Consider the following 144,179-nt stretch of genomic DNA (forward strand, 5'->3'; position numbering starts at 1 on the left):
CACACACCCCACTTGACTGGCATCGGTTGAGCCCCCTTTTGAAAAAGAAAAAGATGCTTTGCATGAAGCACTCTCAAAAATACGCGTGCCTTTCCCGTCCCCTGGCTGACCCAGGGGAAGAAAAGTCCTCTGAGAGCCATGACTTGTTCATCTTGGTTCTTTTAGAAACACAGCGAGGGGACTCCAACCACAGTCTCCCTCGTTGCCACTAACTGGGCCACACACACCCCACTTGACTGGCATCGGTTGAGCCCCCTTTTGAAAAAGAAAAAGATGCTTTGCATGAAGCACTCTCAAAAATACGCGTGCCTTTCCCGTCCCCTGGCTGACCCAGGGGAAGAAAAGTCCTCTGAGAGCCATGACTTGTTCATCTTGGTTCTTTTAGAAACACAGCGAGGGGACTCCAACCACAGTCTCCCTCGTTGCCACTAACTGGGCCACACACACCCCACTTGACTGGCATCGGTTGAGCCCCCTTTTGAAAAAGAAAAAGATGCTTTGCATGAAGCACTCTCAAAAATACGCGTGCCTTTCCCGTCCCCTGGCTGACCCAGGGGAAGAAAAGTCCTCTGAGAGCCATGACTTGTTCATCTTGGTTCTTTTAGAAACACAGCGAGGGGACTCCAACCACAGTCTCCCTCGTTGCCACTAACTGGGCCACACACACCCCACTTGACTGGCATCGGTTGAGCCCCCTTTTGAAAAAGAAAAAGATGCTTTGCATGAAGCACTCTCAAAAATACGCGTGCCTTTCCCGTCCCCTGGCTGACCCAGGGGAAGAAAAGTCCTCTGAGAGCCATGTCCACATTGTCAGTGGACAGACACGTGTGCTTATCTGCCAGCAGACCCACAGCAGCACTGAAGACAGGTTCCGAGAGAACGCTGGCTGCAGGACACGACAAGATCCCCAAGACGTACGTGGCGAGCTCAGGCAATTTATCAACATTGGAAGCCTAAAATGAGCAGGGCTCAAGTTGCACAATAATGGAATCGATGTTTCCTTGCATATACTCATATATCTGTGTGTCCTACTCTTTTTCCTTGTCCAGCTCTTTTGTTTTCGCATGAGTATATGTCCTTGTCACTTTCCCATGTGTTGTGAGTTGTTTGTGACCTTTTGGACACCTTTGAGGGTGTTTTCTAGGTGTTTTTCTGTGTTTGTGATTGCCTGCCATTGTTTCCTATGCAGTTCGAGTTCGGTTCGTCGAACGTTCGACGAACCGAACTCGAACGGGAGGTCCGTTCGGCGAACCAACCTCGAGCCGAACCGCGACCGGTTCGCTCATCTCTAGTTGGGAGCATCATCCGGAAGTGGAAGGCTTATGGAACTACTGTTAGCCTTCCACGGCCTGGACAGCCTTTGAAAGTTTCCACCCGTGCCGAGGCCAGGCTTGTCCAAAGAGTCAAGGCTAACCCAAGGACAACAAGGAAGGAGCTCCGGGAAGATCTCATGGCAGTGGGGACATTGGTTTCAGTCAATACCATAAGTAACGTACTCCACCGCAATGGTCTCCGTTCCAGATGAGCCCGTAAGGTACCTTTACTTTCAAAGCGTCATGTCAAGGCTCGTCTACAGTTTGCTCATGATCACTTGGAGGACTCTGAGACAGACTGGTTCAAGGTTCTCTGGTCTGATGAGACCAAGATCGAGATCTTTGGTGCCAACCACACACGTGACGTTTGGAGACTGGATGGCACTGCATACGACCCCAAGAATACCATCCCTACAGTCAAGCATGGTGGTGGCAGCATCATGCTGTGGGGGTGTTTCTCAGCCAAGGGGCCTGGCCATCTGGTCCGCATCCATGGGAAGATGGATAGCACGGCCTACCTGGAGATTTTGGCCAAGAACCTCCGCTCCTCCATCAAGGATCTTAAGATGGGTCGTCATTTCATCTTCCAACAAGACAACGACCCAAAGCACACAGCCAAGAAAACCAAGGCCTGGTTCAAGAGGGAAAAAATCAAGGTGTTGCAGTGGCCTAGTCAGTCTCCTGACCTTAACCCAATTGAAAACTTGTGGAAGGAGCTCAAGATTAAAGTCCACATGAGACACCCAAAGAACCTAGATAACTTGGAGAAGATCTGCATGGAGGAGTGGGCCAAGATAACTCCAGAGACCTGTGCCGGCCTGATCAGGTCTTATAAAAGACGATTATTAGCTGTAATTGCAAACAAGGGTTATTCCACAAAATATTAAACCTAGGGGTTGAATAATAATTGACCCACACTTTTATGTTGAAAATTTATTAAAATTTAACTGAGCAACATAACTTGTTGGTTTGTAAGATTTTTGCATCTGTCAATAAATTCTGCTTTTGTTTGAAGTTTGCAGGCTCTAACTTATTTGCATCTTATCAAACCTGCTAAATCTGCAGGGGGTTGAATACTACTTGTAGGCACTGTAAGTCTGAGGGCACCAGAATCCGGCACTTAAAAATGGTGGTAGAAGGGAATTCGAGCAAGCTCCCTATATTTACCAAGTCTCCAGCATGGCTGTAACTGCTTCTAGGCCCCTCATTCTACTACTGGGGCCATTCATTATCACTCATGCATATTCACTGCTTCCCCCACCCATCGGCAGTCCTGGCGTCTGTGATTGGTTGCAGTCAGACAGCGCCCCCAGCTTATGTGACAGAATGTCTTACTGCTTGCAATCACAGACCCTGTGTTTGGGTCACTGTAGATTGGTGTAAAAATAAATAATAAGAAGACTGAGCAGCCTAGACGCAGTTACTGCAGTGCCAGAGACTCGGTAAGTGTCGTGCTCTTGCTTTATTTTTATTTTTTCTTTGCCGGATCTGGATCATTAGCCGGAGTTCCCTGAGAACTCCAGGCACTGGCCCAGCACCTGGATACTTTTGAAACCGCGCTGATTCTGACTTTTACAGTCTGGGTCCGCCCATCACTAGTAAGGATTTCTTTAACTTGTCATCCAAAGCAAAAACTACTTCCTTATATTACATCAATTTTGGATTTTTCCATGTCTTCCTTTCTACATGGTGGAAATGCCAATAATGCCCCCACATCCTGCTCTGCCAATCCACAACTTATTTTATATTAATGTCCATCAACTGTATAGAACTCATACTGATCAGTATATGCTTCTATTACTCAGCTACAGTGTTCTCTATCTCTGCACACCGAAAAGAGAGGATAACCACTGATACATTTAGAAATGACTTCTTTGTCAGTTGAAGAAGGTCAATCTCAGCTAATATGTAAAAAGTAGAAAGGGAAATTGTAAAAAATAATGAAAACAGATCTTTAGCTATCACTTTCACCAAAATTTACTTTGCCTATTATTTTGTGTCCAAATAAACTTGGTCATTAGATATCCAACAAACTATTTAATTGCTTAAAATATGGGATATCAAATTATAAAACATTTTATTTCCGATAACTTTTTAACTTGTCTTCAATTTGATAAATATAGCCGTTACTATTTCCTCAGTGTATATCACAGTAACTTGTCAACTTTAGTAAATTGTCTTTAATTGCCTAGCAGGGACTGGAGCAGCAATGTTCTCTGTTATTATGGTATTGATTTTCAATAGGTTTTTCTATTGTGTTGCTGTAATAACCTTCTCTTAAGGCTCAGAAGGTCTGTTGTTCATCCTGAAGGATGCTCCATGTTAAAGTGTTCAGACTTTAGTATGTTCACATAGTCCTATTGGTGACCTCTTAACCATAATTAGAGTTTTCATACCTTGGAAGACGAAGTCAGATACAGACACATCAAACATATGTCCCTTTATCAAATTATCTACTGTAGTAGAGCATCTGCAGTGGAGTCTACCTTAGTAGTTATTTAATGTCTTTCATCCTTCTTACAAATTAACAAATATCTTCTGAATCTTCTAAGAAATGCCTTACACTTTTTTGTTATTATTATAGGCTAGTCAATAATATATTAAGTATATTAAATTTTGACTTTGAGTCTTAGTTGAAAATGTGCTTATTTCTGATAGATACAATCTACAGTCTTCACATAATATTAGATCCCTGAAAAAGCTGCAATACTCAACAGCTATGTCTATGAATTCTACAGCTGCACTGCTATTTGGGCATCTGAATCTTTTGTGGTGGCTTTCTGTCACTTGTCTAGTAATTTTCCTCTTTTTTCTGTTATATTTGGATGTTACATTTTTTATTATTTATGGACTGAATACATTCTGAATATTATTATTCTGCTACTTTATTTCTTTTATTGTGACATAGAAAATTATATGAACTGTGGCGGGTAATTGTCACACTGGGACTGGTGAGTGTCCGACACATGGGTGGGATGAATTACAGAGTGAAAAATGTGAACAGAGATTGACAGCAGAATTTGTGTTTAACTGCAGTGAGTGGAGCTTGGCTCTGCTCACTGCAGTTCCAGGCTGTTGACACAGATATCACCTTCCGATAAAGGTGCCTGCTCAGCGCCTGAATTTGAATCAAAGAATGGGACCCAACAGATGACGTAATTGTTTATCATTAGGGATGATCGAATACTTTGATTATTCAGCTTCGTGAATATTTTCCGAATACCTTGCTGCTATTCGACTATTCGATGCGCAATATAAGTCTATGGGAAGCCCGAATAGTTCCGAATAGTTGTTATTCGGGTTTCCCATAGACTTACATTGCGCATCGAATATTCACGAATAGTAGAATAGCGGCGAGGTATTTGGAAAATATTCGCAAAGCCAAATAATCGAAGTATTCGATCATCACTATTTATCATATGTCAGTAGGAGTTTTCGATGGTTCAAAAGCTCAATCATGGATTTTTGAATTAAGTCATTTAAAATCATGTACTGTGAGTATGTGATAGAAAACAATAGATATCAGTGTGTATGCAAAATATGTCTGTCCTCTATATTATGCAGAGTACAGGAAAGGTGCAGGCATGAAATTACTGCATTTTAAATGTTTTATTACTGTTGGTGCAAGGTCCAGAAAACAATTTTTTAAGTAGAATAATTTTCTGCCACTTTTAGGAAACAAGTAAATGAAATTGAATAACTTTTATAAGACCACCATTGTCTTAAAAATAAATACACATTCTGTATTACACAGATGTAAGTTTTAAGTAAAAATGCTACCTTTAGAGCTTTCTCAATGACATCATGAATTTACTCCATCTGTCTCCTCTTCACATGTGACCTTGCAAAAAGCTATTGACTCCAATTTGATTAACATTGGTAGACCCCCTGCAGGGCATAATAATCAGACAATAAAGCAGGGACCCCCTTAAAGATTGATTGAAATCATATGACATTTTTACTGCTAATGTAAATATTATGTATAATGGTAAAAAAGTTCTCTTTTATACAGTAGCAAGATATAAGAATTTGTAAGCATCGATAGAAAAAATATACAATACATATAACAAATATTCAACCATTAATGTCATGTTTAATTCATGATTTACCATGAAACAGAATTGTATTATGCTATTAGAAATGTTAAAAATAAACATGAAATAATGTTTAGCATAAGAATACAGAGCTGACAAGCTGTGCAATGGTGAAACCATGGCCATACATGATGGGTGGAATTTTTTTGTAGCTTATTAGTTGCCAAGAGTTGGCTGATAATTAAGAGATGAACGAACCCGAACTGTAAAGTTGGGGTGGTACCAAACACCGGGTGTCCGTGTCGCTGACTCGAACACAAAGGAAAAATTTCACACCTCTTCTGTTTTTAGTTTGGGTGCTAAGGTAGGGTCCAAGTCCATGTATTGAAAAATTAGCACCAGGCACTCCAATTTGTGTGAAAAAAGAATACATTTTATTACAGCTTCAAGAAAGTTCAACGTTTCGGTCGCTACTTGGACTTTCTTCATGAACATGTCTTATGATTATTGGGAGTCAAACAAGAAATGTTCAGCACTCTCCTCTAACGGTGCACTCCATGTGTTTCTCCATTCCTCCTTTTGGTGATGGCCGCCAAGCCACTATACCATTCAACAAGCGGTGGAAACCGCATATTTTCTCTCTTGCACTCCTGGTAACAGCAGCCAGATCACCATACTATCATAACAAGCGGTGGATACCGCATGTTTCTCTTTTTTTCTGTAATAAATAGCCAGCCACCTTTACTCACATTTATATCTGATAGGCTGCTTTCACACATCAGTGTTTTGGCATCAGGCACAATCCGGTGAAATAACTGATGCGACGGATCCGGCAAAAAAACTGATCAGTTGCATCAGTTCTTTCCATCAGTTCCTTCAGTTTTTTGACAGATCCGGTGTGATACTGAGCATGCTCAGTTAAAAAAAAATGGATCCGGTGGCCGGATCAGTTTTTTGCCGCATTTTGCCGGATCTGACGTCCATAGGCTTCCATTATAAAACATGCCATATGGCGCAATCCATTTTTTTTGTGCCGGACACAAAAATGTTCACTTCTTCACTTCAACGTTTCATCCGGCTGCCGGACAAGTAAATTTTGCCGTATCCGGCAAAAAATGGATGAATCGTAAGGCCATCCAGCACAATCCGGCGCTAATGAAAGTCTATGGGAAAAACGGATCCGGCGGCAACAGACGCCGGATCCGTTTTTCATGTTTTTGCCGGATTGTGCCTGATGGCAAAAAACTGATGTGTGAAAGCAGTCATAGCGGTGGATTCCACATACATTGTGTTGAAATAGCTATTGAGCAATTTTACCTTTGCTGTCCAAAAATCTGCATAAAGGTTGCCTTATGTGAACTTTCACTCAAACTAATTCCATAACAGGGTGTTCCCTCTCTCATAGAACATACCTCAACATTACTGGCCAAAAATCTACATAGAGATTACTCTATGTGAATTTCTACCCAAACTATTCCCACAACAGGTCAACATCTTTTTTCACACAAATTGGAGTGCCTGGTGCTAATTTTTCTGACTCGAACACAGACTTTAAAAAAGTCTGCGTCCCAGTTCAGGGGCTGATTGTATGCTAACCACTCAATTGAGCATAGGTGTGCTTGGGTATGCTTGGTATTCGTAACAATGAAAGCCCCCTGCAGTCTCTGAATGGCTCTCACTGGGGGTTAAAAACAATGTTTTTGGAAGCTGTGTGTAAAAAAGCAAACAAAAACAAAACTAAAAAAAACCCACCTTTCCTCCCTCGAAAATGCTGTTTATGGCTTGTTGTATGTTGCTGTATGTGGGTGGAGCAGAACTGCTCAATAAGTGACTTCCATTATACTCTTTAGTTCTTGAGCTATATGAGGTTAACCCCTTCACGACCATGGACGGATCTTTCCGTCATGGATCGTGTCCCGGTAAGCCCCGCCCCCTGCCGCGGGCAGGCGGCGTGGATCGGCACACATATCAGCTGTTTTCAACAGCTGACATGTGTGCCTACATGTTCCGAGTGGAATCGCATTCCACCCGGAACATTAACCCCTTAGATCTCGCTGCCAAAGTCTGGCAGCGAGATCTATATGCCCGTGGCCATGTTTTTTACTTACCGCCGCCCCCTCCGGACGTCACGTGAGTGATCACGTGACGTTCGGTGGTTGCCATCGTAGCACAGGGTCATGTGATGACGCCTGCTGGTACGAAGTTTCACTTTCATTCTTCCTCGGCCGGGAGCAGAGGAAAAAAGAAAGTGACTATTTTTGCTGTTTACAGCGGTATAGCTGTGATCAGCAGATAGCGATCAGCAATCGGATTGCTGATCGCTATAGCCCCCTAGGGGGACTAGTAAAATAAAATAAAAAAAGTAAAAAAAAAGTTTTAAAAAATTAAAAAAAAAACAAAAAACCTAAAAGTTAAAATCACCCCCCTTTCCCCCCATTGAAAATTAAAGGGTTAAAAAATAAATAAATATACACATATTTGATATCGCCGAGTTCAGAAATGCCCGATCTATCAAAATATAAAATCAATTAATCTGATTGGTAAACGGCGTAGCTGCAAAAAAATTCCAAACGCCAAAATTACGTTTTTTGGTCGCCGCAAGTTTTACGCAAAATGCAATAACAGGTAATTAAAACGTAGCATCTGCGCAAAAATGGTACCATTAGAAACATCAGCTCGAGACGCAAAAAATAAGCCATCACTGAGCCATAGATCCCAAAAAATAAGAACGCTACGTGTTTCGGAAAATCTCGCAAAACGTGCGCCACTTTTATTGGACAAACTTGTGAATTTTTTTAACCCCTTAGATACAAGTAAACCTATACATGTTTGGTGTCTACAAACTCGCACCGACCTCAGGCATCATACCCACACATCAGTTTTACCATATAGTGAACACCGTGAATAAAAGATCCCAAAAACTATTGTGCCATCACACTTTTTTTTGCAATTTTTCCACACTTGGAATTTTTTTGCTGCTTTCCAGTACACCATATGGTAAAATGTATGGTTTCATTTAAAAGTACAACTTGTTCCGCAAAAAACAAGCCCTCATATGGCAAGATTGACGGAAAAATAAAAAAGTGACGGCTCTCGGAAGAAGGGGAGCAAAAAACAAAAACGCAAAAACGGAAAGTGCCCCGGGGCTGAAGGGGTTAAGGTTCCAGGATCAAGTTCAGGTTAATTCCAGATCCCGAACTGAACTTTTAACTACAGACCATTTGAACCCAGCAAACCGGAACTTCCACAGGTTCACTCATGTGAATATGAATGATCAATCGTCTGAGAGAAGGTATAGGTGAATTTAGCCTTGTTTGTCTTTTTTTTTTTTAACCTGTGTACGCCTATGTCTTAGACTAGTTTGATCACAAGAAAACAATATAACGTTTTAATTTTTTTTTTTTAACTTGGGACCTGTGGGGGATGAATGGCTGACATATGGATGAATTATTTTTTCCATGTATATACAACCTCTCTCTCAATACGTCTCAGGATATGTAAATACGGTTTAGAAAAAATGGAAAGGATTATTAGCATCTTAAACTTTCATTTTATTTCTGCCCACTTGAGTGGGAGATACAAAATCAGCCATGGAAATCCTGCTCTACACTGGAAGCTGTAACTCCCATTTTTATAGAGCACGGTACCTTTATAGCTCAGCAATTCTCAGCTGTATCTGTAGAACCATCTTTAGTGGTTTGAAGTGATGGAGTTATGGAATTATTCCCAGGTCAGGCATGACTGACTCGGAGGAAAATACCTGTTTAAGAAAACATATAAATTATGTAACAAGGCTAATAAACGTGGCACTGACCAGTGTTTTTTAATCCTTTTCCTCCAATGCTAGCATTAGGATACAGATAAAAACAAGCTGAAACCATTTTACACCATTCAACACTTTGGCTGGGCCTTAGCGTCCTAGATAATCCCAAACTTTTTAAGCACTTGTATCAATAAACTTTACTCACAAATTTACCTTTAATTACATTGTAAGACTGAAGAAAAAATAGATAATAGTGCTAAAGGGAGGACAGTATTAAAAACTCCAACATATCTTATTAAAATTCATCCTTTCAGAAATTAGCTTTCAAAATTTCTCATTAAGACCCAATGATGTCAATGCTTCTATGTGAAAGCTAAAGCTGCTTCTTTTTTACTAGCTCAATGTGTTTATTACCACCTTCTATAAGAAGAGTCAGCTTGGGCACTCAGAAGACAAGAAAAGTAAAGAATGTTGATGCTTTTGATTCCAATTTTATTCATGCAAAGGTTTATAATATGACGTTTCGGCCATACAATTTAGGCCTTTATCAAATAAATGTTCTGAAAGAACAAAAGAAGATTTATATCCTAGTGAATACATATTCTATTATATTATTCTCACATACATGTACATTCAATTTTACATGGTGCATGAAACAAAAAAATTGGCAAGTGTTTTTCCAAAGAATAAATCATACAAAAAGAAAAATGAACCTCAATACACGTTATGGTGTGAACAATCAATAGTCCAGAGGTTGAGAGACCCTAATGCTTAATAGACCCAAGTACAGATTTGTTACAATGCAAAAGAATACATACCACAGGAAACGTATATAAGGCTAGATTGGTGAAATTGAGTTCACATGTGTTGGCCAATGGACCTTAGTAATCAACCTGAAGTAAAGAACAGAGTCGTCTAAGAAAATTACATATATTTTTCATATACATGCGTAGATAGAGGACCGGTAGATAGAATGTAGAACAGGGGGTATGGGCTAAAGATTTCCAATAGAATTACCTTTGCTATTGTCTATATGGTATACCTCTTGAAGACACAACGTTCATTAGAGTGCTGTGGCGTATGGCCCACTGAATGGCATAGAATACAAGGAAAGCAGCAAAAGTTAGATTAGAATATCCATCAAGTGGAGGGAAAGAGGAGAATCTAGTTATTATGACTCCATGATAGAGTGACATATAGAGAGAGAAATAATATAAGTGTATGCATGAAGTTACCTTTACTATTAGCTATGGGATGAGTCTCCCATGGGCCTCATGTGCAATAAATTGCTGTGGTGTAGAACCCACCAAGTTGCTTTAAATACAAAGAAAACAGAATATATCAGCATAAAGAGGGGAACAGTGGAAGGGATGAGATACATGGCCTTTATCACTCACCACAATATGTGTCAAGATCAAAATTATGTAGTATAGGTGCAAGACTCCAAATCCTTGGAACCATAATATACAAAGAATGCGCATCAATATATCCTTAAGCTATGTTCTGACAGTGAACACGTAGACATAATGGGGAATACTACCAACCTTATTCCACTGTCAAGGTCTCCTAAGGGTACGAAAGCCCTGTATCTACAGCCCCCATGTAGAGATCTATAAGAATATCATAGTCAACTGCTGTATTGTATTTGCCATTCAAAAAGGTGAAAGATCCCTGTTAAATACCTGAATTTGCAAGATGCAGTGGTGATTCCGTGGGGATGAAAGGCTGTGTGTAAGGTGGGAGCCCGTGGAGTCCAGAGGTGCCGGTGCATGCATGGCAGCCGCCATTTAAAGCTAGAGCACGTGAGTGGGAAGTCCTAATGGTGTAACGCAGCGTCGTCCGTGGAACGCAGCCGTGCGCATGCGCAGTGGGATCCCAGCCGGGAGTGTCCCCTGCGCATGCGCGCCGGCGAACCACAGGCGGCGCGAGTGAGTGTACCGCATCGCCGGCCGTGGAGCACAAGCGCGCGCACAAGCGGGGGAACCCGCACGCGCGTGCCCGTGCCCCACACACGGCGCAGGGACGTGGAAGTAGTGGCTCCATGTATGGCAGACGTGGGCGCGGGCACGGGTCTATACAATTTCCGCGGCCGCGCACGCATGTGCACACACACTGGATATGTGAGATAGACAATTCCGAGGAAAAAGCGTGATGATGTGACTCCGTGATGACGTTTATTGTGCCTAAAAGGATGAAAAAAGAAAGAAATTAGTAGACTTATAATAGCAGACTAATATTAGCATCATAGCAACATTGATATATAGTTATAGTTAATCTATAAATACCCCATATAGTTTTAATGGTTTTTAAAGAAAATTTATCGGTCCCCTGGAATACAATAACATATATTACATATATTACATTAGTAGGACACCTCATATTCCCGATTCAGGCCATTAGGCTCGAGAGTCTGAAGGGTGTAAATCCAGAAGGATTCCCTTTCTTTTAATTTTTAAACCCTATTGCCCCCCCTCCTACTTAGTGGGATATGTTCAATTACTTGGTAACGCAATTGTGAGACCGAGTGGCCTGCCTTCATAAAATGAGCTGGGATGGGTAGAAGATCATATTTACACCGGATAGTAGATTTGTGTTTACTTATCCGGTCTCGGATATGTTGGGTGGTCTCCCCAACATACCCGAGACCACAAGGACACTTTATGAGATAGACCACATATGATGAATCACAAGTGAAAAAATCCTGGAGATGAAAAATCTTACCCGTACGTGGATGGGAGAAAGAGCTGCCCTTTGTCATATTCGAACACTGCATACAATGCAAACCCGGGAAATTGCCCTTACGTGCAGTGTGAAGGAATGTTTGACGGGGCTCCTTTCTCTGGGAACCCACATCAGCTCTAATTAGTGAATCCCGTAAATTTTTAGGTCGTTTATCACAAAATAGGGGTGGATTGATAGTCCTCCTGGTCCCTGATAAATTTAGATCTTTTTCGGTCTTGTAGTATTTTTCTGAATTCAGTGATAGTCTTTGGAGTCCGTGTTTTGATGTTATTCCAATCTGCTGTGGGAAGCGTTTTGGTTAATTGCTCCTCGATGCTGCGTATTTGGTTGGTAGTGTCCGTGATCTCTTGCTGCAGGAAATCAATGGTGAGTATAATAATGTCCATTGAACATTTGTTCAGAATTCCTTCAAATTTATTGCAAAAGTTGGATTGTCAGAAAATAACGTAGGGCGGAGTGGGACCCTCAAGCCACAGGGTATCCTCTTTGTCTTAAAATATTTGGCTAACGTGATGGAATGAAGTTCATATGCCGTTAATTTTCTATAGACTTTCTCGTAATCCCTGGATCTTGTTTCCTCTGCTGGAATGGATAAAAAAGTACCAGAGGAGGTAACTTTAGATATGATAGATGAGGTCTCTTCCTCGTTAAAGAATAATGTAGCAAAAGACATGAGTGAATACGGTTATCAAAAAGTTGGAGCTCAGAAAAAATAAGTCCAATACATAGAGTAGAATCTGGCTCACAAATAGGTTAGGTGCCTCCGAGAAAAAAGTCAAATATATAAGAAGAGTCAGCTTGGGCACTCAGAAGACAAGAAAAGTAAAGAATGTTGATGCTTTTGATTCCAATTTTATTCATGCAAAGGTTTATAATATGACGTTTCGGCCATACAATTTAGGCCTTTATCAAATAAATGTTCTGAAAGAACAAAAGAAGATATATATCCTAGTGAATACATAATGTTATTCTCACATACATGTACATTCAATTTTACATGGTGCATGAAACAAAAAAATTTGGCAAGTGTTTTTCCAAAGAATAAATCATACAAAAAGAAAAATGAACCTCAATACACGTTATGGTGTGAACAATCAATAGTCCAGAGGTTGAGAGACCCTAATGCTTAATAGACCCAAGTACAGATTTGTTGCAAAGCAAAATAATACATACCACAGGAAACGTATATAAGGCTAGATTGGTGAAATTGAGTTCACATGTGTTGGCCAATGGACCTTAGTAATCAACCTGAAGTAAAGAACAGAGTCGTCTAAGAAAATTACATATATTTTTCATATACATGCGTAGATAGGGGACCGGTAGATAGAATGTAGAACAGGGGGTATGGGCTACATACATACACATACCACCCCTTCCAATCTCAGATAAAGAAGGCCATCCTTAGTCACTGGTCCTTACTGGGCAAATCCTATCCCGAAGTAATAGCCTTCCAGAATCCACCCCTATTTTGTGATAAACGACCTAAAAATTTACGGGATTCACTAATTAGAGCTGATGTGGGTTCCCAGAGAAAGGAGCCCCGTCAAACATTCCTTCATAATGCACGTAAGGGCAATTTCCCGTGTTTGCATTGTATGCAGTGTTCGAATATGACAAAGGGCAGCTCTTTCTCCCATCCACGTACGGGTAAGATTTTTCATCTCCAGGATTTTTTCACTTGTGATTCATCATATGTGGTCTATCTCATAAAGTGTCCTTGTGGTCTCGGGTATGTTGGGGAGACCACCCAACATATCCGAGACCGGATAAGTAAACACAAATCTACTATCCGGTGTAAATATGATCTTCTACCCATCCCAGCTCATTTTATGAAGGCAGGCCACTCGGTCTCGCAATTGCGTTACCAAGTAATTGAACATATCCCACTAAGTAGGAGGGGGGCAATAGGGTTCAAAAATTAAAAGAAAGGGAATCCTTCTGGATTTACACCCATCAGACTCTTGAGCCTAACGGCCTGAATCGGGAATATGAGGTGTCCTACTAATGTAATATATGTAATATATGTTATTGTTTTCCAGGGGACCGATAGATTTTCTATAAAAACCATTAAAACTATATGGGGTATTTATTAGTGATGAGCGAGTACTAAAAAGCTCGGGTGCTCGAGGCTCGGGCCGAGCATCCCAAGATACTCGTGTACTTGGCCTGAGCACCGAGCCCAATGTTATCCTATGGCAGACCCGAGTATTTTTATGAAATGACCCCCGGCAGCATGTAGAAACCCTAAAAATGTCACAAAAGTCTCAGAAGAGTGCTCAAATGACATGGCAACAGCATGGGGAAGACCCCTTGAAGCATTTATCACTCAAAAGTAACAGCTGTGAACAATTTTGTCCGAGTTTTACGCCATTTTTACGGACTCACCAGAAAACCTTCCAAAATGACACCAAAATGAATTTTCATGGCGGAAATGTTAAGGGCACATACCCAATAGTGAGATAGAGCTGGTGTATGTTACTTTTTGAGATTAATACATGAAAGATTTTACGTAAAACATTGTGTGGCACTCCGATGTCCAAAACGCACGTTTTGTGCTTTTTACTAGCGATGTCGGTCATTTTTTTTTTCATTCTATCTCCCGTTGGTCGGTCTCGCTCTGTCGGTCTCTCTGTCTTGTCTGTCCCCCTCTCACAGTCTGTCGGTCATTATCCCCCCTCTCTCTTACTTACCGTTCCCCGATCACTGCCGTGGCGCTGCACAGCTGTTCACTAAACTCCGGCGGCTTTTCCTCTTTTGAAAAAGCCGGCCGCTCATTAAACAATCTCATATTCCCTGCTTTCCTGCTTTTCGGCGCCTATGATTGGTTGCAGTGAGACACGCCCCCACGCTGAGTGACAGGTGTCTCACTACACCCAATCACAGCAGCCGGTGGGTGTGTGTATACTGTGCAGTGAAATAAATAATTAAATAATTAAAAAAATTGGCGTGCGGTCCCCCCCAATTTTAATTCCAGCCAGATAAAGCCATACGGCTGAAGGCTGGTATTCTTAGGATGGGGAGCTCCACGTTATGGGGAGCCCCCCAGCCTAACAATATCAGTCAGCAGCCGCCCAGAATTGCCGCATACATTATATGCGACAGTTCTGGGACTGTACCCGGCTCTTCCCGATTTACCCTAGTGCGTTGGCAAATCGGGGTAATAAGGAGTTAATGGCAGCCCATAGCTGCCACTAAATCCTAGATTAATCATGTCAGGAGTCTCCCCGAGATTCCTTCCATGATTAATCTGTAAATTACAGTTAAAAAACACACACACCCGAAAAATCCTTTATTAGAAATAAAAAACACTAACAAAGTCCCTCATCACCAATTTATTAACCCCGACAAACCCTCCATGTCCGGCGTAATCCACGGACCTCCAGCGTCGCGTCCAGCTGTGCTGCATGAAGGTGACCGGATCTGCAGAATACACCACCGCTCCTGTCAGCTTCACACAGCAACTGAGGTGAGTAGCGCGATCAGCTGAGCTGTCACTGAGGTTACCTGGATCCAGCGGTGGATGCAGCGGTGGCCGCGGGTAACCTCAGTGACAGCTCAGCTGATCGCGCTACTCACCGCCGCTCCGGTCAGCTCCATGCAGCAACTGAGGTGAGTATAGCGATCAGCGGTGGCCGTGAGTTACCTGACTGACAGCAGCTGATCGCGCTACTCACCTCAGTTGCTGTGTGAAGCTGACAGAAGCGGTGTATTCTGCAGCTCCTGTCACCTGCATGCAGCAGAGCTGGACGCGACGCTGGAGGTCCGTGGATTACGCCGGACATGGAGGGTTTGTCGGGGTTAATAAATTGGTGATGAGGAACTTTGTTATTGTTTTTTATTTCTAATAAAGGATTTTTTTGGGTGTGTGTGTTTTTTAACTGTAATTTACAGATTAATCATGGAAGGAATCTCGGGGAGACGCCTGACATGATTAATCTAGGATTTAGTGGCAGCTATGGGCTGCCATTAACTCCTTATTACCCCGATTTGCCAACGCACTAGGGTAAATCGGGAAGAGCCGGGTACAGTCCCAGAACTGTCGCATCTAATGTATGCGGCAATTCTGTGTGGCTGCTGACTGATATTGTTAGGGTGGGGGGCTCCCCATAACGTGGAGCTCCCCATCCTGAGAATACCAGCCTGCAGCCGTATGGCTTTATCTGGCTGGTATTAAAATTGGGGGGACCGCACGCCATTTTTTTAAATTATTTATTTATTTATTTTACTGCACAGTATAGACACGCCCACCGGCTGCTGTGATTGGGTGCAGTGAGACACCTGTCACTCAGTGTGGGGGCGTGTCTCACTGCAACCAATCATAGGCGCCTGTGGGCGTGGAAAGCAGGGAATATGAGATGGCTGTGTGCAGAGCACAGCGCGCCCGCCGGTATAAAGGCTCGGTCACGCTGTGCAGGCCGGCCAATCACTGCAATTCCACAACTAACAGGGCTGTGGCATTGCAGTGGTCTGCCAGCCAATCCCTGCATGAGGGCTGGCTCTCAAAAGAGCGCCAACATGCAAAGATGAAGACCACGAGTACAGCACGAGTATCGCGAAATTACTCGGTACCCGCCGAGTAGCCCGAGTACAGTGATACTTGTGCGAGTACCGAGTAGTAACAAGCATACTCGCTCATCACTAGTATTTATAGATTAACTATAACTATATACCAATATTGCTATGATGCTAATGTTAGTCTGCTATTATAAGTCTACTAATTTCTTTCTTTTTTCATCCTTTTAGGCACAATAAACGTCATCACGGAGTCACATCATCACGCTTTTTCCTCGGAATTGTCTATCTCACATATCCAGTGTGTGTGCGCATGCGTGCGCGGCCGCGGGGATTATATAGACCCGCGCCCGCGTCTGCCATACATGGAGCCACTCCTTCCACGTCCCTGCGCCGTGTGTGGGGCACGGCGCGCGCGCGCGTGCGGGTTCCCCCGCTTGTGCGCGCGCTTGTGCTCCACGGCCGGCGATGCGGTACACTCACTCGCGCCTCCTGTGGTTCGCCGGCCCGCATGTGCGGGGGGCACTCCCGGTTGGGATCCCCCTGCGCATGCGCGCGGCTGCGTTCCACGGACGGTGCTGCGTTCCAAAATTAGGACTTCCCACTCACGTGCTCTAGCTTTAAATGGCGGCCGCCATGCATGCACCGGCACCTCTGGACTCCACGGGCTCCCACCTTACACACAGCCTTTCATCCCCACGGAATCACCACTGCATCTTGCAAATTCAGGTATTTAACAGGGATCTTTCATCTTTTTGAATGGCAAATACAATACAGCAGTTGACTATGATATTCTTATAGATCTCTACAGGGGGGCTGCAGATACAGGGCTTTCATACCCTTAGGAGACCTTGACAGTGGAATAAGGTTGGTAGTATTCCCCATTATGTCTACATGTTCACTTTCAGAACATAGCTTAAGGATATATTGATGCGCATTCTTTGTATATTATAGTTCCAAGGATTTGGAGTCTTGCACCTATACTACATAATTTTGATCTTGACACATATTGTGGTGAGTGATAAAGGCCATGTATCTCATCCCTTCCACTCTTCCCCTCTTTATGCTGATATATTCTGTTTTCTTTGTATTTAAAGCAACTTGGTGGGTTCTACACCACAGCAATTTATTGCACATGAGGCCCATGGGAGACTCATCCCATAGCTAATAGTAAAGGTAACTTCATGCATACACTTATATTATTTCTCTCTCTATATGTCACTCTATCATGGAGTCATAATAACTAGATTCTCCTCTTTCCCTCCACTTGATGGATATTCTAATCTAACTTTTGCTGCTTTCCTTGTATTCTATGCCATTCAGTGGGCCATACGCCACAGCACTCTAATGAACGTTGTGTCTTCAAGAGGTATACCATATAGACAATAGCAAAGGTAATTCTATTGGAAATCTTTAGCCCATACCCCCTGTTCTACATTCTATCTACCGGTCCCCTATCTACGCATGTATATGAAAAATATATGTAATTTTCTTAGACGACTCTGTTCTTTACTTCAGGTTGATTACTAAGGTCCATTGGCCAACACATGTGAACTCAATTTCACCAATCTAGCCTTATATACGTTTCCTGTTGTATATATTCTTTTGCATTGTAACAAATCTGTACTTGGGTCTATTAAGCATTAGGGTCTCTCAACCTCTGGACTATTGATTGTTCACACCATAACGTGTATTGAGGTTCTTTTTTCTTTTTGTATGATTTATTCTTTGGAAAAACACTTGCCAAATGTTTTTGTCTCATGCACCATGTAAAATTGAATGTACATGTATGGGAGAATAACATTATGTATTCACTAGGATATAAATCTTCTTTTGTTCTTTCAGAACATTTATTTGATAAAGGCCTAAATTGTATGGCCGAAACGTCATATTATAAACCTTTGCATGAATAAAATTGGAATCAAAAGCATCAACATTCTTTACGTTTCTTGTCTTCTGAGTGCCCGAGCTGACTCTTCTTATATTATTTGACTTTTTTCTCGGAGGCACCTAACCTATTTGTGAGCTAGATTCTACTCTATGTATTGGACTTATTTTTTCTGAGCTCCAACTTTTTGATAACCGTATTCACTCATGTCTTTTGCTACATTATCCTTTAACGAGGAAGATACCTCATCTATCATATCTAAAGTTACCTCCTCTGGTACTTTTTTGTCCATTCCAGCAGAGGAAACAAGATCCAGGGATTACGAGAAAGTCTATAGAAAATTAACGGCATATGAACTTCATTCCATCACGTTAGCCGAATATTTTAAGACAAAGAGGATACCCCGTGGCTTGAGGGTCCCACTCCGCCCTACATTATTTTTATTATTTTAAAAGGTGGCTACTTTGAAAAACCTAGAATAAAAGACATATTTTCAGTTGTTTCACACTTTTTTAAGTATTTCATTCCACATGTTTTAATTCACATTTTTGATGCCTTCAATGTGAATCTACAATTTTCAGAGTCCTGAAAATAAAGAAAACTCTTTAAATGAGAAGGTGTGTCCAAACTTTTGGTCTGTACTGCACCTTGGCTGTTTTTTAAAAAATGGGTGGACGTCATGTAATTTTTTGTTTTAAATATTTTTTATGTTTTTTTAAATAACTGTACATGCTATCTAGCTATCTCTCTGTGTCTATCTATTCATCTAATTAGCTAGAAAACTGTAACAGCACATTAGAAAATGAAAGATGGGTGCAAGGCATCTCAGAATACCATATATCTAAAGGTAGATAATATATTGGAAAAAGTAACAGGCAGCACTCCAGAAAAAAATTTGAAAAAGTGGACTTTGGATGCGACAATTCTGGGTGGCTGCTGGCTGCTATTTATAGGCTGGAGGGACCCAATAACAATGGGCCTTCCCAGGCTGAGAATACAAGTTCCCAGCTGTCGGCTTTCTCTTGGCTGAGTATCAAAATTCACATCGTTTTTTTAAATTATTTATTTAAATAATTAAAAAAAGCCATATAAGGTCCCTCATCTTTTGATACACAGCCAAGATAACAGACACAGATGGGGGCTGCAGCCATCTGCTTTATCTGCACTAGGTATCAATATTCGGTGGACCTAAATATTTTTTTTTATTTATGTTTACATTACGTTAGGGGACCCAGACAGCATCTTTGAGGGCAACCAATCAGAGATGCTAGCACACTGGCAGTCTGACTGCAGCAAATCATAGATGCTGTCACAGATGGTGGGTGGGGGAAGCAGTGTATATGTATGAGATGTAATGAGCAAACCTAAAAGCAGTGTGAGATTGGTAAGTGTGTCTTACTTTAACAATTTTGCCTCTTATTTTCTTTTTCATCGTCCAGGTGACCGAACCTGAACAGGAATCGGACATATAGGTAAAAGTCTGAGTTTGCGTCTGGGACACCGACACCTGATGTTTGGTATGGACACTGAACTTTACAGTTTGGGTCCACTCATCCCTAATCACAGCTAATGATGTACATTTCGGAAGTCAACTTTTTACAATTATATACATTTTCACAAGTAAGCTCATCTATGTAGTAGATACGCTAATCTGTGATTGGAGTTGTTTCTAAATTGGGAATACTATTTGCCCTATAGTTAATCGATTTGATGAGTAATTGATTACAGGTGAGGAAACACAGAGATTAATTAAACATACAGTATGTGATAAACCCACAGTGTAAATGCAAAAGAGCTGCAGTTTACTAGCTTATTGCAGGTTAATGTGCAACTAGGAGGTGACAATAATGTCTGATTTAAAAAGTAAGGCATTTTGATCTTGAAGTTAGAAGGTTTTGGATTATTGGGTAATCAGAATTTTTCTACTGCCTCTGAGACCAGATTGCGGGGAAAGAGACCCTGATTCTAGCAATGTGTAACTTACTAGGCTTTTTTATTTAGTTTCAATAAAATAAGTGTTTTAGTAGCAGGAGATTATCACTAGAGGTCTAGTTGTCTCATGCCATTTAGTTCTCCTGCTGTGTATATCCCCACCCACACACTTATAAGTGTACACAAAAAGCTGCCAATCAATAGAGTGGGTACGGTTATAAAGAACTTAGCATTCAAGGAACTACTGTCTCCAGCACTGAAAATATTGATTTTATCAAAACAACAAAAAGCAGTGAAAATTACTGGAATCAGAATCTCCGTTCCTACATCATCATTCTCTCAGATTAAATAGCAAAAATCTGCACTCAGATTCCTATTAATAATATAAATAATAAATGATTGGATGTTTTGAAATTCAGGTTTGCCGGTTTTGCCAAATTTTCCATCAAACTATTATGGTTACTACATTTGTGTCAAATCACATAACTAAAAAGCCTTTAAATTCCTGGAAAACATGTGTACAAAACTCAGAGTTCCCCTAGGAGTTTATCGAATCCCTTTTGAGCTGTGTATTTCAAACACAGTTTTTTTTCTAAAGCAAATGTTTTTTATTATATTTTTCAAAGATTTCAGTACAAGGTTTTCCTTCCCATCCCCTAACACAGCATACCAAAATATGAAAATACAGAGTGATCTGTCACGGTACAATTACAAGTAGAATGTTGCCAATACACGGTCAATGGTTTTTCAACTGTAGCTATGCAGAATCGAATATTTATATTTTTTGATTTGTACGAGCAGGCTTTTCCATCTACCAAAAGAGACCTAGATGATATCTCCCTAATTTTCTTGACAACGGGCCCAATCCATCAATCAAGGCGTCCCAGAGCTCTGAGACTTAGCAAGAAGATTCCTTTTCCCATAAATGCATCTTTCTAAACTTACTACTCAGTTGATTTTATTAAAAAACTCCATACGAGTAGACACTTGGTCTGATATCCAATACTATGCTATTAACTTCCTGGCTATATACTGCATACATGTCACTGCAATTTTGCTAGGATTATCACAGCACAGCAGGGATTGTCACAGCATCATAGCACAATAGGGTTTATCACAGCATCACAGCACAGTAGTTTCCCCTGATTGTTCACTTACTTTTAGGGGTTGTACAGTGGGTATAGAAAGTATTCAGATCCCTTTACATCTTTTACTCTTTGTTTCATTGCAGCCATTTGGTAAATTCAAAAAAGTTCATTTTTTTTTCTCATTGATGTACACACTGTGCCCCATCTTGATAGAAAAAAACAGAAATGTAGACATTTTTGCAAATTTATTAAAAACTGAAATATCACATGGTCATAGGTATTCAGATCCTTTGCTCAGCATTTAGTAGAAGCACCCTTTTGAGCTAGAACAGCCATGAATCTTCATGGGATCCTGGATTTGGGGATCCTCTGCCATTCCCCCTTGCAGATCCTCTCCAGTTCCATCAGGTTGGATGGTAAACATTGGTGGACAGCCATTTTCAGGTCTCTCCAGATGATCAAATAGGTTTAGGTCAGGGCTTTGAATGGGCTGGTCAAGAATGGTCACAGAGTTGTTCTGAAGCTACTCCTTTGTTAATTTAGCTGTGTGCTTAGGGTCATTGTCTTGTTGGAAGGTAAACCTTTGGCCAAGTCTGAGGTCCAGAGCACTCTGAAAGAGGTTTTCTTCCAGGATATCTCTGTACTTAGCTGCATTTATCTTTCCTTCAATTTCAACCAGTTGTCCTGTCCCTGCAGCTGAAAAACACCCCATAGCATGATGTTGCCATCACCATGTTTCACTGTTGGGATTGTATTGGGCAGGTGATGAGCAGTGCCTGGTTTTCTCCACACATACCACTTAGAATAATCACTAAACAGTTTTATATTCATCTCATCAGACCAAAGAATCTAATTTCTCATGATCTGGGAGTCCTTCATGTGCTTTTTTGCAAACTCTATGCAGTATTTCATATGTCTTGCACTGAGGAGAGGATTCCATCAAGCACCTCTGCCATAAAGGCCCGACTGGTGGAGGGCTGCAGTGATAGTTGACTTTGTGGAACTTTCTCCCATCTCCCTACTGCAACTCTGGAACTCAGCCAGTGATCTTGGGGTTCTTCTTTACCTCTCTCACCAAGGCTCTTTTCCCATGATTGCTTAGTTTGGCTGGACGGCCAGGTCTAGGAAGATTTCTGGTGGTCCAAACATCTTTCATTTAAGGACTATGGAGGCCATTGTGCTCTTAGGAACTTTGAGTACTGCAGAAAATATTTTGTAGCTTTGCCAGATCTGTGCCTTGCCACAATTCTGTCTCTGAGCTCCTTGGGCAGTTATTTTGACCTCATGATTCTCATTTGGTTTGACATGCACTGTGAGCTGTGAAGTGAGGTACTACAGGGCTTTGTCCTGGGACCCGTGTTGCTCAACATCTTTATCAATAATTTAGATGAAGCAATTGAGGGTAAACTGATTAAATTTGCTGATGACACAAAGCTAGGAGGGTTAACTAATACTAGAGAAGAGAGAGAGGATTAAAAAAAATATAAACTGGAAGAGTGGGCAGTAACTAACTGAATGTTTTTAACAGGGAGAAATGCAAAGTCCTACATCTGGGTAATAAAAATGAAAATGCATATACAGAATGGGAGGATAAGGGCTAAGCAACAACACATGTGAAAAAGACTTAGGTATACTAATGGATTACAGACTAAACATGAGTCAACAGTGTGATGCAGCAACAAAAAAGGCAAACACAATTCTGGGATGTATTAACAGAAGCATACAGTTTAGATCATGTGCTTATTTAGAGAGATATACCAACCCAATCTCTCAAAGAGAAACCATACTACACATAAAATTCAATTCAATTCATTAGAAAAATAAGATTAACACGCATACAATGGTTCCTCAAAATGATAAGGACCAGAAAATACAAGAGTAAAATTAGTGCTGCTATAATTGCAAATAGCCTTATATCAATTCATATATGTAGGTATTGTTTTGTAAAATCCAAACAGTTTTAGCATAAGTATAAAGCAAGCACTTATGATAAGATCAGGAATGAAATTATGATACAGGTGGTAATATAAGATTGCACAGTGTGTCGAAAAGATAGTTAGCACTATGTGGTCCTATAGCACTCAATTGCAAACAATGGCCTTATACAGTATAAACAAAATAAAAAACCTAAATAAGTTAAATCACTCACCACAAAATGATCTTTTGGTATCATGGCCAACCACCTCAATGCACATTTTGCTAATGTGCTTCTTCCGGTGACACAAATATCTCAAGGGCTGTCACACTTTAGAGGGATCAGCCCTATTCTCATTTACACAGGGAAATACTAGAAGCAATGAAGTGAAACTTATTGGGAGGAGACATAGATTAGACATTAGAAAAAACTTTGATCAATGTTTGGAACAGAATCTTACAAGAGGTAGTGAGTTCCTCTTCAATGGAAGTCTTCAAGAGATTGGACAGACATCTGTGGGGAATTATGTAGTGAATCCTGGTGTGAGCAGGGGGTTGGACCAGATGACTATGGAGGTCACTTCCAACTCTAACATTCTATGATTCTATGAACTAGCCATTTTTTCCACCGCATTGATGGCAGCGTTTTTTTCCACTCTAATACCTGTCGGCAGAGTATCAGTGCCATCTTGGGACTCCACCTCAAAGCATACCACAGCCTCCCCCTGCCTCCTGGTTGCTCCCCCAACTATGCCGTTACCTTTGTTGTTTTCAGGGGTTTAGAGGCAATGAATATTCCGTCAGGCAGATTGCATTGCTAGTTTATTCATTGGCATCAGCGATACGTGAATTAAATTCACCATTGAACCATTCCTTTTATATTTTGACATCTGTTAGGTTTTCCACACTTGTGGTGGACACCCTGTACCACTTGAGTGTGACAATGTCACTGGCCATATTTAACACTCTCACTGACATTACCCTGGTGGCTGAACATTACAGTACGCCCATAGATAACTGGGCCAGTTCTTGCCATTGGTATAATCTGTTAACTCATAAATCCCAGTGTTTAGAGAGAAAGGACAGAGTTAAGATAAGATTTAAGCTGGCTGTTTAGGAGTTGCAACTCTTTGCTGATGTGCATAAGTTTGTTATTCTGGCAAATAAACCATCTAGTCCATCATGTCATATACACTGTAATTGGTGATGCCGCTGTCTTTTATATATTTAAAATTGTTAATTCATTTAAGAAAATTGCACTCGTGGCAGTAAAGTAATATTGGATTGATAAATTTAAACAATGTATCCCTTTCTGACAAGTTTTCCTTCTGTGACCTGTCATGTGCAGTAACCACACATGTGCGGAAGTGTTGACGGCAGGGAGTGCATATTGGTCACCAGGTCATACTAGTGGTTTGCAGTTGTGCAAAAACTTCACCAATTAGGAGCCATTTTCATTTTACATAATTTTAAACAATTTTGCTGTTTCTCATAATCCTGATCAGGGAGCTACTGGAAAAATTCAACCCAGATGCAGTCACAATATTATTTCATTTCACCCATATTTAGAAAAAAGGTAATTATAGTCTACATTGCAATTGAGATGGGCAAATTTGATTAAATGGACTTTTTTTTTATTTCTTTCAGTGCCAATTCAGCAAAATGGCAATCATCTGCGGGCGCAATATTGGTGAAAAATAAAGGTACAGAAAAAGGTCTGGCTTTTCAACCACCCCTGCTGCTCCTTGCGCACAATCTGGTTCTCTGCCCATCCATCACTTTGCTTATCCAGACTTCTGTTTGTACTAGGGTGCTGTTACTTGCCCCAAGCAGGCCCCAGACTTTACTGCACAAGCTTACACACAGCCGAAAGTCTCGAACTACAGTGAATACCGGGACAGAGATGAAATTCGAAAGTAATGGAAAGTGGGTAGAAAGCAGCATAGATGACCGAAAATGTGACCAGTGAGGTGAGTATGATTTCTTTAAGATTTTTTAAACTTTTGAGACCTTAACTCTTTGGCCACACCTGCTGCACTCTGATTATTGACTGGGCCTCCATCATGCAGCATCTCTAGTCCAGCATTCCATCTATTTGTGCCTTCCGGCTGCGAGCAAGCTCAGAAGATCACTAAGCTTGATCCGGTAGATCTGGTATCTACTTGCTGAAAGTCTTGGTCTTTGGTGAACACCAGGCTATGACTTCTGACTGTAGGCTCCTTAGGTCACTGCACATGTGTAATTAACTCCGGAATTTGCTTACAGTTGGGAACACAAGCCAGTGAACACTGGGCCGGAAATACAATGTGACAGAGAAGCAGAGGACTGGACAGCAGGCAAGAAGCAGCGTGAGTGAATGGACAGGTGAATTTGAATTTTGCCCCACCGTTCATCTTGATATTATTATTATTTACTTTTCAGTGCACCATTGATTTCATGGTGCTATACATGAGAAGGGGATACATACAAAATGTAAATTACAGTAAATAAATTAACAATGACAGGCTGGTACAGAGTGGAGAGAGTAATGCCCTTGTTGACTTACATTCTATAGGATAACGGGGAGGAGGTCAGGGAGTTTGTGAAAGCTCCAGTGGTGATTAGGTGGCAGTGCGATAATTGCAGGCTGTAAGCTTTCTTGAAGAGATGGAGTTTCAAGTTTCAAGTAAACGGATGTGTTGGGACACAAAATTCCAGAGAATGGTGGATACTTTGCAGAAGTTGTGGAGTTAGTTGGATGATTAACAGATAAGTGTGGAGGAGAGAAGGAGGTCTTGAGAGGTCCAGAGATTACGTGTTGGAGAATTATATGGAGATTAGTTTGAGTCTATATATGACATCAACCAGAAATGCTCGGCACTGGCAACGTGTTATTAGACAGTATGATTTTCTAACAATGGTGATTGATGAGTGAATACTTATCGCATCGCTATTGTGCATACAAGCTCTTATTGGTCAAGCAAATGTTTGGTGTTGGGTGTCTCCGTTCTCCAGGTGCGGCAACTCCTCTTTCGGCCATATTTGACCTCCTTCTTCTGAAGCCTGGGTGTATGATGCGTCCTACGTCATGCACACAGGCGGGCATTGAGGTCCTGCTCATGCGCACTACAATACTTTGATCTGCCCTGCATAGGGCAGATAAAAGTGCGCCTGCGCAGGACCTCAATGCCCGCCTGTGTGCATGACCCTTCTGACCCATCTGCACCGCACCGACCATTTAGGTAAGTATTATAAAGTCATTTTTACATTCTACACAGCAGCCTGGGCTCTTATCTACAGCATGTTAGTTCCCTTTAATGTGACTAGTCTAGCAGTATTGATTTTTAATTATTACTATTAGTATTATTATTATTTTATTTTTTAAATCTGGCATGTGAAAAAACACTATATGGCACATATGGGGTTAATGTGCAGGGTAATTACACTCAGAACCTGCCTGGGGCCTGCACATCAAACTTCACTGCAGGGAGGAAATTAACTTTAATCCTCCCGAGTCCTGGGAGCATTTGGGTTTCAGTTATCAGAGTGGCGCCACCGTGGGTTCAGTCACAGCTCTGTGTATAGAGAGTGGCGGCTGTAACCCTGCCCCTCGCACTGACTGATAGCTGCTCAGCATTGGCACCAGCTGTCATTCAGTGTAGGGGAGCGATTTCAGCTGCCACTCCTGATACACAGAGCGGTGACTAAACCCGCGCCAGCGCCAACACCGTGACTGAAACCCAAATATGTATTGAAGCTCATTTCCTCCTGAAAGTGGGGTTTAATATGAAGATGCCAGGCAGGTTTCAAATGCTATTAACCTGCATATTAACCCCATTTCTGCAAGTTAATAGCATTTTTTTCCACTTGACAAGTTTACTTTGATGCATATTTTTTTTATGCTTTTTTGTATTTATTTATTACTAGCTGTACTACCCGACTTCGCCCGGGTTAATAACTGTTGTTAACAAAATAGAATGTATTAACAAAAATTTATTCTGCACACAAAAAACACAAAACAAATAGATATAAATGTAATTATTAAAAGGCAAAAACTAAGCTAATAGAAGCATTTCACAACATATATTTCAACACCACAGATATTCCACACAAATTTAACTAAATTGGCCAAGTAATGTGCTCCGTCTGTCTCTTTCCAGGTCTGTCTCTTTCCCCGTCTGTCTCTTTTCCCGTCTGTCTCTTTCCACGTCTGCCTGTCTCTGTCTCTCTCTTTTTTTGTCTGTCTCTATCTCTCTGTTTCTTTTCCCATCTGTCTCTTTCTAGGTCTGTCTCTTTCCCAGGTCTGTCTCTTTCCCCGTCTGTTGCCCCATCTCTTTGTGTCTTTTCCTTTCTGTCTCTTTCCTTGTCTGCCTGTCTCAGTCTGTCTCCTTCCTTGTCTGTCTCTATTTCTCTGTCTCATTCCCCGTCTGTCTCTATCAAGGTCTGTGTCTTTCCCCATCTATCTTTGTCTGAGTCTGTGGCTGTCTCCTCCTTCCCTGTCTGTCTGTCTCTGTCCCTGTCTTCATGTCTGTCTGTCTCTTTCCCCATTTGTTTCTTTCCCCATAGGTCTCTTTCCCCATCTGTCTCTTTCTCCATCTGTCTCTTTCCAGGTCTGTCTCTTTACAGGTCAGTCTCTTTCCAGCTCTGTCTCTGTCTGTCTCTTTCCAGGTCTGTCTCTTTCCACGTCTGTCTCTGTCTGTCTTTTTCATCGTCTGTCTCTGTATGTCTCTTTCACCGTTTGTCTCTGTCTCTTTCCCTGTCTCTATCTCTCTGTCTCTTTCCCTGTCTGTCTCTCTGTCTGTCTCTCTGTCTGTCTCTCTCTATCCGTCTCCCCACCGACATCTTATTACCTCACATATAAGCTTCTTATACTATGAATGTCTTTTGTTCCTATAGCAACCAATCACAGCTCCTACTAATAACCTGTAGTTACAGGCTCCATTTACTTTAATGGAGGTATGTTTTATGGAGAGTAACTGTAAAGCGTGGGGTTAAATTTTCCTGTCAAAACATAGTCTACAATGTTCTCTGGGTCACATGAGGTGCCTTGGCAAAATTTCGTGATTGTAAATGTGATGGTGTGGATACACTTTTCGTTTAAGTTTTTCCCCATTATGTAGATAGGGGCAAAATTGATTGGTAAATTGGAACGAGCGAGGTTAAAATTTTGCCTCACAACATAGCCTATGACGCTCTCAGGGTCCAGACGTGTGAGTGTGCACAAGTTTGTGGCTATAGCTGCGACGGTGCAGATGCCAATCCCGGACATACACACATACATACAGTGCCTACAAGTAGTATTCAACCCCCTGCAGATTTAGCAGGTTTACACATTCGGAATTAACTTGGCATTGTGACATTTGGACTGTAGATCAGCCTGGAAGTGTGAAATGCACTGCAGCAAAAAAGAATGTTATTTCTTTTTTTTTTTTTTAAATTGTGAAAAGTTTATTCAGAGGGTCATTTATTATTCAACCCCTCAAACCACAAGAATTCTGTTTGGTTACCCTAAAGTATTAAGAAGTATTTCAGGCAAAAAGAACAATGAGCTTCACATGTTTGGATTACTTATCTCTTTTTCCAGCCTTTTCTGACTAATTAAGACCCTCCCCAAACTTGTGAACAGCACTCATACTTGGTCAACATGGGAAAGACAAAGGAGCATTCCAAGGCCATCAGAGACAAGATCGTGGAGGGTCACAAGGCTGGCAAGGGGTACAAAACCCTTTCCAAGGAGTTGGGCCTACCTGTCTCCACTGTTGGGAGCATCATCCGGAAGTGGAAGGCTTTTGGAACTACTGTTAGCCTTCCACGGCCTGGACAGCCTTTGAAAGTTTCCACCCGTGCCGAGGCCAGGCTTGTCCAAAGAGTCAAGGCTAACCCAAGGACAACAAGGAAGGAGCTCCGGGAAGATCTCATGGCAGTGGGGACATTGGTTTCAGTCAATACCATAAGTAACGTACTCCACCGCAATGGTCTCCATTCCAGACGAGCCCGTAGGGTACCTTTACTTTCAAAGTGTCATGTCAAGGCTCGTCTACAGTTTGCTCATGATCACTTGGAGGACTCTGAGACAGACTGGTTCAAGGTTCTCTGGTCTGATGAGACCAAGATCAAGATCTTTGGTGCCAACCACACACGTGACGTTTGGAGACTGGATGGCACTGCATACGACCCCAAGAACACCATCCCTACAGTCAAGCATGGTGGTGGCAGCATCATGCTGTGGGGCTGTTTCTCAGCCAAGGGGCCTGGCCATCTGGTCCGCATCCATGGGAAGATAGATAGCACGGCCTACCTGGAGATTTTGGCCAAGAACCTCCGCTCCTCCATCAAGGATCTTAAGATGGGTCGTCATTTCATCTTCCAACAAGACAACGACCCAAAGCACACAGCCAAGAAAACCAAGGCCTGGTTCAAGAGGGATAAAATTAAGGTGTTGCAGTGGCCTAGTCAGTCTCCTGACCTTAACCCAATTGAAAACTTGTGGAAGGAGCTCAAGATTAAAGTCCACATGAGACACCCAAAGAACCTAGATAACTTGGAGAAGATCTGCATGGAGGAGTGGGCCAAGATAACTCCAGAGACCTGTGCCGGCCTGATCAGGTCTTATAAAAGATGATTATTAGCTGTAATTGCAAACAAGGGTTATTCCACAAAATATTAAACCTAGGGGTTGAATAATAATTGACCCACACTTTTATGTTGAAAATGTATTAAAATTTAACTGAGCAACATAACTTGTTGGTTTGTAAGATTTATGCATCTGTTAATAAATCCTTCTCTTGTTTGAAGTTTGCAGGCTCTAACTTATTTGCATCTTATCAAACCTGCTAAATCTGCAGGGGGTTGAATACTACTTGTACACACTGTACATACATACATACATTAACACTTTCAGCTTTATATATTAGATTTTAAATATTTCCCTTCTTCACCAAACTGAGATGTAAATTAAGGAAAGGAAAGTTGCTACATGTAGGTTCATGACAAGAAACTACCATGCTGGAAAGTTGGGCAGTCTGGTCACATGGTGTATGGTATCCAAAGTAATATAGTTATTCTGAAAATAAAACAAGATATTTCACATTAATGGTAAAAAAATAAAAAAAAAAAAACAACATCCCATTTCTTTAAAAAAAAATAGGATGAAGCCATTTTGTAGAATCATTTCTCAAAAACCAAACAATTGCAACTGTTCACTGAATTCAGGTAGCATGTGAACATGTCTAATATTTGGCCATTAGAGCAATGAAACAGGCTAACAATATATTTTAAAAATGTACATTGTATGGTAAGTAAACAGTTGTGTTAAGTTTCAAGATTGTGGAGATTTTAGTTTATAACAAAAAACACTTTCAGGGACACACAAGCTGTGAAATCAGAGCTAGTTTTTACCATTGAGTGCTTACACTGTGTGAAAAAAGCAGATATTAAGTCAGTATATCCCAGGTTAATCAATTCACAGTCATACTTAGTGATTATATAGTTACAGAAGTTCACTATAGATCACTTGAATATTATTAGTATTCACAGACTTAGGGGTACTTTGCACGCTGCAACATCGCTAGTCGATGCTTGCGATGCCGAGCATGATAGTACCCGCCCCCGTCCACATGCGATATCTTCTGTTAGCTGCCGTAGCGAACATTATCGCTACGGCAGCTTCACACGTACTTACCTGCCCTGCGACGTCGCTCTGGCCGGTGACCCGCCTCCTTCCTAAGGGGTTGGGTCGTGTGGCGTCACAGCGATGTCACACGGCAGGCGGCCAATAGAAGCGAAGGGGCGGAGATGCGCGGGACGTAAACATCCCGCCCACCTCCTTCCTTCCGCATAGCCGGTGGAGGCAGCTAAGGAGATCTTCCTCGCTCCTGCCGCAGGAACGAGGAAGAACATCGTATCTCCTATTGGTGCGACATTATGAAAATGACTGACACTACACAGATCACGCTTTTGCGATCGTTTACCGACGCATCTAGGCTTTACACGTTGCGACGTTGTTACTGGCGCCGGATGTGCGTCACTTTCGATTTGACCTTGACGATATCGCAGTAGCGATGTCGCAGCGTGCAAAGTACCCCTTAGAATATTACTTCCATTTTCAATCTGGGATATCAGCACTGAAGTTGTACACAACAATCGTATTAGGTCTTTTTCTATCTCTTTGTTGTGGGCTCTTAGTTCCAATCTCTATATATACAAAAAAAAATGTCAGTTCTTGACTGACCCTTATCTATTATTCTGGCTGTGAGTTAATCCCCTGATTGGCTAGGCTAGACCATATGAGCTGATTGCTGCACGGCATTATGAGGAAGATCATGAGGTCTTCAGCAGAGTGTCAAATGCTGCTTGGCATACAGAGTCTGGTACTCGAACTTGAAAATTAACTTCTTAAGTTGACAAAAGGAAAGTAAGTTACTCCCCCACATATTAAAAGGTGTTTTTAGCCTTGTTTAACTAGTAAATAAGATTTTTTTTTTAAAAATGACTTGTGGTACCGCCATTTTTGATAACCATCCAAGGTGAAGAAGACAGCTACAGGCTCATATAATCTCGCTGGAAAGGCCCATGCTTATTTGGCCCTCTTCAGGCAAAAATAGCAGCTTCATCAAAGCACCATGCCTATTTCTGTCAAATCTGGTAGGTGCATGCATATATTGGAACTACTGTGTTCAGATATACTCTGGTTGATATAATAGTGCATAATCCTGAACCCTTTATGTAAGAGAACTTTTATCTTCCGAATTGTGTGTTCTTTGATACATCCTCTGTACACACACGGGTGAGATATGCTGCATATACTGTTTGGATTGAGAATAATTATTGAGTAGATATCTGTATATTATATCTATGGGTGCATATACATATTGGTACTATTGTGTTCAGATGTGCCATGACAGATATTAATTTGCATATTTTCGGGAACAATTTCTTAATCGACTGACCAGTTGTATCTCTGGTGGATCTTGATACTTTTTGTGGTATACACATCTGTGCCACATAAATATATATCTCCAGTACAGGTCAAAAAAGTGGAATTAAACAAGCTCCCCCTTGCATTGAGGTTGTTCCAGGTCTAATATGTTTCTAGAACTATCGGGTGGCTTGAACAACCCCGGTTTTAATAGGTGAAGGATCACTTTATGTCTATTTTTAGACTATTTATATTAAAGGTTATGTTTTAATAACAGATGGTGCTTTGATGAATTGGATTTACATGTGAGATCTTAAGTTTGGATACCTACTGGTGATCATCAATTGCTTTTTCTACAAAAATAGCAGCTTGCAGCCACCCCAGAAGTGGTACATCCATTATTTGCTCCAAATAAGGCGCTTTTCCTCAGCTCTTCCTGATTGTCATTGTGCGGTGGCATTTGGGGTAATATATTTGCGGTTAATATCAGTTGTCTATTGACAGCTGGCATCAAGCCCTATTCCTAACCTGGTAAGTGTAAAATAAAAAACAGTTTTCTAACAGGAAAAAGTAGTTTATTTGAACAAAGACTCCCCTACACTCCCTTGTTCACCAATTTATTAATATAAAAAAAAATCCAAGTTCTGACATAATCCACTGGTGTATTATCCCACTACATCAACAAATCCTATAGAGCGTCATTTTCAGAATTAGGCTGCATACGTCACTTGTGGTCAGCAGCAGGCACAACATTTTCCACTCACTTATGAGAAATTCTGATATTACCATCCCCCAAATTTCTGCTTTACCTTGGCTCATTATAAAAAATATATTTATTTATAAATACATAATTTTAAAAAAGTGCCTGGGGTCCCTCTGTTTTTGATAACTAGACAAGGTAAAGCAAACAGCTGAGGGCTTCAGGAGGACCCAATGCTTTTTTTAAAGTGATTAATTTATTGCCTATCCACATTTGTTTGCAGGGCACTTGTGCAGATCTTATGCGGGCATCACACGAGACGATATATCGGACGATATGTTGGCGGGGTCACGTCGTCAGTGACGCACATCCGGCATCATTTGATATATCGTAGCGTGTGACAGCTATGAGTGACGGTGAAAGAGCAAAAATACTCACCTTATCGTTGCTCGTTGACACGTCGCTCATTTTAAAAAAGTAATTTCTTCTTCTGTGCGCCGGTGGTTCATCGTACCCGGGGCAGCACACATCGCTCCGTCTGACACCCCGGGAACAATGAAAACAGCTTACCTGCGTCCCGCTGGCTATGTGGAAGGAAGGAGGTGGGCGGGATGTTTACGTCCCGCTCATCTCCGCCCCTCCGCTTCTATTGGCCGGCTGCTGTGTGACGTTGCTATGACGCCGAACGTCCCACCCCCTTCAGGAAGTGGATGTTCATCGCTCACAGCGATGTTGCTCAGCAGGTAAGTGCGTGTGACGGGGGTTTAATGACTTTGTGCGCCACGGGCAACTAATTTCCTGTGACGCACAAACGACGGGGGCAGGTGTGATTGCTCGCGCGATCGCACGATAGATCATACCACATTACCCCCATTTTGCTTCCTTTTTCAGCCCCCTAGCCCTTACAACGACCATTTTACAGCATCAACATTCAGGTCTCCATTGACTGCTATAGAGATCTATGTTGTGAATGTCAGTTATGATTTTGCTGCTGTGAGGTTCCCTCTTGTGCCCAGGAATGGTTTGGTCAGATACCAGGTGTGTTGAGCAATGGGCGTTTCCATTGCTAACTCTCTGCTTATTTAAACCCTGGCCTGATAGCAAGCTATGCCGGATGTCAGTTGTTCTTTGTACACCAGCCTGCTTCATCCTGCTCCAGACCACATCTACCCCAGATATGTGCTTGGCTCTTTATTTGTTGTTTGGTTCTTTTTGCTCTTATCTGAGTTTGTCATTTGCTGTGGTTGTTTTCAGTTTATTTGCATGCAGGGATCTTCCCTTTCAGTTGCTTAGCTGGGAAGCTCCCTGCAGCTATGTTTGGAGTATTGCTCCTATTAGTCAATGTGTTTGTTGCTTCTTGAATTTTTAATGATTCCTGCTTTCTGTTCATTGGTATGACAAGATCGCCTGGTATAGGACAGAGTTCAGATCTAGCGATCTGAGGGCTTTTTGTACTATCAGGTTTTTGGATTTTTGCAGGGTTTTTCTCTGGCCACCATCAGTCCCTTTTCTATCCTGTCCTATATTGTCAGTAGGCTCACCTTTTGCTAATCCTATCATCTAGCTGTGTATTGTGTTTTCCTATATCACCGCAGTTTTTGAATGTGGGGGGCTTGCTATTCTTTATCTATTTTCTGAGGCAGAGAGTTATTCATCTTTCCTTCCTTTAGGATAGCTAGTTCTCCGGCTGGGTTCGCGGTGCACAGGATGTTAGTTCACCCCTCGGCTACTTCTAGTGTTGATGGTTAGTAAGGGGATGGCGGCCAGATTGGTTGCAAATGCTCTTGTCACCTTTTACCAATGATTTATGGTGGTCTTCCATGGTTCCGGATCATAACAGATCTAGGTCTGGGGTCAAGTTTAGGTCAAGTCTAGGCACTAAGCCAAACTTTTAACTAAATTTCGGCTGAACCCAGCGAACAAAACATCCACAGGTCTGCTCATCCCAACTGGTATATATGTACAGTGCTGGCCAAAAGTATTGGCACCTCTGCAATTCTGTCAGAGAATACTCAGATTTTTCCTGAAAATGGTTGCAATCACAAATCCTTTGGTATTATCTTCATTTATTTTGCTTGCAATGAAAAAACACAAAAGAGAATGAAACAAAAATCAAATTAATTGATCATTTCATTCAAAATTCCAAAAATGGGCCAGACAAAATTATTGGCACCCTTAGGGGCACTTTGCACACTATGACATCGCAGGTGCGATGTCGGTGGGGTCAAATTGAAAGTGACGGACTTCCGGCGTCGCAGGCGATATCGTAGTGTGTAAAGCCTTTTTGATATTATTAACGAGAGCAAACTCGTCGTAATCGTATCATCGGTGTAGCGTCGGTCATTTCCATAATTTGGAAATGACCGTTGTTACGATGCTGTTCCTCGTTCCTGCGGCAGCACACAACACTGTGTGTGAAGCCGCAGGAGTGAGGAACATCTCCTACCTGCGTCCTGCGGCTCACACCGGCTATGCGGAAGGAAGGAGACCGGGCGGGATGTTTACGTCCCGCTCATCTCCGCCCTTCCGCTTCTATTGGCCGCCTGCCGTGTGACATCGCTATGACGCCGCATGACCCGCCCCCTTAATAAGGAGGCGGTTCGCCGGCCAGAGCGACGTCGCAGGGCAAGTAAGTGCGTGTGAAGCTGCTGTAGCGATAATGTTCGCTACGGCAGCTATCACTAGATACCGCACCTGCAATGGGGTGGGGCCTATCGCGCTCGGCATCGCAAGCATCGGCTTGCGATGTCATAGTGTACAAAGTTCCCCTTAGCCTAATACTTGGCTGCATAACCTTTAGCCAAAATAACTGCAAACAACCGCTTCCGGTAACCATCAATGAGTTTCTTACAATGTTCTGCTGGAATTTTAGACCATTCTTCTTTGGCAAACTGCTCCAGGTTCCTGAGGTTTGAAGGGTGCCTTCTCCAAACTGCCATTTTGAGATCTCTCCACAAGTGTTCTGTGGGATTCAGGTCTGGACTCATTGCTGGCCACTTTAGTAGTCTCCAGTGCTTTCTCACAAACCATTTTCTACTGCTTTTTGAAGTGTGTTTTGGTCATTGTCCTGCTGAAAGACCCATAACCTCTGAGGCAGACCCAGCTTTCTCACACTGGGCCCTACATTATGCTGCAAAATTTGTTGGTAGTCTTCAGACTTTATAATGCCACGCACACGGTCAAGCAGTCCAGTGCCAGAGGCAGCAAAGCAACCCCAAAACATCAGGGAACCTCTACCATGTCTGACTGTAGGGACCGTGTTCTTTTCTTTGAATGCCTCTTTTTTTTCCCTGTAAACTCTATGTTGATGGCTTTTCAGAAAAAGCTCTACTTTTGTCTCATCTGACCAGAGAACATTCTTCCAAAATGTTTTAGGCTTTCTCAGGTATGTTTTGGCAAACTCCAGCCTGGCTTTTTTATGTCTCGGGGTAAGAAGTGGGGTCTTCCTGGGTATTCTACCATACAGACCCTTTTCATTCAGACGCCGAAGGATAGTACGGGTTGACACTGTTGTACCCTCGGACTGCAGGGCAGCTTGAACTTGTTTGGATGTTAGTTGTGGTTCTTTATCCACCATCCGCACAATCTTGCATTGAAATCTCTCATCAATTTTTCTTTTCCTTCCACATCTAGGGAGGTTAGCCACAGTGCCATGGGCTTTAAACTTTTTGATGCCACTGCGCCGTAGACACAGGAACTTTCAGGTCTTTGGAGATGGACTTGTACCCTTGAGATTGCTCATGCTTCCTCACAATTTGGATTCTCAAGTCCTCAGACAGTTCTTTGGTCTTCTTTTTTTTCTCCATGCTCAATGTGGTACACACAAGGACACAGGACAGAGGTTCAGTCAACTTTAATCCATGTCACCTGGCTGCAAGTGTGATTTAGTTATTGCCAACACCTGTTAGGTGCCACAGGTAAGTTACAGGTGCTGTTAATTACACAAATTAGAGAAGCATCACATGATTTGTCAAACAGTGCCAGTACTTTTGTCCACCCCCTTTTTATGTTTGGTGTGGAATTATATCCAATTTGGCTTCATGACAATTTTTTTTTTTCATTGAAGACAAATTAAATGAAGATAATAATACCAAAAAAATTGTGATTGCAATAATTTTCAGGAAGAAACTGAGTATTCTCTGACAGAATTGCAGGGGTGCCAATACTTTTGGCCAGCACTGTATATATATATTTTGTTTCTGATCCTCGCAAATGGAAGTGCAGAGTGTTTGAATTTGCATGGAACTACAGATTTCAATACACTTTACTCAAACTTGATCCTCCGCGAACCAATCAAGGGATTCTGATTAAATACATATACAGTGGTGTCAACAGAGAGCATGTAGACAAGTTTTGTCTAATTAGAACAACCTCTTCAACTATATATATATTTTTACAATAATATTCAAGAGCAATAATAATCTATTTAAAGAGTGGTGTATGCTAAAAAGACTTGACTCTCTTTAGCCTGTTAGGGGAAAATATATAGATATATTTTTGTCATTCAGATATTGTAATAGATAAGGGAAGTCACAACATGAAAACTATCATCTGTGTTGGTAGGTCACATTGCAACAGGCAAAAATGCTAATTATCCAACCTGTCACTTAGCAAAAAAATTCCTTACTAGCAACATCCTTATTCTAGATCCAGAACATTGCCTTTATATATTTTTTCTTTTATTGACAAAATATGCTTACCCAATGTTTTTAATGCTGCTATGACCCAGACGTAAAGGGGTTTTCCCACGAACAAGGTTAATTTCAAAGTTAATGTCAATTAATAGGCCTTAAAATAATAATAATTTATACAGTTGGATGTGTTTAAAAAAGATGTTCCTGTGCTGAAATAATTTTATATATGTGCCCCTGCTGTGTACTGTGTAATAGCCATGTCTGACCATACAGGGACATAGTCTGATCATACCGCATCTCCTGGCCGGGGAGGAAGCAAAACATGGTATACAGATAGCACAGTATGGGATCGTATTTGATTGTTATTTTGAGGTAAAGCATTTCCCTGCCTGTTTTTAAAAATGATTTTTCCTCATATAAAGAATAATTTCTGATCCCATGCTGTAATGTCTGTATACTTTATTACTTCCTCCCCGACCCAGGAGCTGAGCTATGATCAGACCATGCCCCTGTATGGTCAGACACGGCCATTACACAGTACACATACAGTGCCTACAAGTAGTATTCAACCCCCTGCAGATTTAGCAGGTTTGATAAGATGCAAGTAAGTTAGAGCCTGCAAACTTCAAACAAGAGCAGGATTTATTAACAGATGCATAAATCTTACAAACCAACAAGTTATGTTGCTCAGTTACATTTTAATAAATTTTCAACAAAAAGTGTGGGTCAATTATTATTCAACCCCTAGGTTTAATATTTTGTGGAATAACCCTTGTTTGCAATTACAGCTAATAATCGTCTTTTATAAGACCTGATCAGGCCGGCACAGGTCTCTGGAGTTATCTTGGCCCACTCCTCCATGCAGATTTTCTCCAAGTTATCTAGGTTCTTTGGGTGTCTCATGTGGACTTTAATCTTGAGCTCCTTCCACAAGTTTTCAATTGGGTTAAGGTCAGGAGACTAACTAGGCCACTGCAACACCTTGATTTTTTCCCTCTTGAACCAGGCCTTGGTTTTCTTGGCTGTGTGCTTTGGGTCGCTGTCTTGTTGGAAGATGAAATGACGACCCATCTTAAGATCCTTGATGGAGGAGCGGAGGTTCTTGGCCAAAATCTCCAGGTAGGCCGTGCTATCCATCTTCCCATGGATGCGGACCAGATGGCCAGGCCCCTTGGTTGAGAAACAGCCCCACAGCATGATGCTGCCACCACCATGCTTGACTGTAGGGATGGTATTCTTGGGGTCGTATGCAGTGCCATCCAGTCTCCAAACGTCACGTGTGTGGTTGGCACCAAAGATCTCGATCTTGGTCTCATCAGACCAGAGAACCTTGAACCAGTCTGTCTCAGAGTCCTTCAAGTGATCATGAGCAAACTGTAGACGAGCCTTGACATGACGCTTTGAAAGTAAAGGTACCTTACGGGCTCGTCTGGAACGGAGACCATTGCGGTGGAGTACGTTACTTATGGTATTGACTGAAACCAATGTCCCCACTGCCATGAGATCTTCCCGGAGCTCCTTCCTTGTTTTCCTTGGGTTAGCCTTGACTCTTCGGACAAGCCTGGCCTCGGCACCGGTGGAAACTTTCAAAGGCTGTCCAGGCCGTGGAAGGCTAACAGTAGTTCCATAAGCCTTCCACTTCCGGATGATGCTCCCAACAGTGGAGACAGGTAGGCCCAACTCCTTGGAAAGGGTTTTGTACCCCTTGCCAGCCTTGTGACCCTCCACGATCTTGTCTCTGATGGCCTTGGAATGCTCCTTTGTCTTTCCCATGTTGACCAAGTATGAGTGCTGTTCACAAGTTTGGGGAGGGTCTTAATTAGTCAGAAAAGGCTGGAAAAAGAGATAAGTAATCCAAACATGTGAAGCTCATTGTTCTTTTTGCCTGAAATACTTCTTAATACTTTAGGGGAACCCAACAGAATTCTTGTGGTTTGAGGGGTTGAATAATAAATGACCCTCTGAATAAACTTTTCACAATTAAAAAAAAAATTAAAAAAAGAAATAACATTTTTTTTTGCTGCAGTGCATTTCACACTTCCAGGCTGATCTACAGTCCAAATGTCACAATGCCAAGTTAATTCCGAATGTGTAAACCTGCTAAATCTGCAGGGGGTTGAATACTACTTGTAGGCACTGTATATAAGATAATCTCAGTACAGGAACATTTTTTTTAAATACATCCAATTGTATAAAATATTAGTATTCCAACATCTATTTATTAAAATCAACTTTAAAATTAACGTTGCTCGTGGGAAAACCCCTTTAATGGTGCATTTCAGCAACAAACTCAATTTTACGGTTTTTCAAGAAACCTGTGTTTAAGGACAACTCAATTTCTCCATTAACAATAATCAGTTATCAGTTTTCAAGATTATTAATTTTAAGAGATTTAAGATGATACACCCTTTTGGTATATTAAGTAAAACAAATAAAGCAATAATGTAAAAAATGAAATTTTATTACAAATATATTTTAAGTTATTACTTTTTAATGCAAATTTCATTAATCCTAAAATAATTACCGACATTGTGTGTTGGTGAAAAACTATATTACTCACTTTAAGGAAAATTCCATTAGTAAGAAGTGAGTAGAGTTTTAGTTATACATATGAGCCTTCTTGGTCACTTCAAAGTCATATCTGTGGATTTCTGGGAGCGATTTATGTGTAAATGTTTCCGTGTAGCTCTCAAATGCCATATGTTCATAGAAATTTGCACTATAAAACAAGAAGTTGTAGTCAATTGAGTGAAGGCTTTTTTTTCTTATGATAATCTGGCCAATATGAGAAAAATATGTAGAAGTATTCTAATGTTATAAGTCTTGCATAAAGCATCTACAAATAGTATATTATGCTAAATTTTACAATGCACTGAAAAAAATGTAAGACATTTACATCATAAATTACACTTAACATGAAAGTAGCTCAATTTTCTTCTTACAACCCGTGAATTGTCTTGTTTGCTGTTTATTTCTCCTTGGTATTTATAAACACATTCTCTCAAACCTTTTGGCAAAGGGTGCGTTCATGCACAGTCATAACTTATTGGACACTGTCAAAATTTGAAGTGACACTCTTGGAAAAGGTTGAAAATATTTGGAATGACCAATCCACCACTAAATTCTCCTCAGTGTAGTCCTTGTAGGATTTGAAGTAATATGTTCTGCTTGGCTGCTCCTACAGCCTACCTAGATGGTCAAGTAATGGACTGAGCTGCCTTCAAATCTGTACAGAGAATGACTCACTATACATACATATGCAAAGACTAGCTGTTTCCAGCCAGCTAACGCTCGGCACACCCATTATGATCAGGTCGTCAGTGTATACAGGACTTTGCTGTGGGTATACAGCTGTCCCCCTCAAGGGAAAAAAGCTCTCCTCCCCCCAAGGGTATACAGCTCACCTCCCTGGTATATAGCTCCCCCAAAGGTATACAACTGTCCTCCCCCACAAGGGTATACAGCTCTTCTCCCCAAGGGTACACAGCTCTTTTCTCCAAGAATATAAAGCTCTTCTTCCCAAAGGTATACAGTTCTCCTCCCCAAGGGTATACAGCTCTCCTCTCCAAGGGTATACAGCTCTCCTCCCCAAGGGTATACAGCTCTCCTCTCCAAGGGTATACAACCTCCCTCCCTCCAGGGTATACAGCCTTCCCCAAGGGTTTATAGCTCACTCCCCTCTCTCCCATGGGTATACAGCTCTCCTCCCCAAGGGTATACAGCTCTCCTCCCTCCTAAGGGTATACAGCTCCCCTCTCTGGTATACAGATCTCTCCCAAGGGTATACAGTTCCCCTCCCCAATGGTATACAGCTGTCCTTCCCCCAAAGGGTATACAGCTCTCCCCAAGGGTATACAGCCCCCCAGTCTGTGTACAGCTAGCTGCATACAACTGGTGGTGTAAGAGTTAATCACCATGGCACTATACTGCAGAGTTGAATATTGGCGGCTTTCCAGACAGGCTGGCGGTGTAAGGGTTAATCACTGTGGCACTCCACTGCAGCCTTGAATATTGGCGGCTTTCCCGGCGGGCTGGCGATGTAAGGGTTAATCATTGTGACAGGGTATTCACCGTGACACTATACTGCACATGGAGGGGTGGAGTCAGGGGGTCACATAATCAGTTCCTCAGCGTATGCAGGACTCTGCTCTGCTGGTTGTCATAGTGCTAGATGAGCTAACGTTTATGTGTGGGGTCAGGAGGGATTTAGAGTGTGGATGTAGCAGAGCTATGTGTGTAATATGCAGGGGGCGTAGCCGCATGTGGTAATGGATGGGAGGCGGAGCCACATGTGGTAATGGTTGTGCGGGGCATAGTCACGGATGATAGTGAGTGTGGGGGCGGAGCCGCATTTGGTAATAGGCACGGGTGGCGGAGCCGCATATGGTATTGTGCGGGGGGCGAGATTAGCGAGTAATCACAATGGCTCTTATATATAGATAATGAGATATATGAGTAATAGTATAAACCATGGGTGCTAAGTAGACAAAGAAAAGTGTTTGTCCAGCACCATTTAAAACATAAAACACAGGACACTGAGGTGTTTCGGACTTCAGTCCTTAGTCGTTGGTACAGGACTGACGTCCGAAACGCATCAGTGTCCTGTGTTTTATGATGTTTAAAAAAAAAAAAAAATTCAATAAATTTGAGAGTTTTATTTATTTTGGTGCTGGACAAACACTTTTCTTTTTCTACTTCTTGTTGAAGCCAGCCATGCATTTCCATGCACCTGTAATTTGTCATAGCGGTTGTTTGGTCATTCAACACAGTTTTTGCAGCATTATTAGTTGTAAATAGAACACACTGAAATATATTAAATTAAAAGCACATTCAATATTTTCAATTAGTTTCCCTTAAAAAGACTCTGTTAGCAGAGTATGACTGTTCAAACAATGGGTAGGTGCTTGTGCATCATGATGTGTGACTAATCATTAAAATTCACTTTCCCACCTGTTTATTTTCCCCTATGTCCATCCTCCCCTGTTTCTTTAATTGACAGTTCTGGCTTCATTGAGCTAGAAAAGGGAGGAGATAGATGGAAAAAAAGCAGGTGGATGGTCTATGTAAATGATTGTCCTCGCCATAATGCACTGAGTGCCTGTACTTGGTTTGAATTGCCTCCTGAGTTTCTGTGTGAAACTGACAGAGATAGTCTAGTGCTTAGCTATTTACTGTAGTCCCTTAGAGATTAAATAAGCTTTAGCATACATGTATCATCATTGCTCTATTTAAATGGGACAGAAGTTCCCTTTCTGTTTATCGGTGAAAATTTCAGTGGTTAAAACCTTCACTAATTTAGTAGTTACCACCTACTCTGTGGCTAGGGGATAACTTGTAGGGGCATCACTAGTGTCAAAGATCTGAGGCTCCAGCCCCGAACTTCTTACCCAGAGTTCTATAGCTCCTGTGACCACGCATTAAACTGTGTTGTCGTCATATTGTCGCCAATACAGTTTAGTCGTGTGATAGAGCACTGAGCAAAAGCTTAGTCCTCTATCACTTTCCATCTCCTAAGCCACAGACCGCTTTAGTCCTGTGACTTATGAAACAGCATGCCCAAGATGGCAGCGTGATGATTTTATTGCATTGCACATACCTTTGTAGGCCCACAATAAAAGAGGAGATGAAGACTCTAGTGATGAGAATCATGATTAGGTAAGTATAAACTTTATCGGGTATTTTTTCTTGCTTTTATATTATACGTTTCTGGGGGCCATAATAAATCAAATAAGAGGTTGTTGGGGGCCATCGTACTATATATCGAGAGAATTGGGGCCTTAATGAACTATATAGGAGATGGTAGGGGTCATCATACTATATACAGTGAACTGTTTGGAGACATTAACCCCTTCCCAACCTTTTACATACTGGTATGCCAAAGGTTGCGTACCTGCCTTTGATGTGGGCTCCTACACCAAGCCTGCATATTTCCCCGCCCATGAAGGTTGATTTAACCAGCCATCATGTGCCTCTAAGTGGACTGGAGATTTCCATGTGGCTGTTAACCAGTTAAATCCCACTATCAATCTATGACAGTGTCAACGAACATATGCTATCAGGGAGAACATCATTCCCTGCTTCCATCGTAGCGCCCATGACATGATAACGGGGCGCTGATAGGTTGCCATGACAGCCGGCGGACTGCTGGAGACCCCTGTGTCCCTCATGATGCTCCTCTGAACACCAGCTCATAGCATTCATAGGAGATTATGATTTGTTATATACATAGCAGTGCAGATGCACTTCTCTGTATAGCACAGGTGAATAGATGATTTCAGCTTCAAGTCCCCTACGGGGACTATTAACCCCTTTATGACGGGGCTAATTTGCCTTTTTGTTTTTTGTCCACTTCTTCCCAGAGCCATAACTTTTTTATTTTTCTGTCCACATATACATAAGAGGGCTTGTTTTCGCAGGATGAGATGTACTTTTGAATAACTTCATTCATTGTACCACATAGTGTACTGGAGCATAAGAAAAAAACATTTCCAGAAGGGGATAAATTATGAAAACCATCCACAATTCTCACATTTTTTAGAGGAATTATACCGCCCCCGTGTCAGCGGCTGAGCCGCTCGGATCTGGAACTGCGGTGGCTCGAGGGGTCTCCGGACCCGGGGGAGGTCGTGCGGACACTCGAATTTAGAAGGGGGGATATGTACAGGGGGGTTAGAAGTTCGTGATGCCACCCATGGTGCGTGGTAAGATGGAGTACCACTGCTGCTGATGGGAGTGCCCGGTGGCGGTGGTATGGCAACAAGGTGTTTAACTCCTCCGTGGGTAGGGCGTTTTGCCCCGGGGCCCGGTAGTGGTGGTAGAGGGGTGCCGTTGGGGAGGAAAAGGGTTTCTGCGTACTCACTCAGTCCAAGATACTGACACCGACAACTTGTAAACCAGAATTCTAAGCACTGCTGCAGCAGGGAGGGAGCATGTGTGGATCCGTGCCCCTTGGTGTTGCTTGTTAGCCTGTGACCTTTTCCGTGACACTTTCTTCACTATTTGGACCCTGGAGTGTAGAACTAGTCGGGTCCCGCTCACCCGTATGCCTAACGGAGTGAGCTTGCTCTCAGGGTTCACACTTTGGATTTTCTGGACTATACAGTTAGGTCCAGAAATATTTGGACAGTGACACAAGTTTTGTTATTTTAGCTGTTTACAAAAACATGTTCAGAAATACAATTATATATATAATATGGGCTGAAGGTGCACACTCCCAGCTGCAATATGAGAGTTTTCACATCCAAATCGGAGAAAGGGTTTAGGAATCATAGCTCTGTAATGCATAGCCTCCTCTTTTTCAAGGGACCAAAAGTAATTGGACAAGGGACTCTAAGGGCTGCAATTAACTCTGAAGGCGTCTCCCTCGTTAACCTGTGATCAATGAAGTAGTTAAAAGGTCTGGGGTTGATTACAGGTGTGTGGTTTTGCATTTGGAAGCTGTTGCTGTGACCAGACAACATGTGGTCCAAGGAACTCTCAATTGAGGTGAAGCAGAACATCCTAAGGCTGAAAAAAAAGAAAAAATCCATCAGAGAGATAGCAGACATGCTTGGAGTAGCAAAATCAACAGTCGGGTACATTCTGAAAAAAAAGGAATTGACTGGTGAGCTTGGGAACTCAAAAAGGCCTGGGCGTCCACGGATGACAACAGTGGTGGATGATCGCCGCATAGTTTCTTTGGTGAAGAAGAACCCGTTCACAACATCAACTGAAGTCCAGAACACTCTCAGTGAAGTAGGTGTATCTGTCTCTAAGTCAACAGTAAAGAGAAGACTCCATGAAAGTAAATACAAAGGGTTCACATCTAGATGCAAACCATTCATCAATTCCAAAAATAGACAGGCCAGAGTTAAATTTGCTGAAAAACACCTCATGAAGCCAGCTCAGTTCTGGAAAAGTATTCTATGGACAGATGAGACAAAGATCAACCTGTACCAGAATGATGGGAAGAAAAAAGTTTGGAGAAGAAAGGGAACGGCACATGATCCAAAGCACACCACATCCTCTGTAAAACATGGTGGAGGCAACGTGATGGCATGGGCATGCATGGCTTTCAATGGCACTGGGTCACTTGTGTTTATTGATGACATAACAGCAGACAAGAGTAGCTGGATGAATTCTGAAGTGTACCGGGATACACTTTCAGCCCAGATTCAGCCAAATGCCGCAAAGTTGATCGGAAGGCGCTTCATAGTACAGATGGACAATGACCCCAAGCATACAGCCAAAGCTACCCAGGAGTTCATGAGTGCAAAAAAGTGGAACATTCTGCAATGGCCAAGTCAATCACCAGATCTTAACCCAACTGAGCATGCATTTCACTTGCTCAAATCCAGACTTAAGACGGAAAGACCCACAAACAAGCAAGACCTGAAGGCTGCGGCTGTAAAGGTCTGGCAAAGCATTAAGAAGGAGGAAACCCAGCGTTTGGTGATGTCCATGGGTTCCGGACTTAAGGCACTGATTGCCTCCAAAGGATTCGCAACAAAATATTGAAAATAAGAAAAAAAATTTTTGGGTTTGGTTTATTTGTCCAATTACTTTTGACCTCCTAAAATGTGGAGTGTTTGTAAATAAATGTGTACAATTCCTACAATTTCTATCAGATATTTTTGTTCAAACCTTCAAATTAAACGTTACAATCTGCACTTGAATTCTGTTGTAGAGGTTTCATTTCAAATCCAATGTGGTGGCATGCAGAGCCCAACTCGCGAAAATTGTGTCACTGTCCAAATATTTCTGGACCTAACTGTATATTGGGAAAGTCCTATCCCCCTCGTTGCGCTAGTACCCCGATTTTGGAGCGGGTAGAGGATGAATCTTGAAGACTTCACCCTCGTCGGGTAAATTACCAGGATGCGTCAAGCTACTTCCCGGCCTAGGGTCCACGTACCCCGTCGTGCCCTGGCCCCTACCCAGAGATGGCTCAAGGCCGCCGGCTGCCCTCCTCAGCAGATCCATGCACCTTGACATGATCTCCTGCGGCCGGGGTTCCAGCTCCTACCAGGCCCAGACCAACGTTTGCCACCTAGTATTCTACAGGGAGCCCTGCTTCCTGACCTCCTCTCTCCTCTACTGCTCCGAACACCTCTGACTCTCCCCTACTGAACCCCCCAAGTGGGTGACCCTATTCCCTTGAGGCCGCCCATTGGTGTGTCTGCTGGGTGTGGTGCAGAGTGTTCCTAAGGTTTTGACTGGCTCTGCTCTTAGCAACACCAAAGGCCAGGGATCCGTAACCAAGGAGGATGCGGATACTGTGCAGAAGGGCAGATTGCACAATACCCTGTGATGACCTGATAGTCCAGGGCATCACAGAATTGTTATTTTACTAATCGTTTTAGTTTTTGGTCAAAAATCTTTGTGATGGCTCATTTTTTTGTGAGTTGAAACGACATTTTGGGATAGATATGATATTTTGATCACTTGTTACAGTATATTTGTGGTATTGCAGTGCTCAAAAAAAATGTAAGTTTGGTTTTCTTGAATTTTTGTTTGCTTATAATGTTTACCGATTGGGTTAATTATTTTTATATTTTGATAGATTGGACTATTGTGAATGCGATGAATACATGCATGTATTTTTTTTACATTTTTATCATCTTTATTTTTAATGGGGCAAGAGTCAGGTAATTTGAATTTTTATGTTCTTTTTCATATTTTTTTAAAACATTTTTTCTTTTTACTATTTTAATAGTCCACTTAAGGAGCTCTGGGGACTAACATACAGTATATAAGAAGTTGTGGGACAATCATACAATGTATTGGGTGCTGTGGGGACCACGATACAGTATATAGGGAGCTGTAGGAACCATCATACAGTGTACAGATAGTTGTGGGACCATCATACAGTGCATAGGGAGCTGTAGGAACCATCATACAGTGTACAGATAGTTGTGGGACCATCATACAGTGCATAAGGAGCTGTGGGACTATCATACTGTGTATAGATTGCTGTAGGGACCATCATACAGTGTACAGAAAGTTGTGGGACCATCATACAGTGCATAAGGAGGTGTGGAACTATCATACAGTGTATAAATTGCTGTAGGGACCATCATACAGTGTATGTGGGCCTGTGTGAGCATTCAACTCATTATTAGTTTTAAATGGATACATTGTTAGTTTTGATTGGGGCTTTCAGGGGGAATTATTACTTTTTAGAGAGGGTTCATTGCTACTTAAAGTGGATACTCAACGGTATTTGTTGTTTGAAGGTGGCACTTTGGATATTATAATGTTCAAAGGAGCATCTCAGGCATTATAATTGGTTAGGTAGCACAGTGGGGGCTTTACTACCTTCTATGGGACCTGATTATTTATATAGGCCCCTCTCTCTGGTGCACTAACTTTGTACATTAATTGGTGGAAGGCTAATCATAGCAATGACATCATTTTTGAAATATTGGCGTTACTATTCTATGCCAGAAGAGCAGGCAGGAGTATGTGCAGGTTGGGAATAAGTTAGTACAATGCTGGAAATGTGAGAAGTCAGATGTCTTTGTTGTGATTTCTGCAGATGAGTCCTGCCTGGATGAGGTTGTCATGTCAAACCAAATGAAAAAGACAAGAAAAGTGAACGATTCAATTAGAAAGAATGTCAGCTGTAAGTCACTATACTGTGTAAATCTGTACTGTAGTCTCAATAATATGGTTGTTAGGACTGGTATCTACCACTATATGATAACCAAATGGGGATAATATTAGTCTTTTGTCATAGCATGTTTTCTTTTTTTTTTTAATTTAGCAACAGATAAATGAATTTCAGCCATTATATGGTGACAGGTATATGGTGGTATTATTGGTCTTTGTATAATGTGTGCTGATTTGTAGAGGTAAGGTTATATAATATTATACACTCATTATATAGTGCTAATGGTAGTGGATATTGTGTAGCGGAATTATTTTGGCCTTGGATAGTAGTAATTTTGATAATATTGATCTTTGTATAGTATGTTTTAGTGTTGGCAACAGTGGTATACTTCAATTGTATATGTATAGATCTTCTTTTAGGTGGCGGGGAGGTCGTATGGGGAGATATTTACTTTTGTACTTGGGTTCCTGATCTTTTAGCGACGACCCTTGCAAATGGAATACCATTTTAAATTGCTTAAATAAGCATCTTGATGTCATCATAATTCCTTGGCTTAAAAATACAAAATACACATTAGTAAGGACAAATTTAACTAAGCAATTTTTCCAACACTACAGTAACTATTAAGTTTGAAAGATAACATATGCAGAAATTATCCAAAACAAATGCATAGACAGCAAGTATCAAGCTTTACAAAAGGAAATTATTTTGACACAAGTCTATTAAGTACAGATTTCCTGCAAATATGTGCTGTCATTTTTTTCTGGAAAAGTTACTTGCCCTGCTTTGTTCTGTCAAACTGAATTATAAAATATATTAATCCACTACAAAAAAATGTGTTGCAATGATGCACCCAAATATTTGTAGCAATAAAACACATGATGACCTTCTATGAAGAACTTACATTAAAAGAATTGCTTAGATCCAATATCCACAGATTCCAAGTACAGAAAACAGTTTTATTCCATTTCACACTGCAACAATTTAAGGACTTAAAGTAGACCATGTTAACACAAATCCAACAAAACACAGGCTTATAAACTGACTTTTTAAAGATCACCAAGGCTAAATTGTCATCTAAAATTTTTTTTTACCTTTTTTAATTAAATCAAGGACGTCTACTAGCATACCCCAGAACAGGATTAATTTTCCACTATTCTACAGCTTCTTACCTTAAGGGTTTAAAAAAAAATTGGCCTTTGCAATATTGCTTGGGCCCCTTGGGTCCCTCACAGGTCTCTAACTTCCAATTGGGGTTGGCCAGACATGTGATCAGTGTTGGATCAATGACCAACATATCACTGCTGCAGCCAGTGATTGATTGCAGTGATTGATTGCAGTGGTCTCATTCTAGTGCAGCCAGAATAACAAACACAGAGACTGTTAGGGGACCCATGTAGATTTGGAGACATCAAGACATCAGACATCAAGCTGAGAAAAATAGGGTAGGTGTAGCACTTATTTTTGAAGGAACAAACTATGGACAAGAAAGCGCAATAGAGTCTTAACTGATAAACAGTATGAAAATAAGGTAATGGAAAGACTCACCTATAGGGGTTGTGCCAGTCACAACTCCTATATTGGCGTGATCACAGGATGAATCAGCTGCAGCCCCGAAATATATAGGTATATGTGGTTGTAGAGGAGACCGGGTTTAATGCCGCGCTTTTCACCAATTCCAGGAGGCAGATAGGTTTAATCCATGTCTTTTTATTTAAACAAGAACAAGCCTACGCATTTCAAGGGACTCAGCCCTCTTCTTCAGCACATGTGATTTATTTGGACTTTGCAAAGGCATTTGATACTGTACCACATAATAGCTTTATACTAAAGCTCCAGAAGCAAGGACTAGGGGACACAATATGCAACTGGGTAAGGAATTGGCTAAAAGATAGGAAACAAAGAGTAGTCATAAATGGTACATTCTCTAAATGGGCTATAGTCAGCAGTGGGGTGCCGCAGGGATCTGTGCTTGGACCGATTCTTTTTAATCTCTTTATTAATGACCTTGTGGATGGGATTGATAGTACAGTGTCAGTCTTTGCCGATGACACCAAACTATGTAGGATATTAAAAACTGACCTGGATAGTACAGTATTACAAAAAGACCTGGATAAGATGTCAGAATGGGCAGATACTTGGCAAATGAGATTTAATGTTGATAAATGTAAAGTAATGCACCTAGGACGGAGTAATCCCATAGCTGCGTATACATTAAATGGAAGTAAACTCGGGACTACAGAACAGGAGAAGGACTTGGGTATTCTCATTACAAATAAGCTGAGCAGCAGCACTCAATGTCAAGCAGCAGCTGCTAAAGCAAACAAGATTTTAGGGTGTATAAAAGGAGAGATTAGATCCCGTGATCCCAACGTATTGTTACTCCTCTATAAATCACTTGTAAGGCCACATCTGGAATACGGGATCCAGTTTTGGGCTCCACATTTTAAAAAGGACATTCAGAAGTTAGAGTCAGTTCAAAGGTGGGCAACTAGACTATTACAAGGAATGGAAGGCCTCCCATATGATGACCGGTTGAAAAAGTTAGATATGTTTAGCTTAGAAAAAAGACGTCTCAGAGGAGATCTCATTTATATGTATAAATACATGTGTGGTCAATATAAAGGACTGGCACATGACTTATTTCTTCCAAAGACAGTACTAAGGACCAGGGGGCACTCACTGCGAGTGCAAGAAAAGCGATTCTGGCAGCTAAATAGGAAAGGGTTCTTTACAGTTAGAGCAGTCAGACTGTGGAATACACTACCACAAGAGGTAGTAACGGCAGATACTATAACAACTTTTAAAAAAGGGCTGGATGATTTCCTCACTACACACAACATTGTTGGTTATAAATGACTTTGTGACCAAATGTAGAACTGGTGGAGGAAGGTTGAACTAGATGGACCTAGGTCTTTTTTCAACCTAAGTAACTATGTAACTATCTGTTAATGATTATCATGTCATTAACACCTGTCCTCAGGAAGAGGGCTGAGTCCTTGAAACGCGTAGACTTGTTCTTGTTTAAATAAAAAGACATGGATTAACCCTATCTGCCTCCTGGAATTGGTGAAAAGCGCAGCATTAAACCCAGTCTCCTCTACAACCACATATAGCATTTATTTTTAGCATTCTGTGTCATTCAGGGTTGAACAACCCCACTCGTTATGCATATATTTATGCTTATTATTTACCTTTTTTTTTTTTTTTTATCCAGACAAATCTGTAACTGACACTTTTATTCCAAATGAAACTACCATATTTTTCTATCAGACACACTTTTTTTTATCAAAATAACGTCTTAGTAAAATTTATGTGCATCTTCTAGTCTGCAGTCAGTAAGATCAGCAGTGCCAGAACTTCCTCACTGCTTCTTTAAATCAATAGACAGAGTATTTATAAGCGCTGTGCTCCTATTGCTGAGATAAGGCTGCATGGTTTTCTCTATAATTAATGCTGAGCAGGAGAGGCTGAGCTGATGTTGCTGGCCGGTAAGGTAAGCTTGTGTCCACATGAGGGTTACTAGAATGGATCTTTGGTGTACAGGATGAAAAAAATTAAACCATCACATATTAATAGCAAGTTGATTTACACTTAGTAGAAGAGTCTCAGTCTCCCAGACAAAAGCCGATCTGTATTTCCATTCTCTGTCTGCACCATATAGGATACATATGTGATGCCGTCCTTGTTTGTCTATATTTATTTGTGATCATGAAGGGCACAGAAAAGCAATTTTGCACAGGACGGCTTGATATAATATCAGCAATAGGCATGGTTTATAGTGTGGAAATTAGAATAACTTGTTCTAAAGTGTATAGTCGGACAAATTGTGTATAAAGAGTTTAAGTGGCATAAATGAAAGACATTACACGTGTCAGACACCGGGCGTGTAGCAGACTACACAATACATGGGCTTGTGCTCCTTATGAAGTTTGGTACAAAACAAAATAAAGTGTATTGGGACCTTGTTATGACACTGTTGGGGACAGTATATAATGCACTTTAGTTTTTTTATACAACCTTCCTAATATACTTCTACCACCTTAAAATAAATCATTACCCCCTCTTCTACCCTACAGCTCCAAGAAACGAGCACAATAGTAGAACACCACAATTACCCCCTCCACATCTTTATATTACCAGAGTAGATTTAATAACTTTTTTTCCTACTTTCTGTTGTCCAAACCTGGGTGCATCGTATAGTCAGGCGTATTTTATAGTCCTAAAAATATGATACATTGCAAGAAAGATAGTCTTTTTCCAGCTTGCAAAAAAATAACATGTATGTGTAGAAGGTGGACTTGCTTTGTACTGGTTATGTTTTGTACTCAGTGTCTTAGGCCCCTTTCAGACATCCGTGTTTAAGGTACATGTTACATCCATTTTTAACATGGATGTCACACGTACCCATGTTATTCTGTGTTGTTACTCCCACTGCCGTGTTTGTCCATGCATCGTGTAGCCCCACACGCACACATGGAGACGTGTCCATTTTTTCTCCGGCAGCAAGGGTGTCACACAGATCGCACACTGATGTGATCCATGTGACATTAGTTTGACACATACCGGAGAAACACGAGTCTTTGTGTTAAAATAAATTTCTATACTCACCTGTCTCCAGCCCTGCTGTCTTCTTAGTTGCTATCACTTGCTTTCGACTCCCACTCATTATGCTCATTGCATATGCACTGCACCAAGGGCCTGGAAGCAGCAGCATTGCCGGGACATCAGTGCTGGGGACAAGTGAGTATCCAGCAGTGTGTGTGAGTAGTGAAGTCAGGAGGTCAATAGGAGTATCCAAGAAAATCTGATGACCTCCTGGTGACACCCACTCTACTGTGGGTGCCGCAACAGTGACTTCACAGGTTCATCAGAGTTCATTGTGAACGCTTTTAACAAGTAATATCACTGCCGCGCTTGCACACACACTGCTGATCTCGCCCTTGCGGTGATCTGGGCTCACCTTATGAGGTCCAGGTCACCACAGGGAAGCACACACATTGCTGAGGGCACCCCTGCGGTGACCTGGGCTGACTTTATGAGATCCAGCTCACCGCAGGGAAGCACATACAGCAGTGTGTGTGTCTGCAGGGGCTGCTCTCACAATCAATGGGGAGTGTTCACTTCTCTATTGAATGTGCCAGCAGTATGGGATCGATGTGGGTCCCCCTAATTGGGCTTCGGCAGACCAGGATTAGGGCTTTGACAGGGAAATAAATTGGCAAAGAGGGTGTCTTATCTTTATTTATTGAATAATTTTCTCTTTTTATGTCTTTTCAGGTTTGCTTTGAGTCCTCGTGTTGCATGACGATGAACGCCAGTAGGGTGATGGACACCGGTCTGAAGAAACCAATAATTGTCGTGGACCCCACCGGAAGTCACATCGGCACACAGTGGCTCCTTAACGAAGAATTGTGATGCCCGAGTGGCCCGGGGCTGGCACCTTCCTTCACATCTAATAAATTGCTCAATTGATATACAGTACTGTACAAAAAAAGCTACAAATTAAAAATACTTTCAAAATTAAAATGTTATTTTATTTTGTATCAATTAACTAAATGCAAAGTATAAGAACACGAGAGAAACTTAAATCAAATCAATATTAGGTGGGACTACACCTTGCCTTTAAAAAAGCAGATATAATAAACATCATGCTTTCTTCCCTTCAAAACTGGAAAATGTCCACAAGTGTCATCAGTTCATAACTAGCAGCAATCAATGGGACCCAATAACATCCATTTACTGTTAGCAGAAGTCTGGCCAGAAGTGGTCTTTATAGAAGAGTTCCACCACATTCTTGGAAACAAAACAACTATACTTTGCATGAAAATATATGAACTAGAGTACTGAAAAATGTTAGCAGGTGCTTAGGACTAATGAGTCAAATTTTGAAATATTTGACTGCAAACAGAAAGCAGTTTGTTCACTGAAGGGCTAGAGATCAGTACAATAATGAGGTTCCTTGAAAGTTGTGGCTGAATCTCAGAAAAGAAAGTTAGGGAAAGGATTAATGTCCTCAAATCTGAGAAATACAGGCAGAAATGTATCCATCATTCAATACCATCAGGATGACCTCTGATTGGCTCCATATTCTGCAGCAGGAAAACAACCGCAAACATACATCCAATATTATTAAGAACAATCTTTAGCATAAAGAAGAACAAAGAGTTCTGTAAGTGATAATAAGGCCCCACAAAGCCATGATCTCAGCACGAGTCACTTTGTCTGGGATTACAGTATATGGAAAGCTTTACAGTTTTACGCAAACGTCCATCCACAGAAGAACAGTGGTTAGTTCTCCAAGGTGTTTGGAACAACCTCCCTGTCAAGTTCCTTCAAAAACTGTGTGTAATTACCTAGAAGAATTGATGCTTTTTTTAAGGCAAAGGGTGGTCAAACCAAACAATGATTTTTCATAAGATTCAGCTTTTGTTCATTCATTTTCCATTTTCTTAATTGATGAAAATAAACAACTAGAACTTCTATTTTTTAAATCATTCTTACTTTGCAGCATTTTTTCAACACCTGCCTAAACATTTGCAGAGCCCTGAATATCTGTCCTCACTACTGTATACATCCCAGTCACACTCTTTGAGATATTACCTTAATGCAGGCATCACACGGTACGATATATCGTGCGATATGTCGGCGGGGTCACGGAATTCGTGACGCACATCCGGCAATGTTAGAGATGTCGTACCATGTGACACCTCCGAACGACTGTGAACGAGTAAAAATACTCACCTTATCGTTGCTCGTTGACACGTCGTTCATTTTCAAAGTGTCGGTCCTCCTTCTGTGCATCGGTTGTTCATCGTTCCCGAAGCAGCACACATCGCTCCGTGTGACTCCCTGGGAATGACGAACACAGCTTACCTGCATCCCGCCGGCAATGCGGAAGGAAGGAGGTGGGCGGGATGTTACGTCCTGCTCATCTCTGCCCCTCCGCTACTATTGGCCGGTGGCTGTGTGACGTCGCTGTGACGCCGAACGTCCCTCCCCCTTCAGGAAGAGGATGTTCGCCGCCCACAGCAACGTCGTCCGGGAGGTAAGTGCGTGTGACGGGGTTAACGACTTTGTGCGCCATGGGCAACTAATTGCCCATGACGCACAAACGACGGGGGCGGGTACGATCGCTCGTGCGATTGCACGATAGATCGTACCAAGTGACGCCGGCATTACTCTCATTATTCTTTTTTTCCACTCCTTTTTGCTATCAACCACCCATTAGTCCTCTGTTCTATTTCCTTTATGGTTACATTTAGTTATTTTATGCTATAGAATAATATTAGAACAATGATTACCACATTTTATAGTGAAATTACATTTTTTACATATGTACATCATTTTCTTTCAAATGGAACATTTTAGCATGACTAATGAAATGTGAAATGACTGAGGATTCCATTGAACATGTGTTTCAAATCAAATAACAATAGCATGTTTTTGTCAGCACTCATCAATAATGATTTTTAAAACCACATATAAAGATTGTTTAAATTAGTTTGCCGATGCTCTAATTGATCTAAAATGCACGTTTTGCCATCGCTTTCAACATATTGATGGTTCTAAGCAGTAACATGATTGTAGAATAAAGTACAATGTCAAGAATGAAACATGGCCATCGGGTGGGACTATTTTATCTTTACTATCCAAATACAAATATATTAATAAAAAACTAGATCGTTTTTAAAAGTAATGCCTCAATTTTTTCAATTTATATATATAGAGATATAGAAATCAGATTATCAGAATATGCATACTGTAAATCAATTATCTAAACACTTAGATTAAGTGAAAGAGTCAAAATTTTGTTATCCAAGTAAAGTAGAGATGTGTCAAAGCTTAATTTTTCCTGAAATGCATTGGGTTTTATGTTTCGTCATTTTCCCAATTGAATGCAATCTTGCGCCATTCATTAAAAAAATTAGAAATTGGCTACAGATTAGAATGATTCAAATCATTAACTCTGAGTATATAGGAAAGTAGAAAATTGAATATTGAAATAATTTACAGTTTATGATCCCAAACTATCTAATCTTATTGTTATTACCAATTCTGTTATAGCAGTTAAATGGACAAGCAAATTAATAAATCTGTGGCAAAGTAGATATTTATGAGGAATGAGACATAATTCCTCTAGGATAATGACACTTGAACCTAGAAAAAGTCTGTTACAGTTGAACTCTTTTACACTTTGAGTTCACTACTCAGAAATAGACCTTGAATTGAGTGTTGGCTAAAGATTTTGCAATTAACTAATCAATTTGTAATTAGTGATCTTGGATAATGGAACTATTTAATCATTGTTGCTCAGTATTTGCAAAAGCTTAGTAAATATATTGTATGATCATGTGTTCAACAATTTGTGCTGTCAAGATGACTTGAGGATCTTGCTGACAAAACATTGAATTACTTTATCAAACAATTCCAAGCTCAAGGAGCATTATGTAATCATTACATTGGTTCTAGGTCACTGATGATTGCTAAGTCATAATTAATTTGGGATGAAATGAGAGTTTTTGAGGACATTCTTAGTGTATGTAATAAATTAAATATATATATATAATTACCTACAGTCTGTATTCATTACAAGGGGTAACAAACAAATGTCCAAAATTATTTTAGGCAGACATAACTTAAGACGCAAGAAAAACCTACTTTTACTTGTGGTCCATTTCAACTGTACTGCAGAGCTCAAGGCAATGAATGCAATGATGAAGGGCTTAATGGTATTACCTTACTTTATGTCTAGACTCAATTTACAAAAAAACAGCCTGTTACAGTATACATAGTACTGTACGTATGCTATAGGACTTAACATTGCTGGCCTATGTACAATGTTAGTTTGCAGAATTATTAAGCAGCAAAATGAAAAAAATGTCTCCATCTAAATTACTTATATTCATCAGATAAAGAGAGAATAATAAAATAATTCAAGATGTGTAAAAATAATTTTTTTACATTAAAAAGAAACCAGTGACCAATATAGCCACTTTTCTTTACAATAACAGTCAAAAGTCTTCCTTCCATGGAGTCTGTCAGTTTCTTAATTGATGATCAAATTTTTGGGCAGCACCAGCCACAGCCTCCTAGACACTGTTCATACAGATAGTCTATTTTTCTTCACCATTAATCTCCCGATTAAAATGCACAAGTTCTCAATAGCATTGAGGTCAGTTGAGGAAGGAGCCATGTAATGGCTCCTTCCTTTTTAAGACCTTTACTGGATAGCCAAGCAGTGGAGTATTATTTTGTATGCGATGGATCATTATTCTGCATTAAAAAAAATCATGGGTTTTTTTTTTTTTTAAAAAGATGTAAGCTTTTTTTCTGTACTACTACTTGAAGGATATGTACAAAAATGGAAATTCTCCAGCAACAAACTCATTAAAAGCTTGAATTTATTAGAAAAATGTATAAAATCACATCATTCAATGCGCAGAAAAAGCCTCGTCGGGCACCTGGTCAGCAGACATGTTTCGGACTCCCTCAAGTCCGAAACATGTCTGCTGACCAGGTGCCCGACGAGGCTTTTTCTGCGCATTGAATTATGTGATTTTATACATTTTTCTAATAAATTCAAGATTTTAATGAGTTTGTTGCTGGAGAATTTTCATTTTTGTACATATCGAAATGGTGAGCATGTCTAGGACTTCGGGCAATAATCTTCAACACCGGTGAGCAAAAACAGAAGTTTTTTTTCATTTTCTTAGTACTACTTGAAGGAAACAACTTCTTAAAACTGCAAAAGGGTTTGGGAGTTCACCTTGAGTCCATCTTCAACCGGAAAAGGTCCATCTAATTCATCTTTAACATTGCCAAACCATAGCTACTTGTGAGTCAATTTGGATGTCTCTGCCCATTATTGATCGACAGGCAATCCATCTGGTCTGTCGACAGTCACTCTCATCTCATAAATTCATAAAATCTTGGAGAAATCTGTCTTCAGAAATGTGTTGTTGCAGTCTTGATGTTTCAACTTATATGTATTTTTCAGTGATAGGTTCCAGCCTCCCTTACCTTGGCCATGTCCCTAAGCACTGAACATCTTATACTTCTGGGTACTTCAACTAGGGAGGCTGCACTTCTATATTATGACAGCACTGGAGGATAATGAGTTCCTGGTCACTTAATATTTGATTCTTTTCAATTCTGTGTCAGTGTCATGACTTGGATTAGATTCAGCAATCCTCTGTGCTCTATTCCTGTCTCCTCTCCACTGTGCCACAGTAAGATTTAGTTGCTAAGTTCTGATCATATTTGTTTGTGTTCATTGCCTACAAACAGGTATTTCAACTCTGTAATTCAGTCTGCCTTATCACCCGTGGCTCTAAATATTTTAAGCTCCCCCAAGCTTGCTTCCCAGCTGGTGATTTTTCCTTTCTACCAAGTGCTTTTCCTTGCAAATTGTTAGTTTTGGTTTACTTTATTTTTTACTCTGCACTAGAGATGAGCGAACCGGTCGCGGTTCGGCTCGAGGTCGGTTCGCCGAACGGGGTCCCGTTCGAGTTCGGTTCGTCGAACGTTCGACGAACCGAACTCGAACCAATAGGCTATAATGGGAGGCAATCACAAACACATAAAAATGCATTATAAATGTACACAAACAGTTAATAAACATTGCCATAACACTTACCGGTCCCCGCGATCCCTTCTGCACTCTGTCTCCTGCCGCTATTCCATCCGATGATCGCTGAATCCTCCCGGTGACTGGCACTGCAGCAGTGATGCAGGACCTATCGTGACGTCAAAATAGCCATGTGACCAGTCACGTGGCTATTATCTCATTGGCTACAGACTGGTCACATGACTATGACGAGTCATGTAGGACCTGCGAGTGCATCTCTCCGGTACACGGTGCACATATGTGTATCGCCGTGTACCGGCGACATGCTCTACCACACGGTCGACTCCCCGTTCCGTTAGGGACCGGCTGACACAGCCGGTCATTAACGGAGGTTGCCATAGCAACGCAGTTAGCGGTGACGTCACCGCTAACCGCGGCTCCGAGAGCACCGTTGCTATGGTAACGCGTCTGTCAGCGTCTGAGAGCAGGGAGCCAGCGCTAAGCGGTGTGCGCTGCTCCCTGCTCTGTGCACATGTAGCTGCAGCACATATCGGGTAATTAACCCGATGTGTGCTGTAACTAGGAGAGCAGGGAGCCAGCGCTCAGTGTGCGCTGCTTCCTGCTCTCTGCACGTGTAGCTGCGTGCGCTGGTAACCAAGGTAAATATCGGGTTGGTTACCCGATATTTACCTTAGTTACCAAGCGCAGCATCTTCCACGCGGCGCTGGGGGCTGGTCACTGGTTGCTGGTGAGCTCACCAGCAACTCGTGTAGCCACGCTCCAGCGATCCCTGCCAGGTCAGGTTGCTGGTGGGATCGCTGGAGCGTCGCAGTGTGACATCTCACCAGCAACCTCCTAGCAACTTACCAGCGATCCCTATCGTTGCTGGGATCGCTGGTAAGTTGCTAAGGCTAAGTTCACATTTCCGTTGATTTGTATCAGTCACATGCGTCGCTTGACGCATGTGACTGATGCGCTGTTCAACGCTGTACAACGGATGACAAAGAACAGAATTCTTTGTCGGATTCCGTTGTGTGCGGGGGGCGGAGTTCGGGGGGGAGGGGAGGAGCCGAGCGGGGCCGTGGCACTGAGGACGTCAGTGCCGCAGTGACTGCAGGACAGGTGAGTGTGTGTGTGTGTGTGTGTATACACATGCTGAATGCGGGAGGGGGCGGAGCCGAGCGGGGGGCGGGGCCAGGCGCTGAGGATGTCAGTGGAAGTGCTGCGGTCTGCATGGCTGGGGACAGGTGAGTGTATCTGTGAGTGAGTGAGTGTGTGTATGTGCATGTATGTATGTATGTATGTATGTATGTGTGTGCACATGCAAAGTGCGGGAGGGGGCGGAGCCGAGCGGGGGGCGGGGCCAGGCGCTGAGGATGTCAGTAGAAGTGCTGCGGTCTGCATGGCTGGGGACAGGTGAGTGTATCTGTGAGTGAGTGTGTGTATGTGCATGTATGTATGTATGTATGTGTGTGTGTGCACATGCAAAGTGCGGGAGGGGGCGGAGCCGAGCAGGGGGCGGGGCCAGGCGCTGAGGATGTCAGTAGAAGTGCTGTGGTCTGCATGGCTGGGGACAGGTGAGTGTATCTGTGAGTGAGTGTGTGTATGTGTATGTATGTATGTATGTATGTGTGTGTGTGCACATGCAAAGTGCGGGAGGGGGCGGAGCCGAGCGGGGGGCGGGGCCAGGCGCTGAGGATGTCAGTGGAAGTGCTGCGGTCTGCATGGCTGGGGACAGGTGAGTGTATGTGTGAGTGAGTGTGTGTATGTGCATGTATGTATGTATGTGCATGTATGTATGTATGTGTGTGCACATGCAAAGTGCGGGAGGGGGCGGAGCCGAGCAGGGGGCGGGGCCAGACGAGGGTGTCAGTGGCAGTGCTTGTCTGCATGGCTGGGGACAGGTGTGTGTGTGTGTGTGTGTGTGTACATACATGTGCGGAGTGCGGGAGGGGGCGGGGCCGAGCGGGGAAGTGTCGGCCTCCCTGCACACGTAACCAGCCTAAATATCGGGTAACAGCAAAGCACCCGATGTTTACCTTGGTTACCCGATATTTACCTTGGTTACGGGCCTACACCGCTTAGCGCTGGCTCCTTGCACCGTAACCAGGGTAAATATCGGGTAACCAACCAAAGCTGGTGACGTGTGCAGGGAGCCAGAGAGCATGCGCAGCGAAATCCGACGGATCTCGCTGCTCAAAAAACGTTACATGCTGCGTTCCTCCCGCCCGGCGGTCAGTCGTTCCACGACTGATCAGTCGGGCGGAGGGTGCAACGCAGCATCATCAGTCACAATCCGCTGCTCATACAAGTCTATGGGAGCAGCGGAATCCGCTAAACGGATTCCGCTGTTTACAAGAGCAGCGGATTGTGACTGATACATTTTAGCGGAAATGTGAACTTAGCCTTAGTGTGACGGGGCCTTTACCGCTGTTACCGCTGACAGCCAGCACTGATCTGCACGCTGCACGCTGCTTCCCGTTTGTAGTGATGATTGTAGTGAGGATGGAGGTTCCCCAGCCCCAAGTGATGAGCTGGGTAAACTCATCCTCCCTACAATCGTCACTACTACTACACTAGAAAGAAAGAAGACAGAAGAGCAGGATCGTGGAGGGCTGACAGGGGTAATAAAGATGGAGTCTCTAATGTGTCTGTGTATTTATTTCTATTAAAGTATTTTTTCTCTGTGTGGTGTTTTTTTTTAACCCTTTATTGGAGATTCTTAATGGCCGGGTCAAACGTGCCTGACATTAAGAATCTCTGGCTTAATACTGGCTAGTAAAACAAAGCCAGTATTAACTCATGATTACCCAACAAGCCACCCGGCTCCAGGGCTGTTGGAAGAGTTGGATACAGCTCCAGATGATGGCGCTTCTATGAGAGCGCCATTTTCTGGGACAGCTGCGGACTGAAATTCGCAGCAGAGGCGCCCAGAAACCTCGGGCTAACCTGTGCTGCGGATTCCAATCCCCAGCTGCCTAGTTGTACCTGGCTGGACACAAAAATGGGGCGAAGCCCACGTCATTTGTTTTTTAATTATTTCATGAAATAAGTGAAATAATTAAAAAAAAACGGGCTTCCCTATATTTTTGGTTCCCAGCCGGGTACAAATAGGCAACTGGGGGTTGGAGGCAGCCCGTGGCTGCCTGCTGTACCTGGCTAGCATACAAAAATATGGCGAAGCCCACGTCATTTTTTTGGTGGGAAAAAAAATTCTGCATACAGTCCTGGATGGAGTATGCTGAGCCTTGTAATTCTGCAGATGCTGTCTGCTCTTCTCCATACAGACAGACAGCAGCTGCAGAACTACAAGGCTCAGCATACTCCATCCAGGACTGTATGCAGAAGTTTTTTGCCCCCTGAAAAAATTATGTGGGCTTCGCCATATTTTTGTATGCTAGCCAGGTACAGCAGGCAGGTACGGCTGCCCCCAACCCCCAGTTGCCTATTTGTACCCGGCTGGGAACCAAAAATAAAGGGAAGCCCCTTTTTTTATTATTTCATGAATTTCATGAAATAATTAGAAAACAAATGACGTAGGCTTCGCCCCATTTTTGTGTCCAGCCAGGTACAACTAGGCAGCTGGGGATTGGAATCCGCAGCACAGGTTGGCCTGAGATTTCTGGGCACCACTGCTGCGAATTGCAGTCTGCAGCCGCCTCAGAAAATGGCATTTTCATAGAAGCGCCATCTTCTGGCGCTGTATCCAACTCTTCCAGCACCTGCCTGCTATACCTGGCTAGCATACAAAAATATGGCGAAGCTCACGTCCTTTTTTTTGTAGTTTTTTGGCAAAAAAAATAAAAAATGCTTCCCTGGATTTTCCATTGCCAGTGAAGGTAACATCAAGCAGTGGGGGTTAGCAGCCAGTAGCTGCTTGGATTACCCTTACCTAGCAATACAAAAAATGCAGCGGGAGCCCATATATATTTTTTTTAATTATTTATTTAAATAACTAAAAATAAAATGGGCTTCCCTGTATTTTGATTGCTGGACATCACAGTGCTGTAAAAATAAATCTTTAAAAAAATGACGTAGCGCTCCGCGGTATTTTTGATTCTCAGCAGATAAAGCTGACAGCTATGGGTTGCCACCCCAGTCTGCCTGCCGATACCTTGGTTGGCAATCAAAATACAGGGAAGCCCATTAATTTTTTCTATTTAAAAAATAGTTAAAAAAAAAATGACATTAGGTCCCCCCATTTTTGATAGCCAGCTAGGGTAAAGCAGACGGCTGTAGCCTGAAAACCACAGCTGGCAGCTTTACCGTGGTTGGGGATCCAATGTGGAGGTCCCCTCAGGCTCTTTTTTATAATTATTTTATAAATATTAATAATTACACAATAAAAGTAGGGTCTCCCCCAAATTGGATCACCAGCCAAGGTAAAGCGGACAGCTGTGGTCTGGTATTCTCAGGGTGGGAAGGTCCATAGTTATTGGGCCTTCACAGCCTAAAAATAGCAGGCCGCAGGCACCCCAGACGTGGTGCATCCACTAGATGCGCCAATCCTGACGCTTCACCCCAGCTCATCCCGTGCCCTTGTGCAGTGGCAAACGGGGTAATAAATCGGGTTGATACTAGCTGTAAAGTCACCTGAGATCAAGCCCAGCAGTTTGTGATGTCATGGCGTCTATTAGATACCCAACATCATAAACTGTCAGTACTAACAAAAAAAAAAAATCGACAAAAGAAATTTATTTGAAAAAACAGTCCCCAAAACATTTCCTCTTTCACCAATTTATTGTAAGAAAAAAAATAAAGGGGTCCCACGACGACTCTGGACCGTCTAGAATATGGGGGGGAGACACTCAGGGAACGTATCCCCCATTTTCTAGGAGTGCGGACCCTTCATGTGAGGAGTGTGGGTGCAATGAATCTGCACTCACTCTCCCCGGGTCCACAGCAGCAGAGTCCATGTCGTAATAGTTGCTACCAAAGCTGCAATGCCCTGCTCATGAGGTAAGGGCATGCCTAATCAGGAGAACTACTGTAGAGGAAGCTCTGCTCACTGATATATAGATGCTCAGAGGTAATAATAGATAAAATTAGTGAGTAACCTCGGCACTCTAAATCTCCCAGACTAAGTCAGTAAGTCACAACGGATAGTAATGCAAAATCACTCTTTATTGGTCCGTATTAAGAAAAAAAAATTTTTCTTTTCATAAGCATATATGTTTTTGTCCAAAACAAGTTACAAATGACGTTTCGGCCTGAGCCTTCGTCAGATTGGACTTATCTGCATGTAATCATGAAAAATGACAATAATCAGTATCACATAAGAGTGAGAGAACAATAACATAAACTCGAACAATGTAGAGGTACAATTGGGATGCAGCAAAAAAATTGCAACACAGCAAGAAATGAAACACATGATACAAATGTCATAATACAGTACAAGGACAATATAGTAATGACAAATATGGGGTCAGAGTAGGCTTAGACAGCTCTGGTACGAAAAAGATGTCAATCATAAAGTAACATGTGCAGTAGGTGTAGAGCTACAGTATGCATGGCAGAGCTAATGGGTAGACCGACCATAGAAAAAGAACGGAGAAAAAGTGGAGAAAAAATGGAGAAAAAGTGGAGAAAAAGTGGAGAAAAAAGTGGAGAAAAAAGTGGAGAAAAAAGTGGAGGAAAAAGTGGAGGAAAAAGTGGAGGAAAAAGTGGAGAAAAAGTGGAGAAAAAGTGGAGAAAAAGTGGAGAAAAAGTGGAGAAAAAGTGGAGAAAAAGTGGAGAAAAAGTGGAGAAAAAGTGGAGAAAAAATGGAGAAAAAAGTGGAGAAAAAAGTGGAGAAAAAGTGGAGAAAAAGTGGAGAAAAAGTGGAGAAAAAGTGGAGAAAAAGTGGAGAAAAAGTGGAGAAAAAGTGGAGAATAAGTGAGAAAAAATGGAGAAAAAAGTGGAGAAAAAGTGGAGAAAAAGTGGAGAAAAAAGTGGAGAATAAGTGGAGAATAAGTGGAGAAAAAGTGGAGAAAAAGTGGAGAAAAAGTGGAGAAAAAGTGGAGAAGAAGTGGAGAAAAAGTGGAGAAAAAGTGGAGAATAAGTGGAGAAAAAGTGGAGAAAAAGTGGAGAAAAAGTGGAGAAAAAGTGGAGAATAAGTGGAGAATAAGTGGAGAAAAAGTGGAGAATAAGTGGAGAATAAGTGGAGAAAAAATGGAGAATAAGTGGAGAAAAAATGGAGAAAAAGTGGAGAAAAAATGGAGAAAAAGTGGAGAAAAAGTGGAGCACCCTTTGGTGCCTTTCATGTGGCACTAAGGGGTGCTTAGCTTTGTATTTAGCCAGAAAATGAAAAAAAAAAAAAAATGACATAGGGTTCCCCCTAGTTTTGTAGTCAGCTAGGGTAAAGCAGACGGCTGCAGCCTGCAGACCACAGCTGGCAACCTCACCTTGGCTGGTAATCCAAAACTGAGGGCACCCCATGCTGTTATTTTAAATTAAATAAATAATTAAAAAAAAAAAACACGTAGGGGTCCCCCAAAATTGGATCACCAGCCAAGGTAAAGCAGACAGCTGGGGCCTGATATTCTCAGACTAGGGAGGTCCATGGTTATTGGACTCTCCCCAGCCTAAAAATAGCAGGCCGCAGCCGCCCCAGAAGTGGCGCATCCATTAGATGCGCCAATCCTGGTGCTTCGCCCCAGCTCATCCCGCGCCCTGGTGCGGTGGCAAACGGGGTAATATATGGGGTTAATACCAGATGTGTAATGTCACCTGGCATCAAGCCCTGGGGTTGGTGAGGTCAGGCGTCTATCAGATACCCGACATCACCAACCCAGTCAGTAATAAAAAAAAATAGACGACAAACACATTTTTATTTGAAAAAACACTCCCCAAAACATTCCCTCTTTAACCAATTTATTAGAATGAAAAACAAATCCAGGTCTGCTGTAATCCAAGGGGTTGCCATGACGATCCACACTGTCCCAGTCAATGAAGAGCAGGTTGTTCCCCATTGGCTGGGAGAGCAGTGCAGTGACCTGAGCTAACATCAATGGGTCAGCCCAGGTCACTGCAGGGCATGACAAGTGCTGCTGTCAGCGAGGTACATTACCTGCGCTGATCTCCAGCACACTGACAGCCCCTGTCACTGAGGTCAATGACCGCCGCCTTCACACCAAGTCTCGCGAGAGGCCCGTGACGTCACCGCTAGTCAGTCTCGGGTCGGAAGCGAGAGGTGATGTGACAAGCGGCGGCCATGGAGGACAGTGACAGCGCTGAGGTCGGGATGGCGGGACTTCATCACCGCAGGCAGGGCCGGCTCCAGGTTTTTGTGGGCCCCGGGCGGAAGAGTCCCAGTGGGCCCCATAAACACGGAGACACACACACATACACAGATACATACACGTACATATACATATTTAAAGACAAACTCACAAAAATACATATAAACAGACAAATCTATACAGTCATATACACTGACATACATAGATACACATCATACATGCATACATACAGAGACACACACTGCTATGCTGCATACATACATACATACAGACAGACACACACATACTGCTCTGCTGCATACATACATATAGACAGACACACACACTGCTCTGCTACATACATACATACAGACAGACACACACATACTGCTCTGCTGCATACATACATACAGACACACACACACAGCTCTGCTGCATACATACATACAGACAGACACGCACACTGCTCTGCTGCATACATACATACAGACAGACACACACACTGCTCTGCTACATACATACATATAGACAGACACACACATACTGCTCTGCTGCATACATACATACAGACACACACACACACACACTGCTCTGCTGCATACATACAGACAGACACACACACACACTGCTCTGCTGCATACATACATACAGACAGACACACACACTGCTCTGCTACATACATACATATAGACAGACACACACATACTGCTCTGCTGCATACATACAGACAGACACACACACACACTGCTCTGCTGCATACATACATACAGACAGACACGCATACTGCTCTGCTGCATACATACATGCATACATACATACACGCATACTGCTCTGCTGCATACATACAGACACGCATACTGCTCTGCTGCATACATACATGCATACATACATACACGCATACTGCTCTGCTGCATACAGACAGACACGCATATTGCTCTGCTGCATATATATATATACATACATACAGACACGCATACTGCTCTGCTGCATACATACATACATACATACAGACACGCATACTGCTCTGCTGCATACATACAGACAGACACGCATATTGCTCTGCTGCATATATATATATACATACAGACACGCATACTACTCTGCTACATATATACATACATACATACAGACACGCATACTGCTCTGCTGCATACATACATGCATACATACAGACACGCATACTGCTCTGCTGCATACATACATGCATACATACAGACACGTATACTGCTCTGCTGCATACATACATGCATACATACAGACAGACACGCATATTGCTCTGCTGCATATATATATATATATATAAATACAGACACGCATACTGCTCTGCTGCATACATACATGCATACAGACACGTATACTGCTCTGCTGCATACATACATGCATACATACAGATAGACACGCATATTGCTCTGCTGCATATATATATACATACATACAGACACGCATACTGCTCTGCTGCATATATACATGCATACATACAGACACGCATACTGCTCTGCTGCATATATACATACATATAAACACGCATACTGCTCTGCTGCATATATACATACATATAGACACGCATACTGCTCTGCTGCATATATACATACATATAGTCACGCATACTGCTCTGCTGCATATATACATACATATAGACACGCATACTGCTCTGCTGCATATATACATACATACATACAGACACGCATACTGCTCTGCTGCATATATACATACATATAGACACGCATACTGCTCTGCTGCATATATACATGCATACATATAGACACGCATACTGCTCTGCTGCATATATACATACATATAGACACGCATACTGCTCTGCTGCATATATACATACATATAGACACGCATACTGCTCTGCTGCATATATACATACATATAGACACGCATACTGCTCTGCTGCATATATACATACATATAGACACGCATACTGCTCTGCTGCATATATACATACATATAGACACGCATACTGCTCTGCTGCATATATACATACATATAGACACGCATACTGCTCTGCTGCATATATACATACATATAGACACGCATACTGCTCTGCTGCATATATACATACATATAGTCACGCATACTGCTCTGCTGCATATATACATACATATAGACACGCATACTGCTCTGCTGCATATATACATACATATAGACACGCATACTGCTCTGCTGCATATATACATACATATAGACACGCATACTGCTCTGCTGCATATATACATACATATAGACACGCATACTGCTCTGCTGCATATATACATACATATAGACACGCATATTGCTCTGCTGCATATATACATACATATAGACACGCATACTGCTCTGCTGCATATATACATACATATAGACACGCATACTGCTCTGCTGCATATATACATACATATAGTCACGCATACTGCTCTGCTGCATATATACATACATATAGACACGCATACTGCTCTGCTGCATATATACATACATATAGACACGCATACTGCTCTGCTGCATATATACATACATACAAACACACACCTTGCTCTGCGGGGCCCACACACGCGGCTCCGGGGGCCACACACACGGCTCTGCGCGTCCCACACACGCGGCTCCGGGGGCCACACACACGGCTCTGCGGGGCCCACACACGCGGCTCCGGGGGCCACACACACGGCTCTGCGGGGCCCACACACGCGGCTCCGGGGGTCACACACACGGCTCTGCGGGGCCCACACACGCGGCTCCGGGGGTCACACACACGGCTCTGCGGGGCCCACACACGCGGCTCCGGGGGCCACACACACGGCTCTGCGGGGCCCACACACGCGGCTCCGGGGGTCACACACACGGCTCTGCGGGGCCCACACACGCGGCTCCGGGGGCCACACACACGGCTCTGTGGGGCCCACACACGCGGCTCCGGGGGCCACACACACGGCTCTGCGGGGCCCACACACGCACGGGGGGACAGGGAGGGGCGGGGAGGGAGTGATGTCCCACATACTGATCAGGTCACGGTGCAGATGGGGCCCACACAGCGCTGGAGGGAAGCGATGTGCTGGGGGTCGCTGGCTGGCACTGTGACTCCTTCATCTGTGCGACCGAGCAGGACGCCGGGCGGTAGCTCCGCCCACAGATGATGCTCAATGAAGGAGAACACACCCTTAAAGGGCCGGCAGCCACAGTTTCCAGTGCCAAGGACTGCTGCCTCCGGACCGACCGCAGGTAAGCCGAGCGGGACCGTGTGTGTGTGTGTGTGTGTGTGTGTGTGTGTGTGTGTGTGTGTGTGTGTGTGTGTGTGTGTGTGTGTGTGTGTGTGTGTGTGTGTGTGTATATGTGTGTGTGTATGTATGTTGTGTACATGCCGCGGGCAGGAGGGGGCGGAGCGAGCTGAGCGGGGAAGTGTCGGCTTCCTGCACGTAACTAGGATAAACATCGGGTTACTAACCAAAGCGCTTTGCTTGGATACCCGATGTTTATCTTGGTTACCAGCTTGTGGCAGGCTGCCAGCGATGGCTCCTGCACACTGTAGCTGTAAAAAGCCCTGCTTTTTGCTGCTAGAACCGTTCTCGAACGTTTCTAGAACTATCGAGCTTTTGAAAAAAGCTCGAGTTCTAGTTCGATCTAGAACATGGCCCAAAATCACTCGAACCTCGAACTGGAGAACCTCGAACCACGAACCGCGCTCAACTCTACTCTGCACCTTCCCTGGGATTCTTAAGGAAGTACGTGATACCCTTGATGACCGCTTAGGAAGCATGGCCAGAGTGGTCATTTTAGTCATCCAGTAAAGGTTGTTTCATTATGCACAGGGGCCTTTATGGACCTTTAATCTATACAAGACCTGGGAAGATCAGGCATAGCAATTTTGAGTTGGACCTTATTTTACTTTATTTCCCTTGTGCGCATGCATAACAGGTAGCTAATGTGCATCTTTTATTTCCAACACATTCTTTGCAATGCTGTTGACTGCTTGAAACAAAACTTTTGATGCCCCAATATCTTAGCAATTCTAAGAATGCTGCATCCCTCTGTCAGGCTTGTAACATTTTTTTTTTACTTATAAGTGGCAGATAAAAAAATCTTTTTTGGCCCATTTTTTCTGAGGAAAACAAACAGCCTAAAACTTCTGCACAACTTGAAAAAGGGTATTGACATTTTACTTAGGCCACACACTCCCTCATTACACAAATACACATAACCTGATATGCTTCATCCAATAACCATTCAAGTTTATGCAGCTTAGAATTGAAAAATATGCAAAAAAAATTATGATATGGTCACTTGTCACATTGTATGATTGTCTACCATTACAAATGGAAGGCTAGTATGGCACTCACTATTCAACTGGTAACATTTCTCTTTAAGAATTGACAGCTGACCAGTCCATTTCAGTAACTGACTCCTAACTATGTTCCAGAGCTGGTGAGCCTACAGTCACATACATATTACTTTTTCCGACGTATATAGAAGAGGCAAGAAGAGGTAACATATTGTCTCCTCATTCTTTGAACTCCAAGTTTTTGATGTTTTATAAAGTATGCAATCTTTAGCCCATTTTTCAACTCTTTAGAAACACACATCTTCAGGTAGAAAACAGACTGGTTTTACTAACATAATTTTTCCTACTTGACAGTCTTTATTTCTGTACTCTTTGTTAAAAAATTATGACACATAGCACTATAGTTGTGTTAGAGGATGGCCAGAAGAAATTACTCAGGTTCAGTGGCCCCACGGCATTTGTGCACCAATATTCTCATCTGCTAAAGGACCAGGGTCCCCAGAAACCAATCTGTCGGGAGTGTGTTTCCTCAAGAGTTAGAAGAAGACACAATGCTAGGTGACCACCATGGCGCAGATTCGAAATATAAAAGGCTGGGCAAGAGAGTTTGCTCCAAGAACATCAGGGGAATGGAGGTGTGCACACCAGAGCAGTCCACTTTCATTTGTAAATGAGCCATCTGGAAGTGTACTGAGCTCAGAGGAACCTGAAGCCAGCACATCACTGCTAGAGAAATCCGAAGACTTTTTACCGTCACTTGACAAACCCAAAGACTGCATATCATCGCCAGAGGAACCGGCAGACTGAATATTATTGCCAGAGAAACTCGAAGTTCGAATATCATTGCTAGAGGAACCCCAAAGACTGAACACCAAACACCGTCCCCAGAAGAGGATCGATCTACTTGGTCAAGCACCAAAGATTGGACATTGAGAAACAGAAACTAGGAGACAGATATTTTTTTGGGATCCATGAAAGCTGGGCCATTACTTTCTACTGTGCGTATGGTACTGAGATAGAATAGCTTATTATAAGTGTTAACTGTTTGTGTTGTGCATTGCCACAAAACAGCGCCATGTTTAATGAATCACTGACATACGTGGGCCAATGAAAGTTTATGTCTTCTTGTTTATTCATATTGTGACCCTAGTAGGCCGACTTTTTTTTTCCTGATGGAAGGACCAAGCTTGGGTTATTGCTAAGTGAGTTTATTTGAAATAATCTTCAGTGTTGGACATATTTGATCAGTTGAGTGTAACTAAAATGTGTCAACTGTCATTTAATTTCTTTTGCCTTGTATTTTTGCCTTGTATTTCTTCTTTATCTGTTGTTTTCTCAATCCTCCTCCATCTCCATGTTCCTGCCTAATAAAATTCCATTAAAGCCACCACTAAGTCCTCCATACTGCATATTTCTGGTCTCTGTGTTACAGGTGGACTTTTTTTTATCATACAGTTTATCACAAAAGTAAATACGCAAGTCACATTTTTGTAAGCATTTTATTATATATTTTCATGGGACAACATTGAAGATGTAATGCTCAACGAGTTGTGTGAAGTGATAATGATTCCACTGGACCAAGGCGCCAATCGCTAATCTGGAGCAGTGTACCTGTAAAGCTACCGAATCTTAACTAAAGCCACAGGTGGTGGAGATAGGCTAATGTTCATAAGTAGCCACCAAGGGCAGCATCAGGGGATCTCGGTACCTCAGCAACTGGCACCATAGGAATGGGCATAGAGAGTCTGTGATAGTAGATGCAGCAACAGTGGCCGGTATCATAGGTGCAGCAAGAATGGATGGATCTAGCAGCAGTGGCTGGTATCATAGGTTCAGCCAGGAGAGATGGACACATCAGCAGCAGTCGGTATCATAAGCGCAGCCACCGTGGGAAAAGTAGCAACAGCGGATACATCATGCAACCCATCTAAGCATTTGTCCAGATATCCAGTCCAAAACAGGTTCATGTCTTTGAAATCACGGCAGACCCAACAGCATAAGGTGTGACATCCCTAGTGTTACGTGGAAGGCGATTTTCTCTGTGTCCAGCATTTCCACCCAAAGCTCAACATGCTCAAAGAGTAACTGGATAGCCTTGACCAAAATATTTCAATCCACGCTTGTCACCGCTATGGGAGTTTGAAGTCGATGGATGAGAATGTGGCACTGATCAACAACCACCTGTTGTATGAAGTTTCCTGTGGTACCAGAGACCAGAAAGGTTCATTTCAGTTACAGGATGATGATACCCTTTACAGCCAAACTGTAAATTTAATCTGCCTGATCACAAAAATAATTTTTCGGCAGTTTTTAAATGTTAAAAAACGTGAAACGTCTGTCACTGCACTGTGTAATTAGATGTGGTTACATCCAGATTAGAAACCATTTCTAGGGTGTGGACACTTTGACAGTACCAAGCCTGTATTTGTATTAAAAAGATTGAAAGTTGTTTAGGTAGAGTCCTAGGAGACCTCAGAGTGTTATACATTGTTTCAGGTCAATTGCAAATGTTTGCCGAATATGGTGAATTCAAATAGCATATGATTTGCTCATGTCAACTTGTACCTAACTAAAGATGTGTTCAATGATGAACATGTCTTTTTTGAGCCTTATTATAATGTAACTATATAAATTTTGATGTATAAAATACTATGGTATAAGAGTTATAATTTTAAAAATAATTTGATAAAATGTTAAGCATAATTCAGAGGTGTATATAGAAATCAGGGGGACCCATAGCAGGAGTCCTAATTGGGCCCCCACCAAAAAAAGGAAAAATTATATTCAGTAGGGTCACAAAAGAGCATATCTCCCAACTTTGTAGCCCTTGCAAAGTAATTTTGTTCCTATTGAAACCCCTTAGTGTTCCCATGTACTAAGATACCATTTTCATGGCCCACATAAAGTATGATGCCAACATATGTGCCACTCATACACAGTAAGATACTCCCACAGTAAATTCCCCAACAGTACCCTGCACACACACAGTGTGATAATGCTAATAATACTACAATATTCCCCGCCAAGTATGATAGTCCCACAGGCACCCCAGCACAGTATAGTTGCTTGACACAGCTCTCTATAAAAAATGATGGCCCTCAAACAGTATCTATATAGTAATGTGGCCGTCTACACAGGATAGTTACCCTCCATATTGTATATTGGCCCCCACACAACTGTATAAAGGCCTAAACACATTATAATGGGTCCCACTAGCTCTGCAAACTGCATTAACCCTCCACACAGTATAATGGACACTACACAACCTTGTACACATTATAATTGGCCACCACACAGCCATCCATACAATATAATGGCCCCTACACAAGTCTCCAAAAAAATAATTGATACCACACAATCTTTTACACAGCAAATTGGCCCCCACACAGCCCTCTAACAATCTAATGGTCCCCACATAACCCTCCAAATGATGGGCCCCCAAATAGTTTCATGGCACCCACATAGCCCTCCAAATAGTATGCTTGCTCCACACATCATACTTCAAATAATACGATGGCCCCAATTATCACTCCAAAGAGTATGAAGGCCCCCTACATAGTACTCCAAATAGTATGATGCCCCCCACATTGCCCTCCAAATAGTTTGATGGCCCCTGAAAAGCCCTCCAAATAATAGGATAGCCTTCCAAATAGTATAATGGCCCACCAAAAAGCAAGATGGCCACCACATAGTACTCCCAATAGTATCATGAAGTCACAAAGTACTAATTTATTAAAAAATAAAAAATAATCACCTCTCCCTATTCCCCCATTGCTCTGGCCTCTGAAGCATGTGATCTGCCCTGTTTCACACATTGGTCACGATGTAATGACGTAATCGCACCTCCTGCGCTGAAACATTAGATGCACAGGAAGAATGATGAAGGAGGGAGCGTCAGCTGGTGGTGCCCTCTTCCATCATTGCTTTCAAGTGTATCATCAACCTGGATGAGGATACAGTTCAAAGTTTGGCTGGTGGGGCCCGTTGCTGGCAATGGCATTGGGCCCCCCAAGACATCATGTAATTAATCCACATCAATTAATAGAATTTGAACATTCACCATACTGTATGTCAATGTATGAAATCTGAAGCAGATGGCATTACTGCAAGGCTCTATAGTGTTTGATGCCATATTACTTCCTGTGCTGCTCAGAAGTTGTGCAAATAAGAAATAGGGTCATGTGCACAAGTTGTCCCCATAAAAGTATCCATGTTATAGTAATAATAATAATTTGTATTATTTGTGCTTACATAATTCATAGAATCATAGCACTTTACATTTGAAAGAGTACATGTATACATGTACAAAAAATATCAAACATGGAGTAAAACAATTCAAACAAGAGGAGAGCTCTACTCTTAAGCGGGCTTTACATGCTACGAGATCGCTACAGCGATCTCGTTGGGGTTACGGATTTTGTGACGCACATCCGGCCGCTGTAGCAATTTCGTTGTGTGTGACTCCTAGGAGCGATTTTGGATCGTTGCAAAAACATCCAAAATCGCTCCTCGTTGACATGGGGGTCCTCTCCAAATTATCGCTGCTGTCGCTTGGGCGAAGTTGATCCTCGTTCCTGCGGCAGCACGCATCGCTACGTGTGACGCCGCAGGAACTAGGAACCTCTCCCTACCTGCCACACGCCAGCAATGAGGAAGGAAGAAGGTGGGCGGGATGTTTGTCCCGCTCATCTCCGCCCCTCCGCTTTGATTGGGCGGCCGCTTAGTGACGTCGCTGTGACGCCGAACGAACCGCCCTCTTAGAGAGGAGGCGGTTCGCCGGTCACAGCGACGTCGCCGAGCAGGTAAGTACGTGTGACGCTGCCGTAGCGATAATGTTCGCTACGGCAGTGATCTTCACATATCGGCATAATGATAGGGACGGGTGCTATCACGCTCACCATTGCTAGCATCGGCTAGCAATGTTGCAGCGTGTAAAGCCACCCTTAAGTTTACAATATATAAGGAAATAACGGTGACACAAAAAAGTTTAAAGATAGACAGAGATGATAAATAGATTTGATACAAAGTGAATGACTTTTACTTTCTTTACGAATATGATGAATCCTGCAAATTCGAACATGTATAACCTCAGTTTTCGCAAAATACGTGAAATGTCTGTTGCTGCTGCTGTGTTTTTTTTTTTCTTTTATCTTGCATTTATTGGTCAATCTTTTTTGGAAGGAAAGAATACAAAATAGCACACATCTGTTGTATTTGTCAAATTTGAGGTCCGAATATACCACACTAAAGCCTGCTTTACACGTTGCAATTCCGCATACGATATCGTATGCGATTTGCAACGCCCCATCATATGTGCAGCACGTTCAATTTGTTGAACGTGCCGCACAAACGATTAACCCCCGTCACACATACTTACCTTCCATACGACCTCGATGTGGGCGGCGAACGTCCACTTCCTGGAGTGGGAGGGACGTTTGGCGTCACATCGACGTCACACGGCAGCCGGCCAATAGAAGCAGAGGGGCGGAGCTGAGCAGGACATAAACATCCCGCCCACCTCCTTCCTTCCGCATTGTGGGCCGGGAGCCGCAGGAGGCAGGTGAGAACTGTTCATCGTTCCCGGGGTGTCACACACTGCGATGTGCGCTACCCCGGGTACGATGAACAATCTGATGTTCAATTCATCAGGAATGAACGACGTGCATGCGATGAACGGTTTTTCGTTCAATCGCAATTGCACGTCTCTGTCACATGCTACAACATACCTTACGATGCCGGATGTGCGTCACTTACGACGTGACCCCGCCGACACATCGTAAGATATGTTGTAGAGTGTAAAGCAGGCTTAATGCTGCGGTCTGTTGCAGCTGTTGATTTCTGGGCACATACCCAGAATTTCTTGGTTGGTCTTTTTTAAGAAAGGGAGATTCTGGTTCATGACTCAAAAGGTGACTATAGCGTAGCAAAAATGTATTGTAAAAGAAAAAGTTGCAATGGCAACAAATGGAGAAATGTAAAAAAAAGAAAACTCCATACCATGGCATCTGACAAAATATTTCCAACTTTGGACTTTCATTCCAATCTGCCCTTCTGCACAGTATCCGTATTCTGCTTGGTTACGGATCCCTGTTGGTGTTGCTAAGAGTTAAGCCAGTCAAAATCCTAGGAACACTTTGCACGACGCCCACCAGACACGCCATTGGGGGCCTGAAGGGAATAGGGCCACCCACTTTGGGGGTTGGTGAGGGAGAGTGAGAGGAGTGTGTGGCGAGAAAGGGAGGAGAGAGGAGATCAGGATCTGGGCTCCTTATAGAATCCTATGTGGCAGACGTTGGTCTGGGCCTGGTAGGAGCTGGAACCCTGGTCGCAGGTGATCATGTCAAGGTGAATGGATCTGCCGAGGAGGGCAGCCAGCGGCCTTGAGCCATCTCCGGGCAGGGGCCAGGGCACGATTGGGTATGTGGACCCTAGGCTGGGAAGTAGCTTTACGCAGCCCGGTAATTTACCCAACGGGGGTGAAGTCTTCAGGATTCATCCCTCACCCACTCCAAAATCAGGGTACTAGCGCATTGATGGGATAGGATTTTCCCAAATACAGTCCAGAAAATCCTGAGCGTGAACCCTGAGAGCAAGCTCACGCCATTAACTATACGAGTGAGCAGGACCCGAATAGTTCCACACTACAGGGTCCAAATGATGAAGAAAGCACCACGGAAAAGGTCACAGGCTAACAAGCAACACCAAGGGGCACGGATCCACGTGTACTCCCTTCCTGCTGCAGAGGTGCTAAGAATTCTGGTTTACAAGCTATCGGTGTCAGTATTCTTGGACTGAGTGAGTACGCAGAAACCCTTTCCTCCCCAACAGCACACCTTCACCACCATCACCGGGCTCCCAGGGCAACAACCCCCTACCCACGGTGGGGTTAAACATCTTGCTGCCTTACCACCGCCACCGTGCATCCCCAACAGCAGCAGTGGTACCCTATCTTACCATGCACCGTGGGTGGCGTCACAAACTTCTAACCCCCCTGTACATACTCCTCCCCTTAATCGAGTTGCCAAGCGCCCCCCGGGTCCGGAGACCCCCTCGAGCCACCGCGGGTCCGAATCCGAGCAGCGACTCGGCTGCAGGCATGGGGGTGGCACAGATGAAGGAAGTAGTTTACAACATTTCCTATGTTGTTGGTAGTGGTGGTATTGGTTGCAATGATGGTAAGAAAACTAGCAGTCGCAGCTGATGTGTTAGTGGTACTCTCAGTCAGGGCACATTTAGTGATAGAATCAGGAAAGGGGCAAAGATGTCAAGACATTTACTGCACCAAGACACCTGTCAGCTGAGTCAGGGATAGAGAGATAGCTGACGATATTCGTGTGCTGGACAGAACCTGGGAACCAAACTGGGGTTATGAGAAGGGGATGTCAATATTAAAAAAGAGGGATGTTGGCGCCGATAATAAAAGCCTAGTTGACATCTTGCTAAAGAATCTTCGAAGGTTAGATTCCCTTCTTCTGCCATCAGCTCAGGATGTAACGTGATATCATAACTGCTGTAGGTAGAAGAGATGTAATGATGCCTCACAGCTTTGACTGCAGTTTTGGTGGTGATGAGTCCTATCTGTGGTCATTTCAGTGTGGGAATTATTTTCTAAGTTGTTGGAAAATAAATCTCTTGCAGACTGCAGGGGGTTAAAAGGTCATGGATATCCTGACTCAAATCAATTAGAGACTATGGTTTTAAGTCAGAATTATTAGTATTCTCTGCTCACATGCAAAAATCCATCTTGACAGCACTATGAGCACAACTCAAGCTGTCCTCCTCTTTCATTTTGTGATAGCTTTCTAGTTGCCAAAATGCCTCCTCGAGATTTATATGCTTGGTGTCATCAGCTACTGCTTTTTGAACTCCAGCTTCTACTGCATTGCACCATCAGATATATACTGTATATATACCTGAATGTATGGGCAAGAAAACAACAATACACACCCATTTATCCAATTGTGTGGCAACGCAACTGCCACTGCTGAACTAATTAATGGATTTCTATGCCTTTTAATATATTAGAACATATGCTGAACCTTATGCGCTTTGGTATCTCACATGCAGGAGAACATGAGCTGCTGCCTGGATTTGTAATTGAGCTTGAAAGTCGGCTTCAGAGCTTCAAAGTTAAAACATGGATCACCGTATGTATGTATGTGTGTATGTGTGTGTATGTGTGTATGTATGTACGCTAAAGGAATCCGAACCGTTGCATTTAAAATCACGAAATTTTGCACAGACGCCCCATGTGACCCAGGGAACGTCATAGACTATGTTTTGCCGGGAAAATTTAACCCCGCGCTTTACAATTATTCACCAAATTCCTACCTCCATTTAACTGAATGGAGGTGGGAGTTACTGACTATTAATAGCAACTGTCAGTGGTTGCTATAGGAACAAAATAAACTGTTAGTATAAGAAGCTGATGTGTGAGGTAATAAGATGTTGGTGGTGAGACAATAGAAAGAGACAGAAAAAGACAGACAGACACAGACAGAAACAGACGGGCAAAGAGACAGACGGGCAAAGAAACAGATGGCCAAGGAGACAGACCTGGAAAGAAACAGACCTGGAGAGAGATAGACGGGCAAAGAGACAGACGGGCAAAGAGACAGGCGGGCAAAGAGACAGACCTGGAAAGAAACAGACCTTGAAAGAGACAGACCTGGAGAGAGACAGACAGGCAAAGAGACAGACGGGCAAAGAAACAGACCTGGAAGGAGACAGCCTGGGAAAGAGACAGCCCAGGAAAGAGACAGACAACCACAGATGGGGAAAGAGACAGACCGGGAAAGAGACAGACCGGGAAAAAGACAAACATAGACAGATGGAGAAAGATACAGACGGGGAAAGAGAGAGACATACAGACACGCATATAGAGACAGACACAGAGGTAGAGAGAGACAGACAGACACATAGATGGAGACATATAGACTGATACAAATACAGAGAGAGATAAAAACAGACAGACAAAGAAAGACACAGACAGAGAGACAGACAGACAGCGACACACAGAGACTGGGAGAGAGACAGAGAGACAGTTACTATCCCGGGCAACGCTCGGGTACTACAGCTAGTCTAATATATAAAGCTGAGTGTATGTGTGTGTGTGTGTGTATGTTTGTCTGCTAAAGGAATCCGCACCGTCACATTTATAATCACAAAATTTTGCACAGACGCCTCATGTGACCCAGGGAACGTCATAGACTATGTTTGGATGGGAAAATTTGAGCACGTGCTTTACAGTTAGTCTCCAAAATCCTGTCTCTATTAATCTGAATGGAGGTGGGAGATACGGGCTATTAATAGCAACTGTCAGTGGTTGCTATAGGAACAAAATAAACTGTTAGTATAAGAAGCTTATGTGTGAGGTAATAAGATGTCGGTGGTGAGACAGATAGAGAGAGACAGAAAAAGACAGACAGACAGACACAGACAGAGACAGACAGGGGAGACAGAGATAGAGACAGAGACTGATGGGCAAAGAGACAGACGGGCAAAGAGACAGCCGGGCAAAGAGACAACCTTGGAAAGAGACAGCCGGGCAAGTAGACAGCCGGGCAAAGAGACAGACGGGCAAAGAGACAGATGGGCAAAGAGACAGATGGGCAAAGAAAGAGCCCTGGAAAGATAGAGACCTGGAAAGAAACAGGTGGGCAAAGAGACAGCTGGGCAAAGAGACAGCCGAGCAAAGAGACAGCCCTGGAAATAGACAGCCCTGGAAAGAGACAACCCTGGAAAGAGACAGACGGGCAAAGAGACCGACGGGCAAAGAGAGAACTGGGCAAAGAGACAGACGGGCAAATAGACAGCCTTGGAAAGAGACAGACGGGCAAAGAGACAGCCAGGCAAAGAGACAGCCGGGCAAAGAGACAGCTGGGCAATGAGACAGACTGGGAAAGAGACAGACTGGGAAAGAGACAGACCGGGGAAAGAGACAGACCGGGCAAAGAGACAGCCCTGGAAAGAGACAGCCCTGGAAAGAGGCAGCCCGGGAAAGAGACAGCTGGGAAAAGGGACAGCTGGGAAAAGAGACAGCCGGGCAAAGAGACAGCTGGGCAAAGAGACAGCCCTGGAAAGAGACAGATGGGGATAGAGACAGACGGGCAAAGAGACAGCCCTGGAAAGAGACAGCCCTGAAAGGATACAGACGCGGAATGAGACAGACAGACAGATGGAGAGAGACAGACAGACACAGAGAAAGAGAGAGAACAGAGATAGAGACACAGAGATAGAGAGAGACAGACAGAGAGACTGATACAGAGACAGACAGAGAAACTGAGACAGACAGACACACAGAGACAGACACACAGAGACAGACACAAACTCGAAGAGAGATAAATACTATCCCGGGCAACACCCGGGTACTACAGCTAGTAAAAAAATATAACTTTTAATAGTAAATTAAAATATATGGGGAAAGGAACAAACATAAATGAACAATAGAACAATATACACTTATATAGTCCGGCAAATGATATAGGCCTGGAGGTTTGATAACCTATATCAATATGAAAAAATAGAGCCAACTATTAGGACTGATTAACACCAAATAGTGCTGATAATAACTCTAACACCCTTAGCAATAAGGCGTAAACATCAGAACAATCTCACCGGTATCTCATCATAATCCGGAGTGGATGTCCTAGTGACTGCTGGATCTCCAAGGGGGAGCTATTGTACATAGCTACACCATACCCCTGATTTACCAAACCGCAGATAGCGTGCTCTAGTCTCCCTACGCGTTTCATTGTAGACATATCAGGGGAGCTGCACTGGATCGGAGCACAACAAACACCTCCTAAACAGAGGTAGATGCCAGACTAGATTGATAGAGTTGAAAGATATAAATAGAGGTGGGAATTGGAAATCACAATCCCGTTGAATGTCCAGTATCATGTGACAATTCACAACGTCAGATAGAAAGTAATGAGGGCGGATGCGACCGCCGTTTTCAACAATGTTGTCATGGTAACCAAAGTAAACAAAAGACGATGTTCATGGAGCGCCAATCAATGAAATGGTATGATGCGCAACGTGCATACATTAACAGTTAAACCGAGCGCTGGCATGGTGACAATAATATATAGAAAATGTGTTAAGAAAAAGCGATATAATGCGTATGCATACCCTACGAGACATCGTTATTCCATAGAAGACGTCAGCAAAAGAGGTGGTTCACAATGGTCACGTGAGCAGCCAAACCTGGTTGCAGCACGATGTACAGGGATGTCATAAAGCGAGGGAGGTGGTCCAAATTGATCACATGAGCAACCAAGCCTGGTCGCAGCACAAAAAATAGAGACGTCATTAAGCCAAATGCATTACTATGGAAATAACAGGGTAAATAATGGCCAATAAAAACCAATTTGTATGATTAATTAGAAAAAAATACTGCTAATAGACCGAAAGACTAATTTCTCTATAATCAATTTTTATTTATAAATATTAAAATAATTAAATCAAGCCATATTTTTCATATGCAGCTATATCGGTCAGTGAGCACACACCCGGTCGTGCAAACCTAGATGTACTTAAAGGGAGTATTAATCTAGGAGGGTGAGGTATAGCCCGAGATGATTTTTACTAATTAAAGGGATGTCGCTGTGATGTATAATTAGGGGCCAGGTCATAAATCCCTAGTCTTTCTCCTTCCTAGCCGCGGAGGTTAATACGCCATACAGTTTTGGGCGCCCCCGCTCAACGTCGGCTATCCCTAGTACACCCTAAAACCTAACTGTGTGCCAAAAATTTACTAAAAGCCCAAAGGGGTATAGATAGTACTGAAGTCAAAATGGTTCAATCATACTAGGTGCATAGTCAGAACACTAGTAAATGTTAAGTATGATTGCTGGTCATAGAAAAATCCCCAATCGGAATATTTACGCACTCGCTCCCCCCTAACAATATATGAAAAAATAGGGGGGAGGGAGTACTACAGGTAGCCTCTTAGGTCTGCTACCGAGTGCATTCGACGAACAAATTAGTTCATGGACCCGTAATTATTTGAATCCCAGTTGGGTAAACTTATCTTGCTGGAGAATGAACTCCCAGAAGAATCCCGACGCGTTTCCCCCACTTTGTTTGGGGTTTATCAGGGGATGTTACCACAATGTGACAATGCACACATTCCAGGTCACCTAAGTAAAGAGCACAATGCCAGATAGATCCAGATATAATTAAGCTGCTATCAAAGTGCCTAAGATTACACAGTGGCAAATCCACAAAGCGTATCAATTGTATTTCCCAGTAACATACCTTCCAGTCTCCAGTGCCCTGCAAACAGTTTCCTTTAAAGTGCTGTATGAAATGAGCAAATAGCCCTCCTGTCCGATGCAGGGAGGACCTCAGCAACCCACCCTGTCAGTATGGGGCTGAAAAGGATCCACACGTGTGTATTACAGCTGGTCCTTTTTAAAGGCTGGGAGATTCCCACCCCTACCCCCGGCCGGAAATTGTCTGCACTCCAGAGCGCATGTGTCAATAGCACAGCGCTATAGACAGTGCGTAGTACAAAGCACTGTTCATCATAAGCCCGCCCATCTGTATGACGCTGCGAGCTAGGAAGAAACCCACGCCCCACTCCAGAGTAAGCAGGCCAAGCTGTTCCTGGTCCGCGCCCTGCAGCAGCGTCACAGGGCCTCAAGAAACGCGATACACCAATAGCTAGGCACGTAGTTGAACAACATCAAGGAAATTTCAACTCAATCAGATTTCAGGTGATTGAAGCGGTGCCTAAGCCGGTGAGAAGGGGTTAACTGGGACCGCAAAATCTTGCAAAGAGAGGCAAGATGGACCTACCTCCTAGATACCATTAATCCCAAAGGCCTCAACGAGATTTTAAGTTTTACAAGCTTCATTTAAAACTAGGTTCCCATAATCATGGTCTCATTATTAGGTTTCAATAGCTACATATGAAAAATATGGCTTGATTTAATTATATTAATATTTATAAATAAAAATTGATTATAGAGAAATTAGTCTTTCGTTCTATTATAAATAATGGCCAATCTATCTCGTTTATAGGCAAGTCTATTGCTGTGTGCAAGACAAAAAACGTTCATTATGTTCTCAAAAAATAAAAGATAAAAGATGTCAGGCTGAACATATTAAGTTTGCTGAAATATTTATATATATACAAAGGTAAACTAAGCTTGTCAATATAGAACAGAATTGGCATGAAGAATCAAAACTCACCAAAATAAGTGTGACTAGGAACATAAATCATTTTAACATAATCACATTTCATTTGGGTTCTGAGGGTAACGGATAACATAGAGATTGGTGATAAAAAGTATCTATGTTACCCTGTAAAATGTGCAAAGTATTAAATGTGGCATAGAAAATCCTGTATAATACGTCAATTGAGAACCAAACCCAAGGACGTGTTTATTAGTCACATGATAATACATATATGATGTAAATTGTCCCCTAATCATGTTCAATAGGCATAGAAAAGTGTCAACCCGGGTATAAAACTTCCCTCTGACACCGATAATGACGTCCATTGCAATGCTCATAGGTATTTATGGCAGGAAAAACAAGAAACAAGAAAGGAAAACAATTAATGGGTGTATCAAGGCAAGAAACAGTATTAAAAATTGTGTTACAGAAGGACAACAACACCAGGATACTAAGAGTGAGAGGTGGAAATGTACAGGTGGAGTAAGGGGATGGGGGAGGAAAGTACCCTATATACAGCTCTAGTTAATCCCTAACTGTGTGCTACCTGACAACGGAGTTGAAACACCCTACTCTTTACGGGGCCCCCGTTCCACGATGGCTCTCCCTACTCCGTAATATTGACCACTATCGACAACTTTGTTTGGACATTCTACAGGTTAATTTTAATTTTAAAAAATGACTTTTAACCCCTTATGGGAATTCAAGAAGGATTTAAAATATATCCTTCTGGAAGGGCTCAATAACAAACTGATTGACAAGACTGAATTCGATTTTCTTTTGCCTCTTCCTCCCTGGCTACTTTCTACTGCCATCCAAAAATACATAAAGGCCTTAGACCTTTGAAGGGTAGACCCATCGTGTCGGGAGTGGGGAATGTGTGCCAAAATGTAGGGATATATATTGATGAAATCCTATAGCCATTCGTTCTGGCGCTCCTATACCCTCCTCCTATACCCATGATTCAATGGACTTTTTAAGGCAGTTGGAAGGCATATCCCTGGATGAGCATATGATCATGGGGAGTATTGATGTTGAAGCATTATACTCCTCCATCTCCCATAGGGATGGCCTCGAGGCAGTTAAATACTTCGTTGAAGGGAGTCAATTTGACAATCACAACAATTGGGTCTTAAAACTTTTGAATTTTTGTTTGCCCAGGAACTTCTTTCTCTTTGATGGCTCTCACTACCAGAAGCTAAGGGGCACTGCGATGGGCAGCCCTTGCGCGCCCTCGTATGCAAACTTGCTCCTATGCTGGTGGGAGGAGACTGTGGTCTTTTGTGATGATTCCAGATTTGATATCGATAGGGTGGTCTTTTGGACCAGATTTATTGATGATGTTTTTGTCATCTGGAGGGGAAACTCTGAGAGTTTTGCTAATTTTGTGAGCATACTGAAAGACAACTTCCTTGGTCTTGGATTTACCTCTCAATATAATCAACAAGAACTATCGTTTTTGGATATTCTTGTAAGCAAAAACAGGGATAGTACATTGTCCACCAAAACCTTTTGGAAACCAACAGCAACAAATGCACTCGTCAGATGGGATGGCAACTATCCAAAACCACTGAGGAATGGTATTCCCAAAGACCAATATCTGCGTATCAAACACAATTGTTCAAACCCTGTTCATATCAACATTCAGGCTAAAGACCTGAGATTGCGTTTTAAAGAAAGAGGTTATCCAGACCAGATTCTCAAGAAGGCTTTCAGGTTGGCTACATTAAAAGACAGATCAAGTCTTTCGGTTCCAACCACACCCAAATCTGAACATTCTCTCACTCGGATCATCACAATCTTCTCTAACAGTTCCTCAACAATTAGAACAATACTTGCAAACATTGGCCTGTGTTGCGGATGGACAGTGACATCAGTGACACCATCGGTTCTTGTCCTCTTTGTATGTTCAGGAGAGGGAGATCAGATCGTTTGGTGCACAGCTATATTACTGCTCCCTCTGGTGTCTCTTGGCTTTCCTCAAGCCCGAAAGGCTGTTTCAGGTGTGCGGGTTGTGTTGCCTTCCCACGCATTATGGTTGGAAAATGTTTCTTTAGCTCAGTCAGGAGATGACAATATGACATACGGTCATTTATCAACTGTCGATCAACGGGTGTCATTTACCAAGCGCGATGCCCATGCGTTCTAGAATACGTGGGCAAGACCATTAGAGAACTGAGGAGAAGGGTAGGTGAACACTTGAGGGACATTGCAAACAAAAGGGACACTCCACTGGCAAAACACGAACTCCATATACAATGGCGATGTCTCTGGTCTCAGCTTCATGGGGATAGACCTCGTGAAGCACCTTGTACGTGGAGGCAACAGGGACCAGAGAGTGTTGCAAAAGGAAAGTAGATGGATATTTACACTTAAGATGCAGGCTCCATTAGGTCTCAATGAGACTCTTACTTTCGGTTGTCTTTTCTAATTTAGAGTGAGCAACAGGTCGAGTAGGGAGAGCCGTCGTGGAACGGGGGCACCATAAACAGTAGGGTGTTTCAACGCCTTTGTCAGGTAGCACACAATTAGGGATTAACTATGGCTGTAAATAGGGTACTATCCTCCCCATCCCCTTACGCCACCTGTACATTTAGAACTCTCACTCCTTGTATCCTGGGGTTGTCGTCCTTCCGTAACACAATTTTTAATACTGTTCCTTGCCTTGATACTCCGATTAATCGTTTTCCTTCCTTGTTTCTTGTTTCCTGACACAAATACCTATGAGCATTACTATGGACCCAATTTTGTTTTGGTTCCTCCTATTTGAGGCCATAAGTTATCGGTGTCAGCAGGAACTTTATACCCGGGTTGACACTTTTTTATGCCTATTAAACAAGATTAGGGGATAATTTACATCATATATTTATCATGTGACTAATAAACACGTGCTTGGGTTTTGTTCTCAATTGACATATTATACAGGATTTGCTATGCCATATTTAATACTTTGCGCATTTTACAGGGTAAAATAGATACTTTTTATCACCAATATCAATGTTATCCCTTAGGGGTACTTTGCACGCTGCGACATCGAAAGCCGATGTGATTTCAAATTCCCGCCTCTATATATAGCTTTCAATTCTATCAATCTGGTCTGGCGTCTACCTCTGTTTAGGAGGAGGTTTTTGTGCTCTGATCCAGTGCAGCTCCCCTGATGAGTCCATTACAAAACGCATAGGGAGACTGGAGCATGCCATCTGCGGTTCGGTAATTGAGGGGTATGGTGTAGCTATGCACAATAGCTCCCTCTTGGCGATCCAGCAATCACTAGGATATCCACTCCAGATTATGATGAGATACCGGTGAGATTGTTCTGATTTTTACATTTTATTGCTAAGGGTGTAAAAGTTATTATTGGAACTCTTTGCTTTTTTATAGAGGTTATCCACTATTTGGTGTTAATCAGTCCTAATAGTTGGCTCTAATGTTTCATACTGATATAGATTATCAAACCTTCAGGCCTATATCATTTGCCGGACTATATCAGTGTATATTGTTCATTTATTTTTGTTCGTTTCCCCATATATTTTAATGTACTATTAAAAGTTATATTTTATTATTACTAAACTATATCACAATCTGAAGCATTTGGGGTAATTTGCTCTTGCTATTATTCTGTAAATGTAAAATTGACAACAATAACATTGTTGTCTATGATAGCCAAGGGTTCCAACAGGAGGCAGTAATTGAATCAAAGTAAAACTTGGTCATTTATGGCTAATTGCACACTTACTTGACAAGTGTAATGCTAGTATCAAGAAAACCGATAACAATGGTTTTAGATCATTGCTATAAAAGCAAAATGGAGGATTTTTACAATAGCTGAAATGAAATTAAAATTGTCATATTATCAGGAAAAGATGTTACCTGCATGAGTCCAACCAGGAAAGTCCACTCTTTTCCATATAGAGTAAACACTCTTTCAACTATGTAACCACTCTGACTACAAGTAGGGAAATCAACGTCAGTGATAGTATATACTACATAGGTAAGGATGGTTGACCTCGGGGAGATCAACATCCAACACCGCGGAGACACCATCACGTGTTTCTCAACGCAGTGACACTAGAACAAGGCCCCCTGGGAAAATATGCAAAACAAGAATGCCGCGGAGACATCATCACATGTTTCTCAACGCTGGCAGGAAACTAGCCAGGTCTTTCACCGGGAAGGAACAACCATGGAAAGGGCAGTCTCCAGTCAAGGAAACCGCATATACCAAAACATGGTATCCATCTACAGACAGCTGTTTCGGGGTATTTGCCCCTCATCAGTGTGGAGTAGGAAACTGGCTAGTGGGAGCAATGCCTAGTAGAAGACTACATAGGTAAGGATGGTTGACCTCAGGGAGATCAACATCCAACACCGTGGAGACACCATCACGTGTTTCTCAGCGCAGTGACACTAGAACAAGGCCCCCTGGGAAAATATGCAAAACAAGAATGCCGCGGAGACATCATCACATGTTTCTCAACGCTGGCAGGAAACTAGCCAGGTCTTTCACCAGGAAGGAACAACCACGGGAAGGGCAGTTTCCAGTCAAGGAAACTGCCTATACAAAAAGTGATAGTATATACAACATGATGGACCACCTGTTTTAATTTTCAATTCGCCAACATAATACTTTGTAGCACACAAAAACACAACGCGTGAACAACCAGGTTCAGTTGAACCTGGAATGAGTCCTTTCCTGTTAGATACCCTGTAAGCCTTCATCTTTGGACCTTTTAGGTCAGCAGATTGAAGCAGTGGCAAAATGTGGCCCACTTTTATGTGGCTGTACTGTCTTGTCCAGTTAGCAATGTATTGTTAAATAGGATATTCAGAGCAGCAGGTGTCTTTGTCATGCCAAAGCAAACCAGACTGTTGTTTAGGAGTGTTGAAAAACTTAAAAGGAATGGCATGGATCAATAAAGATTTTCATTCACCTATGGCTGATGCCAAAGTTTTATACTGTTCTACTGACACCAGTGTCAATGCCTCTACACATCCAGGCATCTCCTACCTGTCAATCATATTCTATCTACACACTGTGTGCACAATTATTTGACAAGTGAGTACTTAACCCGTATCATTATTTTTAAAATTCAAGCTGTATAAACTTGAATTCCTATTCTCAAAAATAGGGAAGGTAAAAGGTAGAACATCCAGCAATGGAAAGTATATTAAAAAGTTCACATTTATCGTAGAATTGAAGAAAATACTTCAGATCAAATGCAGATTAAGCCACATCAGACTACATGGGATTGGTCTGTAGTCCCATGTGGATTAGTCTGTATTTGATCTGAAGTATTTTTTTTAAATTCTACAGTAAATGTGGTTTTAATATACTTTTCATCACTATATTTTATATGCCTTTTTCTTGAATGACTATTGGGTTGATGAATATCAGGTGATGTGTACTTGTGTAATGAGAAAGGCTGTGACCTAAGAATTTGAACACCCTATATCAAGGAGTGAATAATTAGACAGCATGTTATCTTCAGGAAAAATGTTCCAAAAAGAGATTAAATTGTCTCTGAAAAGTCAAAACTTGTTACAAGTCTTACAGAGGGATGCATCACTCTTGAAATTGCTAAGATATTGGGGCAACATCACAAAACCATCAAAAGTTTTGTTGCAAATAAGCAACACTGGGTTTGCAAAAAAAAACAAAAAAAACAAAAAAAAAACATGTTGAGTAAAAAGGTGCAAAATAACTGCCAGAAATTTGAGAAAATTTAAATATAAAGCGACCAGGAAACTACTATCCACAAGGGACGTCATATTCTAGAGCTTCAGCCTTCTGGAGTGCCCAGAAATACAAGATTTTCAGTGCTCAAAAATATGCTCAAGTTAAGGATGGATGAAACCCAAATACCACAAAACATAACACAGAAGTTGAAATGTCAAGATTGAGTTAAGAAATATCTGAAGACAGATTTTCCAAAAAGTTTTATGGACTGATGAAATGAGAATGACTCATGATGGACCAGATGGATGTGGTGAGGTGGTTGAATCAGCAACGGACAAAGACTGCCACATCAACACCAGCAAGGTGGAGGAGTGGTAAACTATGGGATGATATCAATAAAAATGAACTAATTAGATCTTTTTGGGTTGAAGATGGTCACAAAATCAACTCCTAAATAAACCTACTGCAATGGTACAGGACAAATTCTGTATAGTTCAAGAAAACCATAATTTTTATGCAGGACATTGCTCTATTACCTGCATTAAAGTACTTCATTGTTTGAATAGCCAATATTTGCATTAACATTGAAAAATAATTACATGGTTCCAGGGGTGTAAGTACCACGGTTGCAAAGATCACCACTGTGACCGGGCCCAGTGGTGCCCCAGCCACTGATTCAGATGGATGTGTGTCCAACGGCATGCATCCAGCTGAAATACATTGCATCACAGAGACATGTCGGGTCCCTGCACTGTGATGTGCTGGCTGCCAATGAAGGCCATGAATATTCATTGCTCCTCATGCACACAATCCTGGGCATGGGGAACAGAGAACATGCTGACAGCTGCTGGTGCTTTAAGTAGCCACGCATGAGACTGACGTCGTGCGCTGCGCTGCTTACATGCTGGTCAATTGCCAACATGCCAGCATTGCAGGATGCTGGGGGACCGAAGGGTAGGTGAGTACAATCGTTTATTTATTTTTTGTGTGCAGGGGTGGGCCAAAAGACAAGGATGAGAGGGCTATATACCAGTATGGAGGGCTATATATGAGTATGGAGGGTTATATACCAGGGTGAGGGAAGTATATAGCATGATGGAGGCTATATACCAGGATAAGGGGGCTATATAGCATGATGGGGGCTATATACCAGGATTAAAGGCTATATACTAGGATAGAGGGCTATATACCAGGAGGATAGGGGCTATATGCCAGGATGATAGGGGGCTATATTCCAGGATGGATGGCTATACACTACAGTTAAAAAGTTTAGGGTCACTTAGATATTTCCTTATTTTTTAAAGGAAAGCTAACATTAAATTAAACAGAAATACACTCAATACACTAAATTGTTAATGTGGTAAATGACTATTCTAGCTCCAAACGTCTGTTTTTTAATGCAATATCTACATAGGTGCATAGAGGCCCATTTCCAACGACCACCACTCCAGTGTTCTAATGGTACATTGTGTTTGATAACTGTGTTATTAAGCTAATGGATGTTTATAAATCCCTTGAAAATCCTTTTGCAAGTATGTTAGCACAGCTTAAAACAGTTTTGCTGATTAGAGAAGCTTTAAAACTGACCTTCCTTTGAGCTAGTTGAGAATCTGGAGCATTACCTTTGCTGGTTCCATTAAACTCTCAAAATGGTAAAAAAAAGAGAACTTTCATGTGAAACTCAACAGTTTATTCTTGTTCTTAGAAATGAAGGATATTCCTTGCGAGAAATTGCCAAGAAACTGAAGATTTCCTACAACGGTCTCCCTTCAGAGGAGAGCACAAACAGGCTCTCACCAGAGTAGAAAGAGAAGTGGGAGGCACTGCTGCACAACTGAGCAACAAGAAAGGTACATTAGAGTCTCTAGTTTAAGAAATCAACGCCTCACAGGTCCTCAACTGGCAGTTTCATTAAATAGTACCCGCAAAACACCAGTGTCAACATCTACAATGAAGAGGCGACTACGAGATGCTGGCCTTCAGGGCAGAGTGGCAAAGAAAAAGCCATATCTGAGACTGGATAATAAAAGGAAAAGATTAATATGGACAAAAGAACATAGACATTGTACAGAGGGAGATTGGAAAAAAGTGTTATGGACAGACAAATTGAAGTTTGAGGTGTTTGGATCACACAGAAGAACATTTGTGAGATGCAGAACAACTGAAAAGATGCTGGAAGAGTGCCTGACACCATGTGTCAAGCATGGTGAAGGTAATGTGATGGTCTGGGGTTGCTTTGGTGCTGGTAAAGTGGGAGATTTGTACAAGGTAAAAGGGATTTTGAATAAGGAAGGCTATCACTCCAATTTGGAATGCCATGCCATACCCTGTGGACAGCGCTTGATTGTAACCAATTTGATCCTACAAGAGGACAATGACCCAAAGCACACCTAAAAATTAAGCATGAACTATTTAGGGAAGAAGCAGGCAGCTGGTATTCTATCTGTAATGGAGTGGCCAGCCCAGTCACCGGATCTCAACCCTATTGAGCTGTTGTGGGAGCAGCTTGACTGTATGGTACGCTAAAAGTGCCAATCAAGCCAATCCAACTTGTGGTAGGGGCTTCTGGAAGCATGGGGTGAAATATCTTCAGATTACCTCAGCAATCTAACAGCTAGAATGCCAAAGGTCTGCAAAGCTGTAATTGCTGCAAAGCAGCATTCTTTGATGAAAGCAAAGTTTGAAAGAGAAAATTATTATTTCAAGTAAAAATCATTATTTCTAACCTAGACAATGTCTGGACTATATTTTCTATTCATGATGCAACTCATTTGATAATTAAAAGTATGATTTTTCATGGAAAAGACAAATTTGTCTGGGTCACCCCAAACTTTTGAACTGCAGTATTTACCAGGATGGGGAGCTATATACCACAATGGAGGGCTATATATCAGGATGGGGCTATATACCAGGATGGGGGCTATATACCATGATGGGGGCCATATACCAGGATGGGAGCTATAGACCATAATGGGGCCTATATACTAGAATGGGAGGCTATATACGAGTATGGAAGGATATATATAATAGGATGGGAGCTATATATCGGGATGGGGACATGCTTGTGACATTTACTAGGATGGGGCTGTATACCTGAATGGGGACATGGTGGAGGCATATAAATCAGGAAGGGAACATGATGGGAGCATATAAACCAGAATGGGACCATGATGGGGGATATATAAGAGGATGGAGCCATGATAAGGACATATATACCAGGATGGGGCCATGATGGAGCCATATATACCAGCATGGGGCCATGATGGGGCCAGATCTACTGGTAGGATGGGGCCATATATATACCAGGATGGGGTCAAGATGGGGCCATATATACCAGGATGGGGCTATATATACCAGTCTATGTCTATGATTGGGGTCATAAACCAGGATGGGGCCATATACCAGGATGGGGCCATATATACCAGGATATAGGCATGATGGGGTCATACACCAGAATGGGGCCATGATGGTGACATATACCATGATCGGGTCAAGATGGGGATATACAGTACAGACAAAAAGTTTGGACACACCTTCTCATTCAAGGAGTTTTTTTTATTTTCATGACTCTGAAAATTGTAGATTCACATTAAAGGCATCAAAACTTTGAATTAGCACTAGAGTTGAGCGCGGTTCGCGGTTCTCCAGTTCGCGGCTCGAGTGATTTTGGGGGCTGTTCTAGATCGAACTAGAACTCGAGCTTTTTTGCTAAAGCTCGATAGTTCTAGATACGTTCGAGAATGGTTCTAGCAGCAAAAAGCGGGGCTTTTTACAGCTACAGTGTGCAGGAGCCATCGCTGGTAGCCTGCCAGAAGCTGGTAACCAAGATAAACATCTTGTATCCAAGCAAAGCGCTTTGGTTAGTAACCCGAAGTTTATCCTAGTTACGTGCAGGAAGCCCACACTTCCCCACTCAGCTCACTCCGCCCCCTCCTGCACGTGGCATGTACACATACATACACACACACACACACACGTCCCCAGCCAAGCAGTCCACGACACTGATGTCCTCCTGTCACTCTGCACACATGGTCCCGCTCGGCTTACCTGCGGTGATGAAGTCCCGACCTCAGCGCTGTCACTGTCCTCCATGGCCGCCGCTTGTCACATACCCTTCTCTCGCTTCCGACCCGAGACTAACTAGCGGTGACGTCACGGGCCTCTCGCGATACTTGGCTGTGAAGGCGGCGGTCATTGAACTCAGTGACAGGTGCTGTCGGCAGTGCAGGAGATCAGCGCAGGTAATGTACCTCGCTGACAGCAGCACTTGTCATGCCCTGCAGTGACCTGGGCTGACCCATTAATGTTAGCTCAGGTCACTGCACTGCTCTCCCAGCCAATGGGGAACATCCTGCTCTTCATTGACTGGGACAGTGTGGATCGTCATGGCAACCCCTTGGATTACACCAGACCTGGATTTGTTTTTCTTTCTAACAAATTGGTTAAAGAGGGAATGTATTGGGGAGTGTTTTTTCAAATAAAAATGTGTTTGTCGTCTATTTTTTTTTATTACTGACTGGGTTGGTGATGTCGGGTATCTGATAGACGCCTGACCTCACCACCCCCAGGGCTTGGTGCCAGGTGACATTACACATATGGTATTAACCCCATATATTACCCCGTTTGCCACCGCACCAGGGCGCGGGATGAGCTGGGGCGAAGCACAGGATTGGCACATCTAATGGATGCGCCACTTCTGGGGCGGCTGTGGCCTGCTATTTTTAGGCTGGGGAGAGTCCAATAACCATGGACCTCCCTAGTCTGAGAATATCAGACCCCAGCTGTCTGATTTACCTTGGCTGGTGATCCAATTTTGGGGGGACCCCTACGTGTTTTTTTTTTAAAATTATTTATTTAATTTAAAATAACAGCGTGGGGTGCCCTCAGTTTTGGATTACCAGCCAAGGTGAGGTTGCCAGCTGTGGTCTGCAGGCTGCAGCCGTCTGCTTTACCCTAGCTGGCTACAAAAATAGGGGGAACCCTACGTCATTTTTTTTTCATTTTTTTGGCTAAATACAAAGCTAAGCACCCCTTAGTGCCACATGAAATGCACCAAAGGGTGCAAAATTACAAAATGCAGGAGAGTGGGACATTATGTGTCTTTCTGCCATTATAATGACAAAAACTGATATGAAGTGCACAAGCACAAGAAAATCACCAGAGCGCTCTACGCTGTGAAAAGCAGTAGAAAATGGCACTGGAGTGAACATGTGACCGCCTCATGTAGGATGAAGCTATGGATCCTGGGTAAATTTATGCATTTACCCTCCTTCAGTTTTTTTGCAGTACACAAAAAAAACGGAAGGCACACGGATGACAAACAGATGACATACGGACCGTCTACGGAACGGAAACGGATGCCACACGGATGCACCCATGAAAAAAAACGGACTGTTTTTTGCAGACCGCAAAAATGGATCGGTCGTGTTAATGTAGCCTTATTCTGATCTGCCATTTATAAACAGCAGGCAGAAATAAGTGAATAACGCCCCCAGGCGTCAGAAAATCTCTGGGGTTTCAGGGCTAGCTGAGACCCTGGAGATCATGATTCAGGACGGTTTTTCCGGTCCCCGCTCACGTGATCACAGGTATACACCGTACACCGATGATCACGTTACAGTAAATGACAGCGCCGGTAAAAAATTATTTATCTCCCATCTGGCATGAACAAACACTTCTCCACTTCTTCTCCACTTCTTCTCCACTTTTTCTCCACTTTTTCTCCACTTTTTCTCCACTTTTTCTCCATTTTTTCTCCACTTTTTCTCCACTTTTTCTCCATTTTTTCTCCACTTTTTCTCCACTTTTTCTCCACTTTTTCTCCATTTTTTCTCCACTTTTTCTCCACTTTTTCTCCACTTTTTCTCCACTTTTTCTCCGTTCTTTTTTTCTATGGTCGGTCTACCCATTAGCTCTGCAATGCATAGTGTAGCTTTACACCTACTGCACATGTTACTTTATGATTGACATCTCTTTCGTACCAGAGCTGTCTAAGCCTACTCTGACCCCATATTTGTCATTACTATATTGTCCTTGTACTGTATTATGACATTTATATCATGTGTTTCATTTCTTCCTGTGTTGCAAGTTTTTTTGCTGCATCCCATTTGTACCTCTACATTGTTCGAGTTTATGTTATTGTTCTCTCACTCTTATGTGATACTGATTATTGTCATTTTTCATGATTACATGCAGATAAGTCCAATCTGACGAAGGCTCAGGCCGAAACGTCATTTGTAACTTGTTTTGGACAAAAACATATATGCTTATGAAAATTTTTTTTTTCTTAATACGGACCAATAAAGAGTGATTTTGCATTACTCTCCGTTGTGACTTACTGACTTAGTCTGGGAGATTTAGAGTGCCCAGGTTACTCACTAATTTTATCTATTATTACCTCTGAGCACCTATATACCAGTGAGCAGAGCTTCCTCTACAGTAGTTCTCCTGATTAGGCATGCCCTTACCTCATGAGCAGGGCATTGCAGCTTTGGTAGCAACCATTACGACATGGACTCTGCTGCTGTGGACCCGGGGAGAGTGAGTGCAGATTCATTGCACCCACACTCCTTACATGAAGGGTCCGCACTCCTAGAAAATGGGGGATACATTCCCTGAGTGTCTCCCCCCCATATTCTAGACGGTCCAGAGTCGTCGTGGGACCCCTTTATTTTTTTTCTTACAATAAATTGGTGAAAGAGGAAATGTTTTGGGGACTGTTTTTTCAAATAAATTTCTTTTGTCGATTTTTATTTTGTTAGTACTGACAGTTTATGATGTTGGGTATCTAATAGACGCCATGACATCACAAACTGCTGGGCTTGATCTCAGGTGACTTTACAGCTAGTATCAACCCGATTTATTACCCCGTTTGCCACTGCACCAGGGCACGGGATGAGCTGGGGTGAAGCGCCAGGATTGGCGCATCTAGTGGATGCGCCACGTCTGGGGTGCCTGCGGCCTGCTATTTTTAGGCTGTGAAGGCCCAATAACTATGGACCTTCCCACCCTGAGAATACCAGACCACAGCTGTCCGCTTTACCTTGGCTGGTGATCCAATTTGGGGGGACCCTACTTTTATTGTGTAATTATTAATATTTATAAAATAATTATGAAAAAGAGCCTGAGGGGACCTCCACATTGGATCCCCAACCACGGTAAAGCTGCCAGCTGTGGTTTTCAGGCTACAGCCATCTGCTTTACCCTAGCTGGCTATCAAAAATGGGGGGACCCAACGTCATTTTTTTTTAACTATTTTTTAAATAGAAAAAATTAATGGGCTTCCCTGTATTTTGATTGCCAACCAAGGTAACGGCAGGCAGATGGGGGTGGCAACCCATAGCTGCCTGCTTTATCTGCGCTGAGAATCAAAAATACCGCAGAGCGCTACGTCATTTTTTTAAAGATTTATTTTTACAGCACTGTGATGTCCAGCAATCAAAATACAGGGAAGCCCATTTTGTTTTTAGTTATTTAAATAAATAATTAAAAAAAATATATATGGGCTCCCGCTGCATTTTTTTGTATTGCTAGCTAAGGGTAATCCAAGCAGCTACTGGCTGCTAACCCCCACTGCTTGGTGTTACCTTCACTGGCAATGGAGAATCCAGGGAAGCATTTTTTATTTTTTTTGCCAAAAAACTACAAAAAAAAGGACGTGAGCTTCGCCATATTTTTGTATGCTAGCCAGGTATAGCAGGCAGGTGCTGGAAGAGTTGGATACAGCGCCAGAAGATGGCGCTTCTATGAAAATGCCATTTTCTGAGGCGGCTGCAGACTGCAATTCGCAGCAGTGGTGCCCAGAAAGCTCAGGCCAACCTGTGCTGCGGATTCCAATCCCCAGCTGCCTAGTTGTACCTGGCTGGACACAAAAATGGGGTGAAGCCTACGTCATTTGTTTTCTAATTATTTCATGAAATTCATGAAATAATAAAAAAAGGGCTTCCCTTTATTTTTGGTTCCCAGCCGGGTACAAATAGGCAACTGGGGGTTGGGGGCAGCCGTATCTGCCTGCTGTACCTGGCTAGCATACAAAAATATGGCGAAGCCCACATAATTTTTTCAGGGGGCAAAAAACTTCTGCATACAGTCCTGGATGGAGTATGCTGAGCCTTGTAGTTCTGCAGCTGCTGTCTGTCTGTATGGAGAAGAGCAGACAGCAGCTGCAGAACTATAAGGCTCAGCATACTCCATCCAGGACTGTATGCAGAAGTTTTTTGCCCACCAAAAAAATGACGTGGGCTTCGCCATATTTTTGTATGCTAGCCAGGTACAGCAGGCAGCCACGGGCTGCCTCCAACCCCCAGTTGCCTATTTGTACCCGGCTGGGAACCAAAAATATAGGGAAGCCCGTTTTTTTTAATTATTTCACTTATTTCATGAAATAATGAAAAAACAAATGGCGTAGGCTTCGCCCCATTTTTGTGTCCAGCCAGGTACAACTAGGCAGCTGGGGATTGGAATCCGCAGCACAGGTTAGCCCGAGGTTTCTGGGCGCCTCTGCTGTGAATTTCAGTCCGCAGCCGTCCCAGAAAATGGCGCTCTCATAGAAGCGCCATCATCTGGCGCTGTATCCAACTCTTCCAACAGTCCGGGAGCCGGGTGGCTTGTTGGGTAATCATGAGTTAATACTGGCTTTGTTTTACTAGCCAGTATTAAGCCAGAGATTCTTAATGTCAGGCACGTTTGACCCGGCTTTAAGAATCTCCAATAAAGGGTTAAAAAAAAGACACCACACAGAGAAAAAATACTTTAATAGAAATAAATACACAGACACATTAGAGACTCCATCTTTATTACCCCCTGTCAGCCCTCCACGATCCTGCTCTTATGTGTTTCTCGTTCAACAAATGCAGCTCTGCTACATCACTGCTGCGTGGAGGAAGACGCTGCTTCCCGTGGAGCATTCACTCCGTGAAAGCTGCACGAGAAGCAGCGTGCAGCCATCACTCCGTGAGTGATCAGTGCTGCTAGCGGTAACAGCGGTAACGCTGACAGACGCGTTACCATAGCAACGGTGCTCCCGGAGCCGCGGTTAGCGGTGACGTCACCGCTAACTGCGTTGCTATGGCAACGGTGATCTCTGTTAGTGACCGGCTGTGTCAGCCGGTCCCTAACGGAATGGGGAGTCGACCGTGTGCTAGAGCATGTCGCCGGTACACGGCGATACACAAATGTGCACCGTGTACCGGAGAGATGCACTCGCAGGTCCTACATGACGCGTCATAGTCATGTGACCAGTCTGTAGCCAATGAGATAATAGCCACGTGACTGGTCACATGGCTATTTTGACGTCACGATAGGTCCTGCATCACTGCTGGCAGTGCTGGTCACCAGGAGGATTCAGCGATCATCGGATAGAATATCGGCAGGAGACAGAGTGCAGGAGGGATCGCGGGGACCGGTAAGTGTTATGGCAATGTTTATTAACTGTTTGTGTACATTTATCATGCATTTTCATGTGTTTGTGATTGCCTCCCATTATAGCCTATTGGTTTGAGTTCGGTTCGTCGAACGTTCGACGAACCGAACTCGAACGGGACCTCCGTTCGGCGAACCGACCTCGAGCGACCGGTTCGCTCATCTCTAATTAGCACATGTGGAATGAAATACTTAAGAAAAAAGTGTGAAACAACTTAAAATATGTCTTATATAGAGATGAGTGATGTTCGAAATTCGAGGTTCGCCAATTTCATGTTTGAGTGATTTTGGGGGATGCTCGAGATCGAACTCGAACTCGAGCTTTTTGCTAAAAGCTCAACAGTTCGAGTTACGTTCGAGAACGGTTCGATCACCAAAAGCAGGGCTTTTTACAGCTACAGTGTGCAGGGAGCCATCGCTGGCAGCCTGCGGTAAGCTGGTAACCAATGTAAATATTGGGTATCCAAGCAAAGCACCAGATATTTACCCTGGTTACGTGTGCAGGGAGTCGACACTTCGTTGCTCGGCTCCGCCCACTCCTGCACTCGGCATGTACACACACAAACACTCAAACTCACCTGTCCCCAGCCATGCAGTCCCCGTCACTGACGTCCTCAGCGCCACATGGCCCAGCTAGGCTCCACCCACTTTGCACTCTGCCACCTGCACACATGGCCCCGCTAGGCTCCATCCACCTCGCACTCCACACATATGGCCCCGCTCGGCTCCACCCACCTCGCACTCCACACACATTACCCTGCTTGGCTCCACCCACCTCACACTCCGCACACATTACCCCGCTTGGCTCCACCCACCTCGCACTCCACACACATTACCCTGCTTGGCTCCACCCACCTTGTACTCCGCACACATTACCCTGCTCGGCCTACCTGCGGTGATGAATTCCCACTCTCCCAACCTCAGAGCTATCACTGTCCTTCATGGCCGCCGCTTGTCACATCTCCTCCTCTCGCTGACGACCCGAGACTGTGACTAGCGGTGACGTCACAGGCTCCCGCGATACTTGGCTGTGAAGGCGGCGGTCATTGAAGTCAGTGACAGCTCTGCTATCAGCAGTGCAGGAGATCGTCACCGCAGGTAATGTATATCGCTCCTGACAACAGCACTTGTCATCCCCTGCAGTGACCTGGGCTATTGATGTTAGCTCAGGTCACTGCATTGCTCTCCCAGCCAATGGGGAACATTCTGTTCTTCATTGACTGGGAGAGTGACTATGGTATGGATCGTCATGGGAACCCCTTGGATTACAGCAGACCTGGATTTGTTTTTCTTTCTAATAAATTGGTGAAAGAGGGAATGTTTTGGGGAGTGTTTTTTTAAATAAAAATGTGTTTGTCGTCTATTTTTTTTTTATTACTGACTGGGTTGGTGATGTCGGGTATCTGATAGACGCCTGTCCTCACGAACCCCAGTCCTTGATGCCAGGGGACATTACACATCTGGTATTAACCCCATATATTACCCCGTTTGCCACCCCACCAGGGCGCGGGATGAGCTGGGGCGAAGCACCAGGATTGGCGCATCTAATGGATGTGCCACTTCTAGGGCGGCTGCGGCCTGCTATTTTTAGGCTGGGGAGAGTCCAATAACCATGGACCTCCCTAGTGTGAGAATATCAGACCCCAGCTGTCTGATTTACCTTGGCTGGTGATCCAATTTTGGGGGGACCCCCACGTGTTTTTTTTTAAATTATTTATTTAATTTAAAATAACAGCGTGGGGTGCCCTCAGTTTTGGATTACCAGCCAAGGTGAAGCTGCCAGCTGTGGTCTGCAGGCTGCAGCCGTCTGTTTTACCCTAGCTGGCTGTCAAAAATAGGGGGAACTCTACGTCATTTTTTTAAACATTTATTTATGTTTTTGGCTAAATACAAGGCTAAGCACCGCTTAGTTCCACATGAAAGGCACCAAAGGGTGCAAAATGACAAAATGCAGGAGAGTGGGACATGATGTGTCTTTCTGCTATTATAATGACAGAAAAGACTGGTATGAAGTGTACAAGCGCAAGAAAATCACCATCAACACAATCTACGCTGTAAAAAGCAGTAGAAAATGGCACTGGAGTGAACATGTGACCGCCTCATGTAGGTTAAAGCTACGGATCCTGGGTAAATTTATGTATTTTCCCTCCTTCAGTTTTTTTGCAGTATGCAAAAAAAACGGAAGGCACCCGGATGACAAACGGATGACATACGGACCGTATATGGAACGGAAACGAATGCCACATGGATGCACCCGTGAAAAAAACTGACACTTTTTGCGGACTGCAAAAACGGATCGGTCATGTGAATGTAGCCTTATTCTGATCTGCCGTTTATAAACAGCAAGCAGAAATAAGTGAATAGCGCCCCCCAGCGTCAGAAAATCTCCGGGGTTTCAGGGGTAGCTGAGATCCTGGTGATCATGATTCAGGCCGTTTTTCCGGTCCCCGCTCACGTGATCACAGGTATACACCATATACCGATGATCACGTTACAGTAAATTACAGCGCCAGTAAAAAATTATTTATCTCCCATCTGGCATAAACAAACATATCAGATGGGAGATAAATCTCCTCCCCGGTCCCCCGGTGTCGCCAAAGTGCCCTTCCCCGACCCACTCCCGGAAATCCAAGATGGCCGCGCGCACAGCAGCGCGCCGGCCGCATTCACCCTATTCCTCTGATTTCTGTCGCATGTGCCATGACACATGCGACAGAAAACTCCTCCCCAGGCCCTGCCAGGTCACCCCCTATAACCCCACCGATGTTCCCCGGTGTCCCATGGTACCTGTGCAGCGTTGATCCCCCGCGGCCCCCTCCTTCACAATAGACGCTGCCGCATGCACAGAGCGGTTGTCAGCTCAACTTCCTGTGTTCAGACACAGTGAGTGGTGGTAACCATGCATCTGTAAGCTACTGCAATGCCCTGCTCATGAGGTAAGGAACATACTGTAGTTAATTAGGAGTGCTATACTACATTTCCAAATGAAAGTATTTGATTTTATAGTTGCCCTGCTGAACGACTTCCAAACATGAGAGTCCATTATACACCACAAGAAAACATGTCTAAATAGCGAGCTCTGTTGTTTAGTATTCATTCAGCTGGATAACTGGTCTTAAAGGGGTATTCCATCTCCAAGATCCTATCCCCAATATATAGTAGATGGAATAGCAATAATATCAGCAAATACCAATATTTTGAAATGTAGAATAGTTCTCCTGATTAGGCATGCCCTTACCTCATGAGCAGGGCATTGCATCTTTGGTAGCAACAGTTACGACATGGACTCTGCTGCTGTGGACCCGGGGAGAGTGAGTGCAGATTCATTGCACCCACACTCCTCACATGGAGGGTCTGCACTCCTAGAAAATAGGGGATACGTTCCTTGAGCGTGTCCCCCCATATTCTAGACGGTCCAGTCAGCGTGGGACCCCCTCATTTTTTTTCCTTACAATACATTGGTGAAAGAGGGAATGTTTTGGGGAGTGTTTCTTCAAATACATTTTTTTTTGTCTATTTTTTTGTTAGTACTGACAGTTTGTGATGTCGGGTATCTGATAGACGCCATGACATCACAAACTGCTGTGCTTGATGTCAGGTGACCTTAAAGCTAGTATCAACCCTATTTATTACCCCGTTTGCCACCGCACTAAAGCATGGGATGAGCTGGGGTGAAGCGCTAGGATTGGCGCATCTAGTGGATGCGCCACTTCTGGGGCACCTGCGGCCTGCTATTTTTAGGCTGTGAAGGGCCAATAACTATGGACCTTCCCACCGTGAGAATACCAGACCACAGCTGTCCGCTTTACCTTGGCTGGTGATCCAATTTGGGGGGGACCCTACTTTTTTTTTGTAATTATTAACCCCTTCAGCCTCCGGGCACTTTCCATTTTTGCGTTTTTGTTTTTTGCTCCTTTTCTTCCGAGAGCCGTAACTTTTTTATTATTCCGTCAATCTTGCCATATGAGGGCTTGTTTTTTGCGGGACAAGTTGTACTTTTAAATGAAATCATAAGTTTTACCATATAGTGTACTGGAAAACGGTAAAAAAATTCCAAGTGCGGAAAAATTGCAAAAAAGTGGGATCATACAATAGTTTTTGGGATATTTCATTCATCGTGTTCACTATATGATAAAACTGATGTATCTATGTGATGCCTCAGGTCAGTGCGAGTTTGTAGACACCAAACATGTATAGGTTTACTTGTATCTAAGGAGTTAAAAAAATTCACAAGTTTGTCCAATAAAAGTGGCGCACGTTTTGCGCCATTTTCCAAAACACGTAGCGTTCTTATTTTTTGGGATCTATGGCTCAGTGATGGCTTATTTTTTGCGTCTCGAGCTGACGTTTATAATGGTACCATTTTTGCGCAGATGCTACATTTTGGTCGCCTGTTATTGCATTTTGCGTAAAACTTGCGGCGACCAAAAAACTTAATTTTGGCGTTTGGAATTTTTTTGCCACTATGCCGTTTACCAATCAGATTAATTGATTTTATATTTTGATAGATCGGGCATTTCTGAACGCGGCGATACCAAATATGTGTATATTTAATTATTTTTTAACCCTTTAATTTTCAATGGGGGGAAAGGGGGGTGATTTGAACTTTTAGGTTTTTTGTTTTTTTTTTTATTTTTTAAAACTTTTTTTTTAACTTTTTTTTTTATTTTACTAGTCCCCCTAGGGGGCTATAGCAATCAGCAATCCGATCGCTGATCGCTATCTGCTGATCACAGCAATACAGCTGTAAACAGCAGATTCAGTCACTTTGGTTTTCCCTCTGCTCTCGGCCGAGGGAAAACGAAAGTGAAACATCATAGCAGCAGGCGTCATCACATGACCCTGTGCTACGATGGCAACCACCGATAGTCACGTGATAACACACGTGACTTCCGGTGGGGGCGGCGGTAAGTAACAAACATGGCCGCGCGCATTTAAATCTTGCTGCCAGACTTTGGCAGCAAGATTTAAGGGGTTAATGGCCGTGGGTGGAAGCGATTCCACCCGCGGCTAGCAGGTACACATGTCAGCTGTTGAAAACAGCTGATATGTGTGCCGATCCATGCCGCCTGCCCGCGGCAGGGGGCGGGGCTTAACGGGACACGATCCTGGACGGATAGATCCGTCCAAGGTCGTGAAGGGGTTAATATTTATAAAATAATTATAAAAAAAAAGCCTTGGGTGACCTCCACATTGGATCCCCAACCACGGTAAAGCTGCCAGCTGTGGTTTTCAGGTTACAGCCTTCTGCTTTACCCTAGCTGGCTATCAAAAATGGGGGGACCCAACGTCATTTTTTTTTTTTAACCATTTTTTTAACTAAAAAAATTAGTGGGCTTCCCTCTATTTTGATTGCCAGCCAAGGTAACGGCAGGCAGATGGGGGTGGCAACCCGTAGCTATCTGCTTTATCTGCGCTGAGAAACAAAAATACCGCGGAGCGCTACATCATTTTTTTTTAAAGATTTATTTTTACAGCACTGTGATGTCCAGCAATCAAAATACAGGGAAGCCCTTTTTGTTTTTAGTTATTTAAATAAATAATTAAAAAAATATACATGGGCTCCTGCTGCATTTTTTGTATTGCTAGCTAAGGGTAATCCAAGCAGCTACTGGCTGCTAACCCCCACTGCTTGGTGTTACCTTCACTGGCAATGGAAAATCCAGGGAAGCATTTTTTTTTTTGGCAAAAAACTACAAAAAAAAGGACGTGAGCTTCGCCATATTTTTGTACGCTACCCAGGTACAGCAGGCAGGTACGGGCTGCCCCCAACCCCCAGCTGCCTATTTGTACCCGGCTGGGAACTAAAAATATAGGGAAGCCCTTTTTTTAATTATTTCATGAATTTCATGCAATAATTAAAAAAAAAACCACGACGTGGGCTTCGCCCTATTTTTGTGTCCAGCCGGGTACAACTAGGCAGCTGGGGATTGGATCCGCAGCACAGGTTAGCCCGAGCTTTCTGGGACCCTCTGCTGCGATTTGCAGTCCGCAGCTGCCCCAGAAAATGGCGCTCTCATAGAAGCGCCATCATCTGGCGCTGTATCCAACGCTTCCAGCTGCCCTGATGCCGGTGGCTTGCTGGGTAATAATGAGTTAATACTAGCTTTATTTTACTAGCTAGTATTAAGTCAGAGATTCTTATTGTCAGGCAAGTTTGACCCAGCCATTAAGAATCTCCAATAAAGGGTTAAAAAAAAGACACCACACAGATAAAAAATACTTTTATAGAAATAAATACACAGACACACTTAGAGACTCCATGTTTATTACTCCCTCTTATCCCTCCACGATCCATGGTCTTCTGTCTTCTTTCTCCTTCAGCCCATGCAGCTCTGCTCCATCAGCAGCACTGCATGGGAGAAAGACGCTGCTGCTACCCTTGCAGGCTTTTCACTCCGTGAGTGATCAGTGGTGTTGGCTGTTAGCGGTAACGTCACCGCTGACAGAAGGGTTACCATAGCAACGGTGCTCCGATCACGTGATTCCCGGTGCCGCTGCGTGTTGTTAGCTAAGAGGCACATTCCTATGGCAACAGTGATCTCCGTTAAAGACCGGCTTTGTCAGCTGGTCAATAACGGAACGGGGAAGCAGAATGTGTGCTAGAGAATGTCGCCGGTACACGGCGATACACAAACGTGCACCGTGTACCGAAGAGATGCAATGACAGGACCTAGCATGACATCAAAGCCATGTGACCAGTCTGTAGCCAATTCGATAATAGACACATGACTGGTCACATGGCTATTTTGTCGTCACAATAGGTCCTGTCATCACTGCTGGTTACCGGGAGGACGCAGCGATTACCAATGGAAAAGCTGCAGGAGACAGAGTGCAGGACACATCCCGGGGACAGGTAAGTGTTATGGCAATGTTTATTAACTGTATGTGTACATTTAGAATGTATTTTTATGTGTTTGTGATTGCCTCCCATTGTTTTCAATGGGGTTTGAGAGGTTCGTCGAACGGTTCGTCGAACGGTGCACCGTTCAACGAACCAAACCGAACTCGACCTCTAGGGGGGTGGCTCATCTCTAGTCTTATATTCTAGGTTCTTCAAAGTAGCCACCTTTTGCTTTGATTACTGCTTTGCACACTCTTGACATTCTCTTGATGAGCTTCAAGAGGTAGTCACCGGAAATGGTCTTCCAACAGTCTTGAAGGAGTTCCTAGAGATGCTTAGCCCTTGTTGGCCCTTTTACCTTCATTCTGCGGTCCAGCTCACCCTAAATTGGGTTCAGCTTTGGTGACTGTGGAGGTCATCTGGCGTAGCACCCCATCACTTTCCTTCTTAGTCAAATAGCACTTACACAGCCTGGAGGTGTGTTTGGGGTCATTGTCCTGTTGAAAAATAAATGATGGTCCAACTAAATGTAAACCGGATGCCGCTGCAAGATGCTGTGGTAGCCATGCTGGTTCAGTATGCTTCAAGTTTTAATAAATCCCCAACAGTGTCACCAGCAAAGCACCCCCACACCATCACACCTCCTCCTCCATGCTTCACGGTGGGAACCAGGCATGTAGAGTCCATCCATTCACCTTTTCTGCGTCGCACAAAGACACGGTGGTTGGATCCAAAGATCTCAAATTTGGACTCATCAGACCACAGCACAGATTTCCATTGGTCTAATGTCCATTCCTTGTGTTCTTTAGCCCAAACAAGTCTTTTCTGCTTGTTGCCTGTCCTTAGCAGTAGTTTCCTAGCAGCTATTTTACCATGAAGGCCTGCTGCACAAAGTCTCCTCTTAATAGTTGTTCTAGAGATGTGTCTGCTGCTAGAACTCTGTGTGGCATTGACTTGGTCTCTAATCTGAGCTGCTGTTAACCTGCGATTTCTGAGGCTGATGACTCGGATAAACTTATCCTCCACAGCAGAGATGACTCTAGGTCTTCCTATCCTGGGGCGTTCCTCATGTGAGCCAGTTTCTATGTAGCGTTTGATGGTTATTGCCACTGCACTTTGGGACACTTTCAAAGTTTTCCCAATTTTTCAGACTGACTGACCTTCATTTCTTAAAGTAATGATGGCCACTCGTTTTTCTTTACTTAGCTGCTTATTTCTTGCCATAATACAAATTCTAACAATCTATTCAGTAGGACTATCAGCTGTGTATCTAGCAGACTTCTGCACAACACAACTGATGGTCCCATCCCTATTTATAAGGCAAGAAATCCCACTTATTAAACCTGACAGGGCACACATTCAGTCTATTAAAAATTTTCAGCCATTACAAGACCTCTGACTGGCATGACAAAACAGGTAAAGACTTTTCTAACTGGTCTCAGGGTGCTTTATATGCTTTTGAGTATCTTGAAAGATTTTTTGTGTCAGCACCCGTGTTGACACAGCCTGATGTATCTCTTCCTTTCATGGTGGAAATTGAAGCATCAGACGTGGAGGTGAAAGCTGTATTGTCTCATGGTCCATCTAAAGTGAAACTTGGCCCATATGTCTTATTTTCTAAGAAGTTATCTCCAGTCAAAAGTAATTATGACATTGGTAATAGGGAGTTACTCGCTAGTAAGTTGGCTTTTGAGAAGTACTGATACTTTTTGGAGGGAGCTAATCATCCGCTTACTGTTATTACAGACTATAAACGTCTCTATTATCTTGAATTAGAAAATTGTCTAACACCAAGACAAGCTCAGTGGTCCTTATTTATTAAGGTGCTTGTAAGGTGCTTTTTGGTGTTTTGTAGAAATACTCTTGTTGTCTGATTATTTCCTCCCTTCCTTTAGTTTCCTCCTGATCACGTATTGTCTACATCTCTGGAAATGATAGATGTGAGTTTGAGTTTAATTTTTCCCCATCTATTTATTTGTGTTGGATTAATCACTCCTGTCCCATCCCTCTCCTGGGTGGAGGGAGAGGGGCCACTAGATCAGGGTTATTCAGGAGCTAAGGTAAGGAAGGTGGTTCAAACATTTTCACCTTCAGGTGTATCTTTGGGATCAGGGTCAGTGAGGGTTCCCCTAGCCTGAGAGCCAGTTCAGGCACCCCTGTTCCCAGTGATCCTGTCACACCCTGTAACACCAACTGTGTGAAAATGTCACGGCTTCATACATTGGCACCACCTCTCTATAAAAAACAGGAATGCATGCATTTGCCTCCCCAAAAGAGAGAATTTTTAAACCTTTTATACAATTTAGGTTGTGCAAAAAACCTGATACTGCAGTCTGTTGTTAATTATGCACTTGATTACTTCCGATTCTCATCTGTTTTCCCTTAGCCAGATAGTTGGAAGTCATTTGGACATTATAAAAACTGTGTTTGCATTACAGAACTCAAAACATGTTCAATTAACTGTAAAGAGAACTCAAAGTGTTCTACACATATTTTCCAGGCAATTAGAGACTAGATAATTATGCGATTCATGGAAATTTTTTTGCCACAAATCAAATTTCCTCTGAAAATTTAACAAAGCCGGCAAATTTGGATGTCAAAAGATCCGCTCATCTCTAGCAGTGAGGATATGGAACGCCTTGCCACATGATGTTATTCTGGTTGATTCACTACACGAGGGCCTGGATGCATTTCTTGAAAATTATAATATTATGGGTCATTGGTATTTGTCATGGACATCTATTTAGAGAACTAGTCTACTTGCTGTATATGGAGTTGGAAAACAATTTTTCCTCTAATAAAGGGCAACAAGCATCTGTCTCATGGAGTTTTTACCTTCCTATGGTTCAACATTAGAAGTCGAACTTGATTGCCTTATGTCTACTTTACACCTTTAAAAACTATGAAAAAAACTATAAACTATGAAAAATCCATTGATATACTGTCTTTGTACAGTGGTCAAGAAATGTCAAGTTTTTTAGTCATTGCTGAAATAAATCATGGCTTTGTGATTTTGTGATCTTCTACTTTTACCCTTTGAAAGCACGGCACAATTTTTTAAGGGGTGCACCTTAATGCCAACCCCTCCTGTAAACTTTAAATTGACACAGGGCTGTCTAATATAAGCAGTATGCAGTCTGGGCCCTGGACTGGTGCCTTCAATTGCTTCCCCATTAGCCATATACTGCCTTGGCCCATGTTGCTTCTCAATTACTTATTCACTTTACAAACAAATATGAAAACATTATATCTTTTGCTAGTTTTCTAAAAGGGATAATTAATACATTTTTTTCTGCTATAAGAAGTCAAACAATTGTGTCTTCAGTTTGAAAACACCAAACTTGTTGCCCTTCTCCAAAAAAGGGTAACTTTAGTTTATCACTTGTCAAAAACAATGGCTTCCTCCATATACATGACGTATACATGTGTATAAAAACTAGCATGGCAGCTATCTGCCCCCAGAAATGGATCATATTTGGTACAGTATATTTTTGAACAGGCTTACTTATAGGTTTACTACAAGCAGGGGCGGACTGGCCCACCAGGAGGTCGGGAGAACCCCCGGTGGGCCCCTGCTATTGATGGCCACGCCCCCTAGGCCCCGCCCCCTACCCCCCCTGGGCCCCTTTGGATATGTGTGAGAGGCCCCTCCCCGGCCGGTAATTTCACTAATCATATCGGCACATTGCCGATATGATTAGTGACAATCCCATTCCCTCTGCAGCGGCAAGCAGGGAGAGCGATCTGCCTGCTGTCACTGTCAGTGCTGCTCTGACTCCTGTGCACAGCGACACTGCAGGAGGAGGCAGTCTCAGAGCGATGACTGCTTACTTCCTGTGCAGGTGCTGGCAACATCGCGCTGCAGAGGAGGACCCAGGCCAGGCTGCAGGAGCAGCAGCACGTGAGTATAGAAGGCAAAGGCCCAGGGGGAGGCGAGCAGGGGCCCCAGGGGGGGGCGTGGGTGTCCGGGGGGGGTTTAGCTCACCAGTCACCTGCCTGGGGCCAGCCCCAGGCCAGGGGTCCTCAGACAGTGCTCCAGCCGCCTCCACCATCCCATCTGTCCTGATGCTGGGGGCCTGTAGTGCAGCTGCCCCCCCAGTATGGTGCCCTCAGGCAGCTCCCAGGCCACAGGGGATCACAGGCCTGAGTGGGCCCCGGCCCCAGTGTTCTCTATGTATGTCCCTGAGTGGGCCCCCTGATGATCTCTATGCAAGCCCCTGAGTGGGCCCCATGATCTGTATGTACACACCTGAGTGGGCCCCCTGATGATCTCTGTGCATGCCCCTGAGTGGGCCCTATGATCTGTATGTACACCCCTGAGTGGGCCCCCTGATGATCTCTATGCACGCCCCTGAGTGGGCCCTATGATCTTTATGTACACCCCTGAGTGGGCCCCCTGATGATCTCTGTGCACGCCCCTGAGTGGACCCCATGATCTGTATGTACACACCTGAGTGGGCCCCCTGATGATCTCTATGCACACCCCTGAGTGGGCCCTATGATCTGTATGTACACACCTGAGTGGGCCCCCTGATGATCTCTATGCACGCCCCTGAGTGGGCCCCATGATCTGTATGTACACACCTGAGTGGGCCCCCTGATGATCTCTATGCACGCCCCTGAGTGGGCCCCATGATCTGTATGTACACACCTGAGTGGGCCACCTGATGATCTCTGTGCACGCCCCTGAGTGGGCCCCATGATCTGTATGTACACACCTGAGTGGGCCCCCTGATGATTTCTATGTACACCCCTGAGTGGGCACCATGATCTGTATGTACACACCTCAGTGGGCCCCCTGATGATCTCTGTGCACGCCCCTGAGTGGGCCCCATGATCTGTATGTACACCCCTGAGTGGGCCCCCTGATGATCTCTATGTACACCCCTGAGTGGGCCCCGTGATCTCTATGCACGCCCGAGTGGGCCCCATGATCTGTATGTACACCCCTGAGTGGGCCCCATGATGATCTGTATGCACGCCCATGAGTGGGCCCCGTGATCTGTATGTTATATTCTGCTGGTTGTTAAAGAATAGGAAATGCTTTGTGGACATTTTTTATTCCATAAATGTATCTTTTGGGCTAAAAGTAATTTTTGCACTTGGGTTTCATGAACGAAATTCTCACTGTTTGGGTTTTTGCAGACTCTTTTTCTGTGCCTATTGTTTGGCTGCAAAATGAGTTAACTGAGGTTCCATCAGTGAGCTCATCCTGCAGGAGAGATTCTAACTCTCTTATCTGTGTTTTTCGTAATCTCCCTTGATTGGAGCTGATCACGACACAGTTCACACTGCCTTAGGGTATGTGCGCACGTGTGCGTATTACATGCAGTTACGCTGCGTTCTGCACCGCAGCGTAACTGCATGCGTCCTGCGTCCCCTGCACAATCTATGGAGATTGTGCAGGAGCCGTGCGCATGTGGCATGTTAGAACGCAGCGATTCGGCTGCTTGCCGAATCGCTGCGTTCTAAGAAGTGACATGTCACTTCTTTCGTGCGTTCTGCATGCTGTCTATAGGGAGAGGCAGCATGCAGAGCGCACGTTCTCTGCCGGCACCATGCGCTTCAGAACGCAGCTTTTCAGCTGCGCTCTGAAGCGCACATTTTTGGTGCGGTGCAGAGCGCACACGTGCGCACATAGCCTTAGATCGCTCTGAGGAAATGCAAAATTGCAGTGTAATGCAGGCGAATGTGGTCACATTCCGACTTCTAAGACTATACCCCCCGTAACATGAAGGTTGCAAAAAAAATGACTCTTAAGCCTGCTTTACACGGTACGATCGATTGTGCGATTTCACAATCGATCGTACCCGCCCCCGTCCTTTTTGCGTCACGGGCAAATCGCTGCCCGTGTCGCACAAAGTTACTAAACCCCGTCACACATACTTACCTCTCGTGCGACCTCGCTGTGGGCGGCGAACGTCCACTTCCTGGAGTGGGAGGGACGTTCGGCGTCACAGTGACGTCACACGGCCGCCGGCCAATCAGAGCGGAGGGGCGGAGATGAGCAGGATGTAAACATCCCGCCCACCTCCTTCCTTCCACATAGAGCCGGCGGCGGCCGCGGGAGGCAGGTGAGCTGCTCATCGTTCCCGTGGTGTCACACGGAGCGACGTGTGCTACCACGGAAACGATGGGCGACTAAAGTAACCGATATTATGGAACCTAACGAGCAGTACCCGACTCACGATTTGTGAGCGATACTGCGTCGCTAGGAGGTGTCACACCGTGACCCCGACGATCTATCGCCCGATAGATTGCCTGGTGTAAAGCAGGCTTTAGACTACCGCAACATAAAAGTTGCAAAAAATAAAACTGGTTCAGATTTTTTGCGGTACCCTAGGGGTCAAAATATATCACTATTCACCTACAATGGGCTACGAGTCCTGGTGGCCATGGCCTCATGACTATGGCTACATCAAAGTTGAGCTGAACGTTGAAATCATAAATCAGCACACAAGAGTTCAGAAAAATACAAAAGAAGAGTTACAAACTAAACGTCAGAGCTCACTGGTAGATTCTCAGTTAACTGATTGAGCAATATGCAGGCAATAAAGAACCTGTAAAATCCAAATAGTGCAATAAATTTTATGAAACCCAATTCCAAAAAATATTTTTAGCCAGTACTGAGAGAGGGCACTACACAGTGGAGGCGCTGTGCCCCTGGCTTCACACTGAATTAGTGCACATGACCGAAACTCCGGGGTCATGTGCACTGAGCCAAAATCCAGCATCGGGTCGCGATGGCGGCGGAGAGGTGAGTGACATAATCCTCTGAAGCTGCACATTCATTAGCATGTTAGTACTAACATGCTATTGGAGCCGACTAGCAAGGAAGCAACACCCTTGGGACTAGTCCCTGCGCTCATTAGCATACAATATAAGATCTTTAGAAATACTTTTTCTAAAGATCTCTTTTTTTTATGCTAGTGTATACAGAAACGGTTAGGCAGGGATTAGCAATATGCACTCAGAACTGCTTGTGGTTCTGGGTGCATATTGGACCTGAGAGGTTCCCTTTAATGCCCTCGTTCTGTATTAATTCTCCCGTCCTTTTATGATGTTATGATGCCCCCCTCCTGGCCCTGTATGTAATTATGTCCCTGTCCAAGTCTCTGACTTTAATAATGTCCCCATCCTAGCTGTACTAGCCATGTTTGTAATAATGTCTTAGTCCTGGACCCTGCATGTAATAATGTCACAGTCATGGCCCTGTACATAATAGTGTTCCCTGTCCTTGGAACTATATGTAATAATGTTCCCCGTCCTAGCCCTGCATGTAATAATGACCTCATTATGTAATAATGTTGTCGCGGGCGGAGGAGGGGACGCTGCGCTCTTCCACTGCTCGGGTCTGGCTGCTGCGGCCGCTGCTGCTCGGTGGCTCGAGCGATGGGCCGGATCCCGGGGACTCGAGTGGCGCTCCTCGCCTGTGAGTGAAAAGGGGGGTTTGGTTTTGGGGATTTATTGTCCGTGACGCCACCCACGGTTGTGGTGACTTTAGTGTCGACACCACCGCTGCTCTGTATGGGGATCCCGGGAGCGGTGACAGGGAGAAGCTTTGTTGTTATTTCTCCCCTCCGTGGGTAGGGGGTTGGTTGTCCCGGGGCCCGGTGATGGGGTAGGGGTGGATGGCAGGCCGGGTGCGGGGCCTGGTGAGGTGCAGGGTCGCGGGGGCAGCGCTGTGCCGTATGGCACGGTGGTACTCACTCAGCCTGAGACGTTGACACAGTTCTCGGTAAAACACACGGCTGGAAAGACGGTTCCCTTGGACGGCTGCTGTTGCTTTTCCCCAGTAGGTGACGGTGACTGTCCCTTTTCCGTGCACCTAAGTTCAATGTTGGTAACGATGGATTCCCACCGGTTACCCGCTCCCCGACTTGGATATGGGCCGGAGGAGCCCCTCTTTGCCCGCAGGCGCTGGCCCTGAGAAACTGGTGCCTTGGCGGTGGCGGTGTCTCTCCTTCACGGTTGAACTGTTGCCTTCAATCGGGACTTAGTTGTTTGGAGACCCGGAGGTCCCCTTCACTGACGGATTTGGCAAATTCACGGCGACTCCTAGCCTTGCCGGGATCCGAAAGGCCCCTGCCAATGGTGCTGGCCTCACTTTGTGTACCGCTCCGGTACCGCCGGGCCACCACCCGTCCACGGTCCTTTCGGCAACTCCGATCAACCTCCACTGCAGACGGTCACCGCCGTCTGCTACCCTTGCTGTCTCAGTCCGGGGCACACACTCGGACCAACTTCAGGCTTTCAAACTGTCACTTTTCTCTTCACTACTTTCCCTCCTTCTACTTCACTCCTCACACTTCCTCCTCTCAAACTCAACTCCACACTCAAGCTCTGCCTGAGCTCAACTGCCTGTGTTTTCCTGCCTCCAGGACTGTGAACTCCTTGGTGGGCGGAGACCAACCGCCTGGCTCCACCCCCTGGTGTGGACATCAGCCCCTAGAGGAAGGCAACAAGGATTTCTGGTCTAGCTTTGGTGTACCTAACCGGGGTGTAGGGTGTGTGATGTCATTACCTGTGACCCCTGGCTTGTCCAGGGCGTCACAATGTCCACGTCCCAGGCCCTGTATGTTATAATGTCCCTGTCCTGGGCCCTTCATATAATAATGTCACCATCCAGGAGCTTTCCTCAAATACATTTTAACACTATAAATAAACAATTCCTCTCACCTTTCCTCGATCCCGCAATGAGCAGCTTCTTCTGTCTCCTCTGAGTGGAGTGGTGAGCGGCACATAACAGTGGCATCATGCACAGTATGCAATAGGCATGCCAACGTCAGCTGTAACAACATTTTGGATATGAGCGGTTGCTGAGTATTTGGTTGCAAAAATTTCTGCACCAAATCTGCATCTCTTGGCAGGAAAAACTGTTTTTTTCTGTGCGTTTTTGCCTTGTTTTCAGTATATTTTTATGTGTTTTTTGCATGTGTCGCGGACGGGTGCCGCTCCACGGCAGAGGGGCTGCTCAGGGCGCTCGGATCCAGGATCGTGTTTGGGGCTCGGGTGGGGGGGGTGACCGGACCCAGGGCTCGTGCAACCGCCCGTCCTCGCAACAGTGAAAGGGGGGTATTTACAGGGGAGATAGTTTTTGTCTGTGACGCCACTCGTGGGTTGCGGTGATGAGAAGGTGGCACCGCCGCTGCCTTTGGTGACAGTGCCCGGGACAGATGGTGTTGGGCAGCAAGGTGGTATCCCCTCCACGGGTAGGGGAGGTGTAGTCCCGGGGCCCAGGTGTAGGTGGGGAGCAGTGCTGGGACGCCGCCGGCAGGTTGGACCGGGTGACACCGGTGTACTCACGATTAGGAATAATCCACACAGTCTGTACTGTAAACCAAGGCTGGATGCCGGTTGTCTTTGGAGAGGTGTGCTGGTCCTGCACACGGGTTAACAAGCTAAGGATCCTTCCTCCTGCACTTGTGTCTTGCTGTATGTTGATTTAACCCGCTTGGAATAGGAGAAATGTGCTCCCCTGTGGTTTTGTATACAGAGGGAGCCGTTGCTCGCAAAATCTGACCCTTGGGATTTTAGTTTTTTCTGGCTGACACCCACATCCCCCGCGTTGGGCTGCTGTTTTGCTCTCCGGGCTTTTCTCTGGAAACAAAGCCTGGTACCTTGTCCCGCTGGTCAATTAACAAGGGGCTTGAAGCTTGCCTCGTCCTAGGCTCCAGGTACCCCGCCTGTGCACGGCCTCCGGATCGGATTCCCGCTGTCGGTACCGGCGGGCTACAACCCTGCCCTGGTCCACTTTGGGTCTCCCGCGACCGGATCTCCGTCGCCTGTGGCCCGACGCTGGCGTCTGCCACCTAGTCCATTCTCCCATGGTCCAAGGGCTCCGACCCCTGACCACTCAGCTCCACTCACTGTCAGACTGCACTGACTGGCTCCCAGCCACCAACTCCCTCCAACTCTAACTTCAACTACTCTACTGTGTTTCCTCCCCCTGTCACCCCAAGACCGCTAGGTGGGCGTTCCCATCCACCTGGTCCTGCCCACTGTTGTGACCTGTGTGTCATGGGGGAGGGTGACTAGGCTTTGTGGCTGGTGTTCCTGTGTGTGGGATGTGATGTTAAATCCCAAGGAGGAGGCGATTCCTGTACCTGTGGTGATACTACATTGTGTTTTTCATGCATTTGGGGTGGAAAAACACTGGCAAAAATGTACCGCCCCTCAGCCTCGGCTGCGGCCGCCGAGTCGCTCGGATCCGTGCTCATGTACTGCGGGTGGTGGCTCAAGCCTCTCACGGACCCGTGGGTCATGTCGCTCTGAAAGGAGTAGTGGCGGTACATGCAGGGGTTTGGGTGGTTGTTTGGTGGAATTAGCAAAGTTTGTGACGCCTCCCACGGGTTGTGGTGATTGTATGGTGGACACCACCGCTGCCGTTGACTAGGCCTCCCGGGAACGGTGTTATGCAGCTCAGTGTTACCCCTCTGTGGGCAGGGACGATGGTCCCGGGGGCCCGTGGAAGAGGTGCTTTTGGCGAGGGAGAGCGTGGGCCTGCTGGGCGCTGGACAGTGCAGTGCAGTGCGCGGCCTGAAGGCACTGGTGTACTCACTCTGACACAATACACCGGAGTCTCTGGTAAACCAAACGGTAGAATGGACGGGACCCACAGCCGGCTGCGGTGTTTTCCATGGACGGGTTGGTGGCGGCTGTCGTTCCCCTTGCACCGATGTTGTGTTGTGAATGACTCCTGTGCCTGGACACTAGTAGTCCGCTCCCCGGCGTGTAAGTGTCGTAGGAGCCCGTTTGCTCGCAGGCACTGAGCCTTTGGATCTCTTGCCTTTGGCGGTGGAAGTTATCCGGGATGGTTGGGCTGTTGCCTTCAATCGGGACTTAGGTGGGAATGAACCCCTGAGTTCCAGACCGCAATCAGTAAATTTGACTATAAGGGCGGCTTCTAGCCTAGTCGGGGTCTGGGTACCCTGCTTGGTGCTTGGCTTCCAGTCGGCTCCCGGTCCTACGGTTCCACCGACCGTACACCAACTCCTGCAGATGGCCACCACCGTCTGCTGACCTTGCTGGAGGTGACTGGGCTCCGACCCAGACACCTAAACAGTCTGTGGCAGACCTGGTCCCAGGTCTGCCCTTGACTTCCCTCCTCACTCCTTCTCTGTCAGAACCAAAACTCAACTACTCTGTTTTTCCCGCCTCCAGGCGTGTGAACTCCTCAGTGGGCGGAGTCAACTGCCTGGCTCCGCCCCACCTGGTGTGGACATCAAACCTGGAGGGTGGCAACAAGGATTTTTGTGTGACTGTTGTCACCTATCCGGGGAAGGGGTGTGTGTGGTGTGTCTGTGACTACCTGGCTAGTCCAGGGCGTCACAAAAACACTGAAAGAATTGACATGCTTCAGTTTTTCTGCTGCAAATAAAAAAAAGCAACATGTGCACAAACTTCAGGATTCTCATTGACTTTGCCGGTAAAGGATTTGCCTGCAGTTTTCTGATAAAACTGTACTCAAAAACACATGAAAAAAACTTTTTAAAAACACACTGTGTGCCCTTTTGCAGGTAACACATACATGACATTGGACCAAGTTACAAATTAAAAGAAAAGCCAAGTATGCCTGCAGGTAGGATGAGGTTAGCATGAGAGAGCCTGGGGCCACAGAATAGTGACCTGTACCCTAAACAGGATCCTGCAAATTAATTCACTTTTACCAGTCATATATCCCCGTATATACTGATATACTATGTGCTCAGACATCTGATGTTATGTACAGATAACATGCGGCTGATATATCTGATGTCTGTACTCATCATACACCATCACATATTATCCTATATATGACATCTGGTATCTGTAGTTGTACCGCCCCGTGCTCGGCGGCAGCCGAGCCGCTCGGATCCGGACCTTCAGTGGGTGGCTCGAGGGTCTCCGGACCCGGGGGTCCTGTGGTCACTCCAATCCAAAAGGGGGTTTGTGGTTTGGGGACGAAGTGGTACGGCCGGAGCCGTGTTAAGTTCGTGACGCCACCCACAGGATGTGGTGAAGGTGGACACCACCGCTGCAGTTACGGGGCACCCAGCGGGAGATGGTATGCAGCAAGTTGTTAACCCCTCCGTGGGTAGGGATTGTGGCCCCCACCCGGCTGGTGGTCTCTGTCTTTCTCCTGCACCTGTGTGTGATGTTGGACTACCTGCGCTTGCAACTTCAGGAGTCCGCTCCCCGGCTGGATGTGGCCCTCGTTGGGCTGTTGCCTTCTATCAGGGACTTTGGGTGGGAAAGGACCTCTAGTCCTGGCCGCAATCAGTTGATTAACTCAGTCCAGTAGCTTCTGGACTTCGTTTCAGGGTCTGAGTACCCTCCTTGTGCTCCGGTTTCCGAGTCGGTTCCCCGGGTCGGTACCGGTGGGCCACTACCCTGTCCCGGTCCACCACGGCTCCATCGAGCCGTCTTCCCGGCTCCTGCAGGCAGAGGCCTCCGTATGCCTCCTAGCCAAAGGTACCAGGGCTCCAACCCTGGCACCTGTCAGTTTGCTGCAGACCTGTCACACAGGCCTGCTTCCACTCTCCACTCAACTGTCACTGCAACTCCAAACTGAACTGACTTTTCCCGCCCCAGGCTCTCTGAACTCCTCGGTGGGCGTCTTCCAACCGCCTGGTTCCGCCCCCTGGTGTGTTCATCAGGCCCTGGGGGTGGTGACTAGGGTTTTAGTGTTTGGCTGATGTTACCTATGAGGGACTGGTGTTGTGCGGGGCCCTATCTGTGACTACCTGGCTGGCCAGGGCGTCACATAGTCACAGCAGATCATACATCGTCACATATTGTCCTGTATTCTGGTTGTAATATACAGTGGTACCTTGCTTAACGAGAACAATCCGTTCTGGGACTGTGCTTGTTAATCAAGGTACTCGTTAAGCAGAGCAAGATTTCCGATAGGAAATCATTGCAATGCAGACAATTTGTTCCACAATGTGTTAAATGTCCCATCCTGGTCCCCTATTCTGTCATTCCATACACGCACAAACACACACACAAACACACACACACACATATTATGCTCACCTTACCTTCCGTTCCATCGCCGGTCTGCTGGGACTTGCTGTTCTTTGGTATGGGGCCGGACTGTGTAACGCATTACCATAACAACGAGGCAGGAAGCCTGACGTCAAAGGCAGAGCCGCTTGCCTCTGATTGGCCAGCACTCTGCCTTTCATTAGCGATGACAGGAAGTTCCTCCCTCGTCGCAATGGCTGCAGATACACAGCGTGGACTGGAGCGGAGCGGCGCACTACAGCACCCAGGAGGCCGGCGATGAAACGAAAGGTAAACATATTATGTTATATTATATGCTCACCTTACCTTCCGTTCCATCGCATGCCTCCTGGGTCTTGTAGTTCGCCGCGAGGACGTCGCGATGTACCCGGGAACTACAAGAACCATGAGACCGGCGGTGGAACGGAAGGTAAGGTGAGCATAATACTGTATGTGTGTGCGCGCGTGTGTGTTTGTGTGTGTTTATGCGTACATGTGTGTGTTTGTGTGGACTGCAAGTGCGGGTTAGAGTGTGGTGTATGGACGGAACCGGAAGTGTGTGCGGTGAGAATTTCGCTCGTACAGCAAAGCTTTCTCGTAAAGCGGGTTACAAATTTACAGAAAGCTTTGCTTGTTAAGCGAAATTCTCGTTAAGAGGGTTACTCGTTATGCGAGGTACCACTGTACTACTATGTACAGACATCTTATGACATATACAGGGTAATATGTGACTGGTATATCCTTTACTATGACCTTTTTCCATTGGTGTGGAGTTTATATACTTTGGTGACATGGTTGCGTGAGTATGTTTGAAAAATAACAAAACATAAAGATATTCTGAGGTCCAGTAACTGTGTAGCACTTGTGTGACGACCTTTACACCAGGTCTTTTTCCTGCATTGTCCTCACTGGTGGCTTTGCCATCGTTTTATGCTGGGGATCCGCCAGCATCTTTACTCATTTTACTCTTATAAGGGCAGAGTCACACTTGCGTATGGCATGTGATGCAAGAGCATTTGATACGATCTGCTAATGACCCTCAGCTCAGGATCTGCTGCGAGTGTAAGCCGAGGGTCATGTGACTGTGATCTGTTCCTGAGATCGGATCACAGCTGCGGAGGAGAGGTCGGGCGCTGCGGAGGACAGTGAGGGGTTAATCTCCCCTTCTCCTCCATTGTCAGTCTGTGCATATATTGCACTGTAGTTGGATAACATCCGAGTGCAGTCCGATGTTTTTTCGCTTGTATGGGTGCGAGTGACACGGCTCTCGCAGACAATTGCATCATGCTGCCATTTTTTCCTCAGTCAGTTTCGGGCTGAGGGAAAACTCACAGGTCAGAGCTGCAGCATTGTCTTACATGGGGCCGAGTGCAATGCCAGATTTTCTCCCTGCAATTGGGTGAGTCATACGCAAGTGTGACTCTGTCCTAATGGAGAGTAGCTTCAGCAACAACTGAGTGTATCACTTCTAACTTCTTTTGCCACTCATTTTCAGTTGGATTCCAGGCAGAATCCACCTGAAAAAGATGTTATGTACACATACCCTAAGGGTAAGTTCACATTTCCGCTATTTCCCGGGTGTCACAGTCCGCCGCTTTGAGAAACAGCGGGAACTGCCAAAAATGCTTTGGCAGCTTCCGTTGCTTCCCATAGACTTGTATGAGCGGCGGATTGTGACGGATGGCCTTGCGCTGTATCCGCCGCTCGGCAGATCGACTGACTGCCGGCGGGGAGGAACGCTGCATGCAACGTTTTTCGGTGCGTCAAAAACAACACACCGCGTCTCTCTCAGAAAAAACCTTTCAGGAAAAAAAAACAAAACGGTACCCATTCAACGCTACATGTGTTTGTACACAAGTAACCTTCCCAGCGTCACAATCCGTCTTTGTGACACTGGGAAAATAGCGGAAATGTGATCTTAGCCTAAGGCTTTGTTCACATGCAGCATTTTTTGCAGTGTTTTTTTAATACAAATTCCATGATGCTTTTAACAGTACAAGCAAAAGCTGTGAGATTTCAGAAATCTCATGCACATGCTTAGGTATTTTTTTATTTCCTCACTGAATTTGTGAATTGCAGCATTTTTTTTAAATCTGCAGCACATCACTTCCTACAACATTTTTACACTCATAGAAAACAACAAAAAAAGTAAAAAAAACTGCAATAGCTTTTTTTCCACAGTGTTTTTGAAGTGCTTTGGTGAATAAAACTACCTTTATCACACATGTACTGTAGAAAAAGCACACACGTAATCCACACCCAAAAAATGCCACGAAAATACCAGAAAATGGACATTCTTACTGCCAAGAAAGCAGGTTTTGGCTGCAGAGAAAAAGAACACGCTGAGTATGAATATAGCCTAAGCTTGGTTTTGGTGCCAAATCTGTGTACTAGGCTTGGTTCATTTAGTGCTTCTTTGGCCACGTTCACGTGTTGCATATTTGGTGAGTTTTTTTTACCTCAGTATTTATAGCCAAAACCAGGAGTGAGTGATAAATACAGAAGTGGTGCCCGTGTTTCTATTGTACTTTTACTCCGATGGTTTTACCAGGAGGTTTTGACTTATTTTATTGGTTATTTATTGGTTAATAAAGTTGATTCATTTTGAAAGAGTTTGTGGACGAATTATATTGCTATATACAGTACGGTAACTGCATGGTGCTGGGGGGCCCCAAGAATGATTTTTTCCTGCTGGGCCCCAGGTACTCCAGTCCGCCGCTGACTACAAGTCATGTATAGTCATATATGTTGAGATAAAAAGGGGTTAGATACACGCCTAGGTGACTTCAGAGTATCATACACACACATTTTAGGGAAATTGGAAGCTTAGCTATCATTTTATTTAATGGGATAATGGCAAATCAATGCATAGCAAATACAATTTTGTGAAATTTGGTGTAGCTGATAAATTTGAAGATCAAGTGATACATTAATTTGTAATAAATATACAGTAGGCTTTTATGTTTTGGTCCTGATATCTTTAGAATAAATAAAGCAAGTAAAGCAGCATGAACTCATCACCAGGCAGTGTTTCTGTGTACCTTAATATAAAAAAACAATTACTGATGAGGAAGAAGCGCACAATCGGGTTAACCCTAATATAGGCAATGAATTATACAATAAGTTTGGATCCCCTGGGGTGATTGTGTACAGACACAACCAGTCCAAAGGATCAAATAACCAGCTGCTTCATAACTGGAGAAGAAATCCACCAGATGGAAGCAATCAAAACTAGGGTATAAAATAGATTTAAAATTGACTGCACTGCTGGAAAGAAGTCTCTCGCTGTGGTATTCCTTCAAGGTTCCTTATTAACCACTACGCGTTTCTATGCCATATGGGCATCTTTTTTCAATTGTACAAAAAACAATTGAACTCTTTTTATTTTACACTTGAAAAAGATGTCCATATGGCATAGAAACGCGTAGTGGTTAATAAGGAACCTTCAAGCAATATCTCAACAAGAGATTTCTTTTCCAGCACCGCAGCTGACTTTAAACTGGATTTTTATACTATTTTGAAAATACCTAGATATGAAGTTATATTGAGGAGACGGAGTGTAGGGAAAACAGATGAGGTAAGGGACCAGAAGGCAAAACCAAGATAAATAGAATGATCAAGTTAGATTAGCAAGGTGGTGTAACAGGCCTGCCTAAAACTTTACAAGCTTAAAATGGTGGATAATGGTAATTAACTGGATAGACACTGGTAGCACATTACTGAGAACTGCTGAAGCACAGGAAAGTCATAGAGATGTTAGTGAGAGATTTAGGTTATGGAAGATGTTAATTTTAGATCATTAGGGGAACAGAGAACATGGGTAAGGTGGCAAATTGAAATAAGGGAAGAGAGTTTTCGGAAAGTTTGTAGATGAGGATAACTTTATGTTACTTTCTAAACGGAATGGGCAACAGGCAAGGTCTGCCCATCACTAGTTATAACAGCAAGTTTAAAGTAAGGAAGGAGAGATACAAAAACGTGAAGTTAAATGTTTTTGTTAAATCTTTAATGACTGCTGGTGATATGGACTGAAAGCTATGTGACTGAATATGGTCATTAGTGCATGTGGCACACAGAAGAGCAAAAGGGTAACAATGTTTTGATCTTTTGACTTTAAGGCTCCATATTTCACAATGCACAATACAGCTTCAAACTTGAGACTACCTTCATTTTATAGACAATCATCTTGGCTATCTTATACATAAATTTCACTTGCAACTATTTAGCATATGATTAGTTATGCTGGTTCTATTTATGTCACTGCATTGTTACTGTTTTGCTACTGGGGATGAGATAATTTTTTTCTTCCTGTATACTACAAATTACAAATTTTTCTCACATCCCTTAATAGCTCAGTGTGTTATTAGGTTGATTCACAAGCAAAAGCATTGGCTCAAAAGAGCAGCCATAAAGAAGATTTTCCAAGAAAAAAGAAAAAGTGTCTCTCCAGCTCATTGATAGCAGTCTCTCAGCCAAGAAAATTGCCAAGCTGCATCATGTGAATGCCATGACAGTTGGAAGATAAAAGCTGAAGGAAATATGTGCAATATGGTCTTACCCAATGGACATATAAGAGTAATAAGGGAATAAGCTCACCTTATGGGGTTGTGTGTCACACAACCAGATTAAAGCATGTAATCAGCTGCTGCAGAGCCCATATGCTAAAAAAGCCAAAGCAAATCAGGGACAAAGTAGCTGTGGAAGGAAAATTGAACAAAGGTGGTTTTATTCAACGCATTTTGGAGTGTCACCCTTACTTCATCAGGAAATCCACCATTATAGTGGTTATATCAGTGGATTTCCTGATGAAGAAGTGAGATGACACTTCAAAACGCATTGAATAAAACCACTTTCATTCAATATTCTTTGATTTATATCATATCTTCAGCAGCGCAGTTAGGCTATGTTCACACAGGGCTTTTATGGTGTGTTTTTGCTGCGTTTTTAGTTGCAGATTTGCTTTGGTTTTATGCAAATCCATGCTAATAAAAAGCTATTGTTTACAGTCCCAGCAAAGTCTATGAGATTTCTGAAATCTCATGCACACACACACAAACACCTGCAGAATTTTTCCTGACTGTTTTGTCAAATACCTGCGTTTTTGCTGCAGATATCAAAGAATGAGCATGTCAATTCTTTGCAGAAGTTTTGCAACGTTTTTTCATTGATACAGCCCATTTTGTAGAAAAAAATGCAGCAAATCTGCACCAAATCCGCAGCAAAAACGCCACTAAAAAAACCACCAAAAATGCACCAAAAAGGCAGATGACTCAAAAGAGATTTCCCGCCACAAGATCAGGTTTTGTCAGGGAAAAAAAACGCTACAAAAAAGCCCTGTGTGAACATAGTCTAACAGTTCCACATCTATTTTGTTTCTGATCTGCTAATGATAGTTGGATGAACACAAAATGAAGTCTGAACTTTGATTCAAAATTCAAGAGGTTTATTTCCAAGAAAAATATTGACATCAGCAAGTCATCCCAAGGTTTATCAGTTCTGGAATGACAAACATGGCAGTGAATCTACGAGCTTGTATGATTTATAATATTAAGATCACAGACATCCATGCAAGCAACATGTGACACACTTTACACAAGTCTGGAATGGTGGTGAAGAAGCCTTGACTTCAAAAGTGTCATAAGAAGCGTTGTCTAGAGTTTGCAAAAAAGGTAAGAACAGTGGACAGTAGAAGATTGGAAACTTTATTATGGAAAAATTATTTGGAGTGATGAGACAAAAGTCAATAGACTAGGCTCTAATGAGTGCAAATGGGTCCAGAAGAAGCAAGGGAAAAAGGGACTAATGGATTGAGGAACTGAATGAACTGTAAAGTTCAGTAGAGGAAGCCTGATGATATGCGGTTGTTTCACAGACAATGGCATTAAAAATGTAACCAGGATCAATGGTGGTCTCAATGCTGAGCTATATGTGAATATCTTACAAGACAAGTTACTTTATACACTCGAGAACTATGGGTATAAAAATAACGACATAGTGTTCCAGCAGGACAACGTACTAAAGCATATGTCAAGATAAGCAAATAAATGGTTCAATGACAATGAAGTAGAGGTGCTAGATTGGCCTTCTCAGTTCCCAAACCTCAATCCAATAAAACACATGAGTAGAGTTGAAGATAAAGCTGTATACATACCCAAGTGAATCGACCAACACCACCACATGCACATAAGTGCAAAGAAACAAATATCCAGCTCACCGCAAGACGTCCGCACTCCTGGCGGTGTTGAAGCACGAATTAAATAGGGCTAAAAAAAATCATAGCCACTAAGGAAAAAAATAATTTGTTAAAAAGCACCAGAATAAATAGTGATAATAATAAAAATGTGATATACCAACCTTAGTTTTGACCTACAGTAGTTTGTTTAAATCAATCTCTGACAGTGTTAATAAAAATTTGCATTTCTTGAGAGAAGATCCCATTGTTAATCAAATCTTATCTAATGGTATTGGGATTGTTTCCAGAAGAGCTCCAACTTTGGGACAATATTTGTCACCAAGTTTTTAAAAACTCATAATAATTGAGAGATTAAACTTCCATGGCCAAAAACAATTGGCTATTACAAATGTGGAAATTGTCCTTGTAAAACATTTACGTATTCTTTTAAGACACGGGAGTTTTTCAATCATGATGATAACAAAAAAATTAATATTCATGGATTCTTGAACTGCAACACAGATTTGTTGTTTATATATTTTGCAGTCACTACAACTTAAACTATGTGGGGTCAACTATCAGAAAATTTAAATGCAGATTGAGAGAACATTTTCATGATATTTCTGATTTGTCAGGTCGAAATGTATCTAATACAGCATAACATTCAAATCAATACTCATAACCGCAGTACCCAATATTTTCGCACATTTGCAATTGAATCTGTAAAAAAACCGCACACACGGTGGGGATAGAGAAATGATGCTTCGTAATAGAGAAGCTTATTGGATTTTTCAACTAGGGACCGAGGCACCCATGGGGTTAAATGTCAAGAATGAATTAATGTTACATTATTAAAGACGAAAATCCTTGCTCCCTATTCAGACTATATATTAAATGTCTCTATTGGTGTTAGTATTGTATCCAGAAGGACCCTGTATTCAGGACAATATCTGTCATCCAGTTTGTTAAAAATCCACTATAATGCAGAAATTAAACTTTGGATGGGAATTATCAGTTATCATAGATGTGGAAAACTTTTTTCCTGTAAAATATGGATTTTTTTTTGTATAAAGTCTTTAATGATAATGGAACTATTTTCAGAAGAGTCCCTATTTTAGGATAACATGTGTCATCTAATTTATCCTATATTCATAATAATCCGGAAATTAAAACTTTCATGTCCAAATACAGTCATGGCCAAAAGTTTTGAGAATGACACCAAAATTATATTTTCACATGATCTGTTGCCCTCTGGTTTTTAATTGTGTTTGTCTGATGTTTACATCACATACAAAAATATAATTGCAATCATATTATGAGTACCAAAAGGTAATATTGACAGTTAGAATGAGTTAATGCAGCAAGTCAATATTTGCAGTGTTGAACCTTCTTCTTCAGGACCTCTGCAATTCTCCCTGGCATGCTCTCAATCAACTTCTGGATCAAATCCTGACTGATAGCTGTCCATTCATGCATAAGCAATGCTTGCATTTTGCCAGAATTTGTTGGTTTTTGTTTGTCCACCCGTCTCTTGATGATTGTCCACAAGTTCTCAATGGGATTAAGATCTGGGGAGTTTCCAGGCCATGGACCCAAAATCTCTATGTTTTGTTCCATGAGCCATTTAGTGATCACTTTTGCTTTATGGCAAGGTGCTCCATCATGCTGGAAAAGGCATTGTTGGGCGCCAAACTGCTCTCGGACAGTTGGGAGAAGTTGCTCTTGGAGGACATTCTGGTACCATTCTTTATTCATGGCTGTGTTTTTAGGCAAGACTGTGAGTGAGCCGATTCCCTTGGCTGAGAAGCAACCCCATACATGAATCGTTTCAGGATGCTTAACAGTTGGCATGAGACAAGACTGGTGGTAGCACTCACCTCTTCTTCTCCTAATAAGCTGTTTTCCAGATGTCCCAAACAATCGAAAAGGGGATTCATCTGAGAAAATGACTTTACCCCAGTCCTCAGCAGTCCACTCCCTGTACCTTTTGCAGAATTCAGTCGGTCCCTGATGTTTTTCTGGAGAGAAGTGGCTTCTTTGCTGCCCTCCTTGAAACCAGGCCTTGCTCAAGCAGTCTCCGCCTCACAGTGCGTGCAGGAGCACTCACACCAGCCTGCTGCCATTTCTGAGCTAGCTCGCAAATGCTGGTAGTCCGATCCCGCAGCTGAAACAGTTTTAAGATAAGGTCCTGGCGTTTGCTGGTCCTTCTTGGGCGCCCAGGAGCCTTTTTGGCAACAATGGAAGCTCTCTCCTTGAAGTTCTTGATGATGCGATAGATTGTTGACTGTGGTGCAATCTTTGTAGCTGCGATACTCTTCCCTGTTAGGTCATTTTTGGGCAGAGAAATGATGGCTGCACGTGTTTCTTTAAAGATAACCATGGTTAACTGAAGAGAAACAATGATACCAAGCACCAGCCTCCTTTTAAAGTGTCCAGTGGTGTCATTCTTACTTAATCATGACTGATTGATCGCCAGCCCTGTCCTCATCAACACCCACACCTGTGTTAATGGAACAATCACTAAAACAATGTTAGCTGCTCCTTTTAAGGCAGGAATGCAATGATGTTGAAATGTGTTTTGAGGATTAAAGTTCATTTTCTTAGCCAATATTGACTTTGCAAGTAATTGCTGTTAAGCTGATCACTTTTTATGACATTCTGGAGTCTATGCAAATTGCCATTAGAAAAACTTAAGCAGTAGACTTTGTAAAAATTAATATTTGTAGCATTCTCAAAACTTTTGGCCATGACTGTATAATTGGCTATTATAAATGTGAGAATTTTTCTTGTAAAATATGTAGGTATTTATGAATATATATATAAAAAAAATGCACATGCGGTAGTGATATAGAAATGATTCCTTGTCATGAAAAAACTTGTCGGATTATTTATTGTTACAAAAATTTCCTTGCACCCTGTTCAGACCATGCATTGTATGTTTCCCCATAAAATGAGAACTGTTCTAGATAAGCTCCGACCCTAGGATAACTTTAAAAACTCATAATATCTCAGAAATTAAACTTCCATGGCAAGAAACAATTGGTTATTATAAATGTGGAAGAAAATTTCTGCAGAATATGTACATTTCTCAATTGGGAGGAAAAAAATGTGTTGATCATGCTTTAAATGTTTCTGTGTTATGCTGATTATTATGGAATATTTATGTATACTGCATTGTTCAATGTTTTATTGTATGTTCTTTTAAATTATTTATATTCAAAGTCCTTTTGCAACCTGCCTCATTGTTGATTGTGGGATTTCAGGTGTTCAGATGTTTAATTAATTGTTTCCCCTATATCAACCTTTGAGCTGTATACCCTGATCACCAAGGTCTAAGGCGGGCTTTGCACACTGCGACATCGCAGCCCGATGCTGCGATGCCGAGTGCGATAGTGCCCGCCCCCGTCGCAGCAGCGATATGTGGTGATAGCTGGCGTAGCGAAAATTATCGCTACGCCAGCTTCACACACACACTCACCTGCCGTGCGACGTCCCTGTGGCCGGCGGCCCGCCTCCTTGTTAAGGGGGCGGGTCGTGCGGCGTCACTGTGGCCGACGGCCCGCCTCCTTGTTAAGGGGGCGGGTCGTGCGGCGTCACTGTGACGTCACACGGCAGGCGGCCAATCGGAGCGGAGGGGCGGAGATGAGCAGGATGTAAACATCCTGCCCATCTCTTTCCTTCCGCATATCCTACGGAAGCCGCAGTGAGGCCGGTAGGAGATGTTCCTCGCTCCTGCGGCTTCACACACAGCGATGTGTGCTGCCGCAGGAGCGAGGAACAACATCGGACCGTCGCGTCAGGGTAATCATGGATTACGCCGACGCTGCACCGATGATACGATAACGACGCTTTTGCGCTCGTTAATCGTATCATCTAGGCTTTACACACTGCGATGTCGCATGCGATGCCGGAAGTGCGTCATTTTCAATTTGACCCCACCGACATCGCACCTGCGATGTCGCAGTGTGCAAAGCCCGCCTAAGAGCCATGTGCTCGAAATGCGTCCGGTGTGCGGTTTAAAGAACCTTTAGGTTTTTCCTGACTCAGAGATGGTATACTTTTGTGGCTTATCTTATTACAAGAAAAATATTCTTTGCATTTTAAAAAAGTTTTTCATTAAAGCTGTGTTTTTATGGAAACGTGAAGCTGGATGATTCCTTTCTTCACCAACATTGCATACCAACATGCTAAGAAAAATAAGCAAAATTAAAATTGCCAACAATGCAGTGACATAGCACGAATCTACGTAAATAATCATACGCTAAATACTTGAAAGTCTAATTTTATGTATGAGGTAGAGAAGATGATTGTTGATAAAATGAAGGTAGTCTCTTCTTCAAAGCTGTAGTGGATGGTGAGATATGAAGCCTGAAAGTCAAACCTTCAAAACATTGTTTTCCTTTTGCATTTCAGTGTAGTACAACAAGAGAGGAACCTAGTATCATGAGTGTGTTGCGTTCAGCTGAGACCATGGCAGTATTGCAATTTGCAGATCACAGGTTCTATTTAACATGCGTGGATTTTACTTCATTGGTGCTGAAGCAGTTAAAGGTTCCTTGTTGATTCTACTGAGATTACCTTTAGTTATAATCTCAGCTGCTGAATCTTAATGTCACTTCCATTTTATTATATAAACTTACTCCTGGTTCTCCCATATGTCAGTGATAGTTCATTCTATGCTGACCTGTGAAGGACTAGTCTCTGGAGAAAGCTGTGGTTACCTTTCCAGCGGATGCGGTGCAGTCTCTCTCTAGAGAATAATTGGAGTTTTTTTGTTGTATCTGTCTCCCTTGTTTGTCTCCCCTTCCTTGTGTTGTCTTTATATTGGTTGTAAAACTAGTGTCTTGCTGGCCTTTTCAATAGTCAGGGCAAGTCCATGATCAGGCAAGACCACGGCATGTCTAGGAACATTAGAGAGGGCAGAGATCAGACATCGGTGAGTGTGAGGTGGTGACCTCTCTCCCTATTGCCATGGCCTTCCTTTACATCTTCCCTGTTGTACCCATCCGCTTGTGCCGCATGCCGGGAGTCCCCTCGCCTTGGTGGGACACCCAGATATTGCTTTTTCTGTGCCTGGGTTAAATGCTGATTTGGAGCTGAATGAAAAGCAGAAAGGAAGGAGATCTATATTTTTGGGGGATTAGGATACAATTTTACATTGGATGGTATTAATTTTTCTTTGAAATGGCTAGATCTTCAGTGGGGAAATTGGTGATAGGGGCTTGAATATTAAATCTAAATAGGGAGTGAAAAAATGGAAAAGGGTCGTTATGATAGTTATTATTGGAACAGTGAATGTAATTATTAATAAAAATAAAAACATGCATCTAACACCTCTGCAGCATAAGCTAAACTGCAAACTGAACTAATTTTGAACTTAACATTATCACTTAAAAGATTTTTCTTATTTCACTAACCCACCAATTAAACAAATCTAAAATAATTACAATGCACTCTGGAAAGCCTGGAATCATTTACACTCTGAATTTAAATACACACCAAAAAAAGAAAGAAACATATTCACGAAGGTGCCCCACTGATTTAGGTCTTTTGAGAACAACAAAGGGAAATAAAAAAATAACACAAATTACAGCTGAAACAAATCATCAGCATCACTATTTTCAAATTATTACATTTCTGGGGAATTTCAGTCAGTTACATGAAACAAGAAAATGCCAGATTCAATGGAGCTTTGATAGTCAGGTTATGTTAATAATAGGGACTCATGTAAAATGCATAAGGTATACCTTACAGATGAAGAAGATTGCTCATAATTATTCTGCTTGCTAGGAGTATAGGTCTTTCTGAACTGATATATAAAGGCCTTTTACATTCTGGCCTAATTACTTATAGACAGTTGAGCACAAAATTACTTTCATCTGTCTGGATATACGGGGACACAGATTAGAGCAATTCCTTCTTACACAGCTGCTTGGCTTGTAAACTGGAAAAACATATCGCTCCTGATTGAATAAAGTACATTTCCTTGTAATTATATCACCAAAATGCAATTTTGTATTACTGTTATTATTACTCCATATAGTATAATAGATTAATATGCACAAAGCTTCATTAACATATTAAAACTACTTCACATTAATGTTTAAGTGCTATTATTATTATTATTATTATTATTATTATTATTATTATTATTACAGAGCCATTTATTCCATGGCACTTTACATGTGAAAAGGGTATACAAAATAGGGACAGGTACAATAATCATAAACAATACAATCCACAGACAGGTACAGGAGGATAGAGGTTCCTGCCCGCGAGGGCTCACAGTCTACGAGGGATGGGTGAGGATACAGTATGTGAGGGTAGAGCTGCCCGTGCGATGCTATAACATTTCAAAATAAAAACATTATAATATGTAGATGGCAGCAGGACAGATACTGGATGGGAGAAAAGTATCACAAGATGGCAGGCCTCAGTGATGTAAGACCCCCAGAGAAGCTGTCTCCAGCACATATAATGACTGGAGGTGTTTTTTAAAGGGCCTGGATTTTGGGTCCGAGTTTAAGGAATGGCTATTAAAGCTGGTTGGGATTGGCTGTTCCTTTACATCTAGTTCCAGGATTTGGAACAAGACATAAAAGGCAACTCATTTGCCTCATTTTTTGTATGGGAGTGGAAGTGAAAACCTCTCTGTTAGTCTGCTCTGTTAGAGGCTGACTAATGCCGGTGTCACATAGGATGATCTATTGTGCGATCGCATGAGCGATCGTACCCGCCCCCGTCGTTTGTGCGTCACGGGAAATTAGTTGCCCGTGGCGCACAAAGTCGTGAACCCCTGTCACACGCACTTACTTCCCGAATGATGTCGCTGTGGGCGGCGAACATCCTCTTCCTGAAGGGGGAGGGATGTTCGGCGTCACAGCAACGTCACACAGTGGCCGGCCAATAGAAGCGAAGGGGCGGAGATGAGCGGGACGTAACATCCCGCCCACCTCCTTCCTTCCACATTGCCGGTGGGATGCAGGTAAGCTGCAGTTCATCCTTCCTGGGGTGTCACACGGAGCGATGTGTGCTGCCTCGGGAACGACGAACAACCAGTGCACAGAAGGAGGACCGACTTTTTGAAAATGAACGACGTGTCAACGAGCAACGATAAGGTGAGTATTTTTGCTCGTTCACAGTCATTCCTAGGTGTCACATGGTACGATATGTCTAACGATGCCGGATGTGCGTCACTAACGACGTGACCCCGACGACATATTGCCCAATATATCGTACCGTGTGACGCTGGCATTAGTCTGAGGACTTGTGAAAGACCTATATGGACTGTTTTGTTTATTGTGTTTTTACTTATACTTATGCCAGAGAAATACTGTTTGTTTTCGCTCCCTGGAAGTTTATGGAGTTTAAATAAATTTTAATATAAATCATGCTGCCTGTGCCTACCTCGACTGCTACCAATGAGTAACTCCCCTACAAACACTATTACTATATTCTATGCGGGTGGAAAAGTTGGAACTCGAAGAAAGAAAAATCTCTTACTTGAATCCAGAAATGTAGAAAAAGACATGGACCTCACATGCAAAAATCATACATTGATCTACTGCCTCTAGGAAAAAAAATTATATAACTGAACATGAGGATCTTAGTTTACCATTCTGATCAGACTGTATGAAGCCCACTGCCACACCTTTCAGTGGTTCCTTAACTTATAATAGCTTTAAAGGTGTGGGCCAACATTGTCAACCGCCACCGCAGCGATAAAGCACCAGGAGGGCGGGTAACCTGGTGGCTCACAGCACCCATGCTGCAAGGCTGAGTCCCCAAGACTCCAGGCCACTCCATACCGCTACCTGGTGAAATGATCTAAGAAACTCATATTCTACATGGTCTCAGACTGTGATCTGAAAGCAAAAATGATATTTGGATTTGCCATCTATTTCTTTTTTTTATAGTTTTGATTCTTACTTAAAGCCATCTTTATCCCTTGGAGTAAAAAGTGACTATACATTTTTCATGTAACGTCAGCCTGCCTCGTATCCTCAGCCTGCTTGGCACTGCCTCTTCCATTCACATCAGCGTTCCAATTGTCAGTCTTCCAAGATGGCTGGTTCAGTGGAATGGGCAGTGCCATCGTTTTTTGTGATCCTGCACCAGTTTGGGATACTTGGCAATAACATGGGTGCACCTGTATTGATCTTGTGTGAACCTGTCCATCGTAAGATATTTATTGTACAGTTATATATTTATCATAACAGGATTATTCTAGTTCCCTGTACATGCACTTGCAGTGCAGCCATGGACTGAAAAAAATCCAAGTAAAAGTATCCAGCATTTCAGATTAAAAACTTATTTATTTAGTCATCAAATAGCCATAAAATGTATCAAAGTAGTGTACAGAAACAAATTCAATGGGTTTCCGAAGCACAATCCAAAGTAATAGCCTGCGTGCTTTAGATGGTAGCAATTAATATAATGCATAACAACCAATGAACAATTGTCTCCTGTGGGTGTGTGACAAAGCATGCTCAGAAAAACTGATGAAAGACCTCTATATACTGGTAGTATGAATTAAAATATTATTAATGATAGGATAGGTCATCAACATCAGATCGGTGGAGGTCCAACAATGGCCGCAACTATTGGTCAGTTGTTATCTGCTCTGACAATGGCTGGATGCATTTTTTAGCGGATGCTCCAGGGTACTGAACTTTATCTCTCAGTCCCATTAATAGATAAAGTGCAGCCTCAGTAAACAATACACAAAGCTGCTCTTTTCCTACGTCATACATTGATTACATCCAACCATCAAATACTCAGCTGCAGCTTCTAAATTATACTTGATTCAAAGACTCAACCAAACAGCATCCAACTTTTTCCAAATTAAAGACTTCAATACCCAGCTTTGTTTATACTGCATATCACTTTTACATCCACATAATAGTAATAATATATTATTATATAATATATCTATATATATGTGTATACATATGTATATATATATATATATATATATATATATATATATATATATATATATGTTGTTATTATTAACACAGGGAAAGTGCAGAAAAATAACTAATGCACTAAAATAAAGTTGTTGCTAGCTTTTGAAGAGCTGGGGAATTAGTATATCTGTGAAACTGCAGAAACATAATATCTGATGTGGTTGATTATTAGATCACAATAGTATTACATTTCGTGTTTGCAACATGTTACTCCTATTACACTTTTGGCCTTATGACTTTGTGGTTAGAAGAAATACAGTACACCACCATCAGTGTTAATGGCATGATAAATATCTTAGTTGGCAGTGATTTAATAGTCATTTGACAGCATGTACATATTGGCTGATGATATGGGTTCATGCCCCGACTTTGGTATTGTTACCAAAAACAAGACAGTTTTACAACTTTCTCCATCTACAGGATTAGCGTCTTAGTCGAGATTATTACATTCGCTGCATATAATGCTTGCACATGTGTTTACCTCTGTCAAGTTTATCCATTTGTGGATCATTACTAGCTGTCATCACAAATGATTTTTAACTTGTTTTTCTGAAACTGCCAAAATATAGAAAAAAAATCAGAGACTAAACAAACAAAACAAAATATCCAAATTTAAAGGGAACCTGAAAACTCTCCTATTCTTTTTAAACCAATATCATGACCATAATTAACCCTTTTCCTTCATTCTAATAAACCCCATTTAGCTGGTTAAATTAACTTTAAAGAGCATTTATCACCAGGATTATCCTATATAACCTAAAGCCAGTGCTATACTTGCACTATCAGGCTGATTCTATACATACCTTTAGTTGTCAGCTAGGATGTATAGGAATATAGAATGTATTTTGAAACAGAAGCAAGTAAAGTTTGTAAAATCCACAGCTTGTTGAGTGACAGCAGCTACAGCAGCTGATAGCTGGGGTGGGTATTCATAGTTATACCCTCCCCCTGTTATTTATGCTAATTCTACTATATAATTGATTTACTTTGTGACTAGAAGTACCTGTGCTGATGTCATACCCATGTGAGTGGAAGCGGTGGGGCCTCAGCCAACAGAACAATGTTGCTTCCTGGTATCAGCTAATGCCTGAGGCCTCACCCCTTCTGGTCACATGGGTATGACATCAACACAGATCCTTCTAGTCACAAAGTAAATCAATTCTATAATATAATTAGCATAAATAACAAGAGGAGGGTATAACTATGAATATCCACCCCAACTATCAGCTGCTGCAGCTGTTGTCAATCAACGAGCTACTTATTTTACAAATTTTACTTGCTTGTGTTTCATAACCTATACATCCGAGCCTATAAGTAAAGATATGTATAGAATCAGCCTGGTAGTGTCAGTATAGCACTGGATTTAGCTTATATAGGAAAATCCTGGTGATTGGTGCGCTTTAAGGCCACGTGCACACATTGAGTATTTGGTGAGTTTTTTACCTCAGTATTTGTAACCAAAATCAGGAGTGGGATAATCAGGGGAAAAGTATTAAAGAAACACGTGAATCACCTATGCATTTTTTTTACCAACTCTTGGTCTTGGCATAAAAATACTGGTGTAAAAACTGACCAAATACTCAGCGTGCGCACATGGCCTTAACCATCTATTCAGACTATATAAATCAGTGTATTTATTGGCTTGGACTAATTCTCCCTTATATTGGGTAAGCATGCCTTTGGGGGCATGAGTGATGTGCAAGAACAATATTTTAGGCAGCAAATTTCACAGCTGGCTGAGTTTTGTGTCACTACTCCATACCTGGGCATGCACAGTTTGCCGATTGGGCCGACTTTATTAAGCATCCTTAGCGAGGCAGAATGCCGTGCAGATGCACAAGATTTACATAGAGCCAGCAATTACATTGCCCCTGCAAATCATTCCACTCATAAAGGCAGGGACATGCTTAAACAATGAGAGGGAGAATTAATTGGGGGAAAAAAATGCCCCCCTGACTAGTCACGGATTTACATATCGTGAACGCAGGGTTTAAAGCTAATTTGACATTTATTTAGCAATTAATAAACAACAAAAAGGGGCTGTAAAATTTTTTTAAACTTAGTTCACTTTAGAAACAAAGGGGGTAATCTTGCAATGTAATTGTTTCTTTTTTGTAAACTATTTCTTATAATGTTCCTGAGTAATACAAAATTACTCTTCTATTTTTTGTTCCATAAATGGATTTGATTTTTCATAGATTATTACAATTTATTTTTATACGTATGTACGCCATTATATTCTGTTATTGTTCACATAGAAATTTTTGTTTATTAGCACTTTTTAGGGCTTATGCATTCACCCAATCATCTACATCAAAGTGAGACTTAGTTGCCTAATACCCTTGACATACTAATATGTCAGTTTGTTTTAGGCTATGTGTCCACGTTGCTTTTTACCTGCTTTTTACCTGCTTTTTTGCTGCTTTTTCAACTGCAGCGTTTAATGCCAAAATGGATGTGTTCTGCTTTTCAAGCAAAGTCTATGGGAATTTGGGTTTCTTGTGCCCACTATGCAGTTCAAACTGCAGCCTTTTTCAGGCAGAAATTTGGGCAAAAACTCTGCTTTGCAGTTCAAAACGCAAATGGCAAAAACAATTGACATGTCAATTGTTTTTGCCATTTGGGTTTTGCCCTGCAAAGCTGAGTTTTTGACCAAAGTTCTGCAACAAAAAGGCTGCAGTTTGAACTGCAAAGTGCGGACAAGAAACCCAAATTCCCATAGACTATGCTTGAAAAGCAGAACACAACCATTTTGGCAATAAACGCTGCAGTTGAAAAAGCAGCAAAAAAGCAGGTAAAAAGCAACGTGCGGACATAGCCTTAATGTTTATGGAGTTCAGGGTCAAGTCTGGAACTGAACTCTGGGAACCTGAATTTTACATGGGTTAGCTCATCTCTAATTATATGCTATTAAGATCTCAATCTGGGGAATCTTTTTTTTGGGGATCTCGCTGATTCCTAGTCTTTTTCAGAGACTTTCTTTTATGTTCACATCTATATAGCCATAAACTGGTTCATTTTTTGGCAGATGATTTCTAGTTGTAAATGATTCTATATATTTTACCTCCAACTTTAGGGTGGGATGAGTCCACACAGTGGCAGTAGATTCAATAAGCATGCTGGCCCACGTGGCCCAAGTGGAAACATGGGCACCAGTGCAGCAGTCATATGCGTAAAATGGAACAAAAGTGTAAAAACCAAAACAACAATTTAATAAACAGTCCAGCAAAAATAAACAGGTAACGGACAGGAACAGATAACAGACTGAAAGAGAATCACAGAACATAATGGACAGAAACCTTAGATGAAGCGGCAAGAAACCAGGCAACTGTAAGTGGGATGCTGAAACCGCTGACTGACAGACAGATAAGTCGCATATGGATAAAGTCAGGTAACAGGTGTCAGATGACCACTGGGAGACAGGTAGCAAGCTGAGTTGAGATCGCAGGATGAGGTAATCACAGGATGACTGATGACTGCAGACTGACAGGCAGTAGAGATACTGGTGGATAAGCACAGGATGGAGACCGCTGGTAGGCAAGTAATGGACAGAAAACTTACTGTAGTTTGACAACCCCAGAACAAAAGGTCCTAGACATTGGCAGGTTGAATGCAGTACTCCAGAGTTCAACAGAAGCCACCTAGCAGAGCAGCAACCAAAGTCCAGCTCAGTCCCACAGCATGCATACAGGTTAGTCTCGATCAGTCAATGAAATTCAATAACAGGTACCGGTTGAAAGTCCTGGACGCCCTTAAATAGGTCTAAGCAAATCATGCAATAGCAGGGTAACTGGCAGCCTGCAAAGCCTGGCGTGCAGTGGACCCAAAACAGATGCAGTAATGTACCAGCAACTAGAGGGGTGCATCCTGCCTCAATACACTAGCTTTGAGGCTGCGTCCATCTAGCAGGAATGTGGCGAGGAGTAAGTATATCACATACCATGTGACAATCGCTCCTGGCAGTGAAACTAGCAAATCCTCACAGTGCACAGTGCATGAAATGTGAGTATTCTTAGGTCTTCACCTACATAGTGTGAATGCAGAGTTGTGGTTTTAGATTGGACACCCCTTCAAGTTTACATGAGTATGATGACAAGTACTAAAATGCAGCTATGTTGCCAAATTGTTTAAATCTCACTTAGATAATAGATTGTATCTCTTATGCAGCAAACCCCTACAGGCTAAAGATTCTCTGCAGAAGTCATTAAGGTTTGTTAAAAGTGTGAATAAAAAACCTATCTGGCATAATGCTGTACAAGATTTGTAAAGAAGTAATGGAAATTATTGCATGATAAATGGAATTCCCTAAAGTGGAAATGTGAAGATATTATTTTTAAATATCAATCAAACAAGACACGCAAAAGATAGTCTGAATACTTATTAGTTGGCAATGGTTGGCAGGTATAAAACATGCAAGACAATATAAGACTGTTATGCCTGGTGCACACTATTAGAAGTGACTCAGGGGGCCCACCTTATAGCAATGTGCAAATATTTCCAGGTCATCTTAGGTCTTCTGGATGCAGCATTCCCAGGGTCATATCAGTTCCATCGTCATATATCAATATATGAGGAGTTTTTTAAGTTACTGTTTGAGGGCACAAATAATTGGTTAATTTGTCTTTATTAAATGAGTTGTCCACCCTTTTTACAAGTTGAAAAGTGGCCAAATGTGATCTTTGCTATTCTCCCAGTGCTGTCTTGGTCTCTTGCCACTCTCCTTGCATTTTCTACAAGTACAGAAGGATGGTGACTACTGGAACCAGTGATTGAATGCCTGGAAAAGTAGCTCATTATGGTCACATGGACATCTTACTGCTGCAGGTAATCCTTGCCATAGCAATCACATGAAATCAACCCTAGAAGAGGAATGAGCTATCTCATGAAAAGGCAACACTAAAAGAAAACAGGAAGAGGATTGATAAGTGAGAATAGTGTGGGTCACACATGGGGAGCGGCACGGTGGCTCAGTAGTTAGCACTGCAGCCTTGCAGCACTGGAGTCCTGGGTTCAAATCCCACCAAGGATTTGGCTCTCTGGTTTTCTCCCACACTCCTAAGACATACTGATAGGGAATTTAGATTGTGAGCCCCAATGGGGAAAGTGTTGCCAATATATGTAAAACCCTGTTGAATCGATAGTGCTATATAAGTAATAAATATTATTACTATTTTATAGCACAAATGCATTAGATTTGCCTCACATTTATCTCCTTGCAATGTAAAAGACAAAATCTATAGGGTGCTTTACATGCTGTGACATCGCTAACGATATATTGTTGGGGTCACGTCGTTAGTGATGCACATGCGGCGCCGTTAACGACATCGCAGCGTGTGACACCAAGGAGAGATGATCAACGAGTGTAAAAACGTGAAAAATCGTTGCTCGTTTACACGTTGCTCCTTTTCCAAATATCGTTGCTGCTGCAGGTACGATGTTGTTCGTCATTCCTGCGGCAGAACACATCGCTGTGTGTGACACCACAGGAGCGACAAACATCTCCTTACCTACGTCCACCGGCAATGAGGAAGGAAGGAGGTGGGCGGCATGTTCCGGCAGCTCATCCCCGCCCCTCCTAAGCTATTGGACGGCTGCCGTGTGACGTCACAGGGAAGGTAAGTCCGAGTGACGGGTGTTAGCGATGTTGTGCACCACCGGCAGCGATTTGCCCGTGACGCACAACCGACGGGGGCGGGTATGCTCGCTAGCGATATCGGTACCGATATCGCAGCGTGTAAAGTACCCTTATGGCAACATCCCATAAATTGGTATGTAAATTGGTATGCTATGGATTTCTAAACTGTAGCATCTGTAAAAATAGACACTGCGGATTGTCTCTGCAGTATGTGCATGAGATTTGTGAAATTTCATCTCAACACTGGTGGAATTTCTGAAAATGAATCTTCAGTTAAAAATCTTATTCATAATCATAACCCCATGTAGTGTCAATCAGGAACGTGTTACATTCCCTTCCGAATGGCTTCCTGCCTCCCAAGCTCACTTTTAGGTTATTGTTTTAAACAATCGACGACATAAGGAACAATTAAGATAATTAAATGATTGTTATAAATAAATAGGTACAGAAGAATACACATATAAAAAAAATGTAAGATATAGATATAATTTATAATAAAGAATTGTGTCAGTTCTATGATTAACTCCTATGGATAAAGTGTATCTACCATCAAGACCAAATCCGGGCTCCCTAATTTAGAGGCTAGTATTCTTGCAAATGTCTATAAATATGTTCATTAGGGAAATCATAGAACTTTTGAGCTACAATAATCAATAAGACAGTGTAAGGTAGAGAATGGAGGTAATCCCTGCTTAATTGAGAAACATATTGGATCTTAATGCTGACCCTTTGGCAGGTGTATTGCAGTTTGTGTAGCCAAATGTAATAGTAATTATGTGTCCAAATATTCTACTAGTCCTGAAAATCATGGTAAATGTGATTGGAGGAGCACCTGTCAATCAAAAGTACTGAACTGCTTTCCCCTAAGGAACCGGCCCTCCTGCTCACTTACTTGGAGAAGCAGGATTAGCATTTGCATAGTGCAAATTTAATACAGACATTCTTCCTGTAATATGATTTGGGTTTCCCTGGAAGGAGAAGTTGGGTGGGCTGGGCTGAGAAGATGAGAACACTAAATATCATTGCCATAGCTTGTGTTATGCTTCTGATGGGAAAAAATGGCAGTCCATATAGAGAGTGTTCAATATAAAGACCTTTATGTATGGTCAAGGGCTCACCAGGGGATTCACTGGCTCCCCAGTGGGCTAGTCCAAACCTGAAGACAATAGCATTAGCTCGTATAATGCTATAATTTAGTCCAATGCATTTGTTATCCAATGGATAAATATCTTGGGCCCTTTTTTATCAATTTAACAGAAGTTAGTTGCCGGGATATTACTACAAATATTGATATCTCTTTGATCTCTCTCTTTATACAGTATCTCACAAAAGTGTCTCTCTTTTTATTGGAGACAACACTGAAGATTTGACACTTTGATACAATGTAAAGTAATCAGTGTACAGCTGGTATAACAGTGGTGTGCCCTCTAAATAATTCAGTATGCAGGCATAACTGTCAAAACCGCTAGCCACAAAATTGAGTACACCCCTAAGTGAATATGGCCAAATTATGCTAGTCTTACAACGTCTCAGGCGTGAATGGGGACCAGGTGTTTTAAATGTCATGTTATCGGTCACAAACTCCCTCATTCTCTGAGCATCTGAAAAACCAATTGTTGTCTTAAATAAAGATGGCCTAGGTTATAAGAAGATTGCCAACACCTGAATCTGAGCTGCAGCACAGTGGGCCAACACCATACAGCAATTTAACTGGACAGGTTCTACTCCGAACAGGCTTCGCCATGGTCGATCAAAGATGTTGAGTGCATGTTCTCAGCATCATATCCCGAGGTTGTCTTTTCAAAATAGATCTATGAGTGCTGCCAGCAGTGCTGCAGAGGTTATAGGGGTGGGAGGTCAGCCTGTCAGTGCTCACACCATACACTGCATATGCATTAAATTGGTCTGAATGGCTGTCATCCCAGAAGGAAGCCTCTTTTAAAGATGATGCACAAGAAAGTCGGCAAACAGTTTGCTGAAAACAAGGAGACTAAGGACATGGATTACTGGAACCATGTCCTATGGTCTGATGAGACCAAGATGAACTTATTTGGTTCAGACCACACAAGCGTGTGTAGTGGCAACTAGGTGAGGAGTACAAATACAAATGTGTCTGGCTTATTGTCAAGCATGATGTGGGAGCGTCATGGATTGAGGCTGCATGAGTGCTGCCGGCTATGGAGAGCCACAGTTCATTAAAGAAATGATGAACAACAACATGTACTTTGACATACTGAAGCAGAGAATGATCCTCTGACTTTGAAACTGGACTACAAGGCAGTATTTTCAACAGGACAAACCCCCAAAATACCTTCAAGATGACCTCTAACTTGCTAAAAAAAACTTGAGGGTAAATGTTCTGGACTGGCCAAACATGTCTTCAGACCTAAACCCTATTGAGAATCTGTGGGGACCCATCAAATGGAAAGTAGAGGTGTGCAAGGTCTCTAACATTAACCAGCTTTGTGTTGTCATCATGGAGGATTGGAAGAGACTGTGAAGCTCCAGTGAACTCCATACCCAAGAGAGCTAAGGCAGTGCTTGAACATATTGGTATCCACACAATATATTGATTCTTTGGGCACAATTTGGCCATTTTCACTTACATATATAAATGTTCTCATAAATATTCTGTATGTATACATATACATTACACTCCTCAACATTGAAATTGTAACACCATGGAGGAAAAGTCATGAAAATTTTCAAACCACTCCCACTTACTCAGTACAAAGATCAGTCGCACAGTCAATACAAGCACTTACACACCTTAGCTTGCTATTAATGAGATTAATAATGGTTGTTTGAGAAATGTTCTGTCACACTGAATGCCCTTGAGCAATCAAATTATCAAGATAAACTATGTAACTATGTAAGATGCATAAGGGCATGGTACCATGTTCAGGTCACACAGTCTGATCACAGTAGCACCAGCTATATATGCCTTAACACCTTAACAACCGCGGGCAGTAATATTACGTCCTAGCAGTCATAGTGTTACTGCCCGCGGTCTGCCGCCGGCAACATGCCGCGATCGGCGTCGGCGCACATCTCAGCTGATTTTCACAGCTGAGATGTGTGACTGCTAGACACGAGCAGAATCATTATCTGCTCTTGCCATTTAACCCCTTAAATGGCGCTGTCAATATGTGACAGCGCCATTAAAACGGCATCGGCGGTAAACATTTACTTACCGCCTGATACCGGAAGTCGCGTGACATGGTCACGTGACTTCCGGTGGTTGTCATGGTAGCACAGGGTCATGTGTTGACTCCTGTACTGCACATGAATTACTTTCTGTTTCACTCGGCCCGCAGCCGAATGAAGCAGAAAGTTAGCATATCTGCTGTTTACAGCTGTATAGCTGTGATCAGCAGAAATGGCAGAGCAATCGAATTGTTGATCCATATAGCCCCTAAGAGGACTGGTAAAATAAAAAAAGTAAAAAAAAAAGTTTTACAAAATTAAAAAAAAACCTAAAAGTTCAAATAACCCCCCTTTCGCCCTATTGAAAATTAAAGGGTTAAAAAAATAAAAAATATACACACAGTTAGTATCGCTGCGTTCAGAAACGCCCGATCTATCAAAATATAAAATCAATTAATCTGATCAGTAAATGACGTAGCGGCAACAAAATTCCAAAATGCAATAACAGGCGATCAAAATGTAGCATCTGTGCAAAAATGGAACCGTTAAAAACGTCAGCTCGAGTCGCAAAAAATAAGCCATCAATGAGCCATAGATCCTGAAAAATGAGAACGCTACGGGTCACGGAATATGGCGTAAAACGTGTGCCACGTTTTTCGGACAAACTTTCGATTTTTTTTTAAACCACTTACATAAAAGTAAAATTATACATGTTTGGTGTCTAAGAACTCGCACTGACCTGAGGCATCACACATCAGTTTTACCATATAGTTAACACAGGAAATAAAATATCTCAAAAACAATAGTGCTATCGCACTTTATTTGCAATTTTTCTGCATTTGTGATTTTTTTGCCATTTTCCAGCACACTATATAGTAAAACGTATAGTTTCATTTAAAATTACAGCTCATTTCGCAAAAAACGAGCCCTCATATGACCATATTGACTGAAAAATAAAAAAAGTTACGTCTCTCGGAAGAAGAATTGCAAAAAAAAACGGAAAGCGAAAAATCGGCCGGTCGTGAAAGGGTTAATGTGCACACAAGCAAAAATTCTTGCTCCCCTACCAATATCATATTGTCAACATTTTTGTTTTAGAGGATTCATCCTCCAACTTCCAGTGCTTAAACAATGAGGTCCTTTAGTTACCTGTGAACTTCAAGGTCTTATTTTATTTTATATTTTTAGCGTGTCCTAAAACCTTCTCTACCTGTTTGCATCTCATCTAAACCTCCTGATTATCGACTGTATTGTCCTGCAGTCCTGACACTAACTCGTTTACAATTGTAATCTTACTCCATTTGTATGTTTTAATACAACTTCAACTCGAGTCATTGCACAAAGTATAAAAAAAAATCATTGCTTTAACTCCTTAACGACCACCGATATGCCTTGTAATGATGGTATTTAAAGGACCTTATTCCACAGCGCCACATTTTAATTACTCTCAGGAATATGGGTCTAGCACCCCCCAGTGTCCAAAATCTCGGGGATTTCAGCTAACAGGTGTAGCTGAAATCCTGGAGATACCAATCTGGGCTGTTTTTTCCAGTCCCTGGTCATGTGATCACCGTTATGCACCACAAACGGTGATCATGTAAAAATAAAGCATATCGCCGACAAACAATGTTTTCTCTCCCATCTGACTTGTTCAAAAAGTCCTCCCCTGTACTCCTCCATGTCACCCCATGTTCTTCCCCGGTCCCCCCTAGTACTTTCACAAGCACCAAATCCCCCATGGCCCCTCATTCTCCTTTTCTGTAAAAAATAGCAGTTGCATGCACAGAGAGTCGGCTCTCAGGTGGCTCTCTGCAAGCAGTGAGACTGCAGTGACGTCAGTGTGGTGACATCACTGAGGTTACTGCAGTTCAAACTGCCCTCAGTGTGACCCGGGCAGTGTACCAGTGTACCTGCAGTAATCTCACTGAGGTCACTGTAGTCACACTCCTCACATGATGATGCATTTTCTGAGCATACCCCCATATGCTGGAAGACGGTATCATCGTGGGATCTCCAAAATGGATTACGGTTGACTAATTTGATTATGGTGGATCGGATTGGGATTTTTTTCCTTGCATTTTTTTTTCAATTCATTTGTGAAAGAGGGAACGT

Source organism: Anomaloglossus baeobatrachus, chromosome 2 (assembly GCF_048569485.1).
Source record: "Anomaloglossus baeobatrachus isolate aAnoBae1 chromosome 2, aAnoBae1.hap1, whole genome shotgun sequence".
Taxonomy (NCBI): domain Eukaryota; kingdom Metazoa; phylum Chordata; class Amphibia; order Anura; family Aromobatidae; genus Anomaloglossus; species Anomaloglossus baeobatrachus.